The 116,835-nt window shown below is 33.3% G+C and overlaps 2 protein-coding genes and 1 long non-coding RNA gene across 13 annotated transcripts; 2 read left to right on the top strand and 1 right to left on the bottom strand.

The window, feature by feature from the left end:
* Nucleotides 1–10,501: 10,501 nt before the first annotated feature.
* LOC136276230 (uncharacterized) lies at nucleotides 10,502–14,047 on the top strand. Its single transcript, XR_010714684.1, has 3 exons — nucleotides 10,502–10,556; nucleotides 13,214–13,302; nucleotides 13,655–14,047. It is a non-coding gene; the product is annotated as an uncharacterized lncRNA (long non-coding RNA).
* Nucleotides 14,048–23,815: 9,768 nt separating this feature from the next.
* On the top strand, nucleotides 23,816–39,503 carry LOC105327095 (myosin-IIIb). Of its 4 annotated transcripts, XM_011427396.4 has the most exons (30): nucleotides 23,816–24,072; nucleotides 25,676–25,741; nucleotides 25,902–26,032; nucleotides 27,204–27,409; nucleotides 27,970–28,126; nucleotides 28,544–28,772; nucleotides 29,179–29,287; nucleotides 29,445–29,561; nucleotides 29,730–29,830; nucleotides 29,957–30,043; nucleotides 30,208–30,273; nucleotides 30,511–30,627; nucleotides 30,839–30,950; nucleotides 31,356–31,426; nucleotides 31,557–31,625; nucleotides 31,751–31,870; nucleotides 32,270–32,355; nucleotides 32,527–32,622; nucleotides 32,749–32,840; nucleotides 32,974–33,138; nucleotides 33,565–33,698; nucleotides 33,936–33,959; nucleotides 34,795–34,991; nucleotides 35,307–35,396; nucleotides 35,525–35,642; nucleotides 35,914–35,961; nucleotides 36,107–36,178; nucleotides 36,303–36,341; nucleotides 37,417–37,614; nucleotides 38,285–39,503. In XM_011427396.4, the coding sequence occupies exons 1-30, from the start codon at nucleotides 23,962–23,964 to the stop codon at nucleotides 38,297–38,299; spliced, it is 3,243 nt and encodes a 1,080-aa protein (XP_011425698.3). In that variant the 5' UTR covers nucleotides 23,816–23,961; the 3' UTR covers nucleotides 38,300–39,503. The 4 variants fall into 4 exon arrangements, with proteins under 4 accessions (XP_011425698.3, XP_034326540.2, XP_019922305.3 ...); XM_034470649.2 differs by lacking the exons at nucleotides 37,417–37,614; nucleotides 38,285–39,503 and adding an exon at nucleotides 36,621–37,383; XM_020066746.3 differs by lacking the exon at nucleotides 33,936–33,959 and having other exon boundaries at nucleotides 23,817–24,072.
* Nucleotides 39,504–51,311: 11,808 nt separating this feature from the next.
* On the bottom strand, nucleotides 51,312–108,577 carry LOC105327093 (potassium/sodium hyperpolarization-activated cyclic nucleotide-gated channel 3). 8 transcript variants are annotated; one of them, XM_034470650.2, is made up of 12 exons: nucleotides 107,968–108,577; nucleotides 74,823–75,655; nucleotides 63,456–63,619; nucleotides 60,964–61,170; nucleotides 59,579–59,676; nucleotides 58,950–58,967; nucleotides 58,505–58,555; nucleotides 57,539–57,688; nucleotides 56,426–56,644; nucleotides 55,250–55,396; nucleotides 54,494–54,737; nucleotides 51,312–54,304 (listed from the first exon to the last, which is right to left on the bottom strand). In XM_034470650.2, the coding sequence occupies exons 1-12, from the start codon at nucleotides 108,028–108,030 to the stop codon at nucleotides 53,319–53,321; spliced, it is 3,180 nt and encodes a 1,059-aa protein (XP_034326541.2). In that variant the 5' UTR covers nucleotides 108,031–108,577; the 3' UTR covers nucleotides 51,312–53,318. The 8 variants fall into 8 exon arrangements, with proteins under 8 accessions (XP_034326541.2, XP_065943747.1, XP_034326542.2 ...); XM_066087675.1 differs by lacking the exon at nucleotides 107,968–108,577 and adding an exon at nucleotides 94,635–95,212; XM_034470651.2 differs by lacking the exon at nucleotides 107,968–108,577 and adding an exon at nucleotides 94,635–95,212 and having other exon boundaries at nucleotides 61,003–61,170.
* Between the last annotated feature and the right edge of the window lie 8,258 nt (nucleotides 108,578–116,835).

Raw genomic sequence — 116,835 nt, 5'->3', positions numbered from 1 at the left:
AATATCTATATCGATATGCAAATGTATATATACATTTGCATATCGCTCAAAATACCACTGGTGATCATGGGGTGTTTTCTTAGAGTCATGCTGTGGATATGTATTAATACGTTATTACAAATTGAAACATGCTTGGTTTAGCTTATCGATCGTGATATTTATTTGCGTGCACAATGTAAAATAAAAAAGAAATAAAAAATCACTCGCTATCTTTCGTGGTCGTGCTTGCCATGAGTTCGTAGCGCCCAACTTAATTGATTTTCAATTTAACCGCATTTGAAAATTATTTCTTTTTAAGCTACAGAATGTTCTTTTTTAAAGATTACTTGAATCAACAAAATATTGTTACGAAACATGCGAGGAATAAGTTAATCCTCCCTTTTTCATTACTATTCCGAAAAGGTCTTAACAAGCTGTTGCTTTTAAACATCTTATTTTACACAAATTAACGGTGGTATTTTTTTAAATCAATGAGTCATAAAATATCAAGGTATTAGATGATTGCCTGCACAAGCGCGAGAAATAACACTTTACATATTGATGGGATTTGTATGTTTAAGCAGATTTTATCTGTTCATTTTTTGTATATTTATATTGTGTCCGAGTTTATTCTTTTATAAAACATATTTTAATCGGGTTTTCCAAGAAGAAAATCCGGTTATTGAAATGGAGAAAATGGCGTGCGGGCGGCTGCCAAAAGGGTGTCCCTATTGTATGGATAACTCCTCCCACAGTTTTTAGATAAGAAGTTGTTGTTTTGCAGATCAATTGTACATATATCAGATATGTGCATATTACTTGTATATTGATTTTTGATAACTTATGGGGAAAAACAGCTGTTGAACTTATTATAATTCTTTTGCAGAATATTGCAAATAGGGTATTCAACAATCGAAAATGGAAGTAGGTTTTTAATTAATTTTACAATAATTGATTATCAAGTAAAATTCAGTAATAGTTTACGGACATATATCTCACACGTGTTCAAATATCAACGGTGTAAGCAATGTAATATAAATACTTGTTCAGCATAGCGGGTGCTTGCAAACGAAGAGCAAGGAAACACCCGGATGTGACACTTGTCGAACCCATCTTATCCCTGAAAGAATAGATACCTGCCCTCGAGTATTTGAAAGTCGTGGTTATTGCAAAAACTACAACAACAGAATTTCAAATAAACAGCGCCTACAGCGCGCCTACACCTCATACTTTGTACCCTTTACGCCAACATCCCCTCACCCCGTACGTACTGCACACAGCGAATGCAGTTCCAGAAGAATTACCTAGCAACGTAAAATCTACGCGGTCACAATAGGTATATTTCATTCTAATAGAATGAAATCGATGATTTCTAGAAAAAAAAGATTAAAAAAAAGAAGAAATCAAACAAAACCAACACTTCTATTTTCTTTAAATCTGAAATACACAAGATTTGCTTTCAAAATTTACCCTTTTAACATTCATCCTTTGGGCGGATTCGAAACATCTAAATACTGTATTTTTTCCACGTGAAATGATAAAAAAAATTTAAATAATGTAGTACAATCTTAACGCAAACAATACAATCTCATAACTGAGTCGTGCAACGATGCGTGTGATCCTATTTAAAACGGCAATTCAAGCAGTTAAAAGGAGAATCAATTTTTTGTATTTTGTTCATGCCACGCTGAATGACTACTTTGACTGAATTTTCACAGGCAGAATGATATGCGTGTGTGCATACACAGAAAACGGTATGTGAATGCTTACAGACCCATATGAATATTATAATGGCCCATTAAGTACACTGTCAAAAAGTTTTGTAATATGTAATTTAAGAATCTTAATAACATCACAGTTTTTAATGGTAGACGTGTCAGCTTACATGATCGTGTATGAAAAGAACCTCAATATTTTTGTCCTTTTTTTTAAATACCAACATTTTTTAAAAAAGAGAATTGCTATCAAAATTCTATCTATTGTTGAAATCTTTCAACGATTTGTTTATGAAAACGGAAACTAAACAAACCTTGAGTCAAATTCTAGAACGGTTACCTTATTTTAATATAAAAATTATATTTTTGCAAGTTCATGCATGTACAAAAAAATAAAAACTATTCTGTTTAATAAAGATTTTCATACACAATTATAGTAGAATTAAATTACATTAAAGAATAGGATGACAGTAATAAAATATTGCTTTTATTAGAGTCTCTAAACATCGTGATCCCCGCACATACTTGTATAAACCTCTTTTCTGTAACTAAAATAGTATTCTAGTATAAAGTTTTTGACATGCAAAGATAGCGTTAATGCATCCCACATTGCCTTTACCATGGTAGCTTGTTTTTCTTAAACATCTTTTTAAAGTACTCAAAACAAATTTGATTGCATATGTTCCGCTAGTGTGAAATAAGTCTGGCATTTATCATTTAGACATAATTATCTAAAAAGACCTTGGGAAATCGTCCATTTAAAATCGTTTGACTAAGGGTCAAATCTGAGCACGAATGTAGTACTTTACTTTTCTTCTAAAGAGAGGAAATTATAGAAAAATTAAGTGTTTGGAGAAATTCGACTCTTAGATAAGCAGAACGATTACTAGTACTCAATGCCTCCAGCCTTCAACAAACATTCGATATTCGCCGGGTTTTTTTTATGTCGACAGCAATTACCCTAATCACGTTTTAGATTGCAAAATGTTCCTTCAAACTATCGAATTACCTTTAACTCTAAACGAATTGTTCAGTTTGATAGAATTATGTTTTGTTTATCTAGATAAGATAATATCTTTTTTTTATCTTCAGCCAAAACATTTTAAAACGCCCATGGATTTGATATAAGAACCATTTTAAGGAGAGCTTGGGCTTTGGGTAGTTGTGTCAAATAGCTATGTGACGTAGGTCTGTCTATTTCATTGCTGGCCTCTCGGCCATGGTTCTATGAAATCAACAAAATTTGTCTGACTTTTCAGCAGTCTATGCATATTTCATTCGAAAGCAGCGTACCGTAAAACGGTTTTTTTCGGCGTGTCACAAACTTTGCGAAAAATGGGGAAAATATGTAGCATTTTTGAATTGCGTCAGTCATTTTTTGCGATTTTGAAAGTGCAATTCTTATAGAAATTGATGCAGGATGTAATTTCTGCGTATTCAATATTTTGCAATTTGAAAGAGGTGAAAAAAACGAAAATTAAATCATCGCAAAAATTACCAGATAAACGGTATTTTTAACTTGTTTTGATGCAAGAACTAGATAGTTTCGTACTACTGAAAGTCCAAGGTCTTGGTTAAATGGTTCTAGTATTCATTTATTGTTTTGTACTTTCTCTGTATGTTCCCTCTGTATTTGATTATATAACTTACAAGTACTTTTTCTTTGTATGCAAGAATTATGTAAATGCAAGAAACAATCTTTTTGAATTACTTTTTAATAGGCTTGATGAAACAATTTTAATTAACTCACATTTGCTTCTTTGGGGTAGTGACAATTTGTCTTACAATACAAACTGCTTTATTTTTTCAGCAGTTCAAAAGTTTATTAATGAGTCTGGAAGATTTAATAATTAAATTCCTTTTTGCTTTTGCTTTCTATACTGTACATTAACGTTATCTACTATATATTTGCAATTACTTTGTAAATGTATGTCTATGAATTTAATTATTATAAAGTCAATAGCTATAAGTAACATGTAATATTACATGTACTATGACAATTGTATATATTGTATGTATTATCATTAGGAGAGGAACTTGTAAGTTGCAAGAACTTGTTTCCGATCCTTTTGTGTTACTTACACAATAAAATATGTTCAAATCACAAGTATATACACACGTCTGCTTTTTTCAGCTTACCATTGACAAACGTGTATCATTGGCATTGCTTTTGAATAATTATGCTTTAATCAAGTTGCCGCGGATAATCATTAATGAAGAATTTATAACCCGCGTCAGTGGGTAAAAGTTCATGAAATATTGTATTATCGATTTAGACTTGAAATAGGGATAAAATAACCAGTATGAATAACCTAACTAATGTTTATATTCATCAAGAAGTTTAAAGAATTGATTTTTACGGGAGTTATGTACTAGAAATATGCCCCGTATATGTGATAGTATCAAACCTATTTCTATATGTATTTATTCGTTTTATCTATTTTATTATCCGTTTTTGTTAAATACAGTCTTAAAATTTAAATAACCGCCAGTTACACTGCGCAACTGGATTGAGTTTGCTGAGTAAAGTCTTTCGTTTTTCATTGGTTCTCTAATTTCATTGGTCTTTCTTATTTTCATTATCCAATAAATTTAATTCTCTATTTGATATAAGTAACCGTTCAAACTGAGTAAAATTAGGCAGTATTTCATTTTCAACATCATTGGTCAATCCAGCGTGTATCTGCTGCATCTTGTGGTATGTTAATATTATATTTACTTATATATTTCTTTACTACCATGTTAGTGATTAGGGCATTTTATTTTAATTGCAAAGTTTATATTTTATCGTATTTTTGCAGTTAAACTTGTCATAGTAATTTCTAAAACTTGTTTGTAGGTTCAAATGTAAAATTGTTACAAAACATGTTTTATATTATAAATGAATACTGGAGTAACGGTTGCTTATTGTCAAAGATTTCAGAAACAAAACATATCAAATGTACACGTAAAACTGTATTTTATGTCTAATGTATTATTTCTTTGTTTATAGGTCAATGCTTTATTTATCTATTAAATAAATCTACTAAAATCACCATCTGCCTCCTTTCTGCTCGGTTACATATAGTTTTGTACGAACAAATATTCATTAGTTTGAGGCATGCTGGGGCAAATAGGTGTATGACGCATTTTGAAAACACAGCTGTGGCGTCATTTTTTTTGTTATTGCAGTCTTTAATCGTACCTTTGTTTTTTGTAACAGTGAGCTAAATAGCACCATATTTCCTAACATCAGACTGTTGAATTAAGTTTTAATACATCATTCAAAATGGGAACGTATCAGGTAAATCAAAAACATTTTTAAATGATATCAGTTCTGAAACAGTGCAGGAACAAAGCAATGACATTTTATCACACCTGAAACTGTTATGGCTTTTATTTTACTGCTAAGAACCTTTCTCTAGAAAAAGTGAGACAATAGCTGTAGCTTATAATACATTGTTCAGCAGGATTGATACATTGTTGTGTATATCATAGCTACCATCTTTAACTGATAGAAAATTTTAGATTAAAAGGAAAAGAAACCAGTATAAAGCATATATTCGGGAGTGGGGAGGTCTTAATGGACCATCTCTCTTACCTGAAGGACAGTTCTTGCATCTTTTTCTAAATTTTCAAATTTTAAACTTTTCTATATTATTTCAAAACTCGCAAAACTCTCAGATATTCCAAGATCTGACATAATATAGAAAGTTTATTAAAACCTATTTTTGGAACATCATATCATAAAATGGATTCATCGGCTGACCTATCCTTTGTATCTTATTATTTAAGGCATCAATGTATCAAAGATAACAATTTGGGATAAAAAAAAATACTGATATAAAAAAAACCAGTAGGTTATTGTGACCAACTTTTGAAAACAAAAATGATATGAGGTAATAAGACACACCAATAAACAAAGTTTGATAGTCATTTGCCTAATAATATCCATGTTAAGACAATACTTTGGAGTTGTTTTTATTCAAGGAGGTCAATGTTCGTGGGTAGCTAAAATTTTCCTGCTTCGTGGGGACGTAATTTCTTTGGTAGTGTAATCAGGAAAATTTTCATAGATATTAAACAAATGGTTGTATATAGGTTCGTAGGGATGTAAATTCGTGGGAAAGGGTTGTCGTAAAGCCACGAGCATTGGTCCCCCACAAGCAATGATGATTCCACAGTAAATACATGTAGTTATGAAACACCGCATTAAGATCACTGTGACCTTGATTTAAAAATGTAAAGAGCTGAGGATGCTTGCATAGTAATATTACACTTTGTAGTGATGAGAACAAGATTTTAAAACGTTTTACCCTTTGATTTCTATATTGAATACCTCCTCGGGTCTATGTTTTGGCCAGGGGGGCAAGGTTTTCACAGTAAAATCTACATTATCTGATGATGCTTGTTCATCAACACCACAAATTGTAGCTTTGTAGTTCTTAATCGTGAAATATATTTTCAAAAGTTTTCCCTAAGTATTTCTTTTTAAAATTTTAGCTCCTTCTTCGTAGGTCCCGGTTTTGGTCTTAGGGTCACAGTTTTAACAATTCTAAATTCATTATACTTGAAAGCATTGGTGATAAGATTGGCATTTCTGGCGTAGTGGTTATTTAAAACCTTGTTTTTAAACATACAACCTATTTTAATGATTCGTGATCATTATCATTGAAAAGGGCTTGACCCTCTATATTTATATCTTTAAAAGACGTTCTTCGCATAATAATAATTTGTAGCAAATTTGGTTAAATTTGGCTCATTGGTTATGCAAAATAAGTTTTAAAATGTGAAAATTTTACCGACAGGCAAACAGGCAAAGAAAAGCTCACTTGAATTTTCAGTTCATTTAAGTTAAACACAAACTTGATCTTGTACAGCGTTAGTTACAATCATTAACATCTCTTTTTATCTTGTTCGCTATGTGTTCTCATACCTGCCCGCGGGTACAACTCTCACCAGCATTATGTGACGGAGTTCATTCCTTCGGGCGAAGTACATGTACATCTTATGTCTCTTATCGTAACAATGGGGAAATATATCTCATGATTGACTGACCAAGCGTTGTTTATATGTTTTAACTTGCAATGGGTAATATCTACGTCGAAATTTGTGGCATTTTATTCAATACATATACTAGCGGAAAAAAAGAAACTGTGCATTATTTAATATATGACAAAACATTTAAAAATTACAATGAACAAATTTTATTTTTTGTAATACTGTTAACACATATATTCGTAAGACCATCTCATAACACATTAATGTCAACGCCGAATAACGTCAATTTCAGCACACTCGAAAGTCACTGTTATTTGAAATTGAATTAAGAAAATTATTAATAACGCGTGTGACCACCATTTGCGTTCATGCATGCTTGACAGCGACGCCTCATTGATGCCACTAAAGTGTTCAGAAATGCTTGAGGGATTTGTTATTCCAGATGTTGGTTAAAGCCTGGCCTAAATCAGCCAATGTCACTGGCTGATTTGGTAAACGGCGTAAACGTCTTTCCATTTCATCCCAGACGTGCTCGATCGGCGACAAATCGGGGGAAACAGCTGGCCAAGGCAAGACATCGACATTCTGTTGAACAAACAAGTCCCTGACTACACGTGCAACGTGTGGCCTTGCGTTTTCTTGCTGCAGAGTGATGTGATTTTGATGTCTCTGTATGAAGGGTATCACATGACGCTGAATAATTTCATCTCGATAGCGTACGCCGGTGAGATTTCCATTGACAATTTGTAGAGGGGTCCTTCCTCGTGCTGATATTCCACCCCACACCATAACGCTACCTCCATCAAATTGTTGACGTTGCACAACACAAGCGTCCTGGTAACGCTCCCCAACGCAACGATACACCGTACAACGGCCGTCATTGCTATCCAAATGAAATCTGGATTCATCAGAGAACAGAATATTGGCCCAGTCCTGTATTCTGAATCGCAGATGTTGTGTGCTAGTCTGGCGATACGATGACGTTGAAGCAGTACTTGGCGCACCGCTGGACGTCTCGGTCTGATGTTTTGCTCGCGCAGACGATTACGCACAGTTCAAGGACTAATTGGTCGAAGCCCTGGTATGCTACGGGCAGTCAAACTTGCTGTCTGGAAACGATTTCTCAGATGCACAAGTCTAATGTGGTTGTCCTGTTGACATGACGTCACACGAGGTCGCCCAGAGCGCTATCGATCCTGAGTGTTGCCAGATTATTGAAAACGTCTCCATAATGACTGAATGGTGTTCCGATGAACTCCAAAGTGTCTTGCTACAGTATTTTGTGCCATTCCAGCTTGCAGCATCCCACAACACGATTACGTTGGTTTTCGTTGAGTCGTGGCATGACACAGGGGTAAATTTTATTGAAACTAAAGTGATTTCATTAACAAAAAAAGTTTAAACAAATCCTTTACAGTTCTTATTCCGAACAGTATTGGCCCGTAAAACTCGTGCGTACAAATTCTTCAATAAACAACAGGTGATCAATAGATATAGAAAAATTATACTAAATTTTATAATGCACAGTTTGTTTTTTCCGCGAGTATATTTATGGCCAAAAAAATGCGACGTGGGATGAGGGCTGTTTATTGTTTCAACAGGTGTATTTCAAATGTTTTAATTCTCCGAAAAAGAACTTGATCAAATTTGATGGATGTCATTTGTAGGGATAAATATTAATTGTAAAATTGATGACCCTTGCTTCCTAGATGGTTTTGACTTTGACTAAAATAAATAAATAAAAATTGATGCATTTTACAATAACACATTTTTCTGCTCTTGATAGTCAACAGAACAAACCAAGAATACCAGAAAAGAACAATTAAAAGTTTATTATGTGAGTAGCTCAGGTAACCTAAAATATTTTACTCTGGACAACTACAACAGCATAGTTTATATGAACAACAAACCCACTACTAAATTGTTAAATATATTACTAGTATTCTTCTGAAATGTGTTTATATTTTGTTAAGCTTTCTTTCCGATGCTCGCTGATGATGTGCTTTTTTATGACGATGCTCTTTATATTTTATCGATAAAAGCATTGTTTTATATTTCACTTAGAGGTTATGGTTCCTTTAAACTCATGAATAAAAAATTTTCCCATTGAAACCAATTAGTTTTGTCTTTGCTTTAAAGGAAAAGATGTATGTATTCGGGGTTGCATTAAACTCTTTTATTATTGAGTTCACCTTAGAAATGAACTACTCGGACTAACTCGTCATTTATCTCACTGTACGTCCTCTTGTCCGTCTGTTTATTGGTCTGTACACTGTTTTACAAAAGGTTCTCATTTCCATATATCTACATAGGAAATTTTTCTTAAATATAAGATATTCAGTATAAAACTTTATATGCTTTCAAAATAATAAGCATATTGTTACCTTTTTTTAATTTAAAACCTTAGATTAACCGATTAATAAAGTCTGTTAATCATTGTCCTCAGGTTCCCCATAAAATGCATCTAAAACAGTTTAAAATGAAAAGCTGCAAAGTAGTTCACAGTGACCTTTTCACTCAGGTCCTCTAATGCATCAACTGACAAGATTTGATAATCCTGGTCTTAAAAGTCGGCAAGATATTCAAGTTTTAACTAAATGTCATATTCGGAAATTTTCTACATTACAATTAGATAACATATTTTGCATAAGAAAGATGCCTTTAAAAATTGTTGTTACCTACAACATATCTTCATACATATTATTATTTTTTAATTTGGTGATAAATCTACACAGTGGTTCTTGTAAGAATATTTTTTTAAAACACGGCTTTGGTTGATATTTTCTATTTTGAAATTTCATATTTCATCCAGTCCTGGAGCCCAAGCTTTGACTAGGGAGTCATCATTTAATTTTACACTTTATGCAGATGTTTGCTTACTCATACAAAAAGTTGTAGCTTTGTAGATCTGGTAAAGAACAAAAGGTATACGTTTACTCAGAATGAAAAAAATTCCACTGATGATAATGAAAAACCATACACCGTGTGTTAAAGACCTGTCATGGTAGTACTATTTTTCACTTTCAAAAAGTAGGTCAATGACCTACTTTTTGAGATAATGGCCATTTAATATTTTTTGAAAAATCAAGAAAAATCCCTAAAAATTTTACACTATCATTGAGATTTTCTTAATTGTGAAAATAATAAAAAAATTTCAACTTTTAAAAAAAAGAAATACAGTTTATGAATGGCAGTGACATTAAACAGACACAAATTATGAAGTTTTCATTCACAATTTCTTTTAAAAATATTCCAGTCTGAATTTCAAATACCTACCCATTTTTGATCCAATTTAACAAAAAACTGAATAATGATAATACTTACACATTTATAGCATTATACTAAGTATATTAACCTTACTCTGCAGGCATAAAAATTATATGAGGTCAATGATCAAAATTTTGAGATATGGTGTCTTTTATCGTTTTTAAGCATTTTTCACTATTTTTGTAGCGTGTGCCATTCGGTTATCTAAATGAAAAAGTGAGATAAAACCAACAAAAAAATATGCGAAATTATGTTGACTAACAAATAAAATCTTTACTTTGAATATTACAGTACTACCAAAAATATTTCAGTGAAAAACAAAATCTGAAAATTTTAGTCCGAATTTCCTCTGTTTCGCTTAAAGTCCAACTTTGTTTGGGCCTAATTCCATAATATAGTAAAAATATCGAATGGTATGTCAATAATAATTCATTTCATAAATACTTTAAGTGTTTAGAACAAATTCTACTCATGACATTTAACTTTATAACAATCTGAATTTGAGAACTCAAACCCTGAGTAAACGACGTCTTTAAAACATTTTCCTTTTCCATTACTAAGCGAACGTCGAATCCCTCTGGTATCCTGAGCACTGGAATTGCCTGGAAGTTCACGGTTTGTACAATCTAATCCTACATTATATGATGATAGTTGCATTATAATAGCACAGTGTGTGGCTATTTGGTTTTTCAGAAGAATAAATTTGACCTTGACCACCTTATGGTACCAAGATAATTGCCCGGGATCACGGTTTGAATTACATGTATTTAGAATTTTCACTTTATGTGGATGCTTGCTTAGTTCTATCAAAAATTTTAGCTTTGTAGTTCTTGAGGAGAATTGTTTATATTTTCATTCAAACATTTCTATTTTGAACTTTGAACCCCTTTTTGAGTCCCAGTTATGGTTCGGGGTGAAAGTTTGACATTTTAGAGTCCTAATCATATATAGAAGATTTGATATTATTTCTAGTGAAGTGATTCTTAAGAATAAGATTTTAAAAAAAACACGTCCTATTATATTGTCAACGTTTTGGGATTACTGTCTTTTAAAACCGGCTGGTATATTATTTTAACAATTTAGAATCCCCGTCTCCATTAGGTAATATTGTATCAAATTGGGTTAACTTTACCCCAATGGTGTTAGAAACAACGTAAAAGCACGGTCAGACATACAAACAGATGGACAGAGAGGCGAACATACGACGAATAACATGTAATCAGAAAGGCTTCCTTGAACCATCGTTTTGGGGGAAGGGGCTAAAAATATTGTTTGTTGAAGTAAATGAAAACTACAATTTGAGAAATAATTCATTGTAAAGGGGAGATAAGAAAGAAAAATAAGAAAAAACAAACGGAAACTTTTTTAGGATGTGAAAGCAGTTAATTGAGCAATTAATGAGCAAAGCAAAATTGCATTTCGAAGTTCATGTCTATTCAAACTATGACCCAATGGTGTTAGAAAGATACCACGAGGGAAGACAATTAAAGACAGTGTCTCTATTTTTACACAACAATACACAAAATTGTCAAAAAAGGAATATTAAAAAATACTAGTATCCTTGTTATGGAAGCAAGTTAGTATAAATATGATTTTGCTCAGATTGTTAACATGCTCCTTTATACTGGTATATGTTTGAAATTGAGATTTTAAGGTTCAATTTTATGTATATAGTGTGATTTAGTATCAATTTTTTTTTCAATTTTTGGATCCAATTTTTTTTTTTGAATTTCAACAACTGATTTGAATCATTAAAAATAGATTATCTGAATCCACTTAGCATCAACGGATTCAGTGCATAAATTATTTTCACAAATATAACCTAAAAGTATAACCAGGTCCACACTTCATTTCATAACTACACATAATAAAACACCCTTTAATTACATTGCAGCACACCGAGCAGGCTCACGCCAGGTTTATTTTTCAAACACATAAACAAGCCATTGGACAAGACATTAATATTGAGTAACATAAAATTACAATATGTGCATCCATAATAATATGGTGTAACATGATTTAAGCCTCCTCCGCCGCCCAGGAAAAACCATAGATAAAAAAACCCAGTTGTTTTGAAAATACTATGGAATCCTGTGTATCCGCAGCCAAATGCGGAGTCAGCAAACATTCGAGTGGCGGAACCTCACTCTTTGAATAATTTATAGAAATAGGAAATATGAAATACACACACACACACATATATATATATATTATATATAATATATATAATATCAATAAAAAAAACCACGACTTGCTCGGGACAGCGTGCGCTAGAAAGTGAACCTTACTGACAACCTATGAATCAATTCGAACACGTACACCCAATACTGAAATTTCATTGGCTAAATACTTCATAATAAGGTAAACTTAGTAACCCCACACTTTCGTAATTGTTTACATGTCTATACTTCGTAACGCGAAAACATTTTATTCATAGTCAATAGCTACATTGAATTATATTTGATAATCATTTCTTTTCTTGCCATGTTTTTTATAGATATTACGATACTTTCTAAAAGTATAAAAATACATATGTTCATTCACACTATATAACATTGAGGATCTGAAATTTTAATATTTATTTGGGACAAATCCCCCACTAAATATAGTAATAGATAGTATAGTATGAGTCTTAACTTGTTTAAAACGACATTGTACACGCACTCATTGACACTGGGCTCATAGACGCAATACATCAATCACATACGACAAACGATGTGTAATTGTGAATTAGCCAGATGATGTATATGCACTTATCAGCATACCAAAGAAAACCCTTTTTTCGAACCTGTAAACAATTTATATCAAGATAATATTTATATTAAGATGTACATCTATCAAAACGATACCAATTGCTTCTCAAACGGTTTACCGAAAAACAAGTTAATTTTATGGACGTTTCTAAAGAATATATCATGATTTGCTACACCTATATGACAACAAGGTTCACTGTATAATTTAAACAGTTTAACGCCCCATTTTCTCAGGTCGTTTATGTATATTTGATACTTTTTTATTGACTAGTCCTTTTGTTATGCCAATATGTGCCAATGATATACGTAATACTAGTTATGGCATATGAGAGTATATCTTTGTTTATTCTTGCTTTATATTTTGCAATGTTTTTAATTTGAACAAGTAAAGGACTCTGTCATTATTAGTTATATATATGTATATATGTCTTGTATATATGTTGCTTTAAATAATGTCATTTATTTACTTAATTAATGACTTTTTTACCTTTATATGAGTTGAAGTATTTTTCTTGGCAGGCTGACATAAAAATTATAGTATGAAGACTTTCCAAAGTATTATCAGCCAGCGCTCATGCATAAAATTAAGACACGGCATACAAAGGAAGGTACAGTCATAACTGTGCATAATAACCGTATTTTGTTTTCGTTTTCAGTATAATATTACGCCCATGAATTATAAGTGGTATGAAAATCACTTTAATCAAATAAGTGCGAAGAAAAGATATTTAAATCTTTATTGTAACCATCATTTAAATTTTTTTGTTTTGATTCCCAAGCCTTCGCACTAATATCATATTCTAAGCATGTTTTATAGCAATTAAAATAATCAAATAGCTTAATCACGGAAACAACAAACATATTATTTGATAATTTTTTTAATTTATTTTTTATTGATAATTTTATGGATTGATATTTGATTGGTTACTGCTCTTATCTGTGTGTCATTTTGTTTGGCAGTTCAACAGGAAAAAATACGTATTATTTCACTGCAACAAAGAGATGTGATATTTTGATAAGCATCGATGGAAGAAAAGTCAATTTATGGTTGGATGCAAAACGTGTTTCGAAGGCTTGATATTAAAAAGTGCCAAAACAACACTGCTCATGAACTCATCAATACTGGGACATTAGCACACAAATGCAATGCATCAATACATCACGATTTTTCTTATAGAACTAGTTATCAGTTTATTTATAGAAAACACAGGTGAATTGTACCTTGTAAAGGTTACTGTAGGTTACACGCTGTTAATTTATTATTTTAACACTATAATAATTTTTCAACTTTATATTAATACCTCTTTAAGAGAAACATATTTTCAAAATTAAAACCAGCATTCAAATGTAAATCACGTTGATTTAGGGGCTAATGGCTTCTTAGCCCCTTCCATCAAATAGCAGTTATGTTAAAGTGTGCTTTAAGTAGTATTTTATTATTACTGTATCATTACTTTCCAACATTTTTTTTAATGCATATCAATTAAATACAATGATTCAAATTGTTTAGTCAATAATATTTTGTTTTCTTTTTTAGCTTACAGATTACAATTAATAGCCGTAATACTTGGGAAATTAGACGTCTAGATTTATCAGGTATTATTCTGTCAATTGAATATCTTTTTCCTGTGCATATAATCAAAGAAAAAAATATAGAAAATGAAACATGAATTATTTAAAAGTCCGGAATACCCACTCTTGATTTTATTATTTAAAAAATAGCAGCTGTGGGCTTATTTGCTACCGTTTTCTCAAATACAGTAGGGTACATGTTGTTCCATTTGAGGTTATGCCCCCGATAAATCCTTTTGTCCCTAGAGGTATTATTGAAATTGTTTTAGATTTGGAAAAAAAAAACTTTCGTTCGCATTATTTTCTCCTCGCATTTCATAGTTGTATACCCTTATTGAATATTTTACCATGCAGTAATAGTATTTTCTTTTAACATGTTGACATATAGATAGAAATTGCATTGTAAAATGGGGAAAAAAACAATGTCGGAGGCATAGTCCAAAACCTGACCTGGTCTGGCCCCGTTGGCCATGCCTCAGAACTGACTTGGCCTCACTTTTAGCCTCAAATTTGGTTTGGCTCAAAATTTTAGTTTGGCTCTAAAAATCGGCCTTGCCTCAAATTAGGCCGTTAAATTTTTTTTGGACCTCAATCTGATTTTTATTTTTTCTTTAGATATTGATGATTATATTGATTTTGTATTTATTTGTGTCCAATACACACGAAACATCGCATTGAATGGCTTCAACTGTCATTTAAACAATAAAATGCTTGCTTTTTCCATTGCGTTAGCTGGTGATGTTAATTTTTAATTTCTGCAATAGTCACCATCTTCATAGCCCGCCTTAATCATCAAAGAAATCATATTGTTTATAATTACATCTTTGTTTTGTCATATTATTGAATCAATCATAAAATGTAAGTTAAAGTAACTAATTCTCAAATTATTGTGAATTTACATCAGTACGTAAGATAAAAGAAATAGTCAAGTCGCCTTATGTGGGGAATTAAGTGTGTCATCTACATGATTATTTCGGGCAGTTCGTGATTTTTCATAGGTTGCATAAGGTTTCAACCTGGTGATGATAAAAGACAATCGCTGAATCAAATTATCGTAGGATGCAATATTGCCAAAATTAGGCTTTTTAACAGCAACGTAAAGGCAGTGCTCCTGTATGGCTCAGAAACATGGAGGATGACTGTATCTACAACAAACAGGATCCAGACTTTTACCAACTCATGTCTGATACGTATCCTCCAGATCAGATGGCCTGACAAAATAAGTAACACAGATTTGTGGCAGAGAACAAGCTCCTATTGAGGAAGAAACAATGAAGATAAGGTGGAGGTGGATAGGGCATACACTTCGCAAACCACAGGATAACTTCACAAGGCAAGCCCTATCCTGGAACCCCCAAGGAAAACGAAAGAGGGGCAGGCCAAGAAACACCTGGCGGAGAGATTTAGAGACGGATATAAAGAGAATGGGTAAAAACTGGAAAGAGGTAGAAAAGATTGCAAAGGATAGAGGGGCATGTAGAAATCTTGTCAGCGGCCTATGCCCCAGAAGGGGTAGCAGGCATAAGTAAGTAAGTAAGCAATGTTGTATTTTAAAAATTTTCTTAATTTTCAATATTAAATTGACTTATTATTACAGTATTATTCAAAATGTTCTGATTGATTGTTCAATAGTATGGTTTCTGTTAAAAAATATACAAGTCTAACAATAGAAGAAATATTTACAGTTTGCGCAAAATGCTTCCAAACAACCCTTATATATATATGAATGTTTCATCCAACACATTGTTATTTTAATATACTGTAAAAAATATCAAAAAGAGTGAACAAACCAAATTGCAATTAATTAAAACAAAACTTTCATGGTTATATATTCAAATTTTCAGACGTCTTAATTATGGAATTTAGAGGAAGAACAATACTGTGTAAATCTGATCCTTTAATAAAATGACTGTCAAATTTCAACTTTTTTAAGATGTCTTTTGGACTTTATGAAAAAGTTCATCATTAACATTACTCTCATCAATAAGATGTCCTTGTAACAAAACTAACTGCGAAAAACATAGTTCATTTGTCATTATTGTTACTGCTTCTCTTCTTCCTGTTACCATAACATTAACATATTTTTTTACATACATAATTTCTTCAAACATTGTGTAGTGTTTTTATACCAACGTCTTTAAATGATGACAATTAAAATCTTATTTTAATTGTCAGAGATATCTGTATCATCCATTTTTATTAATTAAACTTCCTTGTTGCAACTTGTTATTGCCGTTGCCAATCACAGAAGTATTTATGATAAGCAAATAAATTGTGTTTCAATTCAATATCAATATTTGATGTGCATGAGCAACAGATTCCAACGCAATAGGTCACGAGTTAGGTTAATTTTTATTCCTTTTTTAATGTTTACATTCCTTTAGTAAAGTATTTCTTATAGTTAACAGTCGAGTTCTAAGTTGAATACAAAGCTCATAATTTTTGTTTACATGTTGAATTTTCAAAGTTTAGACCTAAAATGACTATAACAAATTCTAGAAACTATTTATTAATGTTCAAAACTAAGTTGAATACAAAGCTCATAATTTTTGTTTACATGTTGAATTTTCAAAGTTTAGACCTAAAATGACTATAACAAATTCTAGAAACTATTTATTAATGTTCAAAACTAATTTAAAGCATGAAAAAGAACTTTTTACGGTTGTTGAAACAATGTAAATAAAGATATGGAACAAACCTTGTTTACATAACAACAAATTTTGAGCTCTGTATTTTGCTCATAAATCTACAACTGACACTCAAATTTTGGTTGAAATGTCTTACTAAAGCATTGTAAACAATAGATATAGAAAAATCAAATTTGACCAAAATCGTGCCCATGCCCCTTTGATATGTCTTTGTACATAATTAAAGTCAAAATATTAAATCAAATCCTTACTCTTACCATGTAGTCTTTAAATGAGGTAACAGGAAGGACAGTAACATGAAGGACAACAATCACGTAAAGGGTTGATTAAATCACAAAGACATCTACTGCTGATTTTGATTGTGAATGGATACTAGTGTGGTATGTCCTAATTTTTCATGAGAATGAATATCTGGCCATCGTCATTGTCTTTTACACCCTGTGGTGTGTAAGGCAGCAACAAACTTCCTCCACCACTGTCTATCCTGGACCAGCTTTGTAATTGATCCCCAGGTCTGCAGCATGGCTTTAAGCTTGCTCTCCACTGTCCTTCTCCATAATTTTCTTGGTCTTCCCCTCTTTCTCTTGCCTTCTGGGGTCCAATGCAGGGCTGTTCTCGTTTCTGACTGAGGGTCTTTTCGTGGGACATGTCCTATCCATCTCCATCAGCGTTTCCTAATGATGGTTCCAATGTGCTCTTGGTTGCATCTACTCTGTAGTTCTTCATTTGTTATTTTTTCTGGTCAGAATATTTTAAGTACTCTGCGCAAGCATGGCGTGTGGAATGATGTAATTTGGAGAGATCTGTCTCTGTAATTCTCCAACTCCCTGATCTATATAAGAGTGTGGACACAACAGAGCTCTTGGAAAGCTTCAGCTTGGTCCTGGTGCTGTATTGTGCAGACCTCCAGATGTTGTTCATGTCCCTAAATACTCACCTAGCCTTGTCCAGTCTGCTGTGTATGTCCTCCTTTGCTATGCTCTTTTGTGTTGTGATGCTACCCAGGTATGTGAAGTTGTCTGTCTCATGTAGTTCTTCATCTCTGGTTTTAAAATGAACAGGCGCTTCCACGCTAAGTGTCATTATCTCTGTTTTCTTTTTACTTATACGTAGGCCAACCTGTTGTCTGTTCGTTTGCAGCCTGTTGGTCTTTTCTTGGATATGATGGTGTGTGTGAGACAGCAGGACAGGGTCATCCGCAAAGTCCAGATTAATGAAGATGTTGTTGTGTTCTACTGAGCATCTGAAGTTGTTATAGAAGCTCTTGATTACGTGGACCATTTTAGATGGAATGCAATAATGGCGTATAATGTTCCACAAGTTTTCAGGGTGTACACTATTAAATGCCTTTTCGAAGTCCACAAAGTTAACATACAGCTGTCTCTGTCACTCAGTGCGCTGCTCTATGATGTTGCGGAGTGCAAAGATCTGGTCAGTACAGTCTTGATGCTTCCTGAACCCTGCCTGTTCCTTCCTCAGTACTGCGTCTGTCATTCTGGTACTTTGACCCAATGGCTATACAGCTTTTAAATCTAAAAATGACATAAAAAATCTAATTATGAGGGATACTTTAATAAATTTTCGTTTTTGTATTTTTCCCATTCATGTTTTTTCATCAATAGATGATATGTGATTTGTTTATAAAAATGGTCGTTTCTTTCTTTCTCTTTTTCTTTACTAATATTTCTTTTCTTCAATTTTAAGATTTTAATTTTGATGTTAATATATTTTTGATTTATATCTTGCTGTCTGAATTAATCACGCCGTTCTGAGTTTATCTATTTCTAATAATCCCGTGATCTAGCATTGCATGCCATGGTTTGATTTCACTCATCCAAAGAGAGATAATACCTTCTTAACTACCAAGTGACAATTGAGTATCACAACTATTCCAAAAGAAAAGTTTTTAACCCCACTCTTTTTAGTCCGCTTTTATATGGTAAGAAAGTATATACCTACTTTGAAACATGGAAATCAAATCTAAACGTTTTGTGCCAGTTTAAAGTGTTTTGTTTCTTGTTTTTTCTTTGGTTTTTTTTTCATGAACAAACATAAACTGATAAAGCTTAGGTTTCTTATAAATAAGTTATTCCTTTTTTCGTGTCTGTGTGATATTTGTTGTGACACATCAAGGATAACATTTACTGAGGATTTTAGCTGTCTTACCAATTTTTGTAAACTCCAAAGTATTTTAAAAAATAAATAATGATGTTTAAAATTGATATCGATATTATTATCTTCATTTGAAAAAAAATGTACCGACAAAGATAGAAGTGGAACAAAAAAAATCTGGACTAATAGATATTTTTATTCCACCTTAAAAATCTTGTGTTTGCACAATCTGCAAGAAATACTATCTCAAATATCTGATTATTGACCTTATTGATTTAAAAATACTTACAGAATAAAGACAATGCTTGTATTCATTTTATAAGCAATAAAAATCTATCAATGCTTTATGCTTTAGAGCTCCAGTAAATTATTAGTTTTTATAGCACTATTAAGCAAAAATGGGTAGAAGTTTCAAAATATTTAGAGAATATTGTTAGGACATAAGAAATAAATTGATGAAGAATTTTTTTTCAGAATAACCAATGTTATCAATTATAGTTAGGAAAACCATCATTATTTGCTTTTCAAATAGTTCTGAACGGTATCCAAAAAATTTTAGAGGCCACTAGCATGGAAAGGTCATTGACCTATACTCTGTCCCGAGATTTTGCTTCCACTACTTTTTGCTTGATATTTCGATATATAATCATAAATACCTTTGTGCTCAAACTACATTCATCCATTAATATGAAAAATGTCCAGATTATCTGTTTTGAAACGCCCCCTTTACCGCTTCAGGTTTTAATACACTTCCCAAAATAGAAAGTCTACGGGGATTTTGCATTGCATCAGCCATTGATAAGCCCGGATGATAACGCTGAAAAATTGCGCGAAGTGTCCTGAGTACTTCCGAATGGAGAAAAGATGTAAACATCACCCGTTATAAATCTCCGTAAGAAATTTGTTTTCGTTCTTGTGAACTTTTATGAGTGAAAAATGTTAATTCTTCAATATCTTGGATATACTCCCTTTCATCGATTTCAATTGTATTTCTTTCACAGGTATATATGTGTATTTTTATTGAAAAATAATCAAAAAGCGATGGAAGCAATAACTTGGCACAGACCATAATTGTTTGAGAGCGAATTATAAAACTTCAATAATTGTTCTCGATGTACAATTGGGTGATTTCATTCCTATGAAATAATATATTTTCAATCTGAGTAAATGTTAAAAAAAAGTTTTGGTCATTTGACCCTGCGTCGAAAATCTTTATTATTTCAAAAAAGTTATAGTCCTTTACAAAATACAGACATTAAATTTAAAATAGGGTTGCTTTGGTCAGTAGCTTATTGAGTGATTTATATTTAATGAACCTTAGTAGCAATTTCTACCTCCGTACATAAAAATAATATTTCGTGAATGAAAAACCTGACTTTTAAGACATAGGCAATCATACTGAAACATAGGCAACCACAGGTATTTTCAAATTTTGCTTGCAAAATAATTTTTATGTCATTAATACAGCGAAGTACTGAAGACAAAAAGTAACATAGCTTCACAGCTTTGAACCATGGCCTCTTCTTACATTCCAAAATTAACATGTATGAAATTTTCAGTATACGAATATCAAATCACAAACTTTAAATCAAAAAGATATAGAGTATTAACAGAACTGTTCCGAGTGTTAGAGCTTTTATTAGTATATGACACAAGGTTTTCATTACTCCTTACTTAAGCTAAACGTTGGGTTACAATTTAGAGGACTCTTCTCTCCGTCCAATATGCCAAAAGCGTCACGGTCATTTGTCTTGTCTGTCCGTCTAATACCAATAGTCTTGAAAGTTTATAATTGTCAGATTTCCTCTTAAACTTATAGATATGTAAATTCCAGCATAAAAGACAATGTAACAACTGTGGGTTTGTTTTTTTTTACTTTTCTACTGATATATTCATCAAGTTCAAAGTCTGAGGTCACACTTTTTATTGTTGAGACATGCAATTATTTGTTGTAATATTTCTTTTAACCTTTAGCATTATTGATATTTCATATTTCCAGAGGGCATGATCACAGTAAGGTTACCTTTATACATGAGAATCATCTATGAATATGTCCGTATAGAAATCAAGCTTGAACTGTGTATCATAGCTAATTATTTTTTTCTGTATGCATTACTAGTATACCTAAAGCTCCGTCAACTATAAACGATGCTATATTTAGTGGATATATTGCTTACCGGTCAAATTGACTGGTATAAACTTGAAAGGTTACATGTATTAATGCAACATCAGACAATGATGCAGTGATACGTTTGATACAATTTAATCTTTAGTTGCAATATTCGAGATTCAAAAGAGGGATGATCAAGGACATTATTCTATGCTATATCGTAGATTAATATAGTGCGTTTTATTATCAAATGCTTAATGTGAAACCTTTTAAGGGAGGAAGTGTTGTGTCTCACTTTTTGTAGGAAGATCTTTTATTTAGCTATATATTTGGCTCTGCTTGCTAGTTCTACATTATAGCATTTTTCATCATCGTTCACATATCTGTCTGAAACTTCATTTTCTTCTTGATTTTGTCTTTGCACTTGCATTTATTTAGAAAGTATTTTCCTTTCCTTCTTTTGTTGAGTTTTGTTTTCCATCAACGTTCATTTTAACCTGTGAAATAAATATGTTGTGACGTCATGTATTTTTCGCCAATCACAAAGCAAATGGAGTGCAAAATGACTTAAGACTACAGACTGCTAACCATTCTAACCTTTATCAACTGACGTTTTCAAGAAAAACATTGAATACTAGGAAGAATTGATCATCTGATTGGTCTAGAGAGTCGCGTGACAGAGGGCGACAAAACGTCGTGTCTCCCGGGGAATAAATATCATGTCTCACCTCTTCGGAAATCTCGGGATTTTTCATTCCAAATGAATAAAAAAAAAGCCAATATGAGCATACGATGTTGACAAATATGATGAAATCAAAATATTAATCGTTTAAGTAATCTTTATACCACAAAAATAAATTTTACAATATTTGATTCCAATTTATGAAAAAAAAGAGAGACAATCAGAAAAAAACCCCTCAAAATCACGACGTTATTGCTTTCGACAAGTCGAAAAATTATTTAAAATCGACGTATTTTGTATACTATAGTCATATGTTGTTCGGTATAATAAAACTTTTATTGCATGAATGTTCGGGAAATATAAGGATTTATTCCCCCAAGAAAAATCATACATGTATTTCCCGAGGGCTTTGCTTGGGGGGAATATGATTTTTCTGGGGGAATAAATCTTCATATTTCCCGAACATTCATGCAATAACTCTATAATGTCGTCACTCAAAGCATCGCTACATCGGCCAAAGGGAGATTTGCGATAAGGTAAACATTGAATTACCTTACAATGACATTCACCTTAGCGATTTTATCATATCATAGGTCAAGGTAAAAAAAAACCTAAAATTTGATTTTTACTTCATAAGCATAAAAAAGTTTATTTAAATTTTAAGATTATTTAAAATAATGTGGGTTTTTTTTTCTTTGAAGATTTGTACACAGTCTTTATATTATCAACCTTTTATAATGATGTTCCGTGTACCGCTCGAAATTAATTATTTTTCCATCATATGCAGAAATAACTCTGACATATGTTACATTTGTTTTGAAAAAATGCGACATGACATTTTTTAGACATAAAACAGGGTTAAAAGGGGTCCTTAGCGAGCAAGTTCTTTTACTTAATCATTACGCATAAAAAATAGACACTGCACAATCTTTTTTTAACTTTAAATTAATTACACTTCACTCGATTTCACTGCGTATTCTAATTTATTAGCAGTTGATTGTTAGTATAAAGTACAGAAAATTTAAATCATTTAAAAGAAAGGGACTGAGTACAGTGCCCCCCCCCCTCTCTCTCTCTCTCTCTCTCTCTCTCTCTCTCTCTCTCTCTCTCTGTGGGCTGTGCTTACATATCAAATATATTTACCCCCTAAGCTTAGCAACAATTTCAAGATATCTTGGTGGGTGATTTTCAACTTCAAATCATCACGTTCTTGTTATATCAACTTATTTAATCTGCTGGGGTATACAATCATGTTGAAACACAATTATCAGTAGTAAAACGATCTTTATTATAACCATAAATAATTTAAAATATGAGAAATAAACATGTAATGAAATGCACTCCTTAGAATGTTTATGGTTTTTACAACAGTACAACATGTTTTAGATAGCAAATGAATGTAATTGAAAAAGATGCTTCCAAAATTTTTACATCGTTTCAAATTTGGGGCATTTGTCTCATTTGCCTCCACTAAGCTAGCGCTGATTATACATGCATTAAATTTTATAATTCTTTTTTTATTATTTAAATTTCATTATAAAAAAATATAGCAATTCATGTATTTCAAGAAAAAAATTGAATGCGTATAAATTCAAAGCTATGATCAATACTTTAAAAAAAAAAACATTATAATTATCTGTCGTGTATGAACAAATTAAGTAATTTGCCTGCATTAACTGGTACGAATATTTTGATATGATTAGCTTGTTATAAGCTGCAGTCATACCTTGTGTAATGTTTAGGGCTCTTTTAAGTCCTTAAAAGGCAATTGCTGACAGTAATTCTCACATGTGATAATTGTATTTAAAACGTCATGCTTTTCTGTGTCAGAGTTCAAACATACCCAAATCACGTTTAGTTGCTATTTTTAACAAATAATGAAAAGAAATCCTAAGACTCTCATGAATCAGTATTATTTTTCTACCTTTAAACTACGTCACACAGGTAACTCATCGATGACCAGTCTAAAAATAGCTCGATCACGTTAAAGGTACATAAACTAGTATTCGTAAGCCCTCGGTAAGGAGCTATAAACAGTGAGTGGTCTTGGGTTGGAAAAAAAGGAAGTGCCTTGATATCATTCATTGTGTGAACCTATGCACAGGTAAAGAGATAAGAAACAGGTAACGAAACAGCTGGGAAGATGGAGAGAGGCAAACCGGGATCTACCGAGGATTTAGCGACACTTGCTAACCTTGATGGTAAGGTGCTGCTGAATGAATTAAAAGTGAGATACATGGACAGCAATATTTATGTAAGTACACAATGCTGAAACCTGTTTTCCTTATAAGCTTCCAGTGACAAAAACATTGCATATAATAGATGTTGACATTTTGGAATGGCTATGAACTACTAAGCAAAATCGATTTTTATCCTAGATTTTTTTCTTTAGATATGAAATTTGATAAGGGCGTGATACCTTGATGATTTAAAAAACACGAATTGTTGGATCAACTAAATGTAGCATAGGCAGATTATCTTAATATTAAAATATGTTGACCGTCTGCTTAAAACATTAAGTACACCAGCTGTAAACTAAAATACACACATTGAGTGTTTATACGTATTCGCGCGATAATAATGAAAATATTGTTTGCCTGTCATGATAAAGGAGTGTGTGATCAATTCATATTAATAATGATAAAATCCTGGTGTCCATCAGTTATATGTACCTACATTGTAGCTCACGATCTCTCTATCTGTTTAGTTTAATTTTAAATCAGCCATATCATTCAAACTTGATATAAAATGGAGAAGATTTAAGGACACTCTTACTTCTTATGGTTCTACTTATAAAAAGAATTGCTCGTTGAATTGCTTGATAAACAACAACCTTTCTCCAGTTAATTACATAGATGTTGGTGATTGATATTAGGTATACGGACAAAGAGATGAATGTTTCGGCAAAAAGCTGTGAGCTAAATCGAGACATTGACTGGATGACAATTGACATATTCTATCTCGCTTAGAAATCAAATTGGCACTCGTCACGATTTTTTAGTTAATATTACCTAACTATTTCTAATCATAGTATTTTAATTGTGTGATTCGTCAATTGATGCAAGTCATAACCGTCTCGTTTGAGAGAGAGAGAGAGAGAGAGAGAGAGAGATAGTCTTAAAGTTAATAGTCTGCGACTGTATATAACTACCCGACAGTTAATTTCTGCATGAACAAGTTTGACCAAATCACTTCCTTGTTGCATTCCAATACAAAACTGAGACATGGCAATGTTTGAAGTAACCTTTAAAGAACCTGAATAAAATACCCGTAAGATATAAAAGCTGATTTCAAATCGGGTGCTTCACTGCGTTCATATAAACTAAATCGTGAGGAGAGAAAGATTTCGTTAGAACTTCATTCATTGAAAAAATGCAAATTTTGAATTTAATAAAAACCATTAAGACTCAACCGTACCTAATCATTAAAAAACTGTTGTTATAACATATAAAATAATATTGCCACGGCTTAATTAATATGTTCTTTATTGGGGTATTTTGGTTTGTATATATACATCGGTTTTTTAATAGTCTTTTATTTAATCATTTAAAAAAGTAATAAACTAGTCCACATGTGCTTGGGTCTTACTCTATATGTACATGTATTTATGAGTATTGGATGTCATGCATAGGCATATTTAATAATTATGCTGAGAATATTTTTTACCGAATGACAAACGTATTCCGGAAATCTAAACACTCATCGTCTCCTGTTTCCTTATTACAATTATTTTGATATTTTGGCGGCGAGATCAACCTCGCCAAAACTTCTATCATTAGTAATCATTAATCAAATAATATTGTTTGTCGTAATGTTAGTAGATAAAAACATCTTTATGTGATTATTTTCATTTTTAGACATATGTTGGGGACATACTTGTTGCTATCAACCCATTTAGACCCCTCCACATATACGGAGAAGAGGTAATACTATATATAGACAGTGGTATATATGATTTAAAAGTTTAATCAAGATACTTACCTGATTTTAAAAAGTTGTGGATGTTTAAATATGAAAACCAAGTTTCATAGAAATAGCAGCTCTCAGAAGGTTATTATTTCTTATTAATTTAATTAATTATAGGAATCACAGAAGTATTATCTGGAAAAGAAGAGTTCCAACCCACCACATATTTTCGCCATCGCAGATGCAGCTTACCAATGCATGCTGGGATATGGTGGACGAATTCCACAAAATCAATGTGTGCTTATCAGGTAAAAATTTATGGAAAAATCCAAAGGTATTTAGTTCTAGATGACACACATATATATAAAAGCCTCCTAACAAATTAAACCTACATGTATAACGTTAAATAGCCTAGGGCGCTTAAATTTCAGGGGTTGTACAGAAAGTTTATTTTATTGGAAAATCTGTGTGTGATTAGAAATGCACACCCTGTATTTGCATTACAAGTGGCCATTGGAATGTTGGCGTAAATATATCCAAGTATAAAAATATTTCGTTGAATTTCTGCTTAATTTTGATCAGTCTATTGCATATATATATATTAAGTCTCTAAGTGCAAACTGACTTTTGAAAGAATCCTTTTCTTGTAGGAGAAATCTTGTAATAACAGAGACATATATATGCTATTCTAATATTATAGTATATACATCCCTGGTAATAGTCTGTATAGCAAAGTTGTTCCTTTATGAAAAACATTATACCTAGGAATGCTTCTGTTCATTCATGCATGCTCTTACCCACTGAAGGTTAGAGAACAATGCAAAGAGCTTGATTTTTATCACTTTATTGAGTCCTTGAAAAGTGCTAAGAAAAATTCAATTACATTAACAACAAAAACTCATGGAAAGTGCTTGAATTTTCATGCAAATGAATGCTTGACTTCTGATTTTGCGCTACAGTTGAATGTTTTTTTACTTGCTCTTCTAAGCAGAATAAAGATATTAAATGAAGATAATTCTCTCTCCTAATTTTCTAGTGGAGATAGGATGATTTTCCTTTTTAACCGGGTTTTCCAACAGAAAAATCCGGTTATTAAAATGGTGAAAATGGCGGGCGGGCGGCTGCCAAAAGGGTACCCTCATTGTACGGATAACTCCTCCTACAGTTTTCAAGATAGGAAGTTGTTCTTTTGCAGATCAATTGTACATATATCAGAGGTGTGCATATTGCTAGGATTTTGATTTCTGATTATTTATGAAAAAAATACCAGCTTTTGAGTCATTTTTTGGCAAAATATTGCATATAGGGTACCCTTTCACCTTATCCATTTCACTGGATACGGGTTGACATGGATTATGGATACAGTTCACATAAAAGAAAACCCGGTTTGCTGTCACATTGACAGCTTTTCACTTGTTAAAAATTTGTTTTCTTTATTGAGGTTTACGAGAGGATAATTTTCTTTCATGCTTTTCTTAGTGGAGAGAGTGGAGCAGGGAAGACAGAGAGCACCAAGTTAATCATCAAACAGTTGATAGAGTTATGTCGGGGCAATACTCAGCTAGAACAGCAAATCCTCCAGGTCAACCCTTTATTAGAGGCCTTCGGAAATGCCCGAACAGCCATGAATGACAATTCTAGTCGCTTTGGAAAATACATCCAGCTGATTTTCCGTGATGGACACGGTATAAAATTTTCTTTCAGAAAACTTAAATTTTTGTTGCATGTTACCAAGAAGGTAATTTCTGTATCAGACTATAAGCCTATGAGGAAGTGAATTTCTGAAGAAAAAAAATTGTCATTGAATTGATGATTGTAATCTGCTGTGTGCTGTATTCATCATGTCTGCTTTTCAACTACTTTTGTTACTGTTTAAATAAATGTACATTGTATCGCATTAAAGGTAAACTAAACTATCCAAGTTTAAAACCATTTGGTTGAACACTCACTTCCTTGTTCAGATCTCATAAAGAGTCCTATTTTCATTTCATGCTTAAAAGCTGTTAAATTGCTCTTAAAATTGTAAAATTTTAAAATATTTGTGAAAAAAGGGGGTTTTCTAATCATTCTCACAATTTTTTATATGCAAGTTTAAAAAGCAAATAAATCTAAAGCAACGATTCAAGCAGTTTTAAGCATGTCAAATAACATGTATAAAAACTCTTTGGCAGATATGTGTAATTCACAATTTAAGTTTGTGTATTGATTTTAAGATAATTAAATCAGTACTTTAATATTTTTACAGTGGATGGGGCTAAGATCTCAGAATATCTGTTGGAAAAGTCCAGAGTTGTCCATCAAAATGGAGAGGAGGAAAACTTTCACATTTTCTATTACATGTTTGGAGGTTTATCAGCTGAACAGCGAAAAAACTACAACTTATTACCACCTGGGAAACACAGGTGTGAATTTTTAAAATGAAAGAACAACGGGAGTATTATCATTGAAACTAAAATCAGAGTTTTATCTGTTACATGTAAATAATACCCCTTAATCAGACTTCAGCATATCATCTGATACACTGACATAATGGGTGAAGACATTATATCATGAAAACACTCTTTTATTGATAATTAAATACTCCAGCCTAGGAGGGTCAGACACTGAAGTCATTCAAGGTCAAAGGTCACAATTTTGTATATTTTTTTTTGTTTAGTAAAAATTTGATCCCTTTTTATAATAAAAAAAAAATTGTGTTGGGGGGGGGGGGGGTTAACCTACATGTACATGTACCTTTCATTCTAAATGATTTGCTTTTGATTAAATATTTTATTATATATTACAATTCAACTTCAATGTCTTGATGATTATTTTTTTAGGTATTTGACAAATGGTGCTGATTGTTTGAAGCGTGAACCTTCATATTTCAAGAAACAGTATGACGAGCTGGTGAACGCCATGGACCTGGTCGGGTTTACGGATGAGGAAGAAGACAACCTGTTCTCAATCATTGCTGCTATCCTCCATATGGGAAACGTGACCTTTGAAATGGATGATGATGAGGCTTCTTTTGTGGAAGATGAAAATGGACCAGTTAAAATGGCAGCAGTAAGTAGTCTTTTCATTTGATATCAAAACTTGCAGATTTTTTTCTTTTTGCTCAACTAGATTTATTATTTTCCAATAAAAGTCATGTCAAGGTCATGAATTTCTTCTTGAAGTCAAATCTTTTTTGATTTGTTAGTTTTCTTACATTTCATATATATTTATAGACAAATATACAGCATAGAAAATCAATGTTAAGATAATAATAGAGATGTATGTAATAGAATGTGTTGAAGGAGTTACAATTTATTGTATTCTTTTACATGCAATTAAAGCATGAAGTTTTAACTTTCTAATGCAATACAAAGTGTTTTAGATTATCAGTCTATGGACAATACTTGTATTACAAATATTGAACAAGTTAATCTGTAGTTGTACCCCTAACTGTATTTTCGTGTTTATCCCACAGAATGTGCTGGGAGTAAGCAGTGAGGAGTTAGTGGGAACACTTACTAACATGGTCACCTTCACGCGGGGAGAACAGATCAAACGACACTACACAAAGGCCATGGCCGAAGGTGAATGTTAAATTTATGAATAGAAACTGTTTTATACTGATAGAGAAATTTTTAGAGCTAGACTTTTAGACATTTAAACAACTTATATTGGGTTGCATTTGGTAGTTTGATACTATTGATTAGTACAAGTAGTAAATGGACATGAAATGGGTTTCAGATGCCAGAGATGCTGTGAGCAAGGCCATGTATGGGAGACTCTTTGGATGGATTGTCAACAAAATCAACCAGCTTCTGGCCCCCAAGGATCAGTCCAGTGTGGAAGCCAGGGAAATTGGTGGGTGTCTGGATATCCATCAGTTTGTTCTTGTTTGTCTTGATTTCATTTTAATATATCTATGTTCTGGTACTTCTGCACATTTTCTTGTTTATTCTACGATTTTTTAAAAAATAAATGCTTATATGATATGAAGATAATATTATATGAACAATTTTCATATCACAGGTATTCTGGACATTTTTGGATTTGAACACTTTGAGAAAAACAGCTTTGAACAAGCATGCATAAATCTAGCAAATGAACAGCTACAATTTTTCTTTAATCAGGTTTGCAAATCACTTTACATAATTTTATGGATTTAAGTGGGGGAATAAAAAAGTTTTAGGTTTTCAATATTTATAAGAAATTTTACAGCTCAAGAAACACACAAAATTTGGCTTGTTTCATTGTAGCATGTGTTCAAAATGGAACAAGAAGAGTATATGAAGGAGGGCATTGACTGGAAGGAGATCAAATTTGTGGACAATCAGCCATTATTGGTGAGTATGTTTTTATGGAAAATCGACCTTTGGGTCAAGGTCATAAAATGTCAAGGACAAGTTAACTGATAGTCCTGAACTTGACACAGAATTGAAATTAATTTTTGAAAAATATATCTATACTTTAAAACATTTGAATATTAGATTTGCATTTCAAATTGCAGAATTTGTTTTTAAACAAACCCATTGGAATTTTGTCTTTATTGGATGAAGAGACTCATTTTCCTAAGGTAATTGGGACATATCATTCATGTTACAATTAAAAATAGAGAATATTAAATGCTAAATACATTCACAGCAAGGATTTTTATGAATGTGTTATTTCAATATAATTGTCTGGTTTTATAAAACGTCATTCTTAAGCTGTATTTAAAAAAAATACTAATTTAAAAATAATGACATTGATTTCATATCTTGTCGGTAATCATTCTTTTGATTATTACTTATCAGTAAACATTCTTTTTCAGGGCACAGACGAGTCTCTGGTGGAGAAGTTAAACATTCACTTTGGTGGAAACAGTTACTATGGAAAGTCAGCACAGTCAAAGTCCAGGAAATTCACAATCAACCATTATGCTGGAAAGGTGTGTGATTGAATAGTTTAGATGTTGTAAACCAACTTTTACTTGTGACAACTTTATTTCCTGTATTCTATGGAATTATTTATAAACTACTCTTTGTCCAAAAGTAGAAAAATTCTCTAAACTGTTGGTGACCAAAATAAGTAGTTTTCTAGATTTTATGTCCTTGTTCATGTATTTGCAAGATTTAAAGAATCTGTATAAACTTTTACAGGTAACATATGATGCTTCTCGCTGGTTGGACAAGAATCGAGACACATTGCCACCTGGTGTCACTGAAATGTTACAGACTAGTTCAAATGAGCTCGTTAAGCTGATATTCAGAGGCAAGTGGCTTTAATGTTTTCTGTAGTTTAAATGGCAGCATACATTTTTATACTCCTGCTCTGAAGGAAAGGGGGTTATTCTGTTTAACCTTTGTGTGCACGTGTCCGTCTGTGTGTGTGTGTCTACAGTCCTTTACAAATTTTCATCAAACATTTTTCGCAACTATGAATCACAGATGCTTGAAATTTTAACACACTCTTTGTTAGGGCATGCCATTTGGTAGAATTCATTTAATTACAAATTCTATGTCAACTTCCTGTTAAATGTCACTTATTTTGTATATTCACATCAGAGCAGGGTATCACTAGTAAGCATTGGCTCATAGATATCTTGTCTACTATACTGTCATACATTGGATGTTGTATTGAAGCTTATTATGATAAAGTTCCATGTTTATGATACAGGACAGATAACAAGAACGGGATCCTTAGCTCTCCAGGCCAGGAAATCCACCAGAACAACCAGGAGAAGCAAGGTTAGGAAAAAACTACACATTCAATCATTTATCATTTACTGGTATTTGATAATACAGCCATTAAAAGCTTTATTTGTTTGGACTGAGCGTTTGGTTTTATTTGATTTTTTGTGTGTTTGTTTATCAACAGAAGCCCCCACCCGCTGGAAGCCATGCTGGCGGACGGAAGCGAAAACAGACAGTCGCCGGACAGTTCAAAGTATGTACTGAATAAGTGATCGGGGAAGTTCAAAGTGTGAACAAACAAACCACAGAAAAAAAATTCATGTAGTTTGAGATTTCAAAGTTTTTATTTTCACTTATTCATGCTTTGGATTTTTTTAGAATTCTTTGGGTATTCTGATGGAGAGAATGATGTCATCATCCCCCATATTTGTTCGGTGTCTAAAGCCCAACCATGTCAAAGTCCCAGGAAAGTTTGATGAAACCTACATTCAAGGCCAGGTATGTGTGGCAGTGAATTAAAATGTTATTGTTGAATAATGCAAACAGAACACTCTTGATGTAATTTGGTACAAGGGCAAGGGTAGTTTAAATTGGGGCAAATTACCGCCATTTTGGGGAATACTGGAAACATCATTATATATTGATGCTTTATTATCCTATTTTTGGGGTTCTGGAATTGTGTATCCTAATTTCTGTTTTTCAGTTCATAAGAACATGCTTGCTAGTCTCAGTGTTACATACATCCACATATCATGGCGTTTGAATAAAAGCCTCTTTTCAACATTTTGAAGTTATAGATATTTGAAAGAGTGCAGTTCTCACTCATTATCAGTTGTAATTTTGATCAGATTTTACAACACTTGTGTTTGTCAATAGAACATTTCGTCTTTGTTCTAGTTATTATACACTGGTATGCTGGAGACAATCAAAATCAGGAGAGAGGGGTTTGCTGTAAGGCCATCCTTTGCTGAATTTGTTGAAAAGTAGGTATTTATATTTTTACCTTCAGTATCTTGATACTCTGTTAAAATATGGCCTGGATGTGTGGAAAAAATGTTCGTATTGCACTCATAAAACTGGAGACCCCATTCCCTCTTTCTTAATCAGTTCAAATGGTTTCTGGATGTAAGTTAAATGAGTTTTAATTTCTTCAGATACAAAATCATTGTGTGTGAGGCTGCCCTTCCAGGAACAAAACAGAATTGTTTGAGAATCTTAAAGGCAAGCAAAATTGTCGGCTGGCAGATGGGGTAAGTCAAGGATTCAGTATGTTTATATATGCATACTGAATTATTTTTTTTCCATTAGAAAACTTCTCGTTATATGTTATCATCTTTTATGCATGAATGATACAATTTATTGTTTTTATATTGCAGAAAAACTAAAGTTTTTATGAAATACTACCACTTAGAACAATTGTCAGATGTCTTTAAAAAAATGGGAAAATCTGCCATAAAAATACAAAAAGGTTTGAATAACCATATTACTAACATGTTTGATATATATTTACTGAATTTAATATCTTGGACACAAATACATTTATTTGTCAATGAACACTGATTGTATGGAACTGAAATTTCATTATAATTTTGATATTCCAGTGATAAGAGGATTTCTTGGGCGACAGGAATATCGGCGCAAACTTGCCCAGGCAAGGAGTGAGGCAGAGCGAGTAAAACACTTGGCCGACGACATCTACAACATCAACATCCACCTGTGTAACCAGCTACAGATTGCCAAACAGAATGACACCAAAATCCCTCCCAGTGAGTCTGCTTCTAGATCTCTCTGCGTAAAGTATTACAATATTCACAAAATGTCAATTTGATTGGAAAAAGGGGGGGGGAGGTTTCTAATTTGTGAATGTTTTTAAGAGTCTTAAATTCTGTTAGAAATGTAATTTTAAAACCGATATACAAACATTGAACTCAATTTAGAATAGCTAATTCAGAAGGTGCTGAAATGTGTAATAAATGTCCCCATGCAAGGGCATGTACAACTCATGTACAGTGTATATTTTACAGAAAGTATAATTATCTTGTATATTTTATGTAACATGGGTTCAAATTATACTATAATTGTACATTCAAGCCATGGTCATCTTCATTTCAATTGTACTTACGCTATCTTCAATCAGTATTGAACCTTTCTTTCATTTTCCACCATTGAGGTATTTTTCCTCTATACTTAAGGTTTCTTTGGTGTTTCCAATGACCCAGACTTTCCCCCTATACCGGACTTTACTGATGTTGAATCTGTGAAAGCTAGCGTCAAAAGTTATGAAAAACCATCACCCAAGAAGACATTTCATGAAATGGGCATTCAGGTATTTAAAGACTCTTCAATTTTTCCTGTAACGATTTTTGCAAAGATCCATGTGCAATTTGATCAGTAATGATTATTATTGCTCATGTGAGCGATGTGGCCACAAGGCCTCTTGTTTTTAACATGTGGGGTTTTACCTTAACTTTTGTTTCTTTTGGTGAAATAACTTAATCAGTATAGAGTTTGAAATGCCTAACTGACGTGGAACATTTGAGTTTATTAATATTTTGCTGTTTAGGCACGAAAGCCATTTCCGGAAAATGTAAGACTTGCTTCAGTGTGTGGTGAATTAATGCAAATGCTTTATTGATAAAGAAATTACATTAAGATGTAACCTATTAATTTTATATTCAAATTCTGTTAAACTTAAACATCATGACAATTGCTTGAGAATTGAATGCAATTTCATAATTTATGTAGATTTTTCTTAGTAAGTAGAATTTTAATGCTCCCAGCTGTGTTGGTACAGGTATTTTGCATTTTGACTTGTAATTAATAAGCAGGAATGGTTTGCTTTTTATGTGCTTAATTAAAAACAAAGAAAAGCAAATTTGTAAAGTCTTGATTGAAAATCTGTTTTGTCAATTAAGTGCTTACAACTAATGTTTTTGAAACTTGTATCGATATAAAAAAATGTATATGAAGAGCTACTTCTTCCACCATAGAAAAGTTTTAGAAAGGGAGAAGTTGTTTGAACTTTTCCAAAGTAAATTTTTTTTGTGCACTAGAGTTGAATGTTGAAAATTAGGATAATTATAAAATAATACCCTGAAAATGTATGAAATGCTGATTTAGTTGTGTTCTCTTTAAATTTTATCACAAAATTGTAATGATTATTTACTGGGATGAGTCTTTTGCACCTGGAAATGGGTTTTTTTGTTTCTGATTAAAGGCAGTGAAAAAGTTCCATCAAATTAAATTAAATTTCACCTTTACATTTTAACATGCAATAAATGTAGCAAAAGATAAAAATGTCATTTATGCATGAGTGAAAGAAAATGGCAATGCATGTTTGTTTTTTTCATTTAACAAAAAATAAAAAAAAAATCTACACAATTACTGTAATATTTGATATAGTAGAGAAGTGACATTTGTAGGCCGATGGTAGTTCATCAGACTCGGAGTTTTCAGAAGATGAGTTTAAACCTGTGTCCTCACAAGCCTTCGGTACCCCAGGGACCCGACAGGCCACCATTCGTTGGTTCAAGGAAACCCAGGCCCACCAAATATACGACCCTGTCAACACCAGCGGCAACTTCATTGCGGAATGGTTCCATGGGGTCATAAGTCGCAGGTATTCTTTCTTCAATTACATGTATTTATCATTTGAATTGTTAGTGAAAAATACCAAATTCCATGTACATGTATGTGTACTTGCATCCATTAAGATTGTATTAACACATAATGATGAAACAAAAATGAGGTTTTGTAACAGTTCATTTTATGTAGCACTCAGTGAATTAAGTCGTGGGATGTATTTGCTTTGGGTGGGCTATGATATTTTAAATTATTTGAAGAATCACAGAAATTTTCAAATCTTCATACCTGATAAAAATAATTGTCATACCTTTGAGCATGTTTATAATTTACTATTTGACTTTTTTTTCAGAGAATCTGAATCATTATTAAAGAAAAAACCAAGTGGCTGCTACTTAATAAGAGTCAGTGAGAGCAGATTTGGCTACACATTGTCTTTCAGGTAATAATCAACAAAAAGTATGAAATATAAGTAACTATGTAACCTTTCGATTGATTTGTTCATTCCATTTATCTCTCTTTGATCTTGTATTATTTGGATTAACAAAATTCTTGTTTTGTTTTTTTCAGTGGAGGTGATCGTACAAGACATTACATGATTGATCAACTCCCAAACAAAAAATACATCATCATTGGAGAGCCCAAAGTCCATAGGACTCTCAAGGATTTAGTAGATTATCACAAACACGTGAGAACTGCTGACTAATATATAATATCCCTAATTAGACATCCCCACTTTTGATAGTAAACCGTGATCATGTGAATCTCATTTGAACAAAAATATTGAGATATTTATACGCGATGTCAGTGTAAAAGAGAGACAAGATCAAAAGTTAGCCCATCTAATGGCATTTGCTCACAAAAATTGCGATCTTTACGACAATATTTCTTAAGTTTGTTGAAATATCAGTGCTGTTGAAATTCAATACATGTTGTATCTTAAAAATTTTTTTTTGCAGGTTAAGATTTCGAATTGGAATGGGTTCCTCACAGAACCATGTGGACAGGTAATTAAAGTCTAAGTTTGTGTCAAATGCTCAGATCTTTTATCAAGATATCTTATGAAATGTTGAATTTTTACGTGTAGTTCAGCCCATTTACCTTATGGGGTAAATGAATCCTGGTGGATGAATTCTGTCATCTTTTTTTCAGGAACAAGGTATCTGTGATTACCAAGAACTTGTGGGACCAAACTTTTACTTTCAATTGGAACAATCCGACCAGGTAAACAATTATTAATGTATTTTTTATTTCAGAATTTTCTTCCTCTGTAATAGTGGAAAATAGTTTCAAAATATGTAAAATGAAGATGGTAATAATTGTATCACAACAATATGAATGTTTACAGAAAAATTCTAGCCAAAATTCATCAAGAAATCCACAGAGAGTAAGATTTTTAAAATTTTATTACATGTGCATGTAATGGTATGTGCAAATATCACAGTCTTAATCACACTTATGTTGTTAATTAATTTTCACACCCACACACATGGACATTTAACAAGGAACTGGTGGTTTAATGATTTTAACACTAACATTTTATTAACATCGTAATGAAAATTTCAATTAAAAGCTAAAAAAAAAAAATGTAAACAATATTAAATGACCTTAATTTTTTGTAATAAATGAAATCAACAGAGGTAAATTTTGAAATTTTGTGTTTTAGCATGTGATTTATCCTTGAATGTGAGTGTCCCACACATGCATTTGCAAGATTAAACAAGACATGTCATAATGCAGAATCACTAGAATTCATGGTGGTTCAATTATCATGGATTTCATTAGAAACTACCAATTTACATTCCCAGCAAATTATACAAGTCTTCAACTTTTCATGTGTTATTACTAGTAGACAAATGAGCCTTTGACAAAATAACAATCTGTTATCCACGAAAACTGGCCACCAAAAATTATAGGAATGATTCTGTTGTATTTTGATATTTTGAGTCCTTCCTCTCCCTACAGCCAATTTTGTTTTTTATTTCATGTCGCCCATTTAATGTCCACATGTCCAAGCTTATGTTGTTGCTTTAAAAACTGAATTATTATTCATTATAATAGAAATTCTTTTATTTTGTTAACAACGCATGCATTTTGAGGTTTATTTTTTGGTAAATTAATGTTTACATTGTTTAAATTGTTGTCTTTGCATGCTGCTTGAAAGTTTAAAAATCGTAAAACTGTTTCGCATGTACCGGGGTAATACTAGCTTCTAAACATTTTATATATTTTTTTAAAAATTGACATTCTTTATAGTAACACTCTTTGTGAGAAGCAAGTGATATAGTTTTAAACGATTATAAGTAGATAAAATGTATAGCTTAAAATGTCAAGACCTTAACAGGCAACATGGACCATTTAATGCTATTAGTTAGGTAGCATGTATATCAATGCATTTTACTATTTCTAAAATAAATGGAAGAGGTGTGTGCTCATGAATTTTCAATATTTCTTTAAAACAGAGACTCGCTTCCAGAGTAAGTCGAGGCCAGGACACCCCATCCAGAAATGGCCATGTGACGCCTGCTGACTCCGCCCCTCCTGTCCCAGAACGTAGCTACTCAGTGGCCAAGCCTATTCCCCAGCAGGCCTCTGTAATGAGTAGTCGCCCCCTCCCAAGGAGGCCTGATGAAGCATATGAAAGACTGCTAGCACACCAGGTAGGGTCATCTTTTTTTAAGGGGAGTTGTATGTTAATAAAACATCAGAGACTGTTTACTTGAGAAATTTGAACAATCTTTTCAGTTTTGTTTTTCATCCTTAACTTCAAAATACATTTTGTAAGCTAATTGTTATCTGACGGACCATGAGTTAAGCCCTGACCTTACTGATAGAAGTGTAGAGAAGAGAAAATATTCATTAAGATCAGGCCATAATGGATAATGAAACTAAAAACAATTTTACCATTGTGTCATAAGGGTTTATAAGATGCACAGATATAAATTGTTTACTTTGTTAAGTCCCCCATCTGTAGGTGTGCAACGTGACAAAAACAATTTTATTTTCAACTTTTAACTCCATTGAGATAAAAATTAATTTTGAACAAGGGAAAAATAAAAAAAAAATATTGAAAAACATATCAACCTACAGATCTCATTTTTTTGAAAGAAGAAGAAAAAACATTTTTTCTTTCTGAACTGTTTTCTTGAATAACAAACTCACAGTGGAATCAGAACAAAGAACAAAACAGAAACACTAAATATCCAGCGTTAACAGCTTAGTCAGCGGCACAAAATTGAATCATGATCTGATTCACCATGTGACATTCATTCTCCCGATCATTTCCGAATCTCTTGACAAAAGCTGACGCTCATGTCTTGTCATTTACAGACAAAACAACATTGAGTCTAGAGACGGTAGCAGGAGCAGCCCTCCCAGGCCTCCCTACGTGATCAATACTGTGTAATAGTTCCTGAAGGCTTGTCCATGAACTTAGGAATTCTACACGGCTACATCGCTGACTTTGAACTGGAATGCGAAAGATTTCGGAAATGTTTTTTTGGTCTTTATTTTTTGCAATTTACAGCATAATAGATTATATACTCTCTATGTTGCCTGGTTGAATCAGGGTATATGTTATGGTGACGCAGATTCCTGTGCTATATGTGTTTATATATGTGTTTATTTTTGTGCAATCATATTTTTCTACAATGTGTTGATATTGTAAGAAGATTTGTATTTTTTTTTCTAGAACGCTTTAAGTTTGATTAGGTGTCTCGCGTACATTATTTCAATAACAGTATTTTGATGTCATAATATTCATGTATCCAGAGATTTGTTTTAATACAGATATTTAGCCTAATATTACAAGCTTTGTATGTTATGAGGAAAAATAACATTTTTTTTCTTCGTTTACGAAAACATTTTCATAATTACTTGAAAGCTTTTTTCTCATGCTTGGAAAGAGCTCATTTCTCAAAGTTTACAAAGATAGCTTACTATACATTTTATTACTTTAAGGCAGAAACATTAATACACCGCAACCCCGAGTAAACCCATATTGTTCAACTTCCGTGGCACTTCCGAAATCGTCCTATTAATTGTCGATCATGGACCACCAGTTACCTTTACGTTAAACAAATCGTGATTTTTAACATTTCATCATTTTCATTGCAATTGTATTGAAAGCATTCCTTTTCATTGTGTACCGGAAATGTAATTCTCTTTGCCTCGTAGCAGGTCTGGAACATCCTCTTCCTCTACAACATTATATACATTATTGAATTATGTTTCGTTTTTCTCATTTTGTTTCACGTTTTGATCATCTAATTATGTTATCAAGATATTCGAAAGGGAAGTGATCATAAGCGTTAAACATGTATTGTAGATGTACATTTCTGCCATTTTTAAGGAACTTCCTAGTGCGTGTATCTATGTAAAGTTTCCTGAATATGTTGTGACGTCTATCATTTCACTTGTTAAGAAAGAATATGCATTGTTTTACAAGTTTTATAGTTGTATTGCAATGTTATTAAACAGTCACGTTATTGAAGTTTGCGCTGTTTAGTTGCATTAAAAATGAAATTTTGCAATTAAATGTCTAATGCTTTCCAGTTTTACTTTATTCATGCAAGTGCTTATACATTAAGGTATGCATTTTACCTAGAATTGAAGTCCTAGAAATGAATCCTATTAATATACGATGTACATGTATGCATCATATTGGACCTGTCATGTAATGCTACAGAGTCTCTCTATGGAAGCAAGAATCAGAGTTAGATCGTGATGTCAGAGAACATTATTTTGGCGGATCAATGAATTGTAAACAGTAGAGACGGGATGCACGTTTTATTTCAGAAAGTTGATAAATGATATGTCACTTCTGATGCCAGACCTATTCTCCCGAATAAAATATCATGCATCATTATGATAGATTTCTAATCATCGGATATTCCCCTAACATAGGGGTTGGGAGAGGTGAACGAATTGAACACACCCCTCAAGCGACGTGATAAAGGTCAGCTTATTATTCTTCTCCAATCCATAATATAAGGACATAGTGTCAAAATGCTAAAATTAGTGGTAGAAAGCATCAAGTTTTCTCAAAGATCTCAACAAAAGGTTTGTCCTGAGCTAGATTGCCACTAAGCACAGATTTTGAAGAGTCTATATGAGGGGTCGTCAATAGTAATATCTGTATCAAATATTTCCGGTTGTTTTAAGGTTTTTGAAATGAGGGAATCAAATCAAAATTGGGGACTTCTTACTTAGTATATTGCATGTTTTGTAAATGTATGGATTAAGGTTCTATGATTTTCTGTTTTGTAGCTACTAAAGACGTACATGAATGCTGTATCTTAAGTTTTTTTTCTGCTCTTCGTCTCCAGTTCCCATTATTTCGCCTTCTGTTTCTCATTTTGGGTGGAATACATCTTTGTATTACTTAGATATTGCCGACCTTTCCATTTACAAGACACGGTTTTTTATTTCCTAACTCTTTTCTCTAATTTGGCCAGAAGTTGACGCTGTTCTTAAACAGCTGTATTAGTATTGTAATATTTTGTTTGGTCAAGAACATAATTAAATGTATTCTTCAGTGATATCTAGATTTTGTGCTAGATTTTTTTTTATATCCTTGTCGTCTTCTTAGACTGAGTCACAAAAGAGGACTATAATAACGCTTGGTTAGAAAATCCTTATTTGGTTTTTGTTCTGAACATTGGTGATATCCTGGTTTTGCATAGACTACGGGCTTTAGTGATCTTTTCTCAACCTCTATTGGCTATCATGGTCTTACTGTTAAGATAAACGAAGTTGTCAACTTCTTCAATTGTACAACCCGTGATGAACATTAGTGTTGTATCATGGAATATAGAAAGCTTAGCAAGTAAATTACGCTCCATTAAAAGTGAAGTGTAATCCTTGATACAGCATTATGATATCATTGGTTTTATAGAATCATTTCAGACAACAGACAATGAATTTGAAAGTAATGAATGGGCAATATTTTCAGCCATGCGTACAGTTTGTAATAAACCAGCAGGTGGTGGAACAGTTTTAGTTAAGAGGTCCTTGGTGCTACAACACAGTGACAAAAATATTTAGTGTTGATGATAGATTGTATTTGCATATTAAGGATATATTTAGTGATCAAGAGTGCCCAAATTTAATTTTGGGTTTTATTTATCTACCCCCACAGGGGTCTATATACTACAATTCTAGAGACACTGAATTTGCTGAAGTTGCTGAAGTCAAACCAATCAACCTGTTATTTCAGCCAGAAAATGGGCCAGTTACTTCAGTAACTTATTTAATCAGGAAGAGACCATAACAAATGACTTTACTGAACATGTAAACAATATGCTAGAACAACACAAGGAAGGCTGTGATTTGTGTTCGTACAATTCTGATGAGATTCTTGACAATGAAATCACAGAAGAAGAAATTCAGGAAGTTATCAAAGGTCTTAAAAAACAATAAAAGTCCTGGACAAGATGAAATCCCAAACGAATTTTACAAGTATTCCAACAAAGAAGTAGGAAACCTACCAAGGAAACTTTTTAACCAAATATTTAATTCAGGACAGTTTCCAGAGTCTTGGTTCAAAAGTATGATTATTCCTCTCTTCAAAAAAGGAGACAGAGAAGACCCTAATAACTATAGGGGAATCTCGCTACTTGATTCCTGTAGCAAAATATTCACAACAGTTCTGAATAAGAGACTCAATTTATGGTCTGAGACCATGGGTCGTATTCCCGAGGAACAAGCACGATTTCGTCACGGATATTCCACAACTGACAATATTTTTGTTCTACCATCTATATAGTGCAGAAATACATTACAAAAAAACGAGGGAAGATCTATTGTGTCTTTATAGACTTCTCCAAAGCATTTGACTCTATCGATCGTAAAAAAACTATTTTATTGTCTATAAAGGTATACATGGAAAGATGATCACAATATTACAGTCTATTTATCACCGTGTGTTGTGTTAAAATTGGAAACAAAATTACTGAATATTTTACATGTAATGTCGGTGCTTGTCAAGGATGTATTTTAAGCCCATGGCTTTTTTCAATGTACATAAATGAATTTATTGAGATGTTACGTAACTCTCAGTGTGAAGGAATCTATATTACAAAACAAATATCGGATATAACCGCCCTCCTGTTTGCTGATGATCTTCTTATGATATCAGACACTGTAAATGGACTACAAAAGAAAATAAACGTACCACAAAAATACTGTCTGAAGTGGAACCTAACAGTAAATATGGACAAATCAAAAGTAGTGGTTTTCAAGAGAGGTGGAGTAATTGCAGGCACAGAAAAATGGATGTTCAACGGGAAACCTATGGATGTTGAGTCTTACTACAAGTACCTTGGTACCACATTTTCCTGTCGACTGAAATGGACACAATGCTGTAAGTCACTGGCACTACAGGCACGAAAAGCATTAAATATGTTAAAACATTCTTTGAAAATCCTGAATAACCGTGATCCTAATGTGTGTTTTAAACTTTTTTACAGCATTAGCGTTCCTGTTCTAACATATGGAGCAGAAGTCTGGGGAACTGATATCAACGAAGAGATTGAATGTGGAAGACTACCCCTTTATGTTATATACATGATAAAACCAGTGATGAAATACTGGCTGAAAATACAAAAAATGGAAACTTCAAGATATCCAAGACAGTGTTTCGAGATGCTTTATAATTTGGATTTGTGCAGCAATCGTTCAACTCCAAACTGGGTATCTAAATTGAAATCAGTCTTAAATCACTACGGCTTTGGGGACGTTTGGTTAAGTGGTGGCCCTGGAGATCCAAAGGTCTTTATGTCAGAATTGAACCAAAGGGTGAGAGACTATGCCCTACAGGAATGGAACTCAAATTTAGACAATTCACCAAAGTGTGCTTTCTATGTGATGTTTAAAAAACAACTTGCATGTGAGAGTTACCTCTCCTTTCTAAGCTACCCTTTAAAACAGGCATTAGCCTCTTTTAGGTGTTCCTTACACAAATTACTTATTGAAGAGGGTAGTTTTGAGGGAATTGATAGTATGGATAGATTATGTCAACTTTGTAATTAAAGACAAATTGAAAATGAAGTACATTTTCTATATCACTGTCCGATGTTGGAGGACTTAAGAAGAAATTTTTTGTTTCACTGTCCATCAGTAAGAAAAGATGTTCCAATTTGTATTGACCATCTTTTTAACAGCAATGACCAAAATGTGATCAAATGTACAGCAATTTTTATTAAAAAAAGGTCTGTCAATAAGACAAGAAATGCTAACTCTATGACAATCTATGTTAAAACAATACAGTATTGCTCCTGTTTCAAATTTTCTATGTATTTACATTATGAATATAACATGTTTATGTTGCATATAAATATGATGCCTAAATGTACAGTGGGCAATGGCCTTTAAGTACCAAATAAACATCTTATCTTATCTTATATTCAATTGTGTTTTTATTTTTATAAGTGTTTTTAATTTGATAATTTTCTCTAGTTTTGTTTAGTTTTAATTGATGTTAAGCCCGAATGCACCTTCATATTGGACTTCCGTTTTGTTCAAATTATCCTTTTGAAGTTGTGCTTTTAAAGAATGTCATCTGCAAGATCTACAAAGGAAAAAAAAGCAACGGTGAAAGCGTACCCCATAGCTGAACTTCTGTTTGGATAACTTCATGTCATTTCCATTTCTATTCCCTATATCACACCGTAAGCCTCTGTAAGGTAGAAATAATCTTACAAGGGAGGTATTATAATTTTTAAAAATATTTTTTTAGTTCAAAAAATAAAACCTCTTTTTGCCATTACTATATATGATTTATAAGATATTAATATCATGAATTTATCCACATCTAATTTTAATCTTTACCGTGTGTTACTCGCAATCAAAACAATTTTTTGACTTTCTCATAAATAATACCAAAAAATCGTGTAAACTAACTTAGAGCAAACATCCCTTTTTGAACAATAAAATCAAGTTTCAGAAATGACACGTTAACAATCCATAGTTATAAATTTTGATGTAGCATTCTACCTTATACATGTACCACCGGATGAACTTTCTGTACAGCTTTCCGAAGTTTTCATAGAAAATCTTTTTTTCTTCGATCTCTTAGCTTCTGTTGGAGCGCAAATTCCATTTAGCATTGAATTGAAACTCCTACGAAGAAATCAATCGCTATTCTACACTTATTTACGAAGCGTGGAACTATATAGAGTTTTAAAATTATGACTATATCAGTGCTTTGATTTTCATATTTCATTCCCGACCAAAACATTTGATAATCGTTAGTTTGCAAGTCCTATTTACATTCTCTTTACGACTTCAACATATTTCTTTTTATTGTAGGTGTGGTAGTTTCAGCAATTAACTTTCATTAATTCTCCAATGTTGAGGATGCTGAGTATCTACTAAATGAATGTCGGTTTCATTTGTTTCGGCCATTCCTTTTTACTCTCTATATTCCCTAGCATTATTTTATATTGTCGATATATGAACAGCTAATCCTGATCCAAACCCTCTGGACTCGGACGGGAGTGGCCTCCTATCAAAATAAGCACAGACACCTGCATTTTTATCAATCAGTCGATTAATAAGTCATATATCGAAATATTCGTTATTAGTCGACTGATTGATAAAAATTCAGGTGCCCCTATTATATATAAATACACACTGTATTTATATATAGTAGGGGTAGAATTTTTCGATATATGACTTATTAATCGACTGATTGGTAAAAATTCAGTTGCCTGTGGAATAATATGTTTGAAGGTGTCTAAGGCTTGCTTTTTGCCATTATTTCACAGTTGCTATATAATTTTCAAGGCTACAAAAGCGAGGAGGGTGACATGAAATATGATTTATTTCGTTTGAGGGACGAATTAGACAGAAATCAATTTCTACTTGATATAATAATGAATTAATTGTTCAGAAATATTAGGTTTTCATTCGAATACCTGTTTGTGTCACGTGGGTCTTAAGAACCGGTTTATTAGCAAGGCCATATAAAGAATTGCTTAGGTTCAAAAATAGCAGCCTAAGACGACACGTACAGCGGAAAGTTTAAATTTTTAGAAATGTTTTATTAAAGTAAATAAACCATGTGATCCAACTTTATGTCATAATTATATATTTGTACATTTAATATGCCAAATGTTAGATAGCTGCAGCGTGCCGTTGCTAATTCCACATAGTGTGTTGTTATTAAGGTCTTCCGTTTCCAACGGAAGACCTTGTACTGATTCTGTTGGAAATTCTTCATTATTATTTTTAAGGTCTTCCGTTTCCAACGGAAGACCTTCTTGTTATTCTTCGGTTTCTTTTTCCCTATTCTTATTATTATTATTTTTTCCCCTTTTTTTGTGCACGCGATTTCTCAGAAACGGCTCGGCCGATTTCAATCAAATTTTAGGATGTGATAGATATTCGTCTGAACTTGATTGGAAATTTTTTGTATTGATGACGTCACATCCGTTTTTGAGATATTGAGATTTTTCTAATTTTCATAGGGGTATTTTGTCTTCTGTTGTTCTCCTAAACTATAAGAGATATTAAGCTCAAATTTTTACGGTAGGTAAAGGAAAGATTGAAGTTTTGCATGATTGCTGTTTTGTATGTTTAGCACTACTGGCGCCAAAGCTCGCTATGGCTCGAAAATTGACATTAAAAAAGCGTCGTGAATTTTTGTGCTTTTCTCTCTTTATCTCTTTTCTGGAAAATATTTTGTTAAAACATGTAATGTAAAAAAAGTTTATACTTACAAAACCTTTCTGCTGATATCAGGAAAAAGGGGCTGGCCCCTCAAATTAGGGACCTAGAGGGCTCTAAAGTCTTTTACCCATAACTCTTTACCGAGGGATATTTTGTAATAATTTATATAAGCAAATATGTTTATCTTACAGATATGAAGCCAAGCAGTATAACGATTTTCTCATATGTTACGTAATTAGGGATTTTTAGGGGTCAGAAGTCCAAAACTTTGACCACCTATATCTCAAAAAGGAAAAATATTTTGAAATGCAGTATAAAAGAAAAGATGCTCAAAATGATGTACTTAACACCATGCAACCTAAAAAATTTGGTTCAGCGGTCCCAATAAGGAGATAAGGGACCGGCCCCTAAAACATTCTTTCTGGGATATCTCAAGAATAGTAACGAATTTCTGAACACTTGTTGAACAAAATGTCTTTATAATTAAATGACCTTTCATTTGATACCAAGAAAAAGGGGCTGGCCCCTAATATTAGGGACCTAGAGGGCTCTAAAGTCTTTTTACTATAGTTCTTTACTGAGGGATATTTTGTAATAAATTATAGAAGCAAATATGTTAATCTTACAGTTTTGAAACCAAGCAGTATAACGATTTTCTCATATGTTACGTAATTAGGGGTTTTTAGGGGTCAGAAGTCCAAAACTTTGACCACCTATATCTCAAAACGGAAAAATATTTTGAAATGCAGTATAAAGGAGAAGAAGCTCAAAATGATGTCCTTAACAACATGCAGCCTAAAAAATTTGGTTCAGCGGCCCCAATAAGGAGATAAGGGACCGGCCCCTAAAATATTCTTTCTGAGATATCTCAAGAATGGTAACGGATTTCTGAACACTTGTTGAACAAAATGTCTTTATAATCAAATGACCTTTCATTTGATACCATGAAAAAGGGGCTAGCCCCTAATATTAGGGACCTAGAGGGCTCTAAAGTCTTTATCCTATAGTTCTTTACCGAGGGGTATTTCGTAATAGATTATAGAAGCAAATATGTTTATCTAACAGTTGTGTAGCCTAACATTATAATGATTTTTCTCATGTGTTACGTAATTAAGGATTTTTAGGGGTCAGAAGTCCAAAAATGTGATAACCTATATCTCAAAAAGAAAAAATATTTTGAAATGCAGTATAAAAGAAAAGATGCTAAAATAATGTACCTAATAACATGCAACCTTACAATTTTTGTTCAGCGGCCCCAATAAGGAGATAGGATCCGGCCCCTAAAATATTCTTTCTGAAATATCTCAAGAACGGTGACGAATTTCTAAACACTTGTTGAACAAAACTCTTACACCTGAAACAAAATAGTATCAAACACTATAAATGAAGATCCTCTTTTCCTGTTTTAAATCATGTATAGCTGTTAAATACCAAAATCAAGATCGAACATAAATTTCAATTTCTAAAATCAGACGGAAGACCTCCTCGTTGCTCGCAACGAGATCGTGTCTAGTTCTTCTTCTTTTTCTTCTAGACGTTTCTTTAAACTGTAATATCTCGCTTGTTTGTCATTAGATTTTATTCAGATTTTCAGGATTTATTGTAAATGACAATAGCTTACTATAGCAAAAAATATGGTGAAATCGCTACTTCCGGTAATGAGTTATTCCCCTTTGAATATTTTTTTAGTGGGTCTCGTGTACCTGCAAAGGCTCCGAGTTGATCCGTAGCAAGTAGTTTTAATTTACAAATCTTTAATGTAGACATCTTGAACGTTGTCCTCCTAGTTTTATATGTTTGATTAACACACGTATACTGCTTAAAAAATTACATCGGAATTTATGTTTCAAAAAATGTTAAATTTTGCCTGTATCTTTGCTCAATAACTTTTTAGTTGTAATTTTTTTCTAGACACATATAGAATAAAAGTTGTGCAGAATATTAAGAGCTTTCATTTGATACCTTAAAAAAGGGGCTAGCCCCTAAAATGAGGGGTCTAGATCCCTTAAAAGTCTTTGCTTCATAACTCTTAAACGGTAAATTTTTCGATATGGGCGTCGCTGCAAAAAATGTTGTTTGTGACTTTATTGATCTCATAAAACTGTTTTTGTGTTCGTGTATTGCAAAATATGAGGGTAAAAAGTAATACGTGTTGACCAGTACTCGCGGCAATTTGGCCAAGTTAACGAAACTCTCCCTCGCCCGCGGCCGAGAAAATCGGTCACCGTGGTCGCGGCTGGGCTACCTAGCGGTGAGCGGTTATCTAATACACGAGAGTTGCGTCTCTCATAAATGAGTTTATTTAGACGCGAACTCAAAAATTGTTTTTAATTTTGATTACACATAAAAGTTTATGGACTAAAAGATTTGGTGTCAATTAAGAAATCGTTCAGTTAATTAATAAAAGCAATGTCATTCTCAATCTAAAGCAATATCAGACATAGATCAATTGTGGGTTTTAAGTTTAAAATAAAGAATTTCTATTTGATAGAATATGGTCATTATACTGCAAACTTTTCAAATCTTCCTGGGTTCTGAGCTGTGCGTGTCTGTGCGTTGTACCTTTACGTAATCTATCTTTCGTCCACGGCCGAGAAGATCAGCCACGGCTGCACTACTAGCGGTAAGCGATTATCTAATACACAGGATTCGCACACCGCGACGCACACTTAGATGAAGATGAATGTGTTTGAGTTTATATAGCCGTAAATACAAGAACTGTTTTAATTTTATATTATAAAAGTTTGTCCATCTTGTATTTATTTAATTAAACATTTGAGTGTAACTGAATATTAATGAAAGATATTACTCCAAATCGGAAACATAGTCAGACATAAATTAATGGTTGGTTTGTTTATCTAATAAAATTTACCCCCCCCCTCCCCCCCCCCCCCCCCAAATATGAAATGATGATCATCCCTCGCACATGGCCGAGGAGATCCAGCACGATCCAGTTCTTCTACATGTACCTTATCACGCGTTCATGTTTCATATTTTGCACGGACATAACTCTATTTTATTACGTTTTCAACTATTATATAGATTTATGACAAAAATAAATGAATTTATTTTACTTGTACAGTTGATTAAGCATTGATTTAATTAAAGGATAGCGTACAAGGTAGTTTAAAAATCAAATCAAATTATAATCAAAGTTCCATGTTACATGTTTGCGGTAGGTGCTAGCACGATAAAAGAATGTCCTGAATTGTCCTGAATTGAGGCATTGGATGATTATTTAAAAGAATATTATAGATTAGATTCTATCAGTCTATATTAATCACTCTGTAGATTTTCTACATGGTTGTTCGTTTCAGTGTGGAAGCGAACTCAGTGCTGCGTTCCCCCCTCCTCCCGCCCCTCTGACAAGTGCTCGCGCTGGATTTTTTTTTAAATTGGCGAAAAGATATCCAGATCTGTCGAAAATAATTGTTGGTGACTTCTTGTTATGTGTAACATTTTCTCCTCAACGTGTTTAATTTTCCCACCCGTGTGTTTATTCGGTCAGTCTGTGTTAATTCAATCGCCACGTGCGACCGAAGATCTTGTGTCGCTTCAGCGCACACAACTCAGAACATATGTAATTGAGTAACAGTTGGAAGGGTGCTTTTACTAAGACTATTATTCGAAGTCAATCATCTTCACATTAAAGATGTGAAATCGTAACCTAAGAATGTGGCTAATAAATTAACATGTTGAACACGCTAAACTTTTATAGTTATGAACATAATAATTCATAATATATTATAATTAAAAGTTTGAAGACAAAGACAATTTTGTTCTTCGGAAATACGACTACATTAAGCAATGCAGTCGATCACCATAGAAATCATCAAAGTACTGCAACTGTCGACGGATTTCTTATTTCTTTGAAAGACCATGATAATTCACTTGACTTGCAGACTATAATATAGCGACATATCTGCCTCCCAAAAATATATGCGCTTCTCAAAGTTACACTAAGTGAGATAGATGTGCGTTATTGGGAATTTTATTTATTGCTAATTGTATGGAAATTGATTTAAAAAATTTTTTTAATTGAAGTTGTGTATTATGAGGTTGTAATGCAACTTAATTTACTTACAAGGTTAGCTACAGCCAGTGGAATATATGTGGCTTTTATGTGAACAATGAATACCCAATATATTAAAATACAAGATAAATACTTTCCAGAACTATAATACAAATATGCTTGTGTATATGAAGGTTGCACCCTCATTTGTATGGCTGTAGGTGAGGAGGTATAGGTTTATTGATGTACATACAATGTATGACTGCACATACGGATTCCGGACCATGGCTACAGACGATAACAATGATAGTCTTTTAATACATCAATGCACAGTTTGATATAGAAACTGACCAGTTTCATAACTTCTTCGAATTTCTCTAACACGGACTGTCTAATTCCTTCCCAGAATTCCAATTTACGCAAGCGCAATTGAAGTTTTTTTTTAAATTTAATTAGTCAACCCACTGACATAAAAATAAGGATTTTGCATATCATTAATAGTCGAGAGAAGTAATATTCATTTCTGTAAATAAGGTTATTTAATTCACATTACAAAGCGGAGTCCCTATGAAACAGCACCATCTGGTGTAAAATTTAGATGCTCGCTTTTGCATAAATTCTCCCGCTCATCTTTTTTTAGCTGATTATATATTATTTTGAATGTCCAACTCTACTCGTATCATTAAATAATATCAGACGACACACATTTCCCTGTAGAAAATCTCAAAGATGTCATCAATTTTGACAAATTACTAAATTTTGTCAGCACGTAACAATTTTAAACTTGCAAATAGTCTTCAAAAATTTAGAAAGATTTAAATAAACAAGTTATCTTAGAGAAAAGATTACGTGTTTTGTAGGCGGGTTAGGTTTTTTAAAAAAAACCCTACAATTCCTGACATGAATCATGAGTACATACTGTTTATAACAATGCTTGCTACCCTTTGAAAATTTAACTCGCCATTAAACTTCTCACTTTTTATAGAATTTTTGAAACGATTACACAGATTGTGTTCGACAAATAGTTTTCCAAAAACTTTTTCTTCCTGTCTTGTTCAAAACACATTTTATATACATGTTTTCAATCACGACACGTTTTTATAACAAAAGCGGAACTGAAAGTTTAGTCATTATAATCGTTTGACACCATATCACATATATTTTTAACCCGCAGCAACAACGGAAGACCTAATCGTGGCTTTGCCACGAGCTCTGCTCTAGTTTACTAGTATTATGGTATTGAGCTTTCATTTTATTTTGGCCTAAAAACCAGTTACGGTACGTAGTTAATATGCTGTTACTTTGAATTAATCTGGTTTAAAAAGTGCACTTGAATTACTTTTTACCAACATCATATACAGTTTTTGTTAATTGACATTCGAGTTTCAAGGCTATAATTTCTTTAGTTTACCAATTCTTTTGGCTGGAACAGATATAAAAATTTGATATTGTAATAAATTTCAGCACATTTTCCTCAAACAGTAAATGTTATGTAATTATACCGTATCTTGATGATACAAACTGCATGTAAAACTATAGGCTCATACAGTCATCGTACATGTAATACCGCTTGGGTAATTTCTTTACTATATAGTGATGATTTGTAGTCCTTTATCTATTTATTGAGTGGATCTAATAATAATAAATAATAGAAGAGAAAAAGAAATCCAAATATGAAAATGTTTCAGTTTTTATTCTGATAACTCAGTGAAAATCAGTAAGTTCTCTGTCCTTGGCCTTTTACTAAAGGAGCCAGAGATAACGTTCTTACCAACATAAATAAATAATATATAACAAATATTCTTTAAAAAAAACAGAACGAAAGAAAGAAAAACGCGATGCATGTATAATATCACAGTCGATCTTATCTACAGAATAACATTAGTTTCTAGGAAACAATTATGTTGCAATGTACTAAATAATCTTGCTGTGTTACACAGAGGCAAAGGGGGATATTTTTCTCTTTTCTGGGAACATAAATACAACAAAACAATCATTTAATCGAAACATGCTTATTTCAAACAAAATAAGAAGTTAAAAAAGGGGGACAACGCCTTGGAATGTATTTTTTTTTTTAGAAAACAAAGAGACTTTAATACATTAGTAAAGTACGTTAACAAAACTTAACAACTACAAAGTGACAGAATCATCATGATGTAACACCGAAATACATTTTATACCAGTTCTTTAATATATAAATTAACAAATATGGACATTATGATGGATTTAACATGAAAAAATATAAACCCTGCAGCAATGTTTGGAAAATAAATCTAACCGTGAGTTTTATGAATTTTGCAATTGCATAAAGGAGTTGACTATCAGTATACACATAAAAACCAACAAGGGTTCGTGCTAATTTAATTTATAATACTGATAGACCAATGAAATTAAAGCTTTGAATTTTAAGAGGAAAAATAGTTGATCGTCAAAATATGCAAACCGAGACATTAAAGTAACAAAATTCGTTGTAAACTACACACTACAAAAAAGACAATTTGGCACGCATGATGTGCATTGTATATGCACTACAATAATATTCAAACACTAAACAGTAATATGAAAAAATAATGAACAAGACAAGGCAATTACCCTCATAAAAACAGTAAAATGTCTCATTATATCACTGTGTGATGTAGCAATGATATTGTAACTCTTACACATGGCACATGAAAATCTATCTTGCGAACCTTGAAATTTCATGTTTTCAAATTAAAATTAAATATATCTGGACTTCTTGTTTTTCTTACATAAAGCGGCAACAGACACATTTTTTTTTTTACAAAGAAGTGGTTCATCCTAAGAAAAGAAAAAAAACCCATGATGGACGATTGAAGAAACACGCACTTCGTCAAAGGAAAAACAGTATTACTTGATATGCATACAGTGGTATGATATAGAGTTTCAATTAAATCATGAGGTATCTTAGCTGTAGATGTCCAATTTGTAGCATAATAAAGCCTTTTTATTACAACCTTATGATAATTCTGTGATGAATAAAAATTTTTCGCGAATAATACATTGTTTAAAGATAAAAAGTTCAGATAAAAGGTCTTGGTCTAGATAAACTACATTTATCTTTTATGTTACCACATATCTTTAAAATATTTAAGAGGGTGGGCTTTATTTTGTATTTCAAACAACAAAAGTTTTCGTTTCTCTCGCTTTCGAAAATTAATTTTTTTTTTTTTATAGTTTTCCTAATTAACTACGTAACCACAATCCAATCATTTATTGATGTGTTTGATATAAATGCTACATGTACTAAACAAAATAAAATTTTCTTTACTATATAAAATTATCAGAATGCAAATAAAGGGCTGAAATAACTTAATAAATGTGACTATTATCCAACTTTCTCAATCGAGGGTAGAAATATTTATTAATTAATTATATTTTAAAAAAGTTTCTATTCTTAAGAAATATTTATGCTGCCTTACAATTTTCAATAAAGAGAAAAAAAACTATAATACCTAAAGAATTTAAACTTTGTTGTACTATTAAATCCACATGTATTTATACCTGGTTGCATAATAAAATTGCATTAAAAAGTCAAATATTATCTTTATGATATGGCATATTGAATCTTGTAATTAAACTTCATGATAAAAATCTTCCGAAGTGTACACTAAATTCGAACGATGAAATTTTTATGAAATGAAATTAAAAAAATGAAAATACTTAAAGATGGGAACTGGGTGATGACTCATCTATATCCTCTATCTGATAGACGCATTCTTTAGCCCTATCGGTCTGATGCACCACTGTTTCTGGTATACTATCGCTTCCTGATTGCACATTGAGAGGAGATTCCTCAACAATGTCCTGGGAATGCATATTGGTGGGAGGTTCTTTTTGTGAAACCGAGTGTTCTGATTTCGATTTCTTTCCCTTTAGTTTATGCCTCAGATCAGCTTGAAGGGGAACTGTTAGGAACTGAATCACACCGCCTTTCCCATCTGATGATGGTGAATCATTTCCTCCCGTTGATCTGGTCCTTTCTTTTTTTTCTTTCTTTGGTTCTTTCGGTTTAAAGAACTTCGTTCCAAGAAAACTGGCCCTACGAGGAAGATAACTTTGCCCCGATTGGCCCGACCCAGAATGATGTTCTATTGAATTCAAATTCGCTCCCACACTTTCCGATCGTTTTCTGTCAGAAAACCCTGCAAAACCTACTCGTAGCCCAAACAAATTGGAACCGGACGGCATCTTGCGCAACTTTTCCATTTTCCCGTTTGGCATATCAAGGGAATCCTTGTGAAGGCTCTCTCTTGATTTCGACTTCCTTTCCTCAGTGATTTTTTGCAACTTTCCTGTGAAATCGAACTTGAATTTTTTCTTCCTGCGCGAGCTTTTCGAACTCTCGGAGCTGTCGTCTGAATCTTTGTCCTCGTCTTCACTAGCACTCGTTACGACAGGGGTGGATTCCATGACGATCTCATTGACTAATTTCTGGTCCTCCTCCAGATCCGCTCTACTACTAACGATGCTCGGATTTTTGCCGATTTTCGTTAGTCGTTCTGCGGCAACACTTTCCATCGTTCTGCGCATGAGCGGATATCGTTCCAGTACTGAATTGAAATGTTGTACTGACAGTGAATATAAATTGACGTATGTTTCTGCCCGCACACTAGCCACTCGTTTTGCATTGGTAAGCAGGCATATCTCTACAAAAAGAAGTTCATTTCATAAAAAACCCCAATTTTACACATTGTTCTCCAAGAGAAAAATATATTCCAGTGACCTTATGCATATATAAGTTTAACATGCTGATATTTTGTTATAGTCATGCAGTGTTTAACTGTCGTACGCACACAAAAATCATTGAAGATTCAAAACAAAAACAAAAATTATACCGCCAAAATATGAGCCATCAGAAAGCGAGGTGGCGATTTCATTGTCCTTGGTGATAATGTCGACGATGCCCTCCTGGATAAAGTACATTTTATTTCCCATAGTTCCCTCCCTAATTACATAATCCCCCGGCTGAAAGACTTCGAATTCTAATTTACTGATGACCGCCGACACGAATTGAGGATCGGCGTTTGTGAAGAATGGCACGGATTTGACAAGAGCTCGACAGTTGTGGTTGATCACCTCCTAAAAACCAAATATAAACAGTGTTATACAACGCAAAAAGGTTGAAATAAATCTTACTTTACGCATAATGCTCATAGATATCATATTTATTTGTTTCAAACATAACCATAAATAGTTATCACTTATAATTTTTTCATAGGATTTGTTTCATTAGATTTAGAAAAATTACTCGTATTTCACATGTTTACTGCAAATTAGGAAAGGTAAATTCATAATAATTATTTTTAGGTGCTTGATCTATTATGACGTCATAAACGATTTGATATATTTTTCCAGTATTCTATGGCTTTAAAGGAATTTTGTGAAAATGAAGCAATTTATTGACATTCTATATTCAATAGTGAGAAAAATAATCCCGATTCTCGTTTCATATTCAATTAGTTATGAACCATCATTGAAATAAGTATCTTCCTGTAGGCACCTTTCATTGACTAGATCATTACCTCAATAGCAATATTTCGCGTTATTGTTTATGAAATTGGAGTCTGTATGGCCTCTATGATGTACCCTACCTGTCTTAAAACCTCGTTTAATTCGTCCAGTATGTTGTCTTCGTCAAACATTTTGCCTTGGTAACGGTGTTCATAGTATTCAGATATTTTCTGTCGCAGTTTTCTCGGAAGCTTTCTGTATATCATGTATTCTTCGACTTGTTTGAACTGATTATAAGATAAAATACATAGTCATTATAGATATAACATACAAATATATGTGTACTTTATAATATATGTGTACTTTTCTTACTTACTCACGTATGTACACTTACTTATATCACATGACTTCTAGTATATATTCAGTTTTTATAAGAATAGGATTTTTAATTTAACTTTCTAAAGACAATCCTCAGGTTTTTTGTAGGTGGAGAATGAATCCCCGTCAGTTACAATAATGAATGTTATTGCAAAAAAAAAAAAATATCTGGTGTAGACGAATTGGGAATTTTGTATCTTGTTATCTACAAAGCGCCTGTCATCGACGCTTGAGCATTGTCTTAATGAGTAGGCCTGGACATTAACTAAACTCACAAAAGCCGTTTATGAGAGGGCAATGACGTCATCAGACATAAACAATACCATTAGAGTACAAAAATCAAAGAAAAATTGACCTCTGGAGATTTTGATCAGTTCATTTTACCTTGCGTCATTATAAGAACGTGTTCTTAATTACACGTCCACCTGAAACTGCAGTACAGTATGGTACTTGGTGATATGGATTGAGCTTAGTCAGTTTATAAATGAGCCGGTCTGCACATTTGTGTTTTTAATGTTCAATTAAAGCAACCTGAAGTTTGGAAAGATTTTATATTGCTGTTAATTTGAGCTTTTTTGATAAAAATTCGTTACTTAAACCTTTATGATAAAAGAGACCAAAATGACACGTTGTATTCTATAAATCATATACTTAGTATATCAATACTTTGAAATTTTTAACGTTTTGATGAAATTGACAATAATGTATTGATAAACATCTTTTAATCAAAGACTGAGGATGATGTTTTCAAAACAAAAAGAACACCAGAGGTTTGTGAATCTTATTATCATGGCATCAAATGTTAAATTACATTTGCTTAAAATATTCTGCTTTGATAGAACCCATTCTCTCTATCACAAGATGAAATTTTTTGATTTTAAAAATTAAATTTTTGTGCAAAAGTATTTTCAATAGCATGAACGATATGGTACACATACCTTCTCGTTATAAAGTCTTCGTGATGTATCAAAAGATTGAATTATCGTTGTAGTGTGTCCAAGGAAAAGCGCGTAGCATGTAGCACCACTGAGCATGCTCAAAATTGTAAGCCACGTGTCTGTCATATTTTGTGGCGGGAAACGACCATACCCTATGCAAAGCATATGTGACAGAGCTTTGAACAAAGCCCACGTATACTGGGTCCACCATGAAGCATTCTGAAATTAAAAAAAAAATCCCAAAACTGTGGACTATCAACATCTTAAAAAATATTAAAGAGCTTAATTCAAAAATTAAATAAAAAAGCACTGGTTATGCAGCTATGTACATAAATAATCTTAATGTTCACTTCATTTAAAACATATATACTCCTGTAGTTCAGTTTGGCAATGACAGTAATCATAACAAATTGATAGGATCCCGAATGACCTTGAAACTATTTTACTGATTTGTATATTAGATAGGACCGTAGCATGATTAGAAAAATTAACTAAAACGCCATGCTTAGTACTTGTTCCCTTTTTTTAAGGATTTCAATAATTAATATATTTTTAGAAAGAAATATATACTGTGGCTATTATATGAAAATAAAAAATAAACCATGTTATAGATATCTTAAGAGAAAATAGAAAACTAAATCAACATGGTTTTTTTTTCAAACATCAAGTATCTTGTGTGAATGGTTTTCTCACAGGAAATGCTAGAAAGCAATCAGGGGCTCTATAGATTAAAAAAGGTTGCTCTAGTACATTTTTTCCTTAATCAAAACTGAATTGCTGCTTGATTCCCCCCTATTATTATCACCTCTTGGCTTCGGTGAGAATACACCCCCGCTAAACACCCTCTCCCTCACACTGTCTATATATATGTCTGACAGCTTTGTGGTTTACCTTCATCAATTTTTCACTTCAGGAAGAAGAAAAAAACCCACATTCAACCAATGCTTCATTAAATATGTATATGTCTGCTTCTGCTGTGCTATATAGGTCCAAACCTTGCATTTTAGTTGGTAGTATAGGTGGGAACTCGGCCAATTTAAACACAGGTTTATTATACCTTCTGCAAATCTAAATTATTTTCCTAAGGTTTTCTCTTGCCTTTATGTCTCTTACCTTAAGTTCTTCAATAGAAACCCAACAATCTCTTGGAAAGTCCTCTAACATGGGAACCAGAAACTGTAGACATCCGTTCCAGTGACCAAGGAGTAACATCAGACATATCAAATTAAATATCCGCATGAACTTTCCAGCCACAGCAAGGAACTGCAACAGGAAAAAAAAATAACGTCACAAAACAGTCCAATTTCATATACAGCAGACGTGATATTTATCCTTATTTGAATAGAAAAATTTTATTGGATAATTTTTTTTTTAAATTAAAAAATCGGGGAGGGAAGTGGAATGAAGTCAGCATGGTAACAAGGTAATTAGCCAAACCTTTTATTTCGTATATATATTATGTCAGCAATGTAACCAAAAGTTGCTGAAAGGATCAAGAAACTGTCAACATAACTTAAAGCAGTGTAAAAAGCAGCACATTGTGTTGATATATGGAGTTGATATATACAAGTAGCACAAATACTAAATATTTCATCACTTCATCACTGTTTTCTTCTTCTTTTTTTAAATTGAGGTACACATACTTTAGTTAAGTCTTTTCTTGGATCATGATATTCTTCAAAGTATTTCTTCGTTGATTTTTACCAAAAAAAAAGAACAGAAGAAAGAAAGAGGAGGCTAAAGAGGGAATTGTTGAAGCAAAATACATGACATACCACATATATACAATAGCCAGCGCATGCATATCAAGTCTGACACAAGAATCATACACCTAGTATATATATGAATAACAGTTATAATAGTTATAAGACATGACAGGTAGATTATGATGGGTATAGCCTGGTGTGACAGTTCATTCCAACATAACTAGTTAGTTACAGTTTAAACACCGAGCTCCAGCCCTTCGTGCATTGCATTCTAAAGAACAGAACTCTACTGTGCACTGGAGTTCAAACAGCCCACTGTATAATGCCTAGAGTTTCTCTGATTTGACAGTTTGTCCTACGGTTCACAACTCACCCCCGGGCGCCTGCGTCGTCCACACTTAGTCATACAAGGGTTTGCGTCAAACTAATCGAAATAAAACCATAAGTACACATATGTAACTATAGGATTCTTTTTTAAACTTAAAAGGAACAAAATTGATGACAGGTTTGGACGCCGTGGTAGAACACAGCTACAGGTTTTTTTTTATTGAGGCGGACAAAAATTAAAAAGAAATGGTTGTGTTAAAGGAAAACGTTGTCAGTGTTGATCAATGTTTTGTAGTGGGGTTAAGACACACGTCTGGGGCTTAATGACCTAATGATGATTAATAAATGTCAATTAATTATGTCAATTAATTATGATGATTCCCTAAACTCACTACGTCTACGCGATGACTTTAGTTTGGTCCACATGTGTTACGATTACAGATTTGATATGTTGCTAGGGATACACTGACAATTGAAAGCACATAACTCACCTTCTTAGATTTTAACAGCTGGAAAGCCAAATAAAAAGATACAATAATGAGACTTGGTGCTCTACATATTTCAGTATTAACAACAACAAATGATGTTAAAGTTTCGTAGAAGACGATGCCTGCCCTCTGTTATGCACCGTCTTTACTGACGTTGTTGATTAAAGTTGTATCAAGGGTATTGCAGTTACAGTCGATTTATGTCGGTATTAACATTAGAAGTAACAATGTTCAAACATTATACAACGGAAACGATGCATTGGGAAAGAAATATGGCCAAATTGGAGGTTGGTTTCACGAAAAGGGAACAATTCTATATAGTGACAAGATTAATTGTATTTAGAATTTGAAAGAACTGGTACGTATTCATACCATGCATTCACAACAATGCACACGAAATGAGCCCGAAGAATTGGTGTTCAAACACTCATGCAGTATATAAACTTGTAGGTCACTAAATAGTTTTTAAACAGAATGATCATCACTTCCCTCCCAAATCTCACGTTTTTATTGACATAATTAAAAATCTGGTTGATAACAGTTTAACTATATTCCGACATCTTTTTGTACAGATTCTGACAATGCAATACATGAATAGTTGCAGACGACACAATACACCTAGGAAATCTTACCTCCTCCCATTGCTGAACATAGCGAACCAGTCGCGACAGCCGCAACAGCCTAAGGAGACTCAGGAGTTTGGCTAGACGTAGAATTCGTAAGGCTCGCCCTGCAATAAATGCATAAATGCATCAGTACTGCAAAGACAAAAGAAAAACTCTTTCGATCCGGACTATAATTACTACATGTATTATCATCAATGACGTTTCCAATTTAAAACAAACACAAACCCCAAATGACGTAAAGTTCAGTCCGTCGGTTTATGTGGTATGGTATAGTGCTAGATATTTTTTGGATAATGTGAATGCCTATATTCATTTTTGTCCATTTTTAAAATACCTCGATGCAATTGTAGTCTCAAAAAGACAACAATAAAAAAGTGTTTCACAAATATAACTATAGCAAATGTGGAAAGAAAACCACATAATGATACTCAACACGCATGCGTGTAAACATCAATATACAATTAAAAGAAACGAAAAGTTTAATCTTTATGCATGTACATGTACATCAATTCTATACATACTATCATCAATACCTAAACCTTACCTGTATTGAAATCAACAAGAACATGCTTTGTGCCTACCCGTTAAATATAAGGTAGTGCACTTTGCAAGATTCTCATATTTATTCCCAAGGCGACCATTCACAATAATTTCTCAACTTACGGATACTTGCTTTGAGGGCAACAATTAAACGAAAAGTGTACAGCTTTGCAATCAAACACTCACAGAAAGTGAAAACTAGTACTAGAAATAAATTAATTCAATTATTACAAATATTGTTCAGCGAAATGAAAACATATTCAAAGAAAATCAAGGAGATATACTTTCAACATCAGATTTAATCGGGGTTTTTTTGTTGTTGTTGTTTTTGTTTTGTTTTTTTTGTTTTTTTTTTTTTTGGGGGGGGGGGGGGGGGGGTTGCATGCTTATCGTTCTTTTGTTGTTGTTATTTTTTGCGGGGGGGGGGGGGGTGTTTGGTTTTTAATTTGCTTTTGTACGTGTAATGTTTGAAAGCTTAAAAAGGTTAGTGCACACAAAGCAACTTACAATCGATACTTAAAAATCAGCGTAATTTGATGTTGAAACAAGCCTTCATCAGACTAGGACGATTAACCGATATTTTAATTAGATACATTCGTCGCTTTTCACTTGGCCATTGATCGTTTAATTGGAATGTAGCCAGCTTTAATTTTGCAAAACGAATGCAAAAACAAATAGGCTTTGGTTACGAACAATTTTCAAATTTTTCTTTTATTAAGCCGAGGAAGGCTTGTTTTATACAGAGGCTCTGAAAAAAGCTGATGCGTTTACGTGAGTAAGGTTAAATAAAAGGCAGGACAACGGAAATAAACAAGTCACGTGATAAGAGAGAGAATTATGGGAATGATCACCTTGCCAGTATGAGCCTGCATCCACTCGCAAACCCGTACCTGCATGGACCATTTGATAAAAGTCGGCTTCTGCGTCCCACCAAAGAAAGATATAGTCCATTGGTATTGTGCTGATTAAGTCGAGGAAAAACCAAGACTTGACATAATGTTTGGCAATCAATTTAGGGTCCAAAATAATCTCGTCGGCAAAATCATTTAGAATTATACCTGAAACATGAATAAAAAGGTTAAATATATCTTAAATGGATAATTGCTATATGGAAAGAAAATAAGATTTCGTTAAAAATATTCGTAATCAGAGATTTTGATTTCGTTTCTCTTTTGAAAATAAACAGAAAGTGAAATGAAAAGTAAAACTATTGGAAAGATTTACAATTCGTTGGCACAATGGCACAAGACAAAATACTCTGCATGGAACAAATTCTTGAAAACTTGCTATTAAACAGAAACCCGGGGAGTTTGGGATCTAAACATAAGTGCTTAAGAAGGCCAGTGTTTATTCACGCTGGTAACATAACACGAGACATTAAATCGTGCAGCTACGATGCCTCCATGTGCAATACGGCGCGCTTAGGTTCAGGTTATGTTAGATAAAACTGTCAAAAATATATACTTCAATCGATTTCATCTTCACAGTATTTGGAGATGCAACAGTGCAGAGGGAGAAAAGGGGGTAACTCCTTATCATGCTTCTTTCACGTGATCACGCAATGATTTGGAAATTAATACGTAAGTATGGGAGCTTTAAGTGCTTCTCGTTGGATTATTGAACAGGGTAATACCAGAGAGGAGGACATAATGCATTATGCACTGGTTCAACAATGCTAGGGTTCTGCGTAATATGGAAATATTATCAAAGGATGACGTTTTATGTATATGTTTGCAATTTTAATATCGAAATAAGAAAATCGATAAGGCATTATCTTCATAAGTCTTCAACAAGATGTTAGTTTTGATAGATCAAACATATTAAAAACTTGAAGACATGTTTGTAATGTTGAAGTTATACTTGAAGATTCAAGACTCTAGGTCAAGATCAAGGTAATAATGTGTTATTTGATCATGGCAAACGCACCAAATTGGAATATTGAAAATTGGATACACTTAAAGCTTGAACAATATATGGCCTTACTTTTCAATGTCAGTTGCACAGTTACAGATTATGATAATATTTGTTGAAAGAAAGGCAATACTCAAATCTTGAATGTACAAATTCACCGAATTTGCAATAGAAAAGTTTCCATGTCAAAATAATGAAAAATCTACAGTGTAGCAAATTTTTTTTACATTGATGAAAATATTGTCATGGACAGAGTATCATTGTAACGATGATAAGCATCACGCATCGAATTACAGACCATAGCACGATTGGAGTTACACTAATTGACGGGAACACTAGGAAATAGTAGTAAAGTCCTAAAGTTTTTTTTTCAATTTTAACAATGATAATATGCATTACATTTTTAAAAAGATCGCTTATTTTCGTTGTTGAAATATGGCAGAAGAGCCTTGAAAACCCACAAATCAATTTGATTTTTGAAAGTGCATGCATAAATGTACATATGTAGCTTGGACAGAAGGGAGAAAATAAGGTTATCATAGCTACGAGACCACTTACCCTTTGTTTGATATCTTGCAACTACATGTATTAAAGTAAATACTGTGCAAATAGGATCCGAACAGTATTACAAGTATTCATAACACAACTCCACCTTTTTATGTGGTAATATGTCATTTGCCTTAATGTCACGGTACAATATCTCATGGTAGGCAAGAGCAACAATTGACATTTTCTTGATACGCATAGAAAAAATTAATGAATTTTGAACGAATTTTCCTCCAATGTGACAATGTTAAAAAAGTATAGGGAAACTTCACCTAGAGGTGAAATAATACGATACAAGGCATACACCACTCACCACCACCACCAACACCACCACCCTGATAAGGATTTTGTGGAATGCTGATATTATTATATTTCAAGTCATTAATTTTTTGCTTGCCAGATATCGAGGTTTGCTCCCTTCCCTTTCACATGTTACATGTACGTGTCGGCCTTGAAATCTAAATTAAAGTATCTAAGACTATTTGGGGAAAAAAAAGCATAAGAACTTTGATCACTAGAACCAGAGTGTATTTAGTTCAACTATCGATGGAATAAAATATGCCAGTGTAAATGACCTAGATAATTCTTTTTTTTCTAATACTTGTGTCGTCATTATTTTGCAATCAGAAATTACTTATAGATAAAAACGGGATCAGAAGGCGATGGTGCTGCTATACAGAGCCTGAGCTGGCTTAAAATAGAATCAATTGCACATATACAATGTAAAAATAGTAACCAAAATCACACTTGTCACCAAGAGATATAATTTATTTAGGTTCCAAAACCGGAACAGACAAAAACAAAGCTGTTATTATTCTAGATTTTTGGATGCGGACACCCAAATTAAGATAGTAACGCCATTCAGTCCTATAATACTAAATCTTACCTGTCCGGAAGTTGATAATAATATCCAAAAAGAACACGGTATCGGATATACAGTTGAATGCTATCCATTCCTCCGAGAGATCATTGTTGAAGAACGATATGGCTACTGGTAAGATGATAAGGTTGGCTAATAGAAGGACTAACATGAACAAGTCCCAATAAAACCTGGAAAAAAAGAGAATTGCTTATTTAGAAATAAATTATCAATAAAATTTCGTTTTGTAATTGTTTTCAAAAATTTTCGATCAAACTTAAAAAAAAAAAAAAAATACACAAGTAATTCTTTATTATACGTAATGTATCTATCAATTAACTTTCATTTCATGTGTTTTTAAAGAATTTAGATTAAAAAAATTAAAAAAATAAAGATACAAATACAATGATTTATCGTATTATGAACACAAACTTGTACATTTATCCGAAAAAGGGTAAATGTATCTAACCAAATGATGTATATTGTTGTATCTAAACTCTTGTAAATAATTGAGTAAAAATATATAACGAGTGATTATATAGATAAAGACCAGTTGAAATCATGAAATGCGATTCTGTAATGATTTTGTCATTTATACTTATTGGTTAAAAACATCTATCGATAATCATTTTTGTCTCTATGAAGTGGATATATGAATTCATGAGAGGTACACAATTCCAAATAAAATTACATATGCATATACCATGGACATGTTTATTTCTGGTAAATATTATTCTAAAGGTTGCAAACGTTTCAAATTAATCGAAGAACACCTACCTACTCGTTTGATCTACATACAGTTAATTGTTTACACTGTTAAAGTCAACTTGAAAGTGATATCAACATAAATATTTATAAGCATCTTTCGCTTTGTCCATACGAAAACATTTAATAACGTTATTGTTATTTGCAGACAATTCAACGTGCAAGGTTTCACTTCCAACAGTAAGAAGCGTATTTTGTCAACATGCTCACAAAAGGAGAAGGGCAATGGCACAACCAGATCTCTCAGTTTCATTCAATACACCATGACCGATTTTAGATTTGAAGCACGTTCTCCCCATCAGCTATCTAATATTCATTAACTCGCTCTTTTGATGTTTTAATTACTGTTTAGGTTCCATTGTCTCTTCAGTCTTTCTTTTCATCTTATATTTGCTTATTTTTTAATTGGAGGTATCGTAGCAAGCGTTGTACTTGATGTCGTTAAGAAGCTCAAGAATCAATGGTTAAGGGTTACTTATATAAAGACAAGAATGTACGACTTGAAAAAATGAAAATGGTCTACGATTCTTATTTTGATTCTTACGTATATAATTATCGTTAACAAATGTTAGTGAAGGCTTTTAACCGCGGTTTTTTTCGATGATGACAGAAGGACTTTTAGGGAAAAAACAAATCTGACTAAGAAAACATTCACCAAATTATCAAACATCAACATACATTATGAAGCTTTCAACAGAATGAATTTTTCAAGGAAAAAAAGAAGAGACAAATTTCAAATTTCCACGACCTAACAAAAGTAGGCATTGTTTATATATTAAAACGGAAAAAAATGTTACAAAAAATATATTTAAATAATTATATCGTTTCAATTTGTTCAAATTCTCGACGTATCTCGACACTAGAAACCAGGAATGTTGGGTATATAGAAGTCTTTAAAATTTATATTTACAAAAAAATCTCCAAGACTACTGACGATACCAAACTTCTATATCTAATACCTCTGTAATGTTAACCCGGCTTATCTTCATTGTATTATCACTTCATGCATATAAGGATTATATACTGCCTCCCTATTATTCGATGAAATTGATAGCCGGACAGAGGAAATTAGGAAATTTCTAATTAAATCGCCATTACAGTATATTTAGCAGCAGACTCAATCAGACCTGTGGTTTAGTGATTAATTTACTCCTCTGATTTGATTTTCTACCAATCAGACGTTTAAGATTACAGTGATAGAATGAAAAACTAATGAACGGCGTGGAACATGTACAAGATCCCCGGATATCAATCAAGTCTTGATACACGGTCAATACTTGGCTCCAGCGACGAGTAATTCACGGCTACTTAAGCTGAGAGAGAGAGAGAGAGAGAGAGAGAGAGAGAGAGAGAGAGAGAGAGAGAGAGAGAGAGATGAACATTGACAGCTATATCTATCATGTGGCAATATTTATTTTTATTTACTTTGGCGCATATTGAAGTTCTTTTCATTTTGTTCTATCGGCTACCGAAGCTTTTTCTGCTCAGTGGTTTAAAAAAGACGCTTAGAATTATGCAGAAGCAGCATACAATTAGCTTTCTCTGTAAGAAATGTTACTACCAAGATAATTGGTCAAACATTCATGTATTCAAAGACCGACAATTTAAATTAAAATTTTCTTTAGTAACTTTTATACAATTCAGAGACTTCTTGCGATTTCAAGCAGCGCAAAGGCCACCGTGTGAATTAAGCCCAAATACGTATTGATGCGTTGTAAACGAAAACTAATGTATTTAAAAAGAAAGCTCTTTAGAGTTTCCTTACATCAGTAAATGGAGAATTCACCCATCCTTAACCTCAAGCTTTCACTCGCTGATATTGATAATTACAGGTCATGATCGATAGGGTCAGTTGCGGTGAAAGGAAGCTAAGTAACGGGGAAGAAAGCGGGGGTCGACCGGGGTCGATCCATACATTCTGTTATCCTTTCTTAGATTTCTTTATAATTAAATCCAATGCAATGAGTGGATGGCTTTGAATGTATACCTGAATATGCGAATGAAGAAACAATTTTTTTTTAAAGACAAGGTGAAAAATGACAAGTATTGCTAAATTTATATATATTTTACTTATATGTACGGAGAGAACGATGGTTCTTTAAGCTATATCTACATGTATATATAAAGGCTATTTGAATTTAAAGAAATAAAGTATAAATGCATGATTTCATTTTCAGACGCAATATACAAAGCATGAAAATATATATGTTTTTGAATGTATTGTAGTACATGTATAGTAAACTCTAACATTTTTGGGCATCTTAAAGTGTAAAAGAATGACTACCTCATTTCCAAACCAATCTGACATACGGAGATAGGATTAATCTATGGTCATTTATAACCAGCCCCATTAACATCAAACATCTTTCTTTCTTCAGCTAATATAGATAAAATTCACACATTTATACAAACAAACACGTTCATTAGAGTTCTGTGCAGTTGTTCAAGACTTGATTTCCGCTCTTGTCTCTTTTTATGTTTGGGAGCTAATAAACTACAAGAACTGAACAGAGCGAACTATTTTTATTCAAACAGACAAACTCAAGGCCAAGCAAAGAAGCATTCCGTAACCTAAAGGCCTTATGTAGGTTCCATTTATTCTAAACTCCACATGAGATACACTTTAAAAATATCTGAAGCATCGGCATATTCTTAAACAATTAGCTTCCACATTTTTTTCTGTTCTTTGGAATATATCAAGACCCTTAATATTATAAGGAGTCCGTTATTTTGTCACGTTTGATACAAAGTTTTTCTAAACGTTATTATATCTATGTTTTTTTAAACATATTGTTTACAATATGTTCTTTACATATTGATTTTATTCATTGATTAATAAATCTTAACAGGATTAGCTCAAAATTAATCCTTTACTCTAGAGTCGAGATTAAAGATTTTTTCAATCATTCAATTTCTTTTTAAAAGACATCTAGTAGCTATTTTTTCGACAATGTATAAATCAATATTTTGAAATTTTCTCTAATGCTGAGGAAGACCATGGACGTGCATGCAGTGTTTTCAAAATATTGTACAGTATAAACATGTAAGCATTTGAGCGATGATCGATGTTTGGCCCCTTATATGGGTGTCGATGACAACCCATTCTAAATTAGATGTATATTTAAAATGGATATTTAAAAAATTCACAAAATCGCTTAAATTCGCAAAAATTTCACACAACAATATTTGCATGCATATAAATGGTAATTGTAACGACAAAACGCTTTTGCGTCCTGCTAAACATTTTACTCATAGAATCTTATCACATTTGCAACATCCCTTTTACAGCGAAAAGTTCACTTTGTTTCAGATAACAGTTTCGCTGTATCCATATATTTGAGAGTCTGTTTTGGCAATCCTGGAAAATATCATCATTAAAGAAAAAAAAATATTTTCTTTGTCAACGAATTTATTTTGACTATCCTATACAGTACATGGCCATATTAGAATATTAGTATTCATTAACACCAGCCTTACGTTAAGATTGTATGGTTTTTTGTTCAATAAGATTGCACTATACCCAAGGGTAGCAATAAAACTTCTTGGAAGATTCGACGTTTGAATTACCTACTCGCTCACTTAAATGTTTACAGCTTTCAATCTGTTTCCAAGTATATGTCAGTTGAAATGTTAGAAATTGCTCTGATCCGCGAGTGCGAAAAATCTCATTTCCTTTCCAAAATATATTGCAAATGAAAAGAACAATTGGAACAAGCTGTGCCCTTCCAGAGGGAATAAAAGAGTCCATGGAACCTTTTCAGATGTTAAATTCAAACTCAAACAGAAGCGTAACCAGACTTTTGTTCAAATAAACATATTTTTCACGGAGATAACCCTGGCTTTTGCCTGGGCTCGTAGAGCTTTCCTCTGACACTTCGTCAGCATTCGGAGTTTGAGAAATGTTTACACAGTGTATAGTAAACACTAATATTGCTTTTGCGATTCGTACGAGAAAAAAAAACCGAAAAAAATATAGAACGGCTAATTGTGATGGTATGTGTATTGATTATTTTGCTCGTTTTACGCCATTTAGGATTTGAAATAAAACTCGACATGAAAAATCTGACCAGATTGTAATGTACTTTTCCATTAATGGAGTAATCTTTGCTTCGCGTAGTGTCTTTTAAAAGATTATGACTTTAAGGCAGTTTAATACAAGACAAATAAAATGACTTTTTCCTCGGTCTTACTGAAATTGAGTATTTATGTAGCTGGCAATTTTACTGAGACTTTTTAAAATTTTCTCGCCTCAACCGATGATGCCTGGATCTGAACGATCTAACCTAAAGGATCACTTAAGTCAAGGCGTTATTTCGCAGTTTTTCATCTTCACTGAATATTGTATACTGAATCCTTACTTAAATACAAATTATAGGTAAATCGCCACTCTCTTTGAAATGTTACCGTTTTCATTATATGTATACTCGATAGTACATGTAAATACAAAAAATTCTGGTACACAAATTCAGATTTTATTTCATTTAATAATATATCTTAACAAGTGATGTTCTTATAGTGTATATTATATATTTTATTCGATCTGGAAGTAAAAGAAATCAGGACATCATATGTACATGAAATGTTAGATCATATTGATCTGCGAATATGAAAACATAAAAGGCGGAAGGGTTGTGCGAAATAGTTTAAAGCATTTATATAATATTGAAATTTAATGATCACTGCTGATGGATATTAAACGATAGTATGTAAGTATACATTTTATTTGTTATTATTTCTTTGTAGGAACATGTCAAATTCAAGAAGATATTGGTTTCCTCTGATAAATTCAATAGACTTAGCAATGCCTGAATACAAAATTTTGTCCAGACATACATAGAAAAAATGTTTAAAATTACATATTCTTTTTCAGTCGAGCCAACTTATTACATGTACTACTAGTTTTTTTTAATACCAAACCAAACAATATCTATGCGTACAAATACTAGTAATCATTTGAAGAAAAAAAAATTGCAGTATTTCCCATATGTCAAATATGCCTGGAACGAAATTTTGATCTCGGTTAAGTGTATTAAAAAAGCATTGGCCCGGGCACCATATTTTTAGCTGGATGATATGAAGTTATACCACCTTTTTAGAGATAATGGCATCGAAAATGCGATATTCACAGCTTGATTTTATGATAGTAATCTTAAGTTGAACTATTTTCAGAGGGAAACCTTCTTTTTTTTATTCACCCTTTAGAGGCATTTAAATCGATCGTTTGCAAAATGAAAAAGCAAAAACAAATTCGAAATTCATTTTAAAAAATCGAAACGATGGAATTCGCTTAAAAAAAAAGAAAAAAAAGAAAAGAAAAAGATAATTCAAGATGTGAGGTTGCGATTTTTTAAAAGACCTTTCGAAGAAAAGAGGGGGATTTTCGATCAATATGACAATCAGAGGAAATTAAAATACTAGGGGCTGGGATAAGCATCACAGAAGATTACGTGTTTAGAATCGCCGTACAATAGTTAAGTCTTATTCCTTAGAGACCTAACAATCATCCGTCCATGTTTTTTTTCTCTTGGAGATTAACCAATACAGCTCCAATCAGAGTCTATTCTTATACTCAGACAGCAAAGACGGACATCCCTGTTCCATACGTACTGATTGTGCTAAGATGTCTACAATTTTCCTTCAGGTTATTATAGCACGATAATTTAAAATCGTATTTGACATTCTACTTTTTTTTTGGTTACTACTAGTAAAACAATGCGGGGTCTTTGCAAAATCTCTGTTTTCGTAAATAGTTACCAAAGTTCTACTTATCATTTGTTTCCTCTAAATTATTTTTTAATTCATTGACAAATCTCATCGAGTCTAAAATTAATTTCTTTTCTTACAAAAAGCACCAGGAACATTATACATAACCAAGTCAATAAATCTTGTAACGAGCATCTCCTGCAATATTCCTTCCTCCATATCATATCTAGCTAGCGAAGACGGTTTGATTAATTTGGTCAATAGTGATATAGGAACCATTCATCAGAAACCCTTTCCCCTATGCGTTTGGTCACTTCCAGGAATCGGGCATTATTGCTCTTGCAAGAAGCTGTTCTTGTAAATAATGGCTATCTACGGGGAAGGGGTTTGGACCGTAGCGATAATGCTTTCCAATTTTTGCAATTTAACAGCGGCTCTAGACTCGAGTAAATGTACAGCGAAGATGAGACGGTCCATTTGGATTATTTGGGTATGGCCGGTAATCTATTCTGATCTCTAAGCAGTTCTATACAATCTAAAAATGGAACAGAAGAAGGAAAAAGTCTTCGACACTCATCAATCGTAGCCAGACCAAATTTGTTTTGGAACGTTATGTCAAATTTGTAACTGAAAAACAACCCAGCAGTCAGATGATAACCTTTTTGAAAAGTTTTGTCAATTAGAATTCTGCTTTATGATATGTATACATTGCAATTGTGGCAGCTTGTATTTTAAGACATGGCACGAGGGAAAGTCTAGCGATACACGAAAACATTGGTTGCTCAGCGTGCGCGTAACCTCATAGATTCCCGCTTGTGTAAACGTTACGTCCATCACTGGGAGCTTTTACTGGAAGAGCTCTCGTTTATCTAGAGAAAAGTTTGGAATCAAGGAATTTAAATGCTCGTAAAAAATTTCCTTCGAGACGGCTGAAGTAAGATAAATACACAAGCCACGTGGCCAGTAATTTGTCTGCATTGTGTATATGCTGTGGAAGTGATAAGGAATAAAACATGTACAACAGAGACAGATCGGGGCAATGTGTATTTACTGTGAGGGTGAAAAACTCCACCTGGTGACGCCGAATGTTATTAATGGATTACAGAGACTTCCCTTATGAAAATGCTATTCTGTTTTGTGCAATGGCCGTTCCCCCACGAGATGAAAAATCGAAAAATTTTCCTCTCTATATCTGCAGTGATGTAAACGTGCTGCCGTTCATTTTATCTCTATATGCCGCAAAATGACACCCTCATTTTTACATGTAATACTATTACATTAATAGCATATCTACTAATTTTTTTTTACGAAGAAGACGCCTTGAAAATCGACGATATGCCAATTAAGGACACGGCATACCGCTGATTTAACCATCAATTCCAGCCTGTTTTTGCGCTGTATGACACATGTCAAAATCATTATCCTGAGATTGTTTTGTAAGAGCCCTGTTCATTAAAAAGGTCCCTTCTCTTTAGCAGTGAAATAGAAATACATCTTCTTCGACATATTCTATTCTAACATTTATTATCCATGAAGATGTATCATGTACATTTCACTGATGTAACATTTTTTACCATTGAGAAAATCCACTATCATATGGGTTCGTTTCCTTTTTTAATATTCACTCTACTCACATGTTCAGTAGATTTTTTTTTTTGTTATGCATTTTGTCTATCACTATATATATATATATATATATATATATATATATATATATATATATATATATATATATATATATATATATATATATATATATATATATATATAGTTGTATAATTTTCTTCCCAATAGTTATACTGTCACTGATAAAATGACTGATGAATTACCTGACTGTCAAATTAATTGATGACTGTTATAATGCTTATTCCTCAAGAATAGCGTTTTTTTTAAAACTCAGTAATAGCAAACCTTCAAGAACCAAATTAAGTCGGACAAACGCTTTATTTGTTCCTTTAAGTGAGCAACATTACTACAAACATGATTTTATAAAAGCTTGTCGTATGACATAATATCTTACAAATTTTTGCACTGTTCAATATTTATTGCTTGTAAATTAAGGATTGATAGACAAACTAGTACTGTATTTGTACAAAGTCCGAATACAGTCTAATATGATTTGTTATAATATTTCAAAAAACTGTACAAACTGGTCGCAATAGAGGTCAATGTCAGAGCTTGAGCAGTATGATTAGTTGCTTTGACGATTAATTCGACGAGACTTGCCTTGCTGACAGGCATAGACATGTCATTCATTGTAGTAAAATGTATAGCAGAAACGCCATACATGTATTTTTAAAATGCCTTTGGAATTTCTTTTTCATACTTTTCGAAAAATAGAATTTTTCAGCTCCAAATTTCTAAATGACAAAATATTTCAACATTAAATATGGTATTTATCACAATTATTTCTATGGTATACAATTATGTTTGGCCACATTTCACACGGTTCCTTTTGAACAGTCTATAACTCTGATAATTTTGAGTTTGTGATGATACACGAAGACGACAGAGATCCCGTCTTATTGGTTAATTAGTGCGCTCTTTCACGTGTTTGCACTCAATTGAGTATTATTGAATGATAATCAACTGGAATGAGTGGGGAATGAGCATAACATAAATCATCTTTAGCTATTTGATTAGGATTCCATAAACATGAAAAATAATATCAACATTTTAAAGTTTTTTTTGTCTTTTGTCATTCTGACCAATATGTCAGATCTCTCTCTCTTTACCATACGTTTTGCAAAAAAGGCCAAATTAATCCAATTAAGCTTTTGTTTACTGTCAAAGTCATTTATTACTTTGCTGTGAAGGCATTGAACTTCACAGGTTGCAGAATCTTGCTGGATAATTATAAAATAGAATGTGCAAAAATCTCAGAACAGCCTGAGTTGGAATTCATTACTTGGATCATCGAGATTTAGGAATTCACAACGAGCCGACCATGCTGAGAGGCAGAGCTCTGAAGCCATGAAAGCAATCAAAAAATAAACCTAAGGAATTAGCAAAGGTGTGCATAATTGCTGAGAACTTTATGACAGGTTTTCTATGGCTATGCTCCTATTGCGATGACATGTTTCTGGTTAGCTTTCGTTTGGAGATTTTTAATAAATTGGATCAGACAAGGTCATTACCTGCTTTTACGACAACATCAAGGCGACCGCCCATCATATTTAGCTTGAAAAATATCTTTAATGACATACTAAGAACACAATTTCCAGCTTTCTTCATTCGTTAGCATATTTATTGTAAAGATGCCTAAATGTTGTTTTGGGTCGAGGAGTGTGCGATCTTATATGGAACGTTTTATGGCCCTTGTAAAGCAGATTTTTTTTCCATAGAAAAAGACAGGGATGGTATTGATTCGCATAAAAGCAGATTGGGATTGCAGCCAGATGCGCCAACCAAAGGTATTAGTCCAGTCATGCTAATATAGTGATATTCTACAACATCCCAATTCCCATTCCACAAAAAAAATTCCCAACCTTACATTAAATGTGCATACTGTGGAATCATTGGATTTCGTGGTGGCTCAATTTTCGTGGAATTCGTGGGTACCTCGCATCCATGAATTAACATCCTCCACAAATTAATAAATTAGAGTAATAAAGTCATATTTCCTTTGTAGGTATAAGAAAATACACGAAATAACGTCCCCACGAACCTGTAAAATTTAAGCAATCCACAAAAATTGGTCCCCACGAAATTTAATGATTCCACAGTACATTGAATAAGCCTTATGCACTGAGAAAAAAATAAACACTGTATTTAACGTATGTTATAGAAGATATTGACTTTTTAGAGCACCTCCAAGAATAGTTATAATGGTTTTTTTTGCAAAGTAAACAAGGTTTGTTCAGAGGTTGCTGGTACTTGCTATCACAATATAAGGTGATAATTGCTCTCTTGAGCGTTAACTGCAACAACCCAACAAACACTAACGGGTACTATTTCCACCCCCGTCCTATGTAGATTGTTAGTTATAACTTTAATATAAAATCATAGGTAAATAATTTTTTATTTGGAAATCTGCACATATTTTATATCTTTCACAATAATCTTCTGACATTCGAGTAAACAATTTCCTGTGGGATATCAAATTTTCTTTCTTAGTCCATAAACAATTCGATAGAGCGACGTCGTTTTATTTGCTGCACTATTTATTGGTTGTATTATACATGTCAGCTGTTGTTGGGATTTTGAAATAGATTTGAGTAGCCATTTGTCTTTCGTATTATTATCAGTATAACCAAGCGGAATGAGTTGTAGCAACATATCAATGATATAGGTCGACGTTTATGCATGTTTCCGATAAAAAAACCGGTGTCGTATCCCGATTGAAGAATCTCTGACACACCCTAACTGGATTCATTTGATGATTTGATACATTACGATAAAAGATAAGAAGTTATTAAGACATGTTTTTGCACGATTGAAAATGGCATTCATTCAATAATGTTGAACATAAAACGCATGATGAAATATATCTTTATCATATACTGTTAAAATTATGTTGGATCTTATAATGCATGTAAAACAATTATTGGAGCATGCAGTGTTTTAATCTTCAGAAATTCATTAACAAAACACGAATGAAAATTCATTTCAGTTATTAATAATAAAAAGTCAATTTAAACAAATTAAAAACAATGAATTGTTATTGAAATTTAGATTAAGTCCATAGACCTGATGATGCAAATAGATGTAGACCTTGTGCAATTATTGGTATTACCAATTTCTTTAAACTTAAAAAAAAACCCATTATAAATGTTTTAGATAAGAATATTTTTATATTTGTTTTAATTGATCGACAATTTAAAAAAAATTGTGATTGTCGAATTATAATGATTTCTAACACTGTTTTTATTTTTAAAACACATGCATTAAAATAGTAGGTATTCAACATTAACAAAACTGTCTTACCTGAAATTGCTACAGGGATGTATCACCCAGTTCCCCACCCGCTTGTGTCTCATCTTCTCCCTCTGTAGAGAGTTTTTATTCCCAAACAACTTCATTGCAAGTTTATTATCCGACGGTTGAAAAAAAGAAATGATCTGCTCCTTGAGGAAGCTTGTCGGACTGGACTTGTTGTTGTACAGGTCATTGGAGGCAGTGTCGCCAGTAGGGGGCAACAGTTCCTCTCTGGGAGTCCCATACAGCGAGGTCTCATCCCCAACAAAGTGAACACGGTTTATCTCATTCTTGTAATTAACATCAGGATTCAAATAATCACTGTAGATAGAATCATCGTCTGATTCAATGGTTATTGTGATGGATGGATTCGTTGGTCGGTTACTGCATTTGGGTAGGCAAGGCATCGTCCGCTCTTTCGACTGATTGTTTACATCCAGGTGCATACGTTTGAGCTTCAAACTCGCGCTCCTTCGGGCCGGCTTAGGTGGCGTAGCACTTCCTATTGGTTGAGAATTTTTCCGGTATAGTCTTCCATTAGACTGCCTCTTCAATTTTACAGAATCCGATCTGGTAGGTTTGGGCGAGAGCGTGGCCACATGCTCTACGTGAAGCTGGAACTCCGATTCGTTCTCTGAGAGCAGCTCTTCGTTCTCCGACTCCTTTGATCGATCGCTTAGCGCACCTTGCTGATTCCGTGCCTGGTGATAGGGCGATGTCGGGTTACTGGACTCCTCGTCCGAACTGTACGACACAGGTCTGTCGTATTCTGAAATGTTTATTAGGGGATGTCCAGAGGGGTTCCGAAGACTCGACATGCTGACGGAACGTGCCGGAGGCACCTGAGGTAAATAAAAGCATAATTTGAATTATATTTCAATACTTTGTCGTTAAATCGCATGTTATTGTTACGTATGTTTGTCAATAAATATGACGAAAACAGGTGTTTTTGCTTCCATCATAAATCATTCAAGGACTATTTTTTTAAGAAAAGGTAAACAAAACATACAATGATAAAATACGTCACGAGCCAGTCTACAATAAGCTTACCATTATGGAATCAATACATATACTTAATCGTCAAATAAAAAGGCTGTGCAGCTTTATTTTACCAAGAGCGTCTATATTACACTGGAGATTTTTCCCCTTTTGTTTAAACAAAGAAAACTAGTTAAGGGGTAATGGATTGTCTGCAAAGAACGATAATTAAATCTGAATGATGCTGACCTGATGCTGATAGAGCTAATGTTGCGAGTTGCTGCGAAAGGAACTAACGAAATTGGAAAAGAACTGACAAAGAGATGAAGATTAATTATCTGTTTAACTTTGTGTTTCAGAGCCTTCTGGTATAGTATTCTCCACCGATACAATACTTAAACACGCCAAGAATATGTCAAGCAGCTCTCAAGGGGTATAAGATTTCAGCATGTTGCAATGTCGCCGTCGACAAATTTGCTTCAGAATGAAAGTAACTGAATGGAATTGGAGAGATCTTGATGATGAATTGGTTCGAACGCAATCTTAGAAGCAGTTATTCATTGGTGGCTACATATTAATAACTGTCCCCTTATCGGAGAAACCATGTTCTGACTTTGAACATTGATATAGAAGACATCGCATTCTGACTGTGCATTCTTTAGAAGCCAAGAACGGAAAAAAGCAAATTTTAAAAAAATGATGAACAGTCGATAATATCCACTACATCTGAGAACCTTACGGCTTGCAGGAAGAATCAAATGTCAGTGACTGATTGACCGTGTGTTCACTGATATGTTAATTGTGGGCGAAGTGCTAATGTTTTAATTATCACATCATTAATAACTGAAACAATTAAAGTGTATGGCATACAGCGCAGATTAACACACGTGTGGCAGACTATTGAAAAAAGTTAAATAAGAATAGGTTATAAACAACACCTGCAACGAAAAATAAAATCTGTTCGATTGAAACTTAAGAGTTTCCTCACGTTCTACCCTGAACAAATTTGCCCATGTGACGCAAAAGTTAACATATGTCTCGTGTCGGATAGGGGGGGGGGGTGTGTTACCATAATTTAATATAAAAAAAAAAACAATTAAAGCAAGCAAAAGAATAAAGGCACATTAATATCAATATTTGACTACTCTTACAGTACGAATCTCAAAGAGACAACACTCATTTACCCCTCCCCCAAGTACTTCTAAGTATGCATGCAAACGATCTAAGAAATACAATTTTGCCCATATTTCTATTTTGCATTGTATTTATAGCTCATAGGCGTTCGTCACTAATCTGTTAACATATACATACATGTAAATCAATTTGTTGAATACAATCAGAACAAAATTATGAATTCGCGAGAAAAAGAACATTTTTGTAGATATCCTTTCTTGCAGGAAAACACACGTGTAATGTGTAAAATAACTTGTATATAAAGACAATATGATATTCAGCATATGATACTATTATAGGGTCGGTTTGACGTGTGAAAGCGGAGACTGTAGCAAACGGTTCATTATCTGATATGTTTAACGCAGTGATATCTTTTACGATGATGTCCATTGGAGGTAAATCGGTCATTCTCCTCTCTGACGCCAACCATTCCGAGAATTATCCCAGTACAGACGCCATGTCCGTTCGCTTTTTTGCGTCATTTTGGAATCAAACTTATTATGAGAACATCGAAAAATAGTCACTGCTTCGTCTGTGTACTCTAAAACATATAGGCTTGTTGTCAACCCACCCATCCTCACACCTCTTATCCCCCCCCACCCCGGCTGGAGTTCCCTCTCTTCTTGGACGACCATTATACCTTTAAATGCTGGTATTGATGCACATACAATTGCAAGGTTGGAATATATTGAACCCAATTTAATTTAATTATATGTCAGCAAATTAAAAATTGTATATAAAAAGCGGATGTTTTTTTTTTAATCATTCCATGGCGATTGCTTTTAGAAAGCAGCTCAAGTGTTTTAAAAGATTCAAATATCCCTTTTTTCAACAAAAGAACACACACCTGACGTATTGTAAATACAAAACAGAAAAGGCTGGTGTAACGTCAATACCGTTCCTCTTTTAATCTTAAGGTCAGAAACTTTGGACCAACATTTCGAACAATAGGAAGCGCACTAAGGCTTTTATTAATAGATTAAGATAAAGTTCAATGTTGTTTACATTCTTAGCTTCGCGTTTTTCTCGCTAGTTCTCAGAAGTAGTGTGTGGATCTCATGAATTGAAAAAAAAGCCTGGAGAGTCTAAATTAAAGTAGAAACTTTAATCATTAATCTTGCATTTGATGAGGAACCCATTTCAAGATAGAGAAGAGAGATACTGGAAGTTTTCCTAACCTCGCTAATTAAACAGTAACCGGCTACAGGTATTCAGAGATATGTGGTGTGCTCAGCATGACCCACTGAGCTGAGGAAGGAAATAAATAACCAAAAAAAAAAAAAAAAAATTGGAATTCCTTTGGGGAGAAATTATCTTAATCAAGTAGGTCTATCTTATCAGTGCATTAATTGCCATCAGTAATGATTTATTATAATAAGAAAAGGATCGATTTTTTTTCCTTTCAATTTTCCAGTTTCGTAATTACCGATTCAGCTTCAAAAGCTGCCTTTTTTGCGAATACACGTACATGGATGTATCCAAAACGGACATAAAATATTGTCATTACAGATCATCAAAAGTTGTTATACAAATGCATGTGCGTGAATGCACCTTACGTAATGGAAGTTATTTTCAATTATCGATACTCTTTAAAAGGAAAACAATATTAAACTTGCACGATTTTTACAATTGCTTATTGAAGATACTGATCCCTTGATACATCGACATGTTCTCGTACATAATCTCTCTCTCTCTCTCTCTCTCTCTCTCTCTCTCTCTCTCTCTCTCTCATGTAAAATAGATTTAGGTTTTGTACATGTACGTGTCTTTTTCTTTGCTTTATTTTTGTTCGTTTGTTTGTAGTTTTTTGTTTCTGTTTTTTTTTTTTGGTTTTTTTTTGTTTTTTGTTGTTTTTTTTTTTTTGGGGGGGGGGGGGGGTTTAGTACAAAGAATCATTTTCTTTTTCGGACCAAACTTGCATAAATTATTTCTACTGCAGCAAATTAAACAGATGACAGAGGGAAAATGCTCTATTGATTCTTTCTTTGTTGTGATGAGAAAAATTGAATTGTCATGGCATTAAAAGAACGTCAAAGGCGATTGGAACATGTTCAACAACAAATTTAATTAGATATTAAATAAACGGTCATTAGATTAATTATCAACAATAACATTTATACATGTACAATGAAACACGTCAGATGTCGGTGGCCTAGCAAAATCCAATTTCTGTGTACCAAGCGCGATAACTCACATCTCTTATGCCAGCCATTTATTCGATATATTAAAAGAGAGAGAGAGAGAGAGAGAGAGAGAGAGAGAGAGAGAGAGAGAGAGAACTACAAACAAAAGAAGGACCTCTGGTGTTTTTTATCAATAAAAAAAGCGATTTTTTTCTACATTAATCCAATAAAACAATTAATACCAGAATGTAAATGAGAATGCCTTCGCAGCTAGGTGTTTTGTGTATTTTGTCATCAATGCATGCACTGATCAAGGCCAGCCACTGATGTTGGGATGAATTATCACCTGGCGTCACACGATCGTCAGGTAGCAGTGTATTACATCTGCTTACGTCTGGACTAGGGAATCATCCTCGGTAAGCACAGCTTTAGAGTGACAAATGAGGGCTATTATTAGTGACCATACATTTCCACTATTAATGCTGCTACATGTAAATCTATGCAAGTTATACCACTAACGCCCACGACATATGAAAAAAAAACCAGAACCCACAAACAAAAACCAAACCATCAAATACACAAACAAACGCACACACAGCGCAATATGTTTTTTTTTTTAAAAATCAATTTTAACTTTAACTTATGTTTGAATTGCCCTTACTTACGGAGCCTGTTGACATTCAACCATCTTTATTCGACATACTAAATTCACTAATCCATTCCCAATTAACATACTGAACATACTTTTTAGATTAAAAGTTTTGTTCCGTATCATATACATATAATTTATAGCTGCGAATTTTTTCTAAATTCCTGGTATGATTTGTCAAGATAACAACCCTCGTCTACATACTGAACAAACAAGTTATTTGGGAAGTTGTACATGACATTGTATCATTATTACTTCCGTTTTTTAATTTCGTTTTTTAATAAAAGGTCAAAGATCAACAAAGTGGTACATGTACGGCAAATTCGCCCCAATCCCCCCCCCCCCCCCCCACATCAAAACGTATCCGAGTACTACCTAGCCTTACTTTATGAACTTATTATATAATATTAAATTGAGCGAACGGAGATGCTTTCGATTGGAGAAATCTACTTTACTAACGCTGGACAAAGAATCTAGTTAAGTACTTAAGATATCTCACTGCGTACATTTCAAAAGTCAATAGTAGTTAAACATTCATGTCAAATTTGAGAGGAGATTACCCACTATACAGTTCACAAATGAGAGCTAAATATTGAAATTTTGACAGACACAAATACAATCGCAGCTTCTCGAGCCTTTCCGGAAAGGCCCGAAAAGCTGCGTTTGAGTTTTGCCGGAAAGAGCCGAGAAGCTGCGATTGACACAAATACAGACGGAAGGACAAAAAAAGGACAAAAACATTATGCACGACCTTCCTGGATATAAAAATAGGAACATTAGTTAAGAAGGTTCGTCAGTATCAGCATCTCCATATGACGTAAATAAATGAGTTTTATTATTATCATTTCTGTAAGTTGTATAATAAAAAGTGTTCAAAATGTCCCAATAATTACTCTCAGAAACTTTATGTCAGTTCGTTATTTTTTCCTTTGCCCGTTTTTATGAAGAGTTAATATGATTCATTTTACCCCTTTACAAATGTTATAGAACATAATAAAGGTATTTTTATCTCATGTGTTTTTCCTTTGAACTAAGCCTATCTGCCGACTCGGATAAAACTGATGTTAATTTAGTGTATCTTTAGGATCAAAGTTACAATCTTCTAAAAAAGTACGAAACCCATCATTAGCTGGGGCCACTATGTTCAGAAAACTTAGGTGCATTCATATATAATTTACTTTGAGTATATTTATATATTCATATATTAATCTTTTACAGATTATGGGGTTTTTTTCTTTGAGGGAATTTCCTATCATGTCAATCGATTTCTTATTGTTAAGTTGTTTTGAAATTTAAATTAAAGAAGAGAGATAAAAATGTTTTAAACGCAAAGAAATCAAAATCTGCAGATTTTACAGTGTTGTTTTTTTTCACTTATTTTTGAAACATGCTTTCCCTCCCCCGATGTCCGGAATTTGCATGATTGGACGGAGTTGGTTTGATATTTTATTGAGGAGCGTGTTGTTGATCGGGCACCGACCTCTCTACAAATGTAAAAGCCCTTTATTACACTCACCATCTGAGGGTAAGTACAAGGGAACCGTCAGTATGAAATCACGTGTTCACAGTAAACATTGATCTGTTTGAAGTCGCAAGGAATGTCTGTGGTTTTGTTTTACGAAGTAATCGCAGAAAATGTCAAAATAATAGCATTGGGCTTTTTGAGGAATCATTAAGAAGATAAATGTCCTAATAACATCTTGAATGATTTGAGAGTATTCCTCTTTCTTTAACTGTATTTTGGACACAGATCTATATGGAATTCTGAGATCGTTGAAAAACAACTGAATAATCACAAAGTATAATATTAACTATTTTACAATGTAAACCTTTGGAAATATACCCAGAATCTTCAGCAAGGAATCGTTATCAATCAAAGTCTGCAGGAAACTCTTTTTCAAATATTAATCATTTTGCAATATCAAACAAAATCAAATAATTATGGATACATTGTATTTTTTGCAATCGTTGTTTGTAACACATTGATTTTTTGATTCATAAATATAAAAATAGAGGTGATAAGTGATAAAGCAAAAACCCTCCCGATATTATTAACAGCAGTCCCATTAATCAAGTATGACCTTGCTATCATGCCATGACATAACACGTTTGGGACATGTTAGAAGTGTGTTTCTTTCATGATCAAGAGCAACAGATCGGGATTGGAGAAGCGATCTTTATGATTCAGCGGCGGGGATTTGGAGACAATCACGATGACGGGTCAAATGAGGACGTCTCTTGATGGTTGAGACAACCGACGACATTAACTGCCTCGGTCCGAATGGAATATCTCCGATACAAATTATAGGTTGGTCAACACTAGGAGGGGCATTGACACTTATAATAATGATCAGATCCAGAGGCCTTGTTTTCGCCAAGCGCTAGTGCTAGTATCTATTTAACCCGGATAGTGTTAAAAAAACCCAGAATTTAACACATTAAACACTGGCTTACAGATGTATTGTCTAGTTGAAACATGCAAGTATTTTTCTTTCTCGCACAAGAAAGCATGCAAATGTGTACTGCAGAAAACAAGTTATCCATCCAGATTGGTCATGTTAATTAATAAAGGTAACTTTTAAAGAGTAAAAGAGCTTTGGCGTTTATCATTCGAGTATGGTAAGATGGAAAATGGAAGATACCTTACATGGGGCAAGCGCAATGTCATTTCATAGTTTTTGTTTGTTTGTTTTTACCGTAAAAACGATGTACTAGTAATGAAAAGATTTAAGGACAATGTGACCAGAATCTGTTTTCAAAAAATTACAACGCACAAATTGAAAAAAAGAGTGTAATGTTTATACCTTTCATTTCATATTTCGAAATTTCTGACCTCCCCATACGTTCTTTCATTAAAACCGTTCAGCGTTTCAAGAATATACATCAATATTATTAGTGCATCAGCGAATACAGGACCAATTGTAGTCTATCCGAAGTTATCGCTAACATAGATCCATTAGATGCCAAGAATAAACGTATGTCTAAGCAAATTAAAAATACACATTAACACTATTGGCAATTTCCAGACAAAATACTCAAGCGCTTTAACAAGAACACAATGTTTTATAGACTCTATTCATTAGGCCGGCGGTCTCAAATTGTTTCAAAAGTTAGTTGTCACCCAGAAACAAGACCATTTTCCAATAATGAAAATAGCTGAATATCTGACGTTGACACTGCTGTTGCTGCAACGTGATGGTGCAATATTTGAATAAATCGTTGCTTTATTAATTTTTTTAAAAATTAATTTTACAAAAGAGAGGGCTGCGCATTGTCATGGGAGCACTTTCAGTCAAGGTAACACAAATTCTTTTTGATGAATAATAGAAAAAACAAAAATTAATATTTCTAATTGCAGTAGTAAAATGTTTTGCCCATACCTATTTGCATACAATTCGAAGCTTCGCGTTTCGTTTGCATCAAATCAGAAAGCCAACCTTAATGAGCTGCAATAGTCCTATGGACCTTCTGTTTTCTTGATTGTCATGGGTTGCATTATCTCTTAGACCCAGGTAATAGATGTCGAATGGATTGAATAACTTTACCGAATATATGGTCCGTAAATGCAACATAGAATCCTCCAAACTGATAAAAAAAAAAGTGATAAGGAAATCCCTTTATTCAGCCGTATCCCCTGATTCGTAGACTTCGATTAGAATCCTCAATCAGTTTTTCACAATAAACACAACCCTAAGGTTTTTTCCAGAATACTGTAACTCTCCTCACGAGCTATGTTGATATCACATTTTGAACTCATCACAGCACTATGTTTTTGGTTTCTCCTATCTTAAGGTATTATACGTATTTTTTTCTCTTCTAATCTGAATTCTTTCTGGATGGAAGCAGCAGCCTTAACGATCTTGGACGGTGATTGATTGTTCCCCGTTTTAAGAATGAAATAATTAAACGAACTTCTTTAATGATCGATGATCGGTTTATAGGTGGACTAAAGGTTGAGCAGGATTTTCTTTTTTTAATACATTTGCCTACCATCTACCATTACGACACGAAAGGTTTAAAAACCCAAAATATGATCGATTCTTACTTTTTTTTGCATGCATGAAACCATTTCGTTAAACATTGGATAGGCTCTGGCTTAGCTGTGATATTGACTTTCTCAGCTCTGTTGAATACCGTTGGTAAACACGGTGCCTCTCTATTTATAATGTTGGGATGCAGGTTATAAAGATTTTTGATCTCCTGAACTGTTACATAAAATATCCCTTTGTTTTCCCACAACACAAATCAATTGATACATTTCGTATTTTGAAAACTGGCCCATTATTAACAAACTTAATACACGTACATTACAGTAATTAACAAATAATAAACGTAGGTAAATAACAAACTAACTCACAATAATGCCTAAGAAATCAGAGTTTTTCAATGTGCAAATTGTTTCTGTGTAAACCATCTCTTTAAAGCCAGCAAAAGAAAAGAGCACTGGTTTCTAAAGATTTTCTTTGGAAAAACTGAAAAGACTGACAACCAAAATTATTCTAAGTACCCATACGTGATATATCCCAATAAAGATAAGAATTTAATGAAATTACTAAACTTGAATGCTGTAATCACTTAAAAGACAAAGGAGTGCCGCATGCAACTGCAAAAGCAGTCGGGTTTTTTTTTTATCCGAAAGCTTTTTAAAACGTTAAAGGAGACATTGCTCCGGGGTTTGGTGAGGCCGATAATCCGATTACCATATTAAGAGCTGCTGTTGAGTTGTTAAGCATGCATCCCAGGAAATGCAATAATATTGCAGCTCCAACGGAAACGTGACGTCATCAGAGGGTCGGGCGAAAATAGAAAGATCCATTTTGCGTTATTGACTTGCTTAATAATTATGACACAATATTGATCAATAGTTTTCATTTTTTTGAAACTCTCATTCATGAATATGGGAGTGCTTTTGTATATATATGGAATAAAATCAGTCGGTTCCATTATGAAATTACCTCATTAAAACAAACTTGGGACGTATTTAAATGAGTTCCCTGGCGTCTTCCCCCATGATGAATTTCTAAGCTGCGCTTATAACTGTAATTTTTCTATCATGACAATCAAAAACCTGAAATGACTCTCGTAACCAACGAAATCAAAGGAGACATTTGTGTTTTTTGGTTTTTCTTTTATTACTAATAACTTTTGAATATCGTATTCCGTTTATTTTTAATGTTGTGGATTTGTAATTTTACTTCTACTATTACCTACTAGTATTTACAACTGGTCATGATTTTTAAAAAAGTGTGAATTCTGATAGCCATAACAATAAAATAAAGAAAATAGAAAATCATATAATTAAAACACACTAATTTGCCAGCAGTAGTTGCAATGTGTCAAATTGAAAGTAGTAATTACAGAACTTGAATAAATTTTCCTTTCTTCTTTATTTGAGCCTGCTTTTACACGTCAGTCGAAAGTGACACGTGTATTCCGGCTATGAGAGTATGTAGTCTTCGAAGGAAATTTCGCACGATCCTTAAAACAAGCGAAAAACTCATATCGACCTTAAGGTTACAAACTTCCACTCAGTTAGCTTTCCTTGAGTGGGAATGCTTCTGTCACAATACAATGTACAGTCATGCATATCAAGCATTTGATATCGAATATGAAATCAACAGGATTCCTCCCTGTTGTCTCAAATAGAAGGGTTCAGAAAATTGCACTATGGTTGTGATCATATACTATGTCCCACTCACATCTCTAACAAAGAAATACTGTTCTAAAGCAGGTTGCTTGCTGAATGAGTTTGATAACAGCAGATAAATGTCTTATGACTTGAAAAAGTTCTTGATTGTTTTTTCAACACCTGAACAAATCAAAAAGAGCACATGCGTCATTGCCTGATCATTTGGCATATCCAGCTTGTAAACGATAGCGGTTTTCTGCAAAACTGTCTACTTTTTCTTGTCAAACTGTAGAGACGTTTATATTTTCTTTGAGTCAGTGAAAGATAAGATCAGGAAAAGAGGAGAGAGGGTGGGAATAAAAATCAAATATTTGTGGTTTTGGATCAGTCTTGAAGACGTTAGCTACTTCATACATTAGTACAAATAACACGCCACTGCACTTATAAAGTGATTTTTTAGAAGTAAAGATTTGCCAATCAGCAACGAAAATGCATGAAAATCAATTGAAACTTTTAGCATGTGCAGCAGTGCAAATAGAGATTATATGCATAATCCCAAATCATTTAAAGCAGATTGCAAGGGAATTTGACGCAACACTTGTCAGATTGATTACCCCCGCATACCAATCCCTTGACCAAACCTACAGCAGACGAACATATGGAAGCAGTTGGACAGATAAAAAAGTTCGCCAAAGACAGTCGGTAATTTCCACCGACTGAGCGTAAGATGAAACGATAAAGAGACAGTTTCCTTTCTATTAAAAGACTGAAAATTCCTTCAAACAGATTGCCTTCCTTTTCATGACGTAGAGAAGGGGGAGAAAACGATTTAAGGGTCTTAACATTTTCATTAAGCACAGAGTTCCGATATTAGAACGTCATAAACGTATATTTGATTGTTAATCTTGTCTTGGCGTTATTGAATTCGAGGGAGAAATAACGAGCTGTAGCGGCATACCAAAGCTAAAAATAATTTCCCTGTGGGAAATATCACGGTTTCCTTGTTAAAACTTTCAATATAAAGAATGTTTCAGATATTTGATTAAAAGTTAGTTATTTTATGTTTTCATGTTCACAAAATTTCACGTTATCGTTGGTTTATTATAACAGTTACGATAACGTAGATAGAACATCTTTACCCTCTGTAGTATACATGTAAACGTGTAGTAAAATTACATACCAAGGACACTTTAATTTAAGGGATGCACAAGGAATTCATATAATTGTCTTTATTACTTAAATGTAGAACTATATATATATATATATATATATATATATATATATATATATATATATATATATATATATATATATATATATATATATATATATATATATATATATATATATATATAAATATTTATATAAATATTTATATAAATTCAATATAATATAAATATTTATATAAATATATATATAAATTCATTGTATACAGTATCGATTGGGTTTACAATGTATATTTAATGAGCTTTGTCATATGTTATGTACAAAGATTCAATCAAAAACTTGATTAACGTTTAAGCTATATGTTGTACTTTGCGTGATCTCTTTAAACACGCATAATGAAATTCCATATCAATCTAATTAATTTATTTCCTCCAGGAAACCTTAATGTGATTTCCAATGATATAAAATACATAGATGCACAATGAATACTTAGAAGCCATTATAAATCTTCGTTCGCAGATTTCTTCTCGATTTGTCCGAAGATTTATAGAGTACGGGAACGAGAACATCAATTATAGAACGGAACCCAGGCTTCTGTTTCAGAATATGGTCCCAGTCTTCAGGCTGCTCGATAAAAAATATCCTGATTTTAGGACTTTGACTATTTTTGTCCGTTTTATGGCGGCGTATTTCCCAACTTTTTTGAGATGCTTGTTGTTTTCTGAATTGTTTCATTACATGTGTATGTATTTTGATCAAAGATCAATAGATATATTTCGGTTGGATATTCCATCAGCGTATATTGGGTTGAACTTTCTGCTCTTACGAATATGTTTTGAAGATGTATCAAAACATTAGACTAAGAAATAACGAACACAGCAAGAAGCGAGGCTTCATAAAAAAGTGTATTTTATAGGAAAAAGTATGGAATATTCGGTCTCTTAATACATGATCTACAAAACAGCGAAAGTGTTTTCTAAAAATCTAAAACCATTGTGAAAAATTTCTATTAAGGCTTGAGGGTCAACAAATATATCATTAGATCCATCTCATATTTTTAAAAATAATATAGCTAGTAACTAAATTAAATATTTAGTAAAGAAAAATTGCATTTATTTTCACTTTTAGATTTGGAATGTTTTCTTGTACATGTACCTTTATATAGAACTCTTCTATTTATGGAGATCTATACTGTTTGAAAATTTGCCATGACCATCTGGCCCTCTTAAACACATTAACTGATTTATTAAGTCTTACGAATTTCCAAAAGGCTAGACAGTTGGCTGTCCAAACTGTAGGGTTTCAAAAGACAGTTATAGACAATTTCAAGGGCTGAATAAAGTGTTAGATCGTATTGCACTACTTTCTGTGTGTAATAAAATACAAGAATCAGACAGAGTAATTTCTTAATGACTGATTTACTAGACCTTCCTGGAGTGTCCAAGTCAATAAAGCGCATTAATAGTGGTCCAAGATGCCAAAGGGTCGAAACATAAAGCCGTGATGCTGAGCATGACCATTGTTATCCGATAACTGAGCTTATGGATAAAATTAATAAAATAATTGTTCTCATATTACAAAACCATATTGTCAAACTCTTATATTTTTTTTAATGAAAAATATATATTTTTTTTAATTATCCAATCAAACCATGTAGCATTTCGCCTGCTGTGTAAAGTACGGTATCTCATGGCATGAAAATAGAAGTAATGTTTTTGAAAGTCCAATCTATGTAATATATGAATAGAATAAGACAGAATTAACTCAATTAGGTTTACACTTCGTTCAACATGTATAATTGCGCTACGTATTAAAATAATCGCGGTTTAACAAATAGCTCATTATACAGATTTTTCGATTTTTAGTGAACAAACCACAAGATAATTTTTACTTCGTGAATATATATTATAACATTTCGGTGCTTTACAAGCAGTCTCTATCCATGTATCATAATGATGATTGTTTCTACACTGATTTCCCTTGGTTGACCTTATCACTACATTGTGCTGTAAGCCTTCAAAAGCCTCAACCTTCTTTTTTCTGTACAAAGAATTTTCTTTCCTCGCCTTGATTCATCGATATCACCCAATACACAAAGGCCAAATTAACGCTGCTTCCCAGGGACGCTACTAGGCGGAAATGAATCGTTATCCTACATTAGCCAAGATTATTGAAGTTCTCCTCCAACAACAAAGCATAAACTGGTTATTTCCTACAAAACTATTATAACAATATCTTACGGGAAAATAAACATTGACTTGATCAATTGCACCGAGGTTTTAATCTGTAATAATCCAGAGGCAAGGGGGATGAGAGAGAGAGAGAGAGAGAGGTGGGATTCATGTAGATGTTCTTGACGTCGAAAATGAAACGTAGAAACTGTGACTTGCTGAACATTCATCTTACGAGTGCTCTCGTTCAATGACACAGAACCAACAAATATATAATTTGAATTCACTGAAATCATGCAACAAAAATGAAATATCAAAGTGTTGCACAAAGGTCATAAACATACAAAACTGCAGATGGCATCATATGCGCATTTGATCCATGACGACTAAAATGTATTGAATATCAATGAACGCATTTTGATACATACTGAACGAAAGATCACAATAATTGCTCAAAACTTCAGAAAAATATTAGGTGACACCATTTTGTTAAATTTACTTAAAGACGCTAAAACGTGGCATGAATACAATTGAAGCAGAAAGAAAACACATACACATTTGATGCAGAACTGTGACGCACTTGACATACAGAGATGTACACAGCCGACGCGATAATGTGACATCCAAAAAGTTGACGCAGATATTGACATGTACACAGCTGACGCGATAATGTTGACGCGGAAAGGTGAAATGCACACATTTCATGGTTTGACACAAAAAAGGTGCATGATTGTACAGAGTTTGGTGTAGAGAGATGACATTACACTGTTAAAGCTACATGTACATGTAACATTGATATGTAAAGAGTTAATGTGAAAGGTGACGAGCTGAAGTATACATCTGTGTTATTATATTTTGAACAAACAACATGTAAGTATGTGAAGAATAAACAAATGTAATAACATTAGCACGTACGTTTGCATCGATTGTTTTTTAAGGGAATAATAACGTTGTATAAAACATTTTAAAATAGACGTACCGCCATTCATTTTTGGGAGTTGATTTTAATCAACTTTCCTATGCAGTTCCTCAGGCAAACCGTAAGTGAATCAGTGTTTGGACCTAAGCACAAATCAACAGCGCTGACAACATTTAGTTCTAATCGATAAATTCGATGTAACTGTGTTCTAAAGCATTGTTTTTCAAAGAAACTTATCTAGAGATACTTTGTAAATAGTCAGATTTTATATGGTACGAACAATTTAGATATATTTGTAGTCGTACCTTGTATGTATTCCTACGCCAGAGTTCAATATAGTCTTGTTCAACCAGATATGCTCGGCTGTTTTCGTCAATCTCCGACAAGCAAAAGTATTTCGATTACTGATACATAGTTTGATGGAATTAATTCTTTGAATATTACACAACATGATTCATATAGGGTTTTCTAGAAATTTCTGTCGGAGAATTCATATTATAAAAAATGTGCATAATTCAAATACATATTGGAAACTACTTGCCTTGCAAAATAACATATCGTTGATTTTAAAATAAATAATAATCGATAAAATCAACTCACGTCAGTACTTCAGTACTTTGATTTTCTTCGTAATTATAACCAATAAAGTTAAACTTTAACTTCATTACCGAATTTATTATTCCTTGTATCGAACCTGTCAGTTGCTTAGATTATCGTCTAAATAGATCTAGAGCGAGATTAGTTATGATTTAAAAAATAAACAATTTCATGGAAATGGTTTTTGAAATTTCTAAACGGCATCTGTGTTTTAAATGTCCAATCATTTCAACTAAATATTTAGTTTAAAGTGTCGATTTTTTACTAAACATTTTGCATATATCTCCTGCCCCTGTTTTACTAAATGCATCATCGCTATAAAGCTCCGTTCTAAAATCTGTGTTATAGAAAAAAATATCACGATATATTATCCAATTATAGCTAGAGATGCATTGGAACAGAAAATTAATGTGATCAACATCACTTAGCATGTTATTGAGAGAGAGAGAGAGAGAGAGAGAGAGAGAGAGAGAGAGAGAGAGAGAGAGAGAGAGAGAGAGAGAGAGAGAGAGAGAGAGAGAGAGAGAGAGAGAGAAGGTCTATTGATCTAGTTTGTCGACAATTTCCAAACATCTTATGTTATTCCAAATACAAATTAGACCCTACAAATACGCACAAAGCAAATCGTGTGTTTGCCGAGAAATGCTTTGAGCTGTTAATGCATTTCAATCTTAATATATCATTGTTATTAAGATTTTCAGTAATAGGATTAAAGTGTTACTACAATGTATAATGCAACTTCAAGTTCTTGCCTGTCTTGAAGCAGGATTCCAAGTACTTTTTTAATTCATATAGTTACTCTGAGTTTATCAAAGAGTCGTTACTAAGTAATAAACCTATAGTCGGATATGTCGTATTGAGATGGAGACAGGCAGAGATTTTATTCTATTCTCTCGATAACGTTGAGAAAAATAAAAAAATAAAAGCTGCACCATTTGATTAAATGAGAAAGTGGAACAAACCCCCCGGTTTTATATCATTTCCAATGAAAATGGGTGATACTCTGACAACTTGAATAAATTTTATTTCGTTATTGTCATCATCACTAATGATAAAAACTTGAAATAAATTTGTTGTATTGAAATATTAGAAGGTATAACAATACAATTCACAATAATGGACACATTGTCTATACAGACTGGGAAGGCTACTCATAGATTAATGAACTAATGTTAAGTAAACATTCACTGTACTGAAAAAAGGGAAAAGGGGATACTTTTATATTACTAAGTACTTGCTTAAAACATGTTTCCTCTTATTTTAAGTGCAAAGGTGAATCAAGATGGCAAACTAAGAGCAATACAAATACACCATGAGGAGAATACATGTAACTAACACAAAGTTTGAGAATTTAACAATTAAGATATGGATTTCGTAGTACATAGATATGATAATCTCCCATAAGGCTATTAATTTTCAAGTAATTTTGGCCGCAAATCCCACTGTGATGTACATGGGTCGGTCCTACGAAACAGAGGCCCCATTTTGATATCGCGCTATTGCACGGTCCGTCACGTATCATTAACCATGGTATCCTGTCCAGTACTCTATCACTGCTAAAAGGTGATATCTTAATATTCATGAGAATTATAGACAGAAAACAATCATCCAGAAATCTATTGTACAAATTAGATGGACAATCCTTGTTACCCGAGGACGCAGTCCGATGGTGTGTCATGGTTCGAATCGGTATGCAGAGATCACATTTTCACATTTGAACAAGCAATATTGAAATTGGTCTTCAAATCTATGACTAATCCAATCAGACTGCGAGATATATAATTAACAAAAAATCAAAAGAAGAATTTGAGGATTCTGCAGAACGTGCAAACTGATTACTTGTATCTTTCATTTATGAAAGGTCAGTCAATAAAACATAATTAGAGATTAAAACCAAGTGGATTGAAGAGAAACATAATTAGAGATTAAAACCAAGTGGATTGAAGAGATTCTTTAGATATCTCAAGTGACACAGCGCTGTAATGATCAGACACGATTTTAGAAAACATCTCGACTAACGATTTTGCAGCTTTTGTGGAGTATTTGAAACTAAAAACAAAATAATAGATTTCAAGACCTTGCAGAAAACAGCACGAATCCCTAGAACATATTGACAGATCAAATCCTTTACAGCACATATATATTTTTGTACGTTTGGAAAAGCTGTTTCATTTGGGAGCTTTTTGTCTAACTGCAAAATCTTTAAAAAAGAATAATACTTTTGAGTGGTTTTGATAGTTCTTAAAAGCAATTTCATTAATTATTCCCAAGTCCTACTGTTCCACTTGTATCCAGAACCGAGACCTCATTTATCACCTATAGAAAGCACCATTCTCCCAAGAGATTAACTTTGAAAGAAAGCAATGAGCGCTGCATTGTATAAAGTTACATGAAATACACTAACAGACAAAGAGACGGTTCCGTGGCACCACATGAAAACTAGAGTCAATAATCAAATCTTTGAACTAAATCCATGCAAAAGCCTTCATCTGGTCTGGCTGTAGGAAGTGCGTCATTTCTAATGTTCAAACAACGCTGTGTGTTTTATATACTTTATTGTTCTTAAAATCGTATCTATTTCAAACTCAATTGTTTGGTTGTTTGGAAAATGGATCATAGACTTTCGCTTAAAAACACAAGACAATATGCACTCAGTTTCCAGCTGACAATATATAATTTTTATATGAAATCAAAGTCAACAATTTATTTGTGCCCTGATTGGCATGAAAATTTTGACAAAACAAAAATTTTAAAGTCTCAATATGCTCAAGTATGCAATGAGCCTACATGTACATGTTACTTTTTGTTTCTTCAAGTAGTTAAAGTCACAAAACACATCTCTTTATTCACAATTACAGTCGATAGCAGGATGATTGGAGCTAATAAAAGTTCCACTTTTACATCTATATTGAAAGACTATCCATAATCTAACCATTGTCTAGCATACTGCGAGAAAATGCAGGGAAGTCAAATGCTTATCTTTCCTTTTAACAAAAACCCATAGAGACATTTACTACTGCAGCTCAACTTTTCATCTGCTTTAAGTGTCGAGTTTTTACATTGATTTTTCTATTTCTTGTTGATTTCTTGTATTTAAGGTAATAGTTCTATACAAATTGCGCAATAAACGCTCTTAATGTTTAAAAAAACTAACTATATTGGGGAAAGTGTTTCGTTTTATTTGAAATTATCAATCTACTTATTGTACACAAAAAGAAACTGCCTAGTCATTAAACCTGATAAGGCCTTGGTAGCCACAATTTATACACAATAAGTAATGAGAAATACTCCCTCATGAATTACATAAGCATTGATGAGGTACGCATTCTATACTTATCTTGCATTAATCTTATTGTTACATTAAAGAACGTAGCGAGAATTTGATAACAACCTGTATACAATTGTATATATAAAAAGGTATATGATTTATACATATACCTCACATCTCAAAACTTAGATATGAATTTCAATTTAACCGGCGTTAAACAGCATGCGCATCGATTCTGCAAAGAAAATTGGCATTTTTATACGTTTAGCAAAATGAACACACCGTGCGCCCCCCGTTGTTGTTACGTAATAAATCTTTCTGGAAGCAATAATCAAGACAAGGAAACAAGCACCTTACTCCCTCAAACAAAACTATAGCATGGCGCTGAGCTTTCAAAAGTAAGCTTTGATTACCGAGATGAAAAATTTGCATTTGTGTCGTAGAACTGAAAATCAATGTTAAGACATATTGATATCGCTTTACGGATAAAATTGAGTATTGTTTCATGAAAATGTTGTAAAGTTTGGAAAAGGTGTCGTAAAGTTTAATCAAGATAAACCGAAGACATTATAAAGGGCTAATGGCTTTATCGAAATTTTTCTTTTTTCTTTCTCTTCTTTTTTTGTTATTCTCTTTTATATAATGGCGTTGTGCTTTACGTGAAAAAAAAATACTAATTGTTTTTCGCTGTGTTTCCAGGTAAACATAGGTGAAATCGATGGCTATTAAATCAGAGGAGACCGAACTATCAAATGGCTGTGTACCTTCTATAAAAAGGTAAACATATTCTGCAAACATCAGCTTTATACATTCTTAACAAGAATCAAATTCACGCGCACGTATATTTCAAACAAGTTAAAAGTTGTTAAATTAAATATAAATTTATGGATGAAAATGCGAGTTTGGAGGAATCATTTCCCTTCGTTTTGGCCAAAAACTATAGCTGTAGGTTGCAGTCTGATTAGCTCTCGACTTCTGGCACACCAAGCGATTTATTTATTTCCACAGGTGCGATTTTCTAATATATCATACTTTCCTATCTCTATAACCATCAACACATTAAGAGAAGTATGTTTATCTAAATCATCAAACGAACAAGATTTATCATCCAAGGTGTGCAAAATGCTTACAAAGTTGAAGCCCATACCTTGAACATGTCTTCATCATCACATCCGCGTGAAAACGGGTGTCTATTAATAAGGGACATCCATTTTTCAAGGTATTCCCTCTTCAAAGAGTAATTCATGATTCCTACTTCTTTTTTTTAAACAGCTTTCAACCTTTCGTGTACACACTCCAAGAAAAATCGCGAGACCGCTTATTGTCAGATACGTTTCCTCGATAATTATTCCATCGTAAGAAAATAAACAGAAACCTTCGGCGAATAACTGCAAAATCACCAGGAGTATGGTAGATCAATCATATTCCGAATCCGTAAATAAGTCCCTAATTACATATACAGTTCAATCCAAATCTGCTTTCAACTTGGTAGTGGCCTGCGAGAGCTCGCTTAATATTTTTCCTGGTGATGTTTATCATTCAAACAATGCAGCTTTGAATACCTGACGAACTATCGACATCCTCCGCCTTTTCAATACAACTGGCCAAAGTCAGGATCTTATCCGACATATTCGATTTGTCCACGACCAATGCCCTTTCTTTCGTAAGGTCCTCAGAAAACACCTTCCGTGTATTGAGTGACGTAGTTTTTTTTTCAGCTGTGGAGGAGGGTCAATTTACATCATTAAAGTGACAACATCTGAATCTTCAATTACTTTGAAACCATGGACGCCCCTCTCTCCAATTTAGCAGCTACCAATCCAGGAATAAGTGAGTCAAAATATTTTGCATAAGGGTATTACAACGCTACACGAGACTGGAGGGGGTCTGACCGCCAGTAATACGAATAGGTCATCACTGGGTTCAATACCATTACTATACTGATGAAGTTTGATAGTGCAACAAATCTGATATGCGTTTGGAAGTCTCGGGACAAACCATGCATCAATCAATAAACATTGAATAGTAATCACTCCATTTTGCTCACTGCTTAAAGAGGAACTTTTACAGAGCGGCTAACTTTTCTTAATTGCAACTTCAGAAGGAATCATATTACAATAAGGTGAAAACACGCTCACTTAAGCGTATGACAAGGTTTGCATTTGCTGCGGGTCAGTAATTGTGTACTAAGGGCTGACGAGCACAAATTAGAGATATTTTAAGAAATATGGAAGGTTTAGGTACGATGAATGTGCGAATCGGGAAAAAGCATTTACTTGGTCAATACACGATTGTATTAAAAACACGGTAGAATCAAAATACTTCCTCAATTTACGATTTCTTCTTAAACAACTTGCATAACACTAATTTTTCAGTACGGCTGTAAAAATTGATTTTTTTTTAAAGCCAAAATCCATCAAAAAAAATGTTGAGTGGCTGTCTGCAAAAGGCCGAGGCTCTATGACAAATTCTTTCTGGTAACTATTGCTTAAAAGAAATTGTATCATGAATAATTTAGATCTAATGTGCTCTGTAGGAATTTGAGAGGGTTGTCGGTATTTGACTGGCATATCATCCCCCGAACTGACAAAATTAACCCCTTCTTTACCGTCTATTGGACTACTAATAAAAAGAAAGAACAATGGTCGCGTGGTAATTATGTAGATTAAATCTGCTTAATGAGGATCGGTGGTCAACAAATTAATCATCAGATCTACATAAAATTTTACGATATGAATTGCTTACCTATAATCTATTATTAATCAAAGAAAAAAATCCATAAATTTTGACTTTTAAATTTTGGGAGTTTTGCTTTATTTTTTTATGGAGCTCTTCTCCTAAAGGAGATCAATACAGTCTAAAAATGGCCACGACCATCGAGCCCTCCTAAATATTTTCAATGAAAGAACGATATAAATCATAGGTACAACTTCGTGCAAATGTTTAATATACTCTTGACATAAAGCTGTCAATAACACGATTCCTCAAATTATGAGCCACATTTCGTGCTCTTGGTAATCTACGCCACGTGAAGAGTAAATGTTGTTTTAAAGAATCAACGTTAATTCGTGTAGAAAACACGATTATAGTACGTCACTCATTAAGCATCACACACGAATGCTACTTTCAAACGTTATTTTTGCAAGATACCACCCTTAAGCTTGCAAAAACGCTATTAAGCTGGCAATTTAATACCCAACTGCTGTTGGATATGGTTAACGAAAGACATTTTACAGCTTCAATAAATAATATCAACCTGTACGTATAAGTAATTTAAAATGGATATTGTGGAATCATTAAATTCCGTGGGGGCTAATTTCGTGGATTGTGAGTTTTTGCGTGGTTCGTGGTTCGTTTTCAGTTTCAGTAGAAAGACTGAATCTTATGTAATTAGTTTTCGACGAGGATGTTAATTCGTAGGTGAGGGCTACCCACGAATACCACGAAAATTGACCCACCACGAATTCTAATGATTCTACAGTTACTGTACATGTTATACAGAATGAGAAAGAAATACATCTACTGCAATAATTAATATCAACCACTACATATTGATTATGTAAAGTGGATACGTGTTATCTGAAGTAACCATGGGATAGTTATGTACTTGTAAATAAACCATGATATTTTTATCAGGCAAATAGTCAACTATCGCGCTCGGGGGTTAACATCGAAGGGAGGGGGTCCTGTCCTGAAGAAAGTGAGTTATTTTTTTAACTATTTAAAGGAACTCACCGCCAGTTCATTTGATTTATAATTGTTGTGCTTAAATGTTTGTGGATTATTGCATTTTTTTTTAAATTTTAGGTTGCATGTCATTTTACAAACAAGCGAAAACAGATAAATGGTGCATTCTCAGTGAGACTAGAAACCAATGGGTTTTAAAAAATAATCAACGTAGTCCGACCAATTTCAGTTCTAAAACCAACCTGTTATTGATTTTAGCGCTCTGCTCGTTGTATGATTTCATGATTGAAAAAAAATTCCTATTTTTGTGTAATGATCCCATAATTTGAAGTTTGAAAAGCCAAGCTTGTATAATGAAATGCATTTCTATTAAATCACAGTGAAGCGTATTCCGCCCAATTGATATTTCTTTTTTACTCAAGCCATACTTTCAAGTTATTAAGCCTCATGTACAAGATTTTTTTATTACTTTTAATTTTAAAAAAATATTTAACAGACCTTTCAAAAATTAATATTCATTTCGTTCTGAAACATACATTAAAATATTCAACGAATTCTCCTTTTTCCGATTTGAAAATTTCTCTTGAAAATATCATCAGAACAGTTTATCTCATTGGTTTTGAATACGCTATAAAACGGAAACACGTGGGTGATCGGTAAGAAAATATTTTATCTGGCTACTGCCAGTTTTAAAATCATATGGCGGCTACCACGTGCACACAATTAATATCATAGTGGCGTCCGGCACTTATTTATTTGGCGGCTGCCAGAAACTTTTCTGGCGGCCACCATACAATTATCTAGCGGCAGCCATTATAGTTATAGAAATTGTGTGGTGGCTACAATTACAAGATAATTACTTAGTGGTCGCCATATGAAAACTGGGATAATTGATTCGTATGCGCAAGCGCTTGATGTAAACATTGTTTTAGAGAACTTTTCCAATTCGCAATGTTGTTGTTAAACGCAACGTTTTAGTTCGAAACGCATTGAAGCTTTACTTCCATGTGATTAACATAGTCTTTAAGTCTAATGAAAACCGTATACTGCCTTGTGAATAAAATTTTGTGTCAATATATTCGCCTCGGGAAATAGGTTTGCTCTTCGAGAACTGGAATATAACTGTTTTATTATACTGATACAAGCAATAAATCAGAAAAGGGTTCAATTAAAGCCGCTTGGTCAGAGTTTTTGACTATCATAGTATCAAATAGTTTTCCATACAAACCAAATACTTTTGGAAAGTTGTAGACTTTTCATCCATTTACACCAGCAGAATCGGTCTACACGGGAACACCAAACAAGTTTAACTTTTAAAGGAATGATCGCCATATAATATCAGTTGTCAGCATGAAATGTTTTTATGTTATGCCAATTACAACATGCATTAAATAGGATGAATCATGTTGTTTTGTTACTTTCCGAAATAGCAAGGAACGAATTAACTATACGTTTAGTATACAAAATGCACTTCTAAACAAAATTCTCTTAAGCATGTAAAGAAAAACACAGACGTAGATTGCTATAAACCATTGGTTTAATTTTTCGAATCGATTATTTATAAGTAGGAGGGTTCAATTGTGAACAGAAATTGTGTTTGGGCGGGGGTGTCAATTTTAAGCTCAGCCTCACATCGGCACTGGCATATCTCTGAAATGTGCTTTAAGCATTCTTCATTTACTGTAATTTCAATTTTGAGATGGAAAAATAAGAGATAGGTAAAACCTAAAGTATCCTTTATGTAGCAATCGTATCTTCTCGGGCCTTTCCGGCAAGCTCGGAAAAGAAGACGAAGGTTTTTTTCTGAGCTTAACGGAAAGATAAAGGAAGGTAGTTCAGAAAAGGCATCTGTTTATTATAATTCTAGAGATAACTCGACTTTATAAGACCTAAGCTTCTGTAACTTTTGGGTATTAATGTACAGGTATAATAACAAGCCAGAAAGCTTCAGATCATAAATAGAAGATAAAACGAAATTGACATGGTGTAGTTTATCAACAGAAGTACATTTATTTCCAGAATGCCCTACTGTGAAGTCGAGCATGCGTATTCCAGTAAAAAAGACTAACGTAGTTGCTAGCGTTCTCGAGCGCTAGCAATAAAAGTGTATAAATCTTTAAATCTTTATCAAGTCAAATACATCTAAATAACTTTCCTTAGTTAAACGTCTAGTAAAACTATTAATTAAATAATAACATGAAGCTGTCCCTGCATACATGTAGTTAACAGGGTAGCGCAAAGCGTAATGTTTGCGCAAATAGTGAAGTTTGCCGGATGTTTCATTCGGACACATTAAATATCACATCACATTTTGCATATCATTTTCTCATTGTATGGCTTATAATTGACTGGGAAACCAACTGCAATGTCCATTGTTATCCACATAGTCAGCATATTAACAGTCATTTGAAAACGTACATTTATTTTGATGTAAAATCGGACCAATCAGCTGTTAATGAATTCTAAATCTTTATATACACAACAAAATAAATCAAATTAAATTGCGCTTGCGTCGTATGGTGACGTAAGCAAGTTTTGGTGAAATTGTATTTAATAGTAAATCATAAAGGGCGCAGCAACCAGAATCAATAGTTTCATAATGAATATTCAAGTGTGCTGTGTACATGTAATAGTCCTAAATACTCACATTTAACACATGAACGCGCATTAGCAAGACCTCTATCTTGTGTGGCGGTCGCCATATATTTATCTGTAGGCCGCCAGATATTTGTCGCCGCAATCTGGCGGCCGCCAGAAACTTTTATGGCGGCCTTCAGTTAAAAATAATATTTTCAGCTTCCATCAGCGGGATTCCGTTTTATCAACATTCTATTAAAAATGATGTATTTTAAAGTATTAAATTCGGATGCTGTAAATTACACCCCGTTCTACAAGAAGCTTGTCACATATCCTTCGCATTAATTATAACAAACACTTTATGAGCTAGAGTAATTATCTCTGCAAGTCTTGAATTACTTGTTTTCTCGCAAACCAGGTGCCTGCTTTTCAATTTATTTTAGACTTGAAGATTTAAAGACCAATGTCATTTACGAAAAATGAACGAAAGAAATAAATTACCAGTAAGACGATCTTGTTATTCGTAATGAGTTCTGTTTATCCGATTAACAATTGGTTAAACTTTTTGTAGTTTAAATGGGAACTTCAATAATGCGATTTGAGTGAACAGTGAGATATATGGGGAAAAAAGAGATAGAAATTGAGAGTAAAAATTGAAAACAAAATCCTAAAGATCTCAGAAATAATGGTTAAAAGCAATAAAGCTATAAGAAAATTCAAAGGGGCTTACAACACTTGAAGGTCTGTCTCATAAATTCACAAATATTTATTGGTGACAAACTATATTGTATTTTTGAAAAATAATTTTTATTTTACAATCTTTGATTTACTTATAAAATTATACGACTTGCATTGTTTCCTTAAGCTTCCATTCGAAGGCCAGTTTCAATCATTATATTACAAGCCGGAGATTCTCAAGGGCAAAACAAAACCACACCAGAATAAACTGAGCTGACCTTGTCAATTAAGGAGATCTTCAGTCATCGTAAACTAAATAGAAAAGAAAGCCAGGCATATCGCGTCGAAATAAACACATCTGAATGTAAAACGTTCCAGAACTAGTAATTTTCCTGCAAATAGGCGTTGTCAAAAAGAAATATAATACAAAAATATTTCCAAATTTCATAGTTAACAAATATCATATTCCAAAGAAAACAACAGTTAAGGTGGTCATGCATTGGTTTATTTTAATTTTGCTTTGGGAGAGGGATGAATATAACGTTAATCCTTAGAGGAAATTCAAAGCACATGGAGGTATTAATGTCGGAAATTCTGATATCATGGGATAACAGTTATGTATTTCATTATCCCAATGCTGTTTGTTTATCAAGTCATAAGCAAATAAAAGTAATCACGATCGAATATACCTTAAGCTTACTGGTACGGTCTGATCGAACAACGTCCATCGGTCTGGCTCCAAATTCGGCGTACTCGTTCAATGACCATTTTAGTCCCAGTCTTTTCAAAACATTTTCTTTTTAAATTAGTTTGTTATTTAGAAAAGTAACAATATACAATATACAGTGTCTTTTACATTAATCATATACTATATACAGTGTCTTTTAAATTAATTATAAACTATATACAGTGTCTTTTACATTAATTATATACTATATACAGTGTCTTTTACATTGATTATATACTATATACAGTGTCTTTTACATTAATTATATACTATATACAGTGTCTTTTACATTAATTATAAACTATATACAGTGTCTTTTACATTAATTATATACTATATACAGTGTCTTTTACATTGATTATATACAGTAACTATATACAGTGTCAATACATTATAAGGACAATTTTTGCAAGGGCACGGCAACACTAAATAATTCGCATGAATTATTAAAGGAACTAACTATTCACTGAGAAGATGCGGCTGTGTACTTAAACCCTTCTCCTCATTAGTCAGCCGATCTCTATGTCACGGCCATCCTAATTCCTGTACTTCTACGGAGCAGGAATTAATCAGGTGATTTGAGAAGGAATTTGCGACAGACACCGTTTCCCTGACATTGACAGAACAATAATCTACCCATCATCTGTACCACATCAGCAAGGACACCGACAGAGGATCGATAAATCGGAATTCTGGGGTTGGTTTTTTTTTTTTGAAAATAAGGGGGGCAGAGGGTGGTCTGCAATATTAAATCTGTCCTCAATTCATTCACGAGTTTGATCAAAGAAACCAAATTAGAAACCTAAGGTTTAATTTGATCAGAGAAATAACCATATATGAAAACAACTATGGCTTTTTTGTAGCCTCTGATCAGTCATTTCTTGCTGCAATATCGTGAACATCAACTGGATAGAACGTACTGCAAAGCCCAACGATAATACAGCTGTACAAAGCTTCGGAAAACCAGAAACCAAAATCTTACCCACATATAATGAAGCATAATTATATTTTGCATTTACCCAATATCCCTACACTAAAAGTTGGCTAAATTTAATTGACTGGTGATGCCTAAACAATTATCGGCAATGTGGAGTAGTGAAAATAAAGGAAATAAAATAAAGACTCCGCAGCTGGGAAAGGATTTTTTTTTTTACATTTCTTAGGACCGCTACATTTCTGATTAGGTCAATCTAGCCAGTCTCTAAGTGTTTCCAATCGACTACACGGAACTGTGACTTTCGATAACTTAAAAACGTTGTTACTCTTATATGCGGACAAGGAGAATTCATATTTATTAATTTTTAAAAATTGCGTGATAAGATTATGCAATCAGAAATGTTGATGTCGGATTTTAGTGTACGCACCACCAGTGACCATTTTTTTTGGGGGGGTCATTTGCGTTATAATCATTTAAAAAGATATGCAAAAATAATCGTAAGTAAATTGATTTTGGGTTGACTTTTCAATCCATAAATGGTTATTTACTTGATATTTATTTTTACATTTTCCGGTCCTATCCGCTTTCAACATCCAGCCTCCATTCGCCTTACCGTTACAAAATCATGCACAGGGCAGGCACGTAGCATCGGGGGGGGGGGGGGGGGGGGGGGGGCTGGCCCCCCACTTTTCTCGCGCAGCAAAGATTTTTCTTATATTTACATACAAAAAATTGAATTAAATTGGAGTTTCCCCCCCCCCTCCCCCACTTTCAAAAACGATGCCACGTGCCTGCAGGGCCCTTGGAACTTTGTTGGTATTTGGGCGGCGAATATTAACTAATAAAAACAGCTAACGCTTGTTTGGGGCATTAAAGTCCATCTTAGTGTCATGGAACCCGTATGGAACTTGTCATGATTGTATTAAAAAGAAAATGAAACAATATGATTTGAACACTGGAAAGCCTTATACGGGTTTATGATAGAGGAAAGAAAACAAAACGCCGGCAGGCTAATATTTGTACAAAACTACTAACTGTTCTTTAAGGAGACAGATCACATTGAACGATTACGTTAGTGTCCAGGATATTACCTCGTGGATTGTTTGCAGACTCTGACTGATAGAGATGATGAACTTCTCCAGTAGGACCCGGCAAGTCCGATAAAGAAGACTGAGTACGTGTCTCCTACTTCTCAGGGTAATCGATTACACTGGATTCAGGAGGAACACTGCGGTGCTCGTCACGACAACGCGATATATTCTCATTGTCCCCGCTATAAGGAACCCTGTATAAATTAATTCCATGGACAGAGAATTTTTTGTTGTTTTAAGACCTGTTTGTACTCTCAGGCATGTAGCCACGTAGCATCGTTTTTGGAAGTGGGACTGGTGGGGTCGTAGACCGACATGTAATCCAAAATCTTGACAGGCCAAAAAAATGAGATAAAATAAACAAGAAAAAACCACCCCTAGTCTTAAAAACCAGAATCCTTGGGGGGGGGGGGGGGGGGGGCAGGCTTATAGTAACATTATGTATATATGGGTCTTTCATAAAATGTCTATTTGGCAGAAAAGCTTGATGAGGGGGTAGCCATAAAGGGATGAGAGTTATAGGGGGGGGGGGGGGGTAATACCCCTCAGTTTAGCGAGTTTTCATAACGTTGTATTTATAAACGAAATTATGATAAAAATGTATTTCATTGATTTTAAATGGTTTATAACCACGCAAAAGCAATTTAAACAACGCATCACTATGAAGATAATTAGATTATAATGGAATAACTGTGTTACATGCTTGGTATTTTTCTCGTTGAAACTCATAGCTCCTAACACTGTTAACTCATAATGGGAAACACAAATACTAATAAAAGAGTGGAATATGAATATCTATAAATTTAGCCGAAAGAAACAATCCGGCGTTTAATCACATAGCACCACATTGGTATTTCAGCAATCCACCTGCACTGTGAAATACTAAACCGATCCAATTTTGTTCACCTACTGATTATTTCTTGCAAAGGTACATGACTGAATCAATACCATATTCATAAACAAAGTAGGATTTCCGATCAGGGAAAGAACTTGTTTCCTACGACCAACTCCAATCATCTTGGATACCAAATACAGGAACATTCAGCGTATACGACAGTTTCTGGATCAATTCTCTTTGCAATCATTCCGATCTCCATCTTGTCTGTGGACTTGATGTGATCCCAAAGCCAACGGTCGGTCGAATATAAAAGCCCATCTTCTGCTATAATATTGTTCAATTGTTTGTGCACATTAATCAATATCTATCTGTCAAAAGAAATCTTGGTTCAAAACCCGATCTTTGACTTTAACCATGCGTGTGGGAATGGGCCTCTATTCCTGATATGGTAATGGGCAAAATGCAATTATATCTTGACTCGTTACATTGTTAGGATAAGGAAAGAAATATTTTTGAAAAGACTCTACAATGTTTGATGAAAATTCTGATATCCTTTCTATATTCTTAATGTAAACAATAACAATCTTTCTTAAGGGGGTGTCAGAGTATTCAAAACTTGACAACGTATACAAGAATATTTTTGTAAACACAAGCATTATTCTCTGCTTAAGTTTCATTAAACTTTGTCATGACATTTTTTCAGAGTAGTAACTGTCGGTTTTTTTTCATTAATAGTTCTAAACATTTTCTTAACGAGTTTGGGCGTTTTTAAACATAAAAGAATTGCAGCTTTCGCCGCATTACCATGTGTATTACAAATGTAAAGAATAAAATCTCATATCCAACAAAAGCCTTTTTATAACTGATCTGATCTTTACTGAATCTTTGTTTCGGCATATACAATAACGATATATTTAATTAATTAGTAGTTGTAAATGAAAATCAAACATGACTCTTAAGTTTGAAGAAGATAGCATGATCCAGAAATGGACGTGGAGAAATTGCAAAGGCGTCCAGTGGAGCCTAAGCTTTGAAGTATGAAGTATACTTAAAATATCCGAAGGCTGATTTACGATCAAGAAGTATCAAGTAAATACACTCAGTATGATCTTATGTATCCTCTGTTACAAGAAAGGGATAATCGGCGGGTTATATTTAGTTTCTCTTTGCGTTAAGAATTTACAACCTTCTTTCAAAATAAAAAATAGAAAAATACAAACAAACCCCTAGACAAGTAAAACGGCTCTCTTTGGGCTTAAATCGTGCCAAAATCGTGGCTTTTTCGTTCCCGATGATAAATTAGAAATTTTATCTCCAGAAATTTTACTCTGATAACGGTGGAATCTCATTTGATATTCTACTGCACACGACGTAAACACAACACATTGTTCAGTGGAAGATAACTCGCAGACGAGAAAGACAGACCAGACGAGATGTTTAAAACACAAGTCAGGTGCCCCGTTGTATTAAAACATCCTGAAATGTTTTGATTCAAAACCCTCTCAAAGACAGAGGAGGGAGAATTATGGTGCCCGTTTTTATCCAGAAAAATCTGTTTCATGTAGCCATACAGCTTGAAAAAGCGGTTTAAAGGAACAGAAAATTAATTCAATGTAAGAAAGACAAAAGAACGAACCATTAAACGGCTTATTTAATCAGCAACAAGAATTCTGAAGTTTCGAGGGTTTGGCTTTTTTTGTCGCGACCTTTGCAATTGTCTAAGTAATCTAGCGTGCTGGGATCTATTGTCCTTTGATTTTGAATTTTTTAAGGTTAACAACAGACAACATACTAAGGTTATTGTATTTCGGGAGTGTCCATAGACTTTATCGATCAAAGAATGGGCGTAAGAGCATGTTTTTTTTTCTTTAATCGATAACTTGCTTGGATTTCTTATATTGTAGTTATAACGCAAAAATATCCGAAATACTGTGCCACCCTCACAATTTTTTTTTAACTGAAAAGGATTAGAAAGGAGATCGAACATATTCGATAACTTACTCTTAATTAAGCTTGCACTGCTAGGAATAGCTCTAAAATCTGCAGTATTTGTCAATGCCTTTTATTGATGATTGAAACGAAATCGCCGGAAATAGCAGTTTTGTCGCCAGCCGTTTGGAATTCCAGATAACCAAAATGAGCCTTACCGAGCTCGAGTGCGTGACAACATTTTCTGTAAAATTAAAGAACTCTAAGCTTGTTACTCGCAGATTCCGAATATTTCTTCTCAATTTATCACATAAGGATCATGAGAAAATGTCGGCGCATGAATCACTTTGTCGTAAATTTAAAAATGATAATAAATTGTGTTCCTACGTCACATTATTAAGCGCTGTACAAGGTCGTGGGAGTGTTCAGAATATATTCGTGTAGCACGTGGTGCACGGAGAGAAAACAAGAAACATAACGTAAAAAATCTTCAACAAAAGTGCATTGTCAAAACTGATTTTAAGAGCAGTTTGTAACGATTTCAGGAGAAATGACAATGGAAAAAAATATTAGCAAAACCTTCAGTATCAGTGGGTTAAAAATAGAAATGTGTGTTAATTTTCCCCTTGTCTTAGCTATGGAAGAAATCGTCAATATCAAGGAAATGCAGATGCAATTCAATTATTTCTAATGGGGCGATCCGCTGCAATTTCTAATGTAATGAAATGTCTTATTACATCATGAACCGTTTCTGCGATTGGGGCCCTGATTGCAGACATGACTCACGTATCTTTTGGCTTGTTCCTGATTTTTTTCCATAAATGTCTTTCCCGGATATAAGGGCTATAAAAACCCAGAGACCGTGAAAGCAGGCCCATCACACCAAATGCTGGGCAAATAGAAGGAAAGGAAACAGCATCGGAGCAAAATAGCAAAGATCTGTTATTATGGGTAAAAATATCACTGATGGAATTTTTTAAACAGAATTAATAATGATCTGAATACTAATTCACACGGGTTTGAGGAGTCATCAATACATAAAATTTACGATGAAACTACGCGAGAATTAAATCTGTAATGGAGAATGTGCTAGTGTTAGGCTAAGATGCCAGCATTGCTAATCAGATGAAATCGGTATCGTCAGTCCCTCGGTGGTATAGTATCAGCAATGAGACTATTTATATTAGAGACGCTGCGGGAATCTTATATTTCACTTGTCAGATATAATAATTCTTCCTATACATGGAATCGCTCCCTCCCAATCACCCATTCATCTCTACAACAAATCAATTAATGATAATGTGGAGCTAGAGCAATAACCCAAATCAAAACAAATGATGCGATAGCATGCGTATGGTTGTGTATAAGGAACCTCGTTTCATTATTTTGATCCGAGGACAAGTTTTCATTGTCGTTGGTTTCAATTTCCACTCAATACATGTAAATCCTAGAATCAATTTCAATGTGATTTACCATTAATTGAATAACCTGTAGGGGAATGTTTCTCTCTCGTTGTGATGGTACAGATCTGTACTTAGTTTTTTTTAAAACAGATGTCACAAATCTTGATTTAAATCAATTCACACAAATCAACCGTCTATTCATACGCGACTCTCCTTTACTTTGATTTGGTGTAATATTAAAATATTTCCAGAATCCTCACCGATTTATCATTTCCTCCGACAGTTACGTCATAACTGTTTAATGCTTTTTTTATTCATCAATGACCTTTATTTCTTCACATACGTTTCAAAATTTGCATTTCAATAAAGCTGCATTGAAAATCAACAGTTAATGATAAATGTCGACCAATCGATTAATCAATTTTTTGGTGTTTTTTTTTTATATCTCCAAAGAGCGATTCTGCTAAGATAGCTATTATTCATGATTTCAACATATATTTCTAATGTGGATTTACTGTGATGGGAAAATCGACTTGCTAGCTTTACATATAATTCAACCCGAGATCGGGGATAATATCAAAATCAGAAACAAAAGTTAAAATGAACAACTCACCTTCAACTGAGAAGAAGACAGCTCTGATTTTGGTGAATCTCCTATTTCACACCTTATGTACATTTACACATTGTAGGTAGCGAACAGATTCAAAAAGAAAATCTTCAATAAACTAAAGAAATAAAATATCACTTTGAAAAAAGTTGCTACTTCTTTTACAGTGTAACACTATCCATCGCATGAAAGTGTGCGTTCGATGTCCAAAAGCATTCCTGGTGAGAGCAAATGTATAGCCTACAGCCCGATGTTCGATGTGTTTTCAAGATAACGGAAAGTAAAAAGGAAACGGCGTATTCCTCAGATTCTATTATTAACAATTTACATATATCCGATCGGACTCGGGGAAAAATCACTTCATGTTGAATACATAGCGAGAACAGAACTCTTTAAGAGCATATTTTTGTCGACTGATTCCTCGCTTGCTACCGTTTTGAACGGTAAGGCTCCTACGTCTTTTAGCCCGCGCCTTTGATTTTTCTCCAGGGCTAGGAACTTAACATCAATTGATCGCTCAATTCGTTGTGTGATCAAATTTGGAAGTATGTTTTTCCCTGTAATTTAGGGTCGCGAATAAACACACCACGGCGGGAATTAAAGCGCATTATCTACAGAGATCGAAAACACAAGAATTCTTTAAGAGAACCCACAGATTCTTTGCATCGGGAGGGGTGAATTTATATTTGGATGCAGCAATTACAGCGCATCAGCAAAACCATCAGCAATTTTCCTACTAAAAGTGACCTACTGAGAGAAACACTGTGATTCATGGAACAAAATTAAATTATCTACGCTTATAAAAGAAATGTAAGGTAGACCTATGTTCTGTTGAATTAGTAAAATTACATCTTGAATTAACAAAGATGTTTAAAGCAAAGCAAGAGAAACCACTATGTTTGAATTACGATGCATTTAACCTTCTAATTTTACTACCTGACTTTATTGTAAAAGAATGCATGCATCCACTGAGCAAAACTTACAAATGTAAATGATATTTAATAATCTGAAACACATGTAAACCGAACTAAGATAAACTTTACATTCAGGCATAGACACAAGCTTGAAAATGTTTATTAATTCTATTTATTCTATTTTAATGAACGAGATCGACTAAGAGTATTTTAATGATTTTTAAAGAATTCAGAATAAATCAAATATGACAACACTATATAAATAGTGCCTGTTTGGGGGGGGGGGGGGGGGGGGGGGGTAACAGTTGAAATTGACATCCTCTCGAAAACCACTGTCACCTGACGCGAAGCAACGGGTAACATTAAAATTGTTATTATAATTGTCCCAAACAGGCACTATTTATATAATGTTACCCTTTGCCAAGTGTGTTGCTAAAGCTGAGGGTAATAGAACGGATTATAAACTGCGTCTAAACCAATCAGATTTCAGTATTTAACATGAAGGTATTAATAAAAACAAATATCACGCTCGAGTTAAATACAGATTTTGTTTTATGTAATATTGTTGATCTGGCTAGGATTGATAGAAAAACATAAAACATGGTTGTTTGTATTTACTGCCATTTATTTTTGCTAATAAGAAAAACTGGGCAATAAGGGGAGGTCATCAAACAGTCATAATATCAATTACCAGAAATTGAATGTAAGTTATAAAAGGTGCGGTATTTACAAACTTGTTGGCGGCCGACAGTTAAAATGACGTAGTCAAAACATCGCGCGACAAAACGCCGCACTCTGATTGGCTAATGTAGACATTTAAAGAAAATCAGCTAAATACTCAAAAATTAGAATTACAATTATATTATGACTAGACTATTATTTTTGGTACTGGCATAAAAATAACATCACAATATACATAAATGCTATTATTTACAATAATGCTGTATTATGATTGTCAATAGCAACATAGTTTCAAAGGCTTTCGAAGACAAAGCGTCTTGTTGAATGAGACTAGTTCATTTTAGATCCACTGATACCTACAAATACCATTACGGTATGTGTACTTCTTACTATTATATCATATAACCGACAGCCTTCTGGTGGCAGGCCATTATAAAAAGCTAGTTTCTTAAATGTACTTTGCAAAGAAAAAACTTAGCCCGGAAACCTACCGTTTTAAATATATTTTTTACAAAGTCCAATTCTGTCTGCCCGACTTGATACATAACTTACAGACAAGATACTGATAAAGTTCTAGGCTATATATTGAATTATAAAATAATGATTAACATTAACATCGAAACTACTGAAGTTGTTGACACTCTAAAGTTAAAGTATTTATACCGATGACGTCATAAACACTGTGCCGGATAATTATGCCAGTGCCAAGGTGGCGTTTTTGCAACCGCTTAAGAACGTCGGATCCTACGATAAGTTTGTTTTTTTCTAAAGTTTTTTTTTTTTTAAATGTATACACATAGATTAACCCAAGGTCTATATGCTTCTTTCGGTGCTACGGTGTATTAAATATGACCTTTCTGGACGGAAATTACAAATTGCACATAAATCGTTTTTCCCTCTGTAATTCTATAAGCGGAACGAACCATGCCATCAAATACAATTTTATACTATTTAAAATAAATAAGATTAAAATCAACATAAAGAAAACGTTTGCAATTTCTTCACTTAATTGATGTCTTGACCTTTTTGCACTGATAAAACGCTCTTTAGCCATTTACGATTCAACATGGAATGAAAGTCTCAAACTTTTTCTCAAATTATAATAGACTTGTCAGAAAAATCCTTTAAATTCAGAAAATTAAACCAAAAGGTCTATGATGTAAAATTTGAGATATGGCATGAAATAAGCTGATTTTTGCCAAAAATTAGATGTCGATAGAAATATTGAAAAACATCGAAGATATACCAATGCACAAAGTACCTGTATTTGGCCTGCACTGAAAAAAAGAAGCGAAAGTCACGGTACTCTAAAACAGTTGAGTTATGAAAAATGTTCATTTTCTTCTTTAACACCTTCCGCCACAATGTAAAGTCCCTTACTAAAGTTTATAAATATGTAGTTTTCCCTATAAAAAGTTTATTTGGCATTGTAAAATATGAATTTACAAGTAGAATTAATATACGATGCATAATTTCCAGTCTAGATGTGACCCAAAATGGCTACCCAAAAACAGAGTAACGAAAAGAGTTTCGAAAAATCCATATATACCAAATGATAGACCATTGTCTAGAGAGTATATAGTCCCTTTTGTTTTTAGTGTGTATCACCTGACGGGTGAGATATCTACCTTTAAAAAATATAACCCAGGCAGGATTTTTTTTCAGACTGGTAGTTTTTCTATAGGACATTAAGATTTCCTATCTGAATTTTAAATCTATGGAAGTTTTGTTCGAATCCTCGTTGTAAATTTCAAATATCCTATAGGAAAATTGTTTTTCCTACGGGACAAATCATTTCCCTGTAGGAATTTATTTTTGAAAGGTAAATATCTTACGTAACAGGTGAGATACATTTAATAATAAAGGTGGTTATAAACTCCTTAAGAATGGTCTATCATATAACATATTTGTATTTTTTGATACATCGCAACTTAGACGGGTGCAAAAATGCCACCTTGGCACTGGCATAATTATCCGGCACTGTATTCATAGTACATGTATATGCATAAGAGTGACCAGAAGAGACTACATGATCATGCATCAATTCAAGCATCAATAGTTATAACTTGCACATATTGCAAAATGATAACAGATGGGAGAAATTTTATTTTTTATGTATGAACTATTGAAAAGTTGTAGTCTGTGTCATCTTTCAATGAATCTGATAACCTTTGAGATTTTTTTTTATATTTTTGAATAAGAAAGGGAATGGCAAGACTTGTAAAATTCACTGTTGATAAAAAAATAAGCTTATATATATATATATATATATATATATATATATATATATATATATATATATATATATATATAGTATTCAAAAACATACAGGGACCACATTGCTCACCTGAACATCAATAGCAAACTTATATAACGCTGATCCAAACAGCTTTCTAAATCATATACGAAAACAATTTTACAATCTAGCTGATGTTTTGTTTTGGTTTTTGAGTGTTGATTTTAATCAACTCTCCTATGCAGTTACCCAGACAAACCGAAAGTGAAACAGTTTTTGGACCTAAGCACAAATCATCGCTGCTGACAAGACTTAGTTCTTAAACATAATTGATAAATTCGATGTAATGTATGCTAAAGCATTATTTTTCAGGGAAACTTATTTATAAATACCTTGAAAATAGTCAGATTTTAAATGGTTCGAACAATTTAAATATTTTTTGTAGTCGTATGTATTTCTACGCCAGAGTTCAATATAGTCTCGTTCAACTTGACGCTCGGCTGTCTCCGTAAATCTCCGACAAGCAGAGAGTCTCTCTTGCTTGTCAGAGATTTACGGTGTCAGCCGAGCGTTTGGTTGAACGAGACTAGAGTTCAATATTGCTTGGATCCATACAATTTTCGAGAAATATTTCTATTACTGATACATAGTTTGATTGAATTAGTTTTATCTTTAAATATTATTTAAGATGATTCATATGGGGGTTTCTCAACATTCTTGTCGAAAAAGTCCAAAAATTCATATTATAAAAATGTGCATAATTCAAATACAAATTAGAAACTACATGTACTTGTCATGCAAAATAACATATCATTGATTTTAAAATAAATAAACATCGACAAAATCAACTCCCATCAGTTCTTCAGTACTTTGATTTTTTTTGGTTGTTAATTTATGGCACACTTTTAACATTGAGTTTTAAAAAATGAAGATTTTGAATGATTTACCTCTGTATATCTTCGGATTTAAAAATTGTGGTCCCACCTTACCAAGCGGGGCAATTATTTAAACAAACATTTAAACACTACCTGAGAATGCTTGTTTTAACTTGGCAAAACATTTTATAAGACGATTTAAAAAAATTAAATTTGTATATTCCATAATAAATTTTGCCCCTAATTTAAATCTGCACTATCTTAAAATGCTTCCTCATTAGTTTATAATTGTCTGGCCACATGTGTTTTAGAAGATTTTTTAGAAATAGTACGTCTCTACCTACAAATTTAAACCCTTCCTTGATGTGGCCCAACCATTACAAGGCAATCGGTTTTTAGAACGCAGTTCGCAATTCAAATTGTTGAATAGTGAACTGCGTTCTATCTAGAACGCAGTTCGTAATTCAAAATTTTGAATTCATATTTAGGGCTTGATTTCCTTATATGCAATTGAATAGTGAACTGTGTTCTATCTAGAACGCAGTTCACTATTCAATTGCATGTAAGGCAATCGGGCCCCAAATATAAATTCTAAATTTTGAATTGCGAACTGCGTTCTAGATAGAACGCAGTTCACTATTCAATTGCATATAAGGCAATCGGGTCCCAAATATGAATTCTAGATTTTGAATTGCGAACTGCGTTCTAGATAGAAGGCAGTTCACTATTCAATTGCATATAAGGCAATCGGGCCCAAAATATGAATTTTAAATTTTGAATTGCGAACTGCGTTCTAGATTGAACGCAGTTCACTATTCAATTGCGAACTGCGAATATGAATTCTAAATTTTGAATTGCGAACTGCGTTCTAGATAGAACGCAGTTCACTATTCAATTGCATATTAGCCTGATTCTTAAAAACTACCCAAATATGAATTCTAAATTTTGAATTGCGAACTGCCTTCTAGACAGAACGCAGTTCACTATTCAATTGCATATAAGGCAATCGGTCCCCAAATATGAATTCTAGATTTTGAATTGCGAACTGCGTTCTATATAGAAGGCAGTTCACTATTCAATTGCATATAAGGCAATCGGGCCTCAAATATGAATTCTAAATTTTGAATTGCGAACTGCGTTCTAGATAGAACGCAGTTCACTATTCAATTGCGAACTGCGAATATGAATTCTAAATTTTGAATTGCGAACTGCGTTCTAGATAGAACGCAGTTCACTATTCAATTGCGAATTGCGAACTGCGTTCTAAAAACTGATTGCCCCATTACAATGGAGATCATGATTTGTTTAAACTTGAATCTACACTACATAAAGAAGACTTAACATTAGTTTTTAACTTAACTGATCAGATGGTGATTCAGAAGAATAAGTTTTAAGATATGTACCTGAACTCTTCCCACGGGGATAATGATTTGAACAAACCTCAATCTTCATCTTATAGAGATGCTCAACATTGCTAGTCAAATGGTTAAAACATTTACGCCTTTGTTGTGGACACATCCTACCCGCAGTGAACATGATTTAAACAAACTACGTTACCTAAGGAAACTTCCAAATAAGTTTCAATTTTACTGGCCAAAGATACTTGAGAAGATTATTAAAATTTTAATGAATTTACATTGTTTCCTATTTCTCTCCCCTTTAAGTTAGACGTTGTCTTTCATTTGAACAAACCTGAATCTCCAAGGCCCAGGAATGTGTTGTGCCAAGTTGAAATTGGCCCAGTGGTTCTGGAGAAGAAGATAAAAAAGTTAAAACTTTACAACAACGTGAAAAGTTTACGACAACGACGACTGACAACAGGCAAATGATCAGAATATCTCACTTGAACTTTCGACTCAAAGTAAAAATAGGGCACTGAAAGTGTAGCCGTTGTTATGGTGAAATTGTTAAAGATTTTGCATGAAAAATTGCTAATTTCATTTATCAGATTTATTAATTTAAAGGTAAAGCCCTTAAAATTATGCAATCAATTATGAAATCCAACCTTCACTATATTGTAAAGTTATATATTAAAGAAAAACGTTTTGGGGAAAAACAATTATCTGTAGTATGTTAACATGGAAATCTCTGTTATGTCTCAATTGCACGTCAGCCTTAAGTAGCTTATTTAATATGTTTATATCACTATCAAGGTCTTTACAACAAACATATCATGTGAAAATTGACCTCCGTGGTAGTGGTAACAAAGCAAGAAAATATGAAGTGTATCAATTTCGATGGCAATATGGAGTTAATTGTTTTCTTGACTGCTACATTATTTATGTATAGAAACACAGGAACTTGCGTACATTTGTGCTTTTGTATACTCCAAATCCAGTGCAATGTATTTTGGCAAATTTGTCATTAATTTGTCTGAAAGTTAGAAACAATCTTTGTGAGCTTAAATTAGAATGGCATAGGGAAGTTTATACACAAAGTAATTAACTCTTAAAGATTTTGTTATTTAAGTTTAATATATGGTTAGCATAGCACATGTACTTGATAGCTTGAAAATAATATTATTCAACCTGGTATGTATTTATCAGTTTATGTATAGTAAGTTAAATTTGACAGTAAACGTTCATCTATAATCAATTAATAAAAAAGACTGACAATTTTTTCATATCACGAAAATAAATGATAAATGTAATAAATAAATCACAATTAGTAATTAAGAATTTAGCCATTTAATTTTGTTGCAGATGCAGACCTTTAAAGCATGAGAACATCAGCGGTTTTCAATATGGACGTCGTTCTCGTCGTAACCGCATTGCGGCGGGTAGTTGATTCTAATCTCCATTGATGTCGCATTAGTCTTATAGTCCAAACATAGTATCGACAAGTGATCACGCAAAACATTAAGTGTACATTGTTTTTCTATTTCCTTCCCACATTCCAACAGATTATTTCACAATCACGACCATAAATTGTAAGCAATCGGTCGACGTAGTGGGAGTACGTACAATTGTATTCCAGCTAAAACATTTTGTAAAATACTGACGTCTAATTTGTTTATAATTAAACATACCGTGGTTCATGGTAAACTCTAAAATAGACGTCTACAACATTCAAATAGGGGCTTTTAATGAAAAGGAAACCATTACTCAAGTCGACGCCTTCATCGATATCTTTGTATGTAAGCCATTTAATTAGTGGTATTTTAATACCGCGCCGATAGTAGTCTAAATGTGATAAGAGATATGAAGTAAAAAAAAAGACTGATTTTTGACGATTTATAGGTAAACTGCGTTACAATTTCTGTTCCCACTTCCTCCCATATAAAAAAAAACCTTCAGCGGTGGCTGATAACGTTTTCTAAATAAATCAAAGTACTTCAAGTACTTGAAAGCAGTTAGCAAGCTGGTAAGGTTGTTAAATAAAAATGTTTGTATTAATATTTCTAATTTTTTAGATAATTATTGTTTTAAATATGTCGTTTCATTGTCCATCTCTAGATAAAAAAAAAATCATGGCTATTTCAAATGTTTCACAAACTTTAGGGCATTTTAGCATTAATCCGAAAGTAATATAAGTACAAGCATCAGGAACTTTTTTTTTTTAATTTCATTGATTTGATTTTTCCGCCCATCTTGCTAGTAGGTGGTCACTCTTTACAACACCGATTGACTTTCCCTCGCTGTGAGTTCTGTAAGCTCGAAATTACCCCGTCTCTGCTATAAACAAACAAATTGAAATCACTTCTACAAATTATATGGCTATTTCAAATGTTCCCAAAAACTTGGGGCATTTTAGTATCAATCCGATAATAATTTCAGTACAAACATCAGGAACTTTCTTTAATTCCATTGATTTGATTTCCCGCCCTTCTTGCTTTGTAGGTGGTTCTCTTGACAACAAACGACGACCTTCGCTGTGAGTTCTGTAAGCTCGGATTCCCCTGTCTCTGCTTTACTTCAGTGTTTTTGGTTCGTCTACTGGTTTAACGGAACCTAAGCACGATTGGAGCTAAAAAAAATTCTTTTTCTATTTTTAATGTCTAGAATGGTGGATTTGGGTGTTTCTAAGACCTTGCTATGAATTGAAAGTCAAATATGCAGTTACAAGCAAAATATAGTGATTGAAATTGTTTGTTTTGTTGATAGAGCTCTTATTTTGTTATTGTTTACAAATGTGTTGTATTGATATAAGTGTCAGTCAAATGTTGTTT

This window comes from Magallana gigas, chromosome 6, assembly GCF_963853765.1.
Source record: "Magallana gigas chromosome 6, xbMagGiga1.1, whole genome shotgun sequence".
Lineage (NCBI taxonomy): Eukaryota > Metazoa > Mollusca > Bivalvia > Ostreida > Ostreidae > Magallana > Magallana gigas.
The sequence above is the reverse complement of the archived record's forward strand: the minus strand, read 5'-3'. Positions and strand labels throughout refer to the sequence as shown.

Excerpts from the sequence above, each read along its gene's own strand:
- LOC105327093 (XM_066087675.1), bottom strand. The coding sequence starts at position 94,733 with ATGAATTACTCTTTGAAGAGGGAATACCTTGAAAAATGGATGTCCCTT. Across the intron at positions 55,397-56,425 it reads GAAGACTTTATAACGAGAAG|TTCAAACAAGTCGAAGAATA; the intron begins GTATGTGTACCA and ends TCTTATAATCAG. Across the intron at positions 54,305-54,493 it reads TGATGGCTCATATTTTGGCG|AGATATGCCTGCTTACCAAT; the intron begins GTATAATTTTTG and ends TTCTTTTTGTAG.
- LOC105327095 (XM_011427396.4), top strand. The coding sequence starts at position 23,962 with ATGGAGAGAGGCAAACCGGGATCTACCGAGGATTTAGCGACACTTGCT. Across the intron at positions 29,562-29,729 it reads TGTGGAAGCCAGGGAAATTG|GTATTCTGGACATTTTTGGA; the intron begins GTGGGTGTCTGG and ends TTCATATCACAG. Across the intron at positions 36,342-37,416 it reads CATCAAGAAATCCACAGAGA|AGACTCGCTTCCAGAGTAAG; the intron begins GTAAGATTTTTA and ends TCTTTAAAACAG.